Source organism: Condylostylus longicornis, unplaced genomic scaffold (genome assembly GCF_029603195.1).
Source record: "Condylostylus longicornis isolate FDR11 unplaced genomic scaffold, ASM2960319v2 ptg000116l, whole genome shotgun sequence".
Lineage (NCBI taxonomy): Eukaryota > Metazoa > Arthropoda > Insecta > Diptera > Dolichopodidae > Condylostylus > Condylostylus longicornis.
In genome coordinates this window covers 203,718-347,896 of record NW_026578084.1, presented here as the reverse complement: position 1 = coordinate 347,896, position 144,179 = coordinate 203,718, and the positions used below count along the sequence as shown (strand labels likewise).

The following is a 144,179-nucleotide window of genomic DNA, read 5'->3' as shown; positions in this document are numbered from 1 at the left end:
ATACTAAAAGAAAAAAATTTAAAAATTAAAATATTTTATTAAATTTTGAAATTTTTGTTTTGAAGTGTTGGCGCGTCGGTAAATTTAGTATTTAATTTATATGCATGAATAAATATTATTTCTCAATAAAAGTGAATATTTTTTTAAATTATTTTATATCGGATTTAATTTTATTTAATAACGGTATTTTCAATATTTGGTATTACTTTGCTATATAGATCGTTATTTCAAAAATTTCGGCATTATTTAATATATGATTATTGTAAATGGTGTATTTAAAAAAAACATGTGATGTATTAGAAATTTGATAAAATAAATTATTAAAAAACTTTTAATATTCAATTTCAAATATTTTTAATCAACTTTAATTTTAAATAAATTTTATCAAGTTCATATTTAAAATCAAATTCATTTATATGGTTCAATATAGATTTTGATGATTAAATATTATATTATATGGGCGTTTCAATATGAAGACACGCCCCCTCAACTGTTTTTTGTGAAATAACGTCATTGATATAAAAATTATAACACTAGCATGAAAATATTAAATAAATTACAATTTAAATGGACAAAATCTTGCTCAAAACTGAATACATAATTCAAAGAATTCAAAATTTTCAAAGAATTTCTAAAAATCAAACATATTTTCATGTATGTCATCTTAAAATTTCATTTTCTTTTCAAATTTAATATGTTTGTAAATTAATTAGTTTCAAAAACTCTTTATTTTTTTATTAGTTTGAGACAAAAATATTTATGAACTTATAGAAGAAATTTATGAATTTTATAACAGAAATTTTTAACATGGCCAATTAAAGAAAAATATTTTCTTCTATAAAATGAAGAATTTCCAAAATGGCGAATTTTGCAAAATGTCCGATTTTCCAAAATGGCAGACAATTTTATATTTTAATTTTTTGTGTACGTTAAAACAATCCTGTTTTTTATTGTAGTTTTTTTTTTTTGGAATAAGTATCGCAATTTTCGATATTTAAATTTTTCTGTGGAAATTTCTCGTTTCATTTATAAATTCTCATATATTCGCAATTACAGTTATAAATATGCAATTACAAATTTTCTTAGAAGCCTAGAAATTCTAGTTGGTTGCACTAGATTCTAGATATCGCCCCTATATTGAACTTTTTTTCATCTAAAAACTTTTATTTCACACAATAAGAAATAGAAAAGGAATAACTTTTTACTATTTACGAAATTAAATTTATTAAATTCATTTTTAAATTTTGTCGAATGTCCTAAGAACATCCTGACACCTTTTCCCTTTATTTGATAGTGTAAGTTAATTTAAATTTTTGATATTTCCATATGTTTTTGAGTTATTAAAACAAAATTTTAAAAATACATATTTGAATTATTTTGAAAAATAGTCACACTGAGCAGTTTCCTGACATGTAATATGGAGAATTTATTATATAAAAAAATCTAGTTGAATATTAAAAAATTATTCGAATTTATGAATAGTATGGGTAACTAATTTAATTAACTCACATTTAAATTTTTATTTCCAACGCCCCTGAAGATATGCAATTTTTTTTTAACTATAAACTACTACAAATTATAATTAAATTTATTTAAATATTGCAAATAATGGGCAAATTATTTTAAATAGGGAGCAAAACTAAAAAAAATTAAATAGGTAATTAAAAATTAAATTTTTATTTCTTAATGCCTTTGTGCAGGCAATTTTTGAACCATATAATGTGAGGGAATTATAAATTCTATTTAAATATTGAAAATAATGTGAAAATAATTTTAAATAGACCTAATAAAACTAAATAACACTAATAACTAAAATTTGAAGAATTCTATAAAAATTTCTATAATTTATTATTTTTAAAAGAAATATATTATTTTAATTATTATAAATAAATATTTAATAACAAAAAACTAGTTTAATTAAATAATAATTAAATTTTATTTTTCGACGCGCCGTTAAATATTTATGCAATATTTAAAAAGAATACTTCATTTTTTCTTTTATTATAAAAAATAAATTTTATTTTAAATAATCTTAAATGATAAATCGAAAAATAAAATCTATTTAATACAAAATAAAGTAGCATTTATTCTAAGAATAAACAAAAAAACAAGAAACAAAAAACGAAAGAAAACAAGGAAAGAATGAAAAAAAAATAAAGCACTTATAATATATTTTTAGAAAAAGACACTTGTTGATCTCTTTGCTGGCCCGCCTGCCTGAGTGGCTGCTTCTACCGGATTTTACTATATATGAACAAAAAATCGACACACTTTCACAAATTTTTATTTAATTTTTCTTTTCAATTTTTTTTTGGCCACACCACAATAAATGAAAAAAAAATTAGATTTGTTTTTTTTTTTTAACCGAGTTTTGTTTTAATGTAAAAATAATTTCTAATAATTTTTCAATTTGAAAATAAAAATTTGAATTTTTAAAAGTAAATTTGAATTTAAATTAAAAAACAATATTTAAAGTTTTTAATTTAAAAAATTAAAATATTTGATTTTAAATGAATTTTTTCGAAATTTTGAAATGAAAACGAATTGATTTAATTTAGTAAATTTGAGTTTAAATTTTTTTTAACTTATATTTATTTTTTAAATGAAATATATGAAAAAATGCAATGCAAAAAAAATCAACTTTCTTTTCAGTGAAAAAATCTGTGCAACTTGCAAACCGATTTATATATTTTGTGTTAAGGAAGGAAGAGAGATCTTGATCACTTAAAGAACTGTTTGAAATTAAAATAAATAAATCAAAAATATTTTAATTTATATTCGATTAAAAAATAATAATAATAATAATAATAAAATAGTAGTTGTACCCTTGGCATTGAGACGCATTCATTATATATACATTCTTCATATATGTATATATATATATATATATATATATATACATATACTTATATATACACTTCTGGAAAACATGAAGACATATTATATACGAATGTATATAAGATACATTATATACATGCATTTATATATTTATACAAATATATAACATCATTTGGATACTGTTATTTATTTTTTGTTTTTGTTTTAATGCTTTTATTTATTTTTGCACTCCTGTATTTATTATTATTATTTTTATTTATTTATTATATGCTTATTTATTAAAATAGTAACAAGTAACATAGTTATTTTTTTTATTCTTAGTTGTTTTTTTTGTTAAATTTCAATTGTTTTTATTTTCTTATATATGTTTTAAATGACACCACAATAAAATTTTATTTAAAGTGTTACCGTGCCGAATTTAAAAAAAAAAAATATATACAGGGTGATTCAATAAAAAGTACCATACTATATATCATTGTTCAGGGTATTAAAAACGGGTAAAATTTTTGATTGCAATTAGTTGTGAAATTTTAACGGTTTCCAAGATACCGGTACTTTTTCTAAAATTTAGAAAAGGGCCTCTAAAATCTTGGCATAGAAATGGCTTTTGTGCTATATCTTCTGTACCGTAAAAGTTTCTTTTTGATATGTTGTGATTTTAACTAAATTTTAACAAAATGGCCAAAATTCTGTAAACAAAAGTTTCTAAAAATTTCACTCGAAGTTTTGGGACAAAATATAAAAAATTAAAAATTGAAAAAAGTTGTATTTTGCCAAAGTTCAAATACTTGGCATTTCGAAAGTACATAAAATACAAAATCAATTAAAATGTGTTTTTCAAACCCCTTACCTCTTTCAGAAAATGTTTATTTGAAGCTTGTACCTTTTTTGAAAGGGAATAAATAAAAAAGCTTGGGCGAGTATAAATTTCGTGGAAATTCGTTAAAGTACCGGTATCTCGGAAATCGTTGAGATTTTCCAACTTGTTTCAAACAAAAATTTTACCCATATTTGATACCCTAAACAATAACATATAATATTGCTCTCTTTACTGAATCACCCTGTATAATCAAAAAAAAGCATTCTTGTTAGTTCTTTTATAAAATCAAAAAAAAAAAAAAAAATAAGAAAATAATACTACTTGAACAAGCCTATAATATAGACCTTAATTCACAAGTTCAAACAGCTGAATACACTTTTGCAATTTATGAGAGAGATTCTTCCCTCCCGGCCTAACCACTACTGCATTCAATTCATTCATTACCATTAAATTTTATTCGAAAAACTATAAAAACCGGGTAATCTGCCTAATATTATTTAATTTAATTGAAAATATTATAACCGAAATAGATTTTATATACATTGTAAGCCTAATTAAAATCATACCATTTATAACCTTCTTATAAATGGTATGATTTTAATTAGTAAAAAAAATTTTTATAATTTTTTGTATTTTTTTTTTTATAAGAAATGGCAACACCACCTCTATACCTCTACATATAATTTGTACATGTGTATTTTTCCTTATTATACCCTGCACCGTCGTTAACGGTATATAATGCTATATACATATATATCAGGCCATCAAGCTCAGAAACCAAATTAAAAATAAATTTCAAATTTATATGGAGTTTAAATGCAAGCGGTATCGGAATTTATTTGTGAGAAGTAAATTTATCAATATCTTTAGCTTTACTGAATCTACATATATTTTTAAATTTAAAATTTAAATTAAAAAAAAATGGTTGGTAAATTTAAAAAAAAGAAATTACAATTTTGAGCGCAGACAACCTTTCTTGTCTTCCAAATAGAAAGGTATTGAATTACAGATTAAAATTTTTTCGATAGATGCCGTACAACTCCAAAATCAAAGTTTAAGTACTCGAAAAAATAATAAAGCCCGATTCATGAAACTTTAGAATTGTTTGAAGAGTTCGAGTAATTGCCATAATAAGAGCTAATTCTACATAATTCAAAAACAAATTTTTAAACTCAGATTGTCAAGGTGCAGGGTATAAATCAGTCGTTTTATACCGACTGAAACGCTTTTACTCTTTTTTTTTTTTTTGTTGCAGAATATTTTGTCTACGGTTCTGAATTTTGATTTCTGTTTTATTTTAGTCTTTGTTTTATTATTTTTTTAATGGTTTTGTATTGTTATTATTTATGAATTTATTTTATTTATTTATTATTATTTTTTTTGTTGCTCAGAATTTTTTATATACATACATTCAAATGAATACATATACATAACTAATTATATATCTATTATATACATATATATATATGTATATGTAAAGGTAATGTTATATCGTGTGTAAGAAAACTAGGGGTAGAAAATGAATATCAAAGGAATTATTAATAATATTTTTATGTAGGTGCCTGAAAAAAAATATGCTTTATTAATAAAGCATAATTTGTTATGTATATGTGTGCACTTGAAAATAATATATACACCTAACCGGAACAAAAACAAAAAACAAAATGAACAAATGAATTCCATTTTTTGCAATTAATTTTTTATTCAATTTTCTCCTTTTTTTGAAAAATAAAATGCATTTTTAATATTGTCCATAACGTTTTGGTACACACACATAAAAAAACAAAAAGAAATCATCAAGGTCATCCAAAAATTCAAGCCTACCCCCAATTTTTCGTTTCAACCGAAAACCAAAATGGAATAAAACGAAAGCAAAAATGAAAAACCAAAATCTTATTAAAAATGTTTTATTACAAGTTTTAATATTTTTATTTTTATTTAATTATTATAGTAAACATAAAAAAAGAGAAAATAAAATAAAAATAAATTAATTTTAATCTGTCATAGAAGATGTCATTTTTACGTTCAATTATGTAAATTGTTTTTTTAATTTAATGCAATTTTCAAATGTAAAAATGCATTTAATAAAATTTCTAGGCTTTGGGAGAGAGAGAGAGTAGTTCAGTTCGTACATGAAATCATAAATTTTATCAAGAATTTATGAAATATAATAATTTTAACTCTTTTTGGGTTAAATAACCCTTCAAAAATTGAAGCTTCTATATTTTTGGAACGGAACTGACAAGCAAAAAAAACTTAGTTATTTTAAAATTTCAGCAAATTTCAAATTTTCTTAACTTTCCTGTAACTCGGAAACGGTTCGGAATATTCCGAACGGAGATTTTACTTCTTTTTGACCATTTACCCAATGGTGTATGGCTCCTAACTGGTTGCAGAATTACCCTGCATATTTAAGAAATTCCGTGAACTCACAGAATTCTATATAAATTTCGCTTTGTCTTAAAATATATATTCAAGAAATTTTCGACGTGATACTTTATTTCTAAATGGAGTAGCAGCAAAAGATCAAAATTTTTTAAGAGTTATATTTGTGATCATCCTTTTTTAATTAACGGAGGTGTTCCTTGAAGAACCTTGTCCCCTTTTAATTTTCATTAATTAATTTTTCATTTACAACATTTATACATATAAAATAATTATATACCGGTTTCGCATATCCTTGCTTAATTCGTTATTATAAAATTCGTATATTCTCTCTTGATATAAACAATGACATATAGATATTTTATATATATAAATAGGTTTCATTTTCGAAAAACATAAACTAAAATTAAGTACGATGTATTTTGGCATTAAATAATGTGATTAAATTCTTGTCATCATGCTACTTTAAACATTAACCAGATTATGGATAAATTGTATACTTTTTTTTGTATTTGCGTGTGAGCAAATAAAGATGTGTTTTCAAGGGGTCAAAAATATCCTTTTTAATTTTTAAATCTTTATGTTTAATATTTTGCTTTTTCCCATTGCTATAATAACTAATTTTAACAAAGAATGCAGAGGTCTTTGAAGGTATTTTTGAATTGCTCAAGAATAATGTAGTGTGCTTAATACATTATGAATACTTTAATCATTGTGTCTTTATTATGATTTTAATTTATAAAGTTAAAAATTGTGAGTAATTCTAATATTAGCAAAAATTAAATCTATATGTACATTAACAAAAATTTGTTTTAAGATATGTTGGAGAATTAAAGATATAAGAATACTTCGGGACTCTAACCAATTTGTAAAATTACAATCACGAATTTTTATTATAGTATACATATAGAGTTTAACCAAAATATGTTTTTGGCATTGAAATCTTCCGTTATAATACAAAATATAGAATTATTTAAATTTGTTACTTAAATCAAATATTACAAAAATTATTATAAAAATTTCATATTTAATGTTTTATATATTTTATTTTTAATTTTACTTATATTTAAAATCAAATTCATTTATATGGTTCAATATAGATTTTGATGATTAAATATTATATATGGGCGTTTCAATATGAAGACACGCCCCCTCAATTGTTCAAAATTTGCTTTGAAGAGGTAATTTTTGTGAAATAACGTCATTGATATGAAAATTATAATACTAGCATGAAAATATTAAATAAATTACAATTTAAATGGACAAAATCTTGCTCAAAACTGAATACATAATTCAAAGAATTCAAAATTTTCAAAGAATTTCTAAAAATCAAACATATTTTCATGTATGTCATCTTAAAATTTCATTTTCTTTTCAAATTAAATATGTTTGTTAATCAATTAGTTTCGAATCAATCAATTAGTTTGTTAATCAATTAGTTAATTTTAAAAATTCTTCTTTTTTTTAATTTAACACAAATTATTTATTGGTATTAATATCCATTTTTATCACAAAAATTTATAATTGTGTATAACAGGAGATAAAACTTGAAACTTTAAATTACACTGAAAATTCACGGTTGGTACTTCTCGAAAAATAATTAAAATTGGTTCAAACCAATGGTTTGTAATGAAGCACTTTTTTCTTCAGCAAATGAAAATTCTGCTTTAAAGAACAATCTATTAAATTATTTAAATTACTTTCATCCACATACGAAAAAAATTTAAAGATTGCATAAATTTAGGATAAGACAAAAAAAGAGGCGTAACATAATGATCGAATTTAAGACTTAATTGCGTAAGTTAAAAAAAATAATTTTTAAATTTTTGACGGCATGCCATAATATCCTTAGCTTTCTGCATTTATAGAAATTTGGAAAATCTTGCATGTCGAAAATATGAGGTACAAAAAATTCAAATTTTATAAATTTCAACAGGCAATAAGTTGAGAAAGAGTGAAGATGAAAAAAAACTTTGTTCTAACGAAGTGAACTATCACCCATATTCTGTTAGTCGCATCATTTGACGTGATGGGTTGTTCTTGAAAAATTTTCTAATTTTCTGATTAAAATAAATTCCGAAATTTGAAATTCTATGCGACTAACAGAAAATGGGAGTATCTATTAGTGTCTAAAAGTTTAAGTTAAAATTTCAGACTTCTGCAAAAAAAAAAAAGAAAAAGTATATCAAAAATTAAGGAAAAAACCGATTTTAGATAACGGTGAATTTTAACGGATTTGCAGAATTTGCAAAGTGCTTATGGTTTCGTTACAATGAATGGTTAAAAAATGGCATTTTTAGGGGCTATAACTTTTAGAGGGGGGAGATAAGTAAAAATTTTCTTCTATGGAAATACGAAAAAATTTCTATTTTAAGATTTATATGTATCTATAATAAATGTATATATAAAATTTCAGTTTCCTATCTTCAAGGGTGTAGAAGTTTTGTAAACAAGCTCTCGAACGGATGGACGACGGATGGATGGCCAGACGGACGGAAACTATTAAAGTGAAACTATTAAGCATTTTTTTTTCAAATTTTTTTTGAAAAATGTTAAAAGCCAGGAAATAAAATGAAAAGTTTTATTTAAAAAAGCCAAAAAAAAAGACAATTTTCTTTGAAAAAGGATTCAAATTTTTTTTTAATCAAATTAATCATCATTACAACAGAGCTTGTGAAAACAACAGCAAAACAAAAACAAATAAAAAATAAATACCGAAAAAATTAATAAAATATGAAATTAAACCCATTCAAAAACACACCACTTTTTTTATATATATGGAAAAACGTTGAATGCTTTCTGGCGTTTTAATTTAAAATATTTTCAATATGTCCTTTTATGTCCTTTTCAGTTACTCTGTGTTATGTTTTGTCAATACCAAAATAATTAACAACATTTTACATTAAAAATATAAAAAAAAAAAACATCCCTGCATTTTTATTGTCAATTGCCTCAAAGGTAAATCTACTTAAATTTCATATTACAAAACTAATATCTCTCTCACTACATAAGATTTTTTTGCAAAATATTGCTGCACAGATACAATATACGTACATAATTACATAAATATATTTTACTTGTAAACCACAAAACAAAACCTTACATTGCTTTTGGTTTCTTGACCAGCCAAACCCCATCCTTCCTCCCTTCCAAAACTCGGCTGCCCGCCACATAAATAAGTGCTTATACTCAGTATAATTCTTAAAACAGATGTGTGTGTTACACTTCTCTTTAATAAACAAAATTTTTAAACTTGTATAATAAAGCATAGATTTTATATTATAGCATAGATCGGTAACTGTGTACAGTTAACTGTGAAACTGTACTGTAGAGTATTTTTTATTATTATGTATTTATGTCTGTATATATAAAGGAGTTATGTAATAATATTATACGCAATAAAATTGAAATTACGAGACTTTTAACCATGCCTAATTGTTTGAATTCTATATTGTGTTACATTTATAAGTTTTTCTGATATAGGACTCGAAAATTTACATTAAACTTTTATATTTAAATTGAAAATACAAAGTTTTTGCATATTATCCAAGAAATTTGTATGTTAATATAATATGAGTATATATATATATATATAAATGAACATCTTAAATTATAGCACTATCTGTCTAAAGATTTTTTGTTTTTTTAATAATTTGGCTATGATGAGAAAATTTATTAAACAAATTTCCCATTAACATAATTAGCGCTCTTATTTCTGCATATAATGCAAATTAACAAAATTGTTAACATCATCATAATTTTTTTGATTTGAATTGATGACATTTTGTCGTTCATAAAAAAAGTTGACACATATAAAAAGTTAACTTTTGCTGACCTTTACTAGAAGCATTATTCGATCAGAAGATCCCTAAAACTCACAATAAAGACAAACTAGTCATACTTCCATTAAAAAATTTCATATACATAAATATAATAAAAACCTTACAAAAGAAAACTTAAATTAACAGGTGTTAAAATTTCTGTATTTATTAAACAAATAAAAAATTTGCTGCACAAACTGTGATTGTAATTGTGATATTGAAGAATCTGATACAGGGTGTTCGAGGCTCAATAGAGTTCCCGAATAAGGGCGAGGAATAATTTTAAACGAATAAAAAACGCTCAGTGACACTTTACTTTTCGGATCCTCCTCACTCACGAGCTATTGGGTCTCAAAGTTAGAGTTTCTGAAAACCTTCTAATTTTAATATTTTCATTGATATATCATCAAATCTGTAATTGGAAGTTTCATAAGGTTATTTATTGTTTATTATTTAGGTTGGCGACCATCATTAATACGAAAATTGTAATCTAATCGTTAGCAAAAACAAAGCACCCAATGACAGAGTTCAAGTAACTTCTTTTAAACAACGTCCAAACGTACGTAAACTATCCCATTGGTTGGACGAACTAAGATACGTGATTGATCCGAGGAAGGAAATTATCTACGAAAAATCTTCAAAATAATAGTTTGGATGATTGAAGTCAACTGAAAATCAACTCGAATTAGTTAATATAGAGGAAGTACATCAAAAATTTTGTATTGTGCATTAGTATTATTGAATCAAACTCTAGGCAAGAACAAGTTTTGAATACAATGAATACCAGGTAGCGTTTGCTCAAAATGCAATAAAAACAGCGTAATAAAAATCAAATGTTGAATAATGTTTTGCAATAATAGGGATCGAATTTTTTCATCTATATATTCATATACTTTATGTGTATTCAATTTTAAACAAAACGAAATCTATCTGTATACAAAATGAACAAGTTCTTGTGAATTTAACAATATTTATTTTCTTTAAATAAAATAGCAACATTTTTTATTCATTAAATATGAAATTATGTTTAACATTGAAAAAAAATTTTCATTATCATTATAATACTCATTGTTATCGAAATTAATTAGTGTTCAAGGATATTCAAAAAGGATTTTATCAATTAAGTACAAAAAAAATTATAAATGTTCAACAAGTGGTTGAAGATTTTGCTATTAAAACTAAGTAGATTATTTATAATAATTAACAGAGGATTAACTTGAAAAAACATTATGAACTTACCACAACACTTTTTATCTTAGATAAAATAAAAGAAACCCACACAATGATTATTTTCTTTTATGATTGTTTTTATTTTTTTGGCACTTTACGGTTGACTTTTGAATTATTCTTTTATCCTTTCGCAAATAAAATTCATCATTCTCAATTAAAATTTAAATCTTCTGATGATAGCAAGCAAATATTATATTATAGCAGAAAAATTTTTTCAACTTTAAATAGTCGAAACCTGAAATCCGTATAATTTATAACTGTGAGGCGGAATCTGTCGAACTGCATAGAACCAGATTTCAAATATAAAAATTTATCTATACTCACAATGGAATTTATAGCAATTAATTAAAAGACTTTAAAGAGAAACTTTTAAAGACGGTAGATGGTAAGACGAAACAAAAATCATAGTTAAGCATTCACGATATTAAGGACACAGGTAAGTACGTATAACACACAATTATAACGACTTTGTGTATAGGAATAAAATTGCGAATAGAAAAAAAAAACGGTTTTTATTAAAATTCTATTTTTATAAGTTTTTCTTCAATAAAATTTTATACTTTAAGGTTTTCATTTAACCACATATGTATTTTATACATATTTAACATGTGTATACAGAGTGTTTCATATTATAGATACCAAAAAATTTGTATAAGTATTCCAATTATATTTGACAAAAATATTGCTTGTTTTAATTTCAATTTATTATCTCTTACTTTTTGGTCACTATAGAGCCATCCCGTTTTCCTAAGGAATACGTTTATACATTTTTGATTATTTGGCACCTCACGAGAACAATCAAACTCTTTACTGATAACTCATAGCGGTGATGAATTAAGCACTTCTTATTTACCTTCTTTTGGTAACGTTTGTCACTAAAATCGTGAAAAATTCACGATTTTAGTGACAATCTTAACGTCTACAAGTAACGCATATTAGTATATCAGTTCCGACACATAGATTAGCTTAGGACAGTGTCGGCACTTTCAAAATAACTATCAATATCATAATTTAAAACTAAATATATATATGCAACTAAATATATATGCATCTGTCTTCCCGCATTGAATTATTTATAACCTTATACGACTTACGCTATATACATGTATATGTATATATATATATATACATATATGAATAATTATATTTTGGTTTCCCATCTAAATTTTGTTTTCTCGCGTACATACAGAAGAAGAAAAATAGAAAAATGATTAAATTTTAAATATTTTTCCATTAAATGTGAATTCGATATTTATAATAACTTTAATTGCCTTTTTTGAAATCAGGAGTTTTTTATTGTGTCTGATTATCACAGAATTGTGAAGTATATATATACATATTTATGTATACAAATCAATTATGCTGTATACTTGTTTTTTTCTTTTATATTTTTCATTGTGCAAATTTTTTTCTTTTATAATAAGTTTGTAGCTTTATTTCAATGTCACAAAGAAAAGAAAAGAAAAGTAAAAAAAAATCAGAAATTGAAATGCAATTTCTCAGATTTTTCTAAGTAAACACAAATAAAACGCAAACACACAAAAAAAAAATATTGAAAAAAAATATTTTTCTTGCATCAATTCCTTTTGTTTATTCAAAAACATGGTTTTCTTCCTGCTCCTTGTACAATATTTAAATGGGAAGAAGGAACCACAAAATTATGAGAGAAAAAAAATAAGAAAATTTTTTCAACTAATTGCAATCCAAATACAATAAGAGAAAAATTGAAAGCATAAATAAAAAAAATAAACATTAAGTATTAAAAATTTATTATTTTTTTTTTCTTATTATTTTGCACCCACGTGTTCCCACGTATATATTGTGTCTTATTTATTCAACAAATAGTGGATTTTTTTCTATAACTTGCTAGTACATTTTCAATAAATAATAGTACATTTTCAATTTTCAATATACGGGAAGAATTTCATTCTTTACTTGCGTTAATTCATCTGTCCGTCCGTTTTCAATCAGTTCAACAAAGGTATATTAACATTGATACATGAAGTTTGCAACCAATTGAAAAAGTCATTTGCAGTATTAACACCCTTAGCCTAACATTCATGGCTAATATCGTACAATTCTGCGTTGATTTATAAGCATTTAATGCTTAAATAAAATAATATTACCCTTAAAGTATGCAATTTTCATTTATTTTAAAATAAATATTTCTGGTATATTAATAGCGAAGAAATTTGAAGTATTGAAAATGATTGTTTTTTTTTTAAGATGGTGTGAAATGTGCTACCTTGCAAAAACACCATTCGTTTTTCATTTAAGAAGAAGAGTAGAAAAATGATTAAATTTTAAATATTTTTCCATTAAATGTGAATTGGATATTTATAATAACTTTATATTTGAAAAGAACTATTAAGTTTGCATGAAGTGATTTTGAACAAAACTATATAAAAAAAGCATAAAAAATAACATGAAAAATAATAAGCATAGGTAAAAAATTTATTTAATAATTCCTTATTGATGGTAAAAAAAGTTGTACGTAAAATGTTTTTGTACACAAAGTAAAAAGTTTAGTTAATTTTACCAAGTATAATGTGATTTATATATATATATATATATTTTTAAAATTGAGATTATTACCAACTTTATTTTTTTTATTATAATTTTATCAACATAGAAACGCTCATGTAAAATTTAATTTCGATTAAATCGAAAATTAAAATTTGTTCGACAACAATATTTTGAAATGTGGGCAAAACGTACGTATTAAACAATTTAAAAGTAAGAAAACATCAAATTTCAATTCATGTAAGAGTGGATACTGAAATTATATACCGTTTTACACCAAAAATGGCCAACAGCTTTTAGTTTACAGTAGTTTTTCGCGTCTTCCAGTTGTTTTATATATGAGCTAACACAGTTGACAGTAGTTTCTATAATAAGTTGTCAGTCAATATGTAATATATGCAATCGTTGCGTGGTAGTTGCGTACAACGGAATGACTGCCAGCATTCATAAGTACTAACAAATATTTTAAATTGAGCTGTTGTTCTGTTTAAAACTCTATTGTAGTCTATTGAAACAAAATAGATAAAAGAAGAAAATATAAATGGTTGGGTCAAATATTTAAGGAGATGGCAAACAGAGTCGCATGTAATAGTAGAAAGCAAATAAGATAGAGCGAAAATCCCCGCGGGAAACAAGAAGATTAGTTGATCAAAAATACGTGTTGAAAAGAATTTTCATAATTAGAAAAAATTAATATTTGATCAAGGAAAAACATAAACTGAAAAGCAAGACGAATTCAAGAACTTATCTTAATTTAATTAATATGTTCATAATTAGTATATGCAATTTTCATTGCAATACTTTTGGGAAATGAAAAATTTCTTTTTTTTTTCAGATAGTTAGTGAAAGATTTTTTCAATTTAAAATTCGAAATCATGATCGCATCGCATCGCATCCATATACATAAGTAATATCATACTTATGTGCATAGTAAGCATCCATCTACATAACTATGCACATTTTGATATTTGTATTTTTAAGCTATAACTAGTATAAGTAGTTAAGGGTTAAATACTTTTTTGCTTTAAAAAATATATTAATTTTTAATATAAGCTATAAATATATATAACTATAAAATATACAGGATGATTCAATCATATAACATATATCATCATTTAGGATATTAAAAAAAGAGTAAAATTTTTATTCAGAATTAGATGTCAAATATTAACGGTTTCCGAGGTATAGGGGTTTAAAGAATTATTGCGAAATTTCTACTTGTCCAAGTTTTTTTTTTTTAACTTCTCTTGCGAAAAAGAAAGAAGTTTCTAATAAACAATTTTTGAAAGGGCAGGACTTGAAAAAAAAACAACGAAAACTTCGTACTTTGAATTCCGTCCAGTTTATTTTCCTTCTGGAAACACAGAACAGCTTGAAAAATTGAGCATTTTTTGCAAAAAGTTGAAAAGAAGTAACCCCATAGGAAGTTTAAAATGTTTTGAATTTAAATAAAATTCTTAAAATTCAGTTTTTTTTCTTAAAACTGCTCAAAAATTATTTATCTGATCAAAAATCAATAATAATTAAATTATACCACTTAAAATTAGTTAAAATCAAACCCATATTTAAAAAAAGATAATTTTTTAAGCTTACCTAATTAAGGCATTCAGAATCTTGAAGTGCAAATGTTTTTTTTCCTCTATCTCGTATACCTTACAAGATCTTTTAACATTTAGCCATTCAAACTGAAGGTTGAGAAAGTAGCCAAAATTGTGTAAAAAAAAATTTTGAAGTTTCAAAAAATTTCGTACGAATTTAACGGGTAAATTGATGGAGTAAAAGAAAAAAGTAAAAAAGAGGAAAAAAATGTTCGGTATCCCGAAAGTACGTAAAATACAAAATCATGTAGTTTATTGCTTTCAAGCATTGTACTTGCCCTTTCAAAAACTGTATATTTGAAGCTTCTACCTTTTTCGCAAGGCAAAAAAAAACATTCGCAGAAATTTCACGATAATTCTTTTAAACCCCTGTACCTCGGAAACCGTTAAGATTTGACACCTAATTCTGAACAAAAATTTTACTCTTTTTTGATGCCTTAAGACCTAAATGATGGTATATATTATATCACTGATTACTGAATCACTCTGTATATGAGTGAAAAAAGTATAAATGTAAGAAAATGTATAAAAAATTTATAAATTTTATTTTAATAATTACCTTTTTTTTTAATTTAAATTTTATTGTTAACTAAAATAATAAAATAAAAACAAGAAAAAAACACAAAATATTATGGTCCTTATTATAGAGGGGAATAAATTAAATATTTTGAGTAAAAAAATTTTTCCTTTTTTTTTTTTTTTTTGTAATTATTTAATTAAAATTTTTTTTTATTTTATATTAAAATAGTTATGTTTGCTGTTTATCTTGTATTAATTTTATTTTTAATACTCTGAATTCTTTTGAGTTTTGTGTTTTTTGTTTTTATTTGATTTGAAGGTATCTTCAATTTCTTCAGCTTCTTCTTCAACTTCGCACTTTTAATAATGAATTTTCTCTTTTTAGGTTTGGGCTGCTACTTTTTCTTCCTTTCTTAGTTTAACTATTTGCCTTTTCTAGTTCTAATTGTCAACAATGTTGTCAAAAAAATAACAAGTAACATTTAGAAGAATTTTTTATTTTTACACTTTCTGTTTTATTTTTATTAACATTTAATTAATTGTTCTTTTAAATAATTAATTTTAAATATTTTTTTATTTTAGTTTTTTTTAATTCAATTGTAATTATGATAATTTTTTTGATATGTAAAACTTTTATTTTTTACTTAATTTTTTTGAGCGTATAGAAAAAATTTTTTTTGTCTTATTTCTTTTTCGATCTTAATTTTTATTTTAATTATAATTTAAAGTAAGATCAATTAATTTTAATTAATAATTTTTTAAAGAGTAAATAGTATCTACTATATATTAACTTTTTTGGTAAAATTTGAAAAATACAAAATTTGGCTAAAAAAATAATGTTAAAAGAGAAATAAAATTAAAAATTATAAAATATGCAAAAATGTTTTTTTTCTTTTGATTTTTTAATTTTAAATAAGATTCTTGTTAATTTTTTCGAGTTTGTTGGTTTATATATGGATATAATATGTGAGATTCGTCGCCAAAATTGTACAAAATACAATTGAAAAATCGCCGCCATCTCATATTATAAATAGTATACCGGAGTCTTGTCATACATAGAGGGCAACTCCGGTGAAGAAAACATACTCGTATCATATCCACCACATAGTTATTATAGAGAAGAATTTCGTGCCAAAATTTTCATTTTGACGAGATTTCCATCTTTAAAATCGGGGCTTAAGCCTCTCTCATTAATTATATAAAGCAAGCAATAAATATAAAGCAAGCTACCAACTGTATATAGCTCTAAAAAAACAAGTGACTAATGATTAACTCTATATTAAATTAATCACTGAGATTATATACAATAAAATACATACAAGAAAAATTATTCAAAAGCCTAAAATTGTGTTAGCCTAAAATTTGAATGTATACATATAAATTGAAAAATTGGACCCTTTAACTTCATTTTACTTAATTCCTTCATTAAGTAAAGGTGGTCATATAAAAAACAAAAAAAGACGTATATTCTCTCTCATATATACATATGTTGCAATATATATTATGAAGTGCGTAATACAAATCCCAATCAACTATTCTTTGCGGAATTGCGGTAGATAGGTTTAAAGAATTTCGCCGGTTAGTAAAGTCAACCATATGTTCAAAATGCATATGTAGACAATCACCCTTATTGTGTTAGACGATTACAAAACTGATGGCTATCATTTTTCATTCATGTGTCAGTATAGCTATAAGTAAATATTATAGTGATCATTATATGTCAATAAAATTGTGATAAATATTTTAATCGTGTCAAAACAAAAAAAAACTATTGTTTTCAAAAAAAAATGTCTGTCCGTTCAGTTCGCTCGCAAAACCATAATTTCAGAGTTTTCTTCTATCGAAGTTCATCCCTTTGCTATGTTATATAGCTATTCAAAACACAGTTATTACTAATCTAACACAATAAGAGTGTTGTTATATTTTAAGTAAAAACATTCTAATATACTTTTATTTAGTTCAAAAGCTTTTTTAATTTAAATTATTAAAAAAAAAAATGCTATATCGTATTGAAACATTATATGATCTATCCCATAAAAAAAAATTAAAATAGACTACATTGTTGTGTGCCAAAAGCTAAGATATCATATTCTATACACGAACTTGTATTTGATTAAATTTAGTATACACCTTATTATATTTTACAGCAACCAAATACACGATTAAGCTGTTAATCATCATCAGAATTCCGATAATCTTCGAATCGGGATTTTGGAGAATTATCAGAATTCTCCGTTTTTCTAATGGGTATTTCATTTTCCATTTTTTCAATTATATTTTTGCATTTTTTCTCAAATTATCGACTGAACGTTTCACTTTAAAAAACAAAATGTATAAATTTTAGATATGTTTTAGAAAAAAAACGAGGTATCTACATTATACAAATAAATGGTAGTTACTCTCTTTCTCCTCACTTGCCAAGTAAATAACGAGATAGACGATCAGGCCCTAAATTGAAGATTAAAAATTCTATTATGACTATTAAATTAAGTGCGCTATTAAATTTAATGTTAAATACATAAAAATAAGTAATATATACATATAAGTATATACAAGTATGATGGTGAAAAGAAATATCGACACCAAAATATCCAAGCCAGTAAATGTTTTGCTAAAAGTTTTATTACCCTCGACGCTCAATGAGAACGATATCGAGAACGAGTACATATTACAAAAACAAATTTTCGGTTTGTTGAATTAATTGAAATTAGTCGTTCAAGTTGGAAATTTGACAAGCAGAACATAGTGGAACTGGAGCACTTAGAACTGGAGCAATTTGGTTGTCAAACTCTTTTTTAATTTATATCAAATGTATTAATTTTATTAAAATTTTTTTTTTTTCACTTTAATTGCTTTTATCAAAGTAACAAAATAAATATTAGAGGTAGCAAAGCAATTACCCATATTGTGAAATTACTGTTCATCAATTGTTTCACCGATTTCAACTGATAACATTGTAGTTCGCGTTCTCATTGAACGTCGTAAGTTAGTTTCTCAACACTAGATTACAAAATTAACTACAATGGCCTTTATATCTAAATTAGTTCTAAGACTGATATATACTTGGAAATTTGTTATTTTCTATGTACATATATGTATAATGTTCAGGCACTATATTATGTAATTATGTAGTGCCAGTATTTTACCCTAATTTATTGAAATAGGGTAAAATACAGGGACTACAAACCAGAGTATATTACACTTAAATTTAGTTTTATTTTTTAAAATATCACATACACGTAATGTATGTATAATTCTCTTTTAATATATAAAAACAAAAATGTATTTCCAGCGGAAATTCATTTAATTTAACGAGGTTACCTTTTAATAAACAATAGGTCTGTCTGGGATAAAACTTGGAAAAATTTTAAAAAGAGAAACAATGACGTAATTTCTTGCAAAAAGAAAAAAATTCTCATTAAAAAGAAAATAAGCCAGACGGAAAACTTGGAAAAACTTTAAACATTGAGAAAATGAAAATGTCATAATTTTCTCTCATTTTTGTTCAAAAAGTATCCCAGACACTTTGCATGCAAAAGCTTTATAAAGTTTTATAAAATTTTTAAAAACTTTCTTATACCAGACAGACCTAATATGTCGTGCTATATGCCACGAACTGTAAAATTATTTTTATAATTTTTTCTCTTTTTTTTTGTGACATATAGAGATGATATTAGTTTTGAGTGCATATATAAGGTTTTTTGCAGACGATATACAAGTAAAATAATTTCAGTTGACCTTAACTGACTAAATTGTACCCTTCATATCTTTATTACGTTTAGAAATATTTAGAATAATTTTTTAATATTTTGCGGCAGCAACTCGCCGAGCTCGTTGTTGGAATCAGTCTAATAACAATAGCATTCCTTTTCCTTGCCAAGAAAGACAATTTCCATTGGTGTTTGCTTCTTTTGTTTCAGAGGTATTGTGCGATCGGACGAATTGACAGATAATATCTAAACTAACTTAAAATTTTACGCTGTGAAAGGATTTATATATAGATAGCATATACATGTTAATACAACAAACAACACCTTCAAAGTGTTGATTAGAACCGCTATATCATTGCGTTTATGTACCCTTGACTCATCCTTTAAGTGTATATATTGTATAAAAAAAGCTTGGGTAAGTATAATAAAAAATTAATTAGCGAATATTATAGTTTTTTAATTGAATTTAATTTCGCAAAAAAAAAAAAAAACATATTTATATATATATATATATATATGTGCATGCTTTTATACTCCCCCTTGTGTTAATTCTTTATGTTAAATAATATTATTTGTTTTAATATAGGTGAATTAATCTATACACCTAAAAATTATATAAAGTATGATGCAGCTTAATTTTTACCACATCTCAATGAAATTGGAAAAAAATATAGTTAACATACTTATTCTGTAATCATTTTGTTCTAATCTTAAGTTTCTAATTTATAATCAAATTCATATCATTTTCCTACATAAATTATTTATTTAATAACTTAAATTTTACTTTTTTATTATTGGTGGTCCGCTATTTTAAATCACCTCCCCTGTTCTGTTTCTTAATTTTTAAATTTTTCTATTGAGTTTCTTTTTGAACATAAATTTAGAATTTATTAGACTGAGTATATCTAATAGTTGTTATGCTTATACATACGTAAATTGATTCGGACGAAAACCGGGAACATTTTAACACTATAAAAATTTTAACAAAAGATTCAAACATTCTCAGTTCTCGTAAACAAATTAACTGTACTTACTTAATTAATATTATTAAATTTAAAATATGGAAGGGTTTTAACAAATACAAGAACTCATAGCAGTAACATAATATATGCAAACTCATACACCCATGAAAAATAACTTTAATATGAATATGAAAACAAAACAATGCATAAAAACCTTAAGTAGCAATTAAATCAAAAATATCTACGTACATTCTTTGTAACACTGGGATTGAATTCAATTTTTTTTTTCAATATTATATGATTTTGTCAATAATTTAGTTCCACTTTCTTCTATTCATAAAACAATTTCCAGCTGTTATTATTGCTTCAAAAAAAATTTTTATTGTATTAAGCAATTAGTGTTGAAACATATTAGAACGTTTGCACTTATAGAACATTATTTTAAAAACAATAAATTCTACTCTTGAGATAATTAAAAAATTTTTGTAAAGCACACATAAATGTTTATTTAATCTTATTTATAATTTAAGATTGTTTGTCACCGTTTAAGCTGGTCAGGATCACCATCAGAGTAATAATGAAGCGATTGAGTAATAATGAATAAGTTAAAAAAAAAAAATAAAATTTCAATATAATTTACAATCTGAACAACTAAAAGGGAAACACAATATCTCAAATTGGCCAAAAACTAAAATATGTAAGTGCAACGATTAGGTTTTTCTAAATCAAATTCTAGTTGATGAATTAAATTTTCATTTTAATTTCAAATCTCAATTGACGTGACAAGCAGAATCCCTTTTATCACATTACAACTTGTTGCTTAACTTCATTTTAACATGCTTTTTGTTATTTTCACACCATTTTCGTATATTTACGAATTATACTAAAAAAATATATTTTAATTTTTAAAAATTATGAATTTATTATTAATTTTTTTTGACTAATGGATCACAAAACTAAAACTTAAAAAAATAAATTTTAAAATCACATTAAAAATTTATTTTTTTTTAATTTCACATTTGTAATTTTTAATACATGAAATAAATTTATTATGATCTGCAACGGTAAAATTGACACTAAAATAATTTCAATGAAAAATAGCAAAATTTCGGATAACAGAAATAAAAATAAATACTAATCAAAATGTAATAAACAAAAAAAAATAGAAAAATGAAAAAACGAAAAATCAAATTACATTTTTAAATTTGTGTAGTCGTTATTTTCTTTTATTATATAGTAGATATTTGCACAAAATTCTTTAATGTACTACACTTTATTTTAAAACTCCAACATTGAGATTTAAATTTTGAGTAAACCATTTTCTTTATGATCCATATTATACACAAGAAGTGATTAAGCAGAGATTAAGCACACCTTTGAAAAACTTTCATTCAAAATACAACGTTATAAAAGTACATTTGGCGGTTAGCACAAGGCGACATGTCTATTTAAAAAAATTGAAAATTATTTTCTTACAATCTGGGAAACCTCTAGAATTTAGGAGTTTGTAATTTTCTTGAATTACATGTGGTTCATATTGTATGTAACAGTAAATTACAAAGAAACCACGACGGAAACAATTTCCTATGATGGAATTTAACTGTTTAATTAAAACAGTCTTGCAACAAGTTGCACATTTTTTTTATTCTTTTCTTCATTTTCCTTTTTTTCGATTTATGTACACATACATTCATTAACTTATATGTATGTATGTGTACAGGGTGAACCTGTAACGTGGTACAACCTCTCGGGGGCACAAAAATGGGGCAATTTTATCGAAAAAATTGGAGGGGGTACAAATGAATAATTAACCCCAAAAATCACAGTTAAAAATTTTTGCTTTTCACAAAAAAGTGTATAAAAATTAGGATAGCGTTATTTTACTTTAGGAAAAATCGTTATTTTACTCTAGGTAAAAAAAACGATAAATAAGCTAAATAAACTAGTGAACTAAATCAAATAAACTAAATCAAATATAAAGTGTAACCTGTGATAAGTATTTTTGACGAAAATCGTGCAGTTTACAAGCGACTTCTATCGAAAACGGGGCGCATAGCGCAAAAAAAGAGGTTACTTGAAGATCAAGTCAAAATCTTTCAAATTATGAAAAAAAAAATTCAAATAGGGTCCATTTGTTAGTGATTGGCCACTTTGTTAAAAATTTTTGACTTGTTTTCTTTATAGCTTTTTAAGTAATGCCTCAAATGATGCACTAATTTTTTCAAATAAAGAACTATTTTTCAGCTTTCCATTGTATATTAAATCGGTTTTTTAAATCAGCAAATAATGGAAATTTTCAAATATTCATTTGCAGCCCCATCCAGGAACGAGTTTTTTCATAAAATTATCCCATTTTTCTGCCCACGAGAGGTTGAACCACGTTACAGATTCACCCTGTATATGGGATGTAGATATAAAAATCTCAATTCTATGAATTTAAAAAATTTTTCCTTTTCTAAGTAAAATTAAATCTGTCATTATACATATTAAGTATGACAAATAACAACAACAATGAAAATAAAATTTGTCAAAAATTTACTTTAAAAAAAAGCATCTAGCATTGCTCTACTGTATGAATTCAAAAAAAGGGGGAAAAAAACAATAATAAATTGTGGTGAAAGAAGAGAAGCGGAAGAAGAATAAAGGGAATAAACAACGCCCAATAAGAGCAACAATAAAACATAACATTAAAAAATATTTTATACTACAAAACCCCCTTTATATATTTTGAGCCCAGCATAAATTTTAATATGCATATATTTCTATTATTTATATGTACTTCTGCTACTCTGTATGAGTAAGTATAATTTAATAAATTCAACAATCATCAAATTTGTAAAATATAAACTATGGGCCTTTTATACTGACTTTTTTAACTGTATTGTATTGTATGATATGTAAGTGCACCGACTTTCTTTATTATTTATGAAAATCGCTTTTTAAAATTACAATTTGATTTTAATATTATGGAATGGAATGTTAATTGAATAAAATTGATACAGTCATATTGAAAAATATGTTTATTTATACAATACACAACACAATGTACAAATAAATGAGTAACCAGTAATTATATTTCTTCTTAAATACATATATACTTATACATAGGTACATAAATACTTGAGTTATTACTACAATATAGAACCAAAGTGGTGTTAATTTGAAATATTTAATGAAAAAGGAAAATGAGAGAATAAAATCTAGAGTTGACCATGTCTACTCTATGATACTCGAAACAAATGAATGAATTTCCTGTTTAATGTATGGATATATACCCGGTGAAATGAATGGAAATATCTGTGTATTAGTATACACACATAATTTCTCTGATACAACCAAATTATCACCCATATTCTGTCAGTTGCATCACTTGACCTGATGGGTTGTTATTCAAAAATATTGTAATTTCCAGAATAAAATCAAATCTAAGAACAACCCTTATATCAAGTTCATAACATATCAATAAATATATCACGATGCTAGTATTAACATATGTACATAATTATGCATGCATAATGCACATTCATTCTACTTTGCAGTAGTATGTATTATTTATTTTTTTTTAAGAATGTTGTAAACTCAATTAAAACATATTAACATAATATGTACCTAAAATTGCCTTAACATTTATTAGTAAATAAGTAAGTAAGTCCAAGAAAGCGAAATTTCATACACAATATTCAATTTATTAGTTTAATTATTAGTAGAAAAGTATAAAAAAAAATCATACAGATAAGAACAAAGTAGAGAAGTTATCAAAAATATTATCATATAGAAAAACGAGAAAAAAAATAGAGTGGACCTTGTCAACTCTGTGATACCCGTAAGAATTTGTTATCTTATGTGCGAGTAAAGATGCCATGAAATTTCAATACCATGGCTTTTATAGTTTCTGAGATATAGTCAAATACCTTTTGAAATTGTATGGCAGTTACCAGAAGGAGCCAAGTAATTTCAACGACTTTTATGAAACACATTGGCTCTGCTAATATATTCGTTTGTGTGAAATTTCAATACCATAGCTTTTGTAGTTTCTGAAATATAGTCAAATAACTTTTGAAATTGTATGACAGCTACCCGAACCGGTACCCCGATCATGTCTAATTTAAATAGGGTCCCTGCACTTACTACAATAAATCATTTGTGAAAATTTGGTGAAATTAGTTCAATTAGTTTTTGAGTTATCGTTGGGACGGACGGACAGACAAAACTAAATCAACTCAGAATTTGCCACTGATCAAAAACATACACTTGAGTCTATATCTAAGACCGTTATTATTTAGCCTTACAAACGGTAAGGCAATTTTAGTATACCCTTCGAACATACATTCGTACGGGTATAAAAATTATGATCTTATAGAGTTATTGGTAGAGCAGTTGGTCAAGAATTTTTCATATTTGCTTTAATTGTTTTGTTTTCATTTTTCTTTGCAGAATGTTATGACAATTTTTTCTTCGTTGAATATGCTTGGTAGAATGATATAACAATATGAAAAGAAGCCAAAAAAGAGTAATATTCAAAATTATGATTTTTGATGAATATGTGCATAGAATTTTGTTTTCAATCCATCATTCTATTGCATCACATTTGTAAAAATTAAAAATATAGTTGCCAATAACTAAGGCACCAAATATCAATTTTAAATTAGTTATAAACGTTATTTATAGGTATTCACAACAGAAAAAATCTTTCTAGGTTTAGAAAAGCTTTACTAAATTTTAGTTTTTAGAATACGATAATATTATATTTTTTTAAATTAATCTTTCGTTTAAAAATTAAAGCTTAAAATTTTTTTAACAATGTTTTCTTAAGATTGTTAAAAAACTTTATATAGAGAAATCCTAAAATTTTCCTTTGGATAATAACTTTTTAAATGTAACATTACCATAGCACTAAAATGACATTATGAACCAAGCGATTGAAGAATTAACATAATTACCGACCGCATTATGTATATGGTAGGTGATGTGATGGCAACAAATTTCGCATATCTAGTTTTCGTCGGAAACGCATTTCTCCGTGGAAGGGAAGTATAAACAAACTATTTTTAGCAATCTGTCGGTCTGGGTGTGGACGCTTTTATCTCAAGTTCGGCTGAAACGATTTTGATGAAATTTTATATGTAAGTTTATTTCGGCTATGGCACGGATTGATAAACTTTTGGGATATATCAAGCCTCGGGAGCTGGACCTTTTAACGGGTCTGTTTTACATTTTTGATTATTTGGAAGAAAATGTTCAACAGATATTCTTGAAATTTCATAATTTCAACATAAGCTTCGTTAGATCGTGCACGAAACCTCCAAGCATTTAGAAGAAATCAGATGTCAGCAATTGGAAGTTTACTACGGGCCAAATATACATTTTTGCGTATATAAAGAGAAATAATCAACCGATTTTAATGAAATTTAATATTTAAATTCAAGGTGTTAAAGCAATGAATCTACAAATTTTTTGGTCGGAAACTGATCTGGGGGACGATTTTACATTTTTTACCATATCTTCGGAACGAAAAGATGAAATTTCTTGAAATATTTGAGTTCTGGTTATCACCAGAAGTTACTAAGCAAATTTTCGTACAATTCGGACAGCACAAAATGAAACTGTACTAAGAGCCAAATTTTCTAGGTATGAAAACTAAAAGCTTATAAATGTCCTTAAAATTGTAAAGAAGTGTTTTAAAGAAATTTTTATAATCTTTTGTAATAATCTCACTTAACTAGACAATAAACATTGCGGTCGGTTATGTGCTGACCACACCAGATTTTTTTTATTTTCTTGAAAAAGTAAATTTTTAAGAAAAGTTAAAATCAGAATATTGAGGATTTTTTTAGTTTGCTCCATATGCTATTTTTGAAAATTTTTATTTACTTGGTTTTTTTAGGTTTTGACGGATGTTCTTTCAAATGACGCAAATCGTTTTTCCCTATCTTCCTTAGTTTGCAAGATATTTGGTGTCATTTTTGCTCCATAAACCACATCTGACCATTTTTTTTTTTTCAATGGAGCACATTTAGCATGAAAAAGCATGATTTCTTTATGTCAATTTTAGTGTCCTCCATATATGTATATAGTAAAATTGCCTAAAATTGCATATAGAATAATACATATATATTTTTATTATGAAAATGGAGTAGAACTTAAAATTTAAAGTTTAAATTTTTAATTGCTCCAAGTTTACCGTTTCAAAATTCAACATCTGAAATTCGCGGCTGGATATTAAAAAATACGCTTTTTTGGACAAAAATAGTAACTACATAAAAATTGTTTTTGAAAAAAAAATTTTTAATTTAACTTTTTTTATTAACTATACCTAACATATTTACATAAAAAAAAATAAAATTTTGAATCCATTTTTCTTAAAGCTAATAATATTTGACAACAAAACATGTTCATCTAAATTATACAAAATTTTTTAATTTTCTTTTATGAAAAACTTTAGAGTTTATTTACATTATTAAAATCTTAACATAGCAGGTAATTGAATAATCCTCTTTATTAATAAATCCAATTCTTTTTTCCTAATAGTTTTACACGTTCTTTGTACTCCAAATATAGCATTTACATTCCCCTTTTCTCGTAGACCTCTCCTTCTTATTTAAATGCAACCTTCCACGCAACACCCTTGGAGCAATTCTATTTATACAAACGTACTCAAATATATTATTATATTTTATATAGATATGCTTACAGTAAAAACTTTAAAAGTAAACCAAATCTTAATAATTCATTACACCTTTTTTTTTCTTTTTCAAATAAATTTTAGTACTATTTTCTCAAAAGCACCTTTATTATTAGAAAATATTACGAACAAAAAACAAAAATTTATTAATATAAATTAAACATCTTCATTTTATTTAATAACACAAAATAATAAATATAATTATTCACCAAATTTATACGCAGAATGTGAAATTGACCCGCAAAAAGATCCAGTTCGCGAGTTCTGATATATTCTAAAATTTGATCAATCTGTGCTATAGCCAAAATAAACTCCCATACAAAATTTCATCAAAATACGTTCAGTTGAACTTGAGATACACACGTGCGCACACAGAACGACAAACATACAGACCAACTCAAAAGTAGTTTATTTACGTTCCCCTACTATGGAGAAGTGCGTTCCCACCGAAAACAAATTCGACATCCAAAATTTGGTGCTTTCATATAACCTACCTCATTGTATACAATGCGGTTGGTAAATTTAGTGGTTCGATCACTAAATATGTTCGGATAGTAGGAAAATAATTTAAAAGAATATAACTATTACAACACCAAACATAAAAGGCACTTTCTTAAACACAATACTGCGAAACAATAATGTGATACATACGCAATATATTTTCAACAGTTGTATAAAAACTTTTGCTATTTTGAATTCGCAGTATTGTGTTCATGAACAAAAAATGTCCTTAACAAAAAGAAAATTAATTATTTTGGGTCAAATAGTGGAAAATTCTATTTCAGGAAAAATAAAAATTAAGAAAAACAAAAAAAGAAAACTAGAACAAAAAGAAATTTTGTTTTGTTTAAGTACAACAATTAACAAACGAATTCCTAAAAAAAACTGCAAAAGTTAGTAAAATAAAGTTGGGTCAAGCCAATGATTTGTATTGTAGCACTTTTCCCTTCAACAAGTGAAAATTCTGCTTTGAAAAACAATCTATGTACACCTACCGCACTATTAAAATTATTTTCATTCATATACAAAACTATTTCTAGGATTGCATATATTTAGGATGATATAGTATATGCAGTCTTTGAAATAAAGCAAAAATTAATATAAAGTGAAGTTAACACAATGCTCGATTTTAAGGTTTAATTGTGTGAGTTAAGAAAAATAATTATATTTTTTAATGTCATGGAATTTACAGTTAGCTTTTTGCGTTTATAGAAATTTGAAACAGCTTGCGGTTTCGGAAATATAAAGTGAAATCAAAAATTCAAATTTTACAAATTTCAAGAGGCGATCACTTGAGAGGGGGTGGAGATGGAAAAAACTTTCCTTCAAACGAAATGAACTATTTGTTAATTTCTAAAAACCCCTAAATTTTCAAGCTTTTACAGGCTTTCTATCTTCAAGGGTATAGAAGTTTTGTAAACAAAAAAGTGTCCACGGACGGACGGACGAACAGAGTGAAACAAATAAGCATTTTTTTTCAAAAATTTTTTGGAAAAGTACTAAAAAAAGTACAGCTGATTTAACTGCACTAGCCATGATAATTAAAATATTTTTGTGATAGGTTAGCAATGTTGATGAACAAACTTAATTAGCAACATTTGTTTATGAACACAAATATATCGCGGTTCCCGCTATATATCGCGATATACTGAGTTTATAAAAAGGTCTAAAATTCCCTATATTGTTTCGAAATAATAAACACAATTTCAAATTTAAAATTTTTTTGACATTTTAAATATTTACCTTACCCATGTAAGTAAGTAGTTTAAAAGTAAAATAAAACGGAATGTATATAAGCTGTTCAGATACCTCTAATACCTTCAAAGGTATTATAATATTAAATATAGTTATTATAATACTTATTACCTTATACAACGAATTTCAGAATAGAATTTTGAATCTTTAAATGGTACAAATAGAAATATAAACTCATATTATTTATTAATTAAATGTTAAAAGGCATGCATACACATCTCTTTTTTAACTCTATAGTTGATGATAAACAGAGAAGGGGTGGGTGAGTTATTTTAAGTATATAAAAATTGTTTGGACTTAATTTATTTCAATGCTTCTTGTTTTTTTTCCTAATTATTTTGTTAGTGTACTTAAGTATTTAAGTTAAATTCAAATTCACATTATATAAAACAATTCAGTTATTGTAATTTTATATACACATTAATACATATACATATATGCAATTTTATCTTATAAGTATCATATTAAATGCATAAATGAGCGCAAGCGTTTCAAAATATGAGCAACGTTATGAGTATAGGATATACTCGTATATGTCTTATCTATCAATATACATACGTATATATTTCTTGTATAGGAAGAGCTTGAAAATATAAATAAAAAAATAGTTTGTAAAATTGCAAGCTTAGATGAAAAGAGTAAAAAATAAAGTTGGGTCAAACCAATGATTTGTAATGTAGCACTTTAACCTTCAACAAATTAAAATAATCTATGTATGTACTACACTATAAAAATTACTTTCATTCATATGGGAATAATTCAAAAACTGCATACATTAAGGATGAGTAATGCATATAATCTTTGAAAGAAAACAAAGAAAAATTGAACGAGGCGTTAACATAATGTTCGAATTTCAGAATTAATTGCGTAAATTAAGAAAAGTAATTATATGGGGGTTTTCGTTTATTCAGTTCTAGAATAATTCTAGCTTGTAGTACGTTCGAAAATTCACGCTACATACACTGAAAATATAGATTGTTCGAAAATTACTGGCTACAATAACGTACGTTCGGATATTCAATTTATAGTAAAGAAATGTACCGCAGACCTCTTAGTTTTAATTTTGTCGCTGCCTCACGAAGATTTTTTTTTTTAATTTAAAACTCCAAAAACAATTAAATTTCAAAATGGCAGATTCAGATATTGAAGGGTTATTAAAGTTTTCTTTACGTCTTTATCTCTTGTTAAAATTTCCTTATTTTACAGTTAATTGGAAGGCGAAAAGTGTTGGGATACAACTTCATAAACAATGTCATTTCTGCTATTTTCGAACAACTGATTATTTAGAAATTTCAGAATTTGTAGACAAAAAAAAAGCTTAGAACAAAAGAAAACTTTGCTAAAGTCTTTGCATACGGTTTAACGCGCAGCGTGCATAAACGAAAACCCCCTGTTTTTCAACGGCATAACATATAACGTTACAATAGCTTGAAAATGCAAAAAAATTCTTTTAATGAATTAAACTATTTATTAGTGTCTAAAAGCTTCCACGGAAGAAATTTAAGTCTCCTACAACCTTAGGTCTGGAAGAAAAACGATATCAAAAAAACAAAAAAAGAAAAAACGGCTTTTGGATAACCGTAAATTTTTAAGGCCATTTTGTTTTTTTTTTAAGTTCAAATATGGTATACCGCTGCAGAAGAATTTAAAAAATGTTTATAGTTTCGCTGCAATAAATTGTTGAGAAATTGTATTTTTCGGAATTTGGGCTATAACTTTTAAAGGGGAAGGGGGAAATAGGTAAAAAATTTTCTTCCACGGAAACAATTTTCTAGTAAGGATCTTCACTATTAATTTTTTCAACTTGGCGCAACAGTTACTTGTAATATCTTGAATTAACTTACCCTATAAGAAAATAAGAAAAAAAAAGTTCTTTTCTTAAAAATAATGAAATGCTTTCAGTATGTTGAAGGCGAAGATTGTGCTAGTAGTTTTTCCGCTTTTTGTGCATGTATTTTAAGAATTTTAACTACATATGAATGAAAATATTGTTATATTTAAAAGAATATTTGAAATTTAACTTCGAAATTTCACCTTCCTTATAGTAAGTATAAATACATTTCGTTATTTCTTCTCAAAAAATAACCATTTCGATTTGAAAACAAGTAAAAACTTGTTTTTGAAACATCTAGAGTTAGCTTTCATTGTTGTATACCAATTATTCGAAACTGTCAAACTACTCTACAGAAAATTCACGGATATGTCTAACCTATAACTGAACACACATCTGCCATGTTTCATGAATCTAACTTTATTATTTTTTTGAATATATTAAATTTACTTTTGGAGTTCCATTGCAACTACCCGAACTTGTCCAGTTATTCCACCAAAACTTCAGGGATATATCTGACCTGAAATTGAACACACGACTGTCAAGTTTCATAAATCTAACTTTATTATTTTTCCAAATATTCAAAATTTGCTTTTGGAGTTGTATGAGAGCAACGTGAACCAGTGCAGTCATTAAAATTTTTAGAACATATGTAAAATGTTATTCGACACACCTTTGCGAAATTTATTATAAATATCTTCATTAGTATTTGAAATATTTCAAAAATTCATTTCAATTGGTAAATTGGTCAATTTACCAATTATTAATAGCAGCCTCCTTAGAAGGAAAGAAATAATTTGCGAGATTTTGGTGTCGACCTTACTCGTTTTTGAGTTATCGTGCGATCGGGTGGACGGCTGGACGGACGGACAGACATGTCTAAGTCAACGTATAATTTCACGCTGAGCAAGAATATATATACATGTCCATACCGGAGACGACTCCTTCAAGTAGTTACAAACTCCATATCAAAGTGAAATATACACTTCACGAAAATGCTGGATATAAAAACCCATATAAAATGGGGTCCAGCTGTCAATTTTCTCTCTTAGGTTGTTAGATATAAAGACATCACATCAACAATTGAAAATATGAGAAAGAGAAATCTATATATCATATAATTTATCATAAATGTCATCTTCCATTACTTTACCCATTTTTGTATATGTGTTTATGTGTTGGATATTTATGAATGATTTATTCGTGCATTCATTTAATTTCTTGTCTTTTAATTTACAAAATTATAATTAAACTTTACAAACAACAAACACACACATTTTTGTTAATATTCTCTGTTAATCGTTTAATTTCCATAACGCAGCTACACATATACATGAATCTATGTAGAACACTTTTTTTTTTCAAATTTGTAAAATATTTCAGACAATTTCTTTTTTAAAATTTTGACATAACAAAAACAAAGCAAGCAATAATGTAAACGGCTTATTCATTATTGTGTTTTTACACCATACATACATGCATATGTATGTATGTACGAACATTTTGATTTGTGAGAGCACTAGAATTATTTCATGTTTCACAAATTTTTTTACTATTATACTGATGTAATACCAAAAGAGTGGTTATAATGGCATCTTTAAATTTGGTTCTGTCTCTTGATCAACAGAATCAAATACCTATAGGTTTTTTTTTGATAGAAACAGAGCCATCCATCTACAAAATGCTATGCGAATTTAATTCTCACCAGATCAGTTTTTTTTTCTTTTTATCTCCTAATATTTTTCTTGTTATTTTTAAATAAAATGGCGGATACTTGAAATTTTTGTGTTTTCGAGATGGCAATTTTGTTTGTTGACATTTTTTACTCTTAATGTCCTTTTATAGTTTTTGTTCCGTCAAATTATAATTATGTATGTATATATCGCCCTTAATTTATTTATGAATATATTTTTGGGTTAATTTATAATTTAATAACTACTATAAAAACAAAATCTTGGAATAATAAGTTTATTGAAATTTTTTATATTAGAGATAAATAACCATGAATGTATGTAATATTTATGCCATTCTTTTTCTAATTTATAAATAATTTAATTCGATTTTGTTAAAATATGTAATAATCAAAAAAAGTGTTCCTGTCTCAAGTATTATTATTATTTTTTTATTTTCATAAAAATAAAACACAAATGCACAAATCAGCCTTCTAATATTCTCTTTATTTCTCTCAAAGTCATATTCATGTTTTTTTCCCTTTTTTTTTAATTTAAACATGACGAATGTTTTTTTTTTCTAAATATGTATTCGTATATTCATATACATATGCTCTTTACTTGAATTTTGTACCAATAAACACACAATTCCAGTTTAAAGTAACGCAATTATACTGACAGCACTTACACTACCAAACAAATAAACACTACATTAATATCCACGCACACGTGCTTATTAATATGTATACATCAATTAAACATGCATATTTCTCTTGTTATTTGTAATCTAATGTATACTTATATTCCATTTACAATATTTACATGTATTATATATCAATGATAAATATGCATATACAATAAATGTTTATGAATGTATTTACATATGCATTTTAACATACTATCCAAATTAGAACAATATGGACTTGCTTGGTTGTGTGGTGTTGCATAGATTTTAAGTAGGTTTATGGTATTAGGAAATGAGGACAATATTCTCAGCATTTTCTCACATACAATAATATACCAATTAAAATATTATGATTTTAAAAAATTTTTATATAAACATTTTTAATATTTTGCAATTTTTAAAATACTTAAAAAGCAATTTTACTCTTAATTAATATTGCTTATGCTACCACAATAGAATGGTTTTATTAACACATAAAAATTTCTATTATTGTTGTTGCTTCCGTGTATAAAGCATAAATATTTTTATTCAATAAGCAAAAACACATTCATTTTTTCAAATACTTTTATATTCACTTATTCTAGATTTCTTTTTGTAAAACTTTAAAAGATTCTAAAAATATTGTTCATTTATTTACACCTCTTAGTTGGTTTTCTACCACCATTTCACTAAATGCATTTATTTAAAAAAAAAATAGTATTATTTTAATTTATTAAGAAAAGTTTAATTTAAGAGAGCGCATAAAATTTTAATTACTTTAAAAAAATAAAACTAAATTACTAACTATCAATGATTCCCGGCACTCTCTGAAAAAATTTAACTGTCCGAAGTTCTATCTACAATATTTTCATCTAGTTAAATGCAAAGTCAAAAAAACTAATACTACCCTTAAGATTTTATAAATGTTTACTCTTTTTTACTCTCTAATAAAACATATATATATATATATATATATATATATATATATATATATGTGTGCATGTGAACAGGTTATTTAATTATTTTTCGAAATTAATAATATATTGCACATATTTCTTAAATAATCACAAATTCATAAAAATCAAAAACCAATTTGACTAGAGTCAATTATGACATATGCTACTCTAATATCAAAATTAGTGATGTACTCGAATATCAAAATTATACAGAAATGAATCAAGATTTATTAAAAATATATATGTAGGTTGAAATTGTTATCGAGTAGCGAAATAAAACCATTTATAACTGTTTTGATTTTACACAGTAATTGGCTAAAAATAATATTTACATACATATCACGTTATTATTTTGCTATATTACTCTTATATAAAAATCTCAATATTATAATATTTAACATTTATAGAATTTTTAACACTCGAAATGCCATTAATTCTTAATAGATTGACCCATACCTTTGCCTTGAACGCTAATTTCAAGTATTTATGGTATATTACCCTCATACTTTGTGCATCTACCTATGGTTTGCCGGGAATTCTACACATATTTAATATTGAAGAATTCCTAATAAGTAAGAAAGAGATATGTGGATATAGATATAAAACATGCGGCGGCGAAGTGAGGCGTATGTGTACAAAAAAAAAAAACCAACAAAAAAATTATTTAAAAAAATTATTTAAAAATATTTTTTATGTTTTTTTTTCATTATTATAAAAAATTATTTTTTAAATAGTTTTTAAATTTGAAAAACGCATTGGAAAATATTTTTTAAAATTTTTGCCTTGGTTTTTTTTAATATTTTTTACGATTAAAAATTTTTCTTAAAAAAAAATTTTATTTTTTTTATTTATTTACTTTTATTTTTTTTACAGTAACCATAAAAATTTTTTTCTTATTTTTTTAAATTTCGGGATTAATTTTTCCGTTTTTATATTTTATTAATAGTATTTTTTTTTTCATAATTAACATTTTTTCATATTTATTTTAATTTTGTAAATCAAGAAACTTTTCATTACTCCAAAAAAAAAACATTGAAAAATATCAAAGTGTAAAAATAATGAAAAAAAAACACAACAAAAATTTCAATGGAAATTTCGCTTTTTCCAACTCACTACACGACTACTACACATTCTACAACTTTACCCACCACCATCACGCACGACAGGTATTTTTGTACTAAACTATGAAAAAAAAAAATAACAAAACAAAAAAAAACAAACACGCAACAAACATAATATAAGAAATTTTTTTGAATGTATTTGTAATGAATAACTACACACACTTTAACAAAATACCCGAATGGCCGAATACAAAAAACGACGGCAATGTATTTCAGGGATGGAAAATGTTGTACTATTGTACCAAATGTTATGTTTTCAGAAGTAATTGGTACTGTGGTATATTTAACCAAAAAGTTTGTTTTTCTACTTGTATTATATTCTTTATACAAAAATATTCCTTTTATAAGAAATAAAATTCTTCTTTACTTAAGTCGAATACAAAAATTTATTTTGTTTGTTAACTTTGTTATTATTATTGATTGCACACGTCAACCAACCATATATTGTTATTGGTCATCAATATGCCATGTATTGTGTTGCCTATAATCTAAGAAGTCAGAGTTTTTTTTTTTGTTTATGACGTTAAACATAACAGTTTCTAACTTCCGTAAGAGCATGTATAAAAAAATTCGCAGAAGCGGTTTGTGGATGTTTGAATTTTGAAAATACATTTTTTTTTATTAAATTGGGTGGATTATAAGTAATATACCGACAATTTCATCTCCAGCTGGAATATTGTAAGTTTTTAAAAATTTATAATTCTACTTTAAATCAAAATCTAAATAATACAAAAATTTTTCAGACATGATGTAACGGTGTACAATGCTACAATAATTAATGAACAGGAACGCTTCAGAACCTAAAAGTCGTAAATGGTGTCCAAGGAAATTAAAGCAATCTTCAAAAAAAAATAACTATTTCCCTCAACATAAGAAGTGTAATATAAAAATACAATATTTTCACTGTTGGAAACGTTTCTCACATCAAAAGACATGCCATTCAAATGCGCCCAAATTTTTAGAAAAATACATAAAAGAGACTAGTAATATTGAAAACTTTACTTGGAATAACAATAATGAAGAAAATTTATTTAAAATTACAATTAAATGAAAATTGCCTAACACTACCGTTTTTATAAATATAATATTCATATACGGATATGTATGATTGCTATTATTATATCGTAGTACATGTACATATGAAACAGACTGATAAAGTAGTAGTACTGTCAGTTCTGGTTTGAAGCCTTCACAAAACTTAACGTCATACTCTAAGATTTTTTGAATTTGCATCACTGACATGTTTCATGTAACGGATGACAAAACAATACAAGTCAGAACGTCGTACGATGCTTTTTTCTGGAATGACCAATCCATAAGTATTTAGTACATAAATGTATTATAAAAGATATGACATATGTACATCTGTTTCTGACGTATAGTTTTTCCTTTTCTTTCTATGAAAAAAAGACGAGAAACTATGCATACCTATATGCAAATTTAAATTTGACATTAGAGTAAAAAATTTTGAAAATAATTATTTCATTGGAACTTCCGTAGAAGCATGTTATTTTTTATGATTGATGAACTGTTAGCCTCTTTCATTGTCCAGGCCTGTATTTCTTTTCAGTTATGGTCATTGGTCATGTATAAATAAAACGATACAGAATTTTTAATAAAGAGAGTAAAATAATGATATATTGCAATCTACTACACATATTTTAATCAAATGTTAACAATTATAATACATTCTAGACTAACTAACACACACACACATACCTGTATGAATATACGATACATTGCATACATATCTAAAATACAATACTGTCAATACAAATAAATTAAATTAATAACTCAACTTTTAGAAATAAATAAAAACGAGTTTTCAGAACACTACATTGATTTAATATTACGTGTTTAAATTATTGCATTAAGGTAACACTAAAATACGCAACAGTGTTCCCATTTTAAAATTCTTGACGTATTAATAAAAATTTTTAATACCTTTAAAGTTTTAATACTCTATTCGACCTGTTTACTCCTATTGAAATTTTTTACTCTTTCTTAAACCTTTTTTTCTCTCACTAATTTTCTCTCAAACTAATTTTTATTTTATAAGTTTTTATTAATATTGATTTGGTTGACAAAACCGTAACTGAAATTTTTCTCATGGAAAACAATTAAAAAAAAATAATAGAAATGCCGTAATTTTAAAATTGCAGTAAAATTGTATTGCCACACAATTCATACAATCAAACTCACTATGTGTTTCATATGGTGTGTTATTAATACTCTAATTACTACATTTTAGAAGTCTTTATGACTTTTAAAGTGTTTCTCAATATATGTACGTATGTATGTATCTTAAATTCGTATACGTCAGCAATAAATATGTGTTTATTACATACATAACTATAAAAAATTTCAATTTCATTTTTACAAAACGCATTTATGATCAATAAATATAAATTTTATGTTAATTTTATAGAAAAATCAATAATCCTACCTTGAACCAGGCAAAAACATTGATCCTCCAATAAACACAGCTCCTGACAGCAGAATATACCAACATTTTGCAAATTCTCCCGTACTATAATAGTGTTTTGGAAATATATATAAAGGAAAAAAATTTAGTGATTAATATTCAGGTAAGAATTCAGTGTGGCATACTTTAAGTTAAGTTATGTTAAAAGAAAAAAAAAATATGAATCAGAAAAAAAACTATAATCAGTGTAAGTGCAAAGTGTAAGCACACAAGTGCAAAATGATATGTAAGGTGAAGTGCCAGTGCAGTGGGCTCAGAAACAATCTAAGTTTTTAAAGTATTAAAAAAATAAAAATAATGAAATATAATAAAAATAATATATATAAAACCACTAAAATAACTTACAAAAATAATATTTCATTTGCTTGATGACTTTCATATCGCACCTGTTTACACAAAGCTCGTAAAAACGAATCACGATATGATGATAACGGTTCCAAATTATGCAATCCATAATAAATAATTTGTAAGTCTTGTATAGAACGTTTATCTACATCAATTTTAAGGGCTTTTATAAATTGTCCATTAACTATATCACTCATAATCAATTAAACAACACAAAAAAAAACAATAATAATATAAAAAACAAAAAAAAAATAAACACATCTGTATAATTTTTTTTTCTTATAATTTCTCCTTTTTTCCTTAACATTAATATCATTTTTTTATAAACAATTTATTTTTTTTGAATTTTTTCAATTCACTTAATAAAAACATCATTATTAATTTTAATTTAATATTTTCATTAATGCTTTTATACATTTTTAAAAATCTTAAAAATTTTTAGATTTGTACACTTTCTAAATTAAATTAATTATAAATTATTAGAATAATTTCATTTTAATTTATTTTTTTATTTTAACACATTATTAATATATTACAAGACACTTGTCAATTGAAATGACATTTTTTCTTAATATTTTTCAAAAGTTCATTAACTACATATCTTTTATATTTAATTATGCTTTTGACAAAGAAAACTGCAAAATAATAGTGAATTATTAATCGCTGTCAATTTGTCAAAATTTGACAAGCGTAACATGAAAATTGTGTGTAAAATGTAATGCTAAAAAAAATAATAAAAATAATTTTAATAAAAAAATTTTTTAACGATTATTATTATTAAATCAAATGTGTATGCGAATTTTGACAATCAGCATGAAATTGTCAAAAATTCCGTTACGACTTTTTAGTTACAGCTAATATAATCTAACGTTTTTAAATGATAATTCGAACTCGACAGTGCGATGTTACTGCACGACATATACACATCATATTTGGAAAAGAAAGGGTGGACACGCTTGTGGTTATTATTGTATATTAATAATAACTGTAATTACTATTATATTCAACATTCCACTAGATGCGTCAAATATATGACTGTCACATTTTTTTTTTTTGGTATTCTACTAGACGGGGAATTTTATGTGACAGAAGAAAAGTGACTCGAATTTTTTTCACGTTAAAAAGCTAAGAATTGTTTATAAATAACATGGTGACAGAAAACAGTATAAATAATAAGTAGCAAAAAATTAGAAATACTAAAGGCAGGAGCATCTATCTTTGTTTCTATCTGGCTTACATTACCTAAAAAATCGTAACTTAAAGGAAAATATAGTGAAGCCAAAAACTTCAGGTAAGTCTTTCTTTGCTCTAAGCATTGTCAAATCGAAATTGACATTAAATGCCAAATGCTGTTTTCTTTTTTTAGAAAAGTACGCCGCCGCTTTCATAAAAAGTAAACGAAGAAAGTTTTGTTATTTTATTTATGAAATTAGTGCTGTTTGAAAATAAAAAATGTGAAATATTTAATAATAAGTGTTAAAAAAAGAATATTATTTGATTCGCAAAAAACAAATAGCTTTTTTTGCACCAAATACCTGTGAATATTATTGATTTCAATAATTAAAAGAAATATTTATTAAATAGTGCTTTGATTAATTCATAATTTGTAATTTTATTAAGTTTAAGAAAACATTTGTTTTTATTTTGTTTTAAATTAAAATTACTTCGGATGAAATAATTTTACCAGGACCCGATTTTTTTTAAGCAAAATTAGTATGTTTGACAAAATGTAGCATACAAACAAATATTTTAAATTGATCATTTTTTTGTTTTGTATAATCACAGTTTTTCTAGACATGATGAAATGAAATATATTTCTTTTTATAGAGCGAAGATTTGATCACCAAAAAAATGTAAGAAGTCGTTCCGACACCGTTGAATGCAGTAAGTAAAATAAAACATTGCGTGAATTATTAAAAAAATACATTCGGCATTTTCATAAACTCAATACTGCAAAACAATAATGTGATACATACGCAATATATTTTTAGCAGTTGTATAAACATTTTCGTTATTTTGAATTTGCAGTATAGTGTTCATGAACAAAAAATATCGTTAAAAAAATCAATCATTTATTTTGGGCCAAATAGTGAAAAATTCTATTTCAGGAAAAATAAAAATTAAGAAAAACAAAAAAAGAAAACTGAAACAAAAAGAAATTTTGTTATATTTAAGTACAATTAACAATAAAAAATTTAAAAAAAAATACCAAAACTAATAAAAAAAAGTACAGCTGATTGAACTGCGCTAGCCATGATAATTTAAATATTTTTGTGATAGATTAACAATGTTTATAAACAAATTTGATTAGCAACATTTGTTTAGGAACACAAAAACAGCGCAGTTCTCGCTCTATATCGCGATATACTGTGTTTATGAAAAGGCCTATTGTTTTTGAACAAATTAGTATGCGAAGCTCATTTAATGAATAAGGAAGAATACAGCAACATACCATTTACTTCAGTGAATAATAACCACATATTAATTAAAATTTGTTAAAAATTATATTTTAGATTTATTAAAATTTATATATTTATATTTATTGTTATTAATAAAAAAAACTGATAATATTAGAAATTTTTTAACAAAATATGTTCATTTTAACAAAATATTGTGATTTTAAAATGCTTATAGTCATTTGCGATTTATAAAATAAATTCATTTAAAGAGACAATGAAAAAATATTTTGATAAATTTTTTAGTTTTTAGTTTAAAAAAAATTTTCAACTTATCCTTCTTACATATGTGAAATTATCGGGTTAGCGAAAACCAAAAAAAACTAAAAGACGGCAAAAATTTGATGTTTCCATAAGTTCAAATTGCTTGATCTACTGAAAGTTCATAAAATACAAAATTAAGTAACCTATTCATTTTACTAGGTCTTAACTAAATACTTCAAAAACTATTTGTTTGAAGTACCTAAATTTTTCGGAACAGAAATTACAACCTTATAAGAACTTGGACAAGCAAAAATTTTCATGAAAATTCGTTAAAATCTCTGTAACTCGAAAGCCCTTGAGATTTAACACCTAGTCCGAAACAAAAGATTTACCCCCTTTAACATGCCTCTAACCAAAGGTATATGTTGTTGTATACCTTTCTGAATCACCCTCCATATATGTATATACATAGTTACAAACTCTTTTATATAAGATAATGTATAGAGATTCATATAATTTTTGAAAATTATTACGAAACTTGTTGAAGTCTTTTTTGGTATTTTATTTTTAATTTATTTAATATTAAATTACATACTTATTCAAATTGTTAAAATCTTAACATTAGTAGGTAATTGATTAAATTATATTTGCCACAGGCAGCAAAATAAAATTTAAAGCACTTACAAATTAAAAAAACTTTGTTGAAGTCCAATTCTTTTTTTCTAATGCTTGTATCCATTTATCCCTGATAACCTTGTTCTTTGTAAAAGTAAATGTAAATATAGCATTCACATTCTGCTTTTCTCGTAGACTATTGCTTCTGCATTCTTCGACGCAACACCTACAAGGCATTTCTATCTATATATGTACTTTGGTATAAAGTTAAAATACAAATTAAAAATATTTACAAGAAATATAAATGGAGTTGACTGTATTTTAAATTTTCATTCTCTCTTGAAAATAATGTAAAAATAAGATTATGTATTTATGTAAGGTAATATAAATATTTATGTATGTATGTGGATTAAGCTGTGCTCTTTCTTTTTTTTTTGGTTATTTTTTCTTGAATATTTCGAAACTTTTCAGCGAACACAAGCAAAAAATATAAATGCAGCATAGTCTGTGTTTATGATAATAAGACTGTGTATATAATTACAGTGACTAAAAATCTTTCTTCTAATTTATTTTGCGTAACATGGAAAACTAACATAAAGAGAATTAAATTACCAATATAACAGAAAAAAACTTAAGATAAAAATGACAAAAAAGTACAAAAAACAGAAAAGCAAAAATAATTTTGAAATTTAATTTAAAAATGATGATATAATAATCTTCATTCATATATATATATATATATATATACATAACGGCATCATATAACACTCAAAAGTATGTACTCAAAAACCAAAGATTTGGAAGTAGCAAGTAGAACCTATTTGTAACTTCGAACGTGTTGAGCTGTGAAAATTATTTCCATACAAAAATTTTGTCTACTCATAGCGGTCTATGTAATGGTATATAGCCGTGCAGTTAGATACAAAACAGCCTGTATATAGACCTATATATTTGAAAAATGACGATTTCACTATATGAATGTTATTTGTTGAATTTTTTAAGATATATGGTGATCCGATCATATTGTGCGGTTACTTTGAAGATTGTCTTAAATATTGTATAACGTTAAATTACATAAAAAGATTGTCCCCTGCTGTCTCAAACATATATGTATGTAAAAAAAATAATATAAACTAAAGTATATTATTAAAAAATCAATATGATGATCAAATTATACTTTGTAAAAGGGTCTTATAAAACACGTTACCAGTAACGAGCCAAAAAAACACAGAACAAAAACAAAAAGGTAACGTTCGATGGCCAAGCAATATTATTTAGAAAACTTTCCCAAAACCCGCTGTATGTAGAAGATTTTTTGAAAAAACATTGTGCATATCAAATTGACCAATAAATACAGCACTAGCACATAATAGCAACTAAAGCAGCCTTTTTTTCAGGATCCGACAAAGTAATTGCAAAGAGCTGGGACTGCTACTAGCAAAAATGACATTGATCTCTTTACAAAGCATATACAAAGCTTCCCCCGAATGTTACTGCATTATACAAGAAAAAGTAGCAAAAGCCAGTACTTGAATCCAACATTAAGTATTTTAAAAATGTATTCATTGTACTTATATTTTTGCAAGGAAAAATATAAGTACAAATTTTCAAATGTGTTAACAGTGCGGTGGCCTATGTACAGAAAAGTTTTATACACACAGTATAACTTGTTTACCCTAAAAAAAGGACCAATTTCTTACATATGTAAAATAATAACAACAATAATAATGACAGAACCAAAATTTTTAAATAATTGACTTTGGTATGCAGAACGTTCTTCAGTTACCTTCAGCCGATATTGGACATTTATATTACAGGAGAAAGCTGTGTGTGTACAATATAAAATTTACGAAGCAGGAAGCCAAAATCGGGATTATTGTTATTGTTGGAATGAGCTAAATGAAAAAAAGAGGCGCTAACGAAATATCTACAGTACTTTTAAACTACGTGAACGGGATTCCAAGAAACCTTAAACATTTTTCAATGTTTTCAGACACTTTCGGGGGTGAAAACCGTAAAAAATATGTTGCAGCGGCTCTTTTGCGTTGTGGTCAGTAATATCCAACTATTGCAATTCTTAGAATGTGGTCACTCCTATATGGAGTGTGATTCTATGCATTCGACAATTGAACACGCAAAAAAATGTGGATCAGCGTTTTTAATGGAACCCTAGAAAGAAATTTTTAAAATTGCAAGATCGAAAACTAAAACTTTCAAAGAACCTTACTAAGTTGAAGATTTAAAATAAAGCGACATTTTCGATTTTCAACATTTGGCTTACTCAACTATAAAAAATAAATCTAAAGATGAAGAAGGCAATAAGGGGTTGAATGGTTAAAAATTAAGTATATTAAATATGAAAAAAAAGTCCATGTATTATTTTTTATAAATATTCCCACCAGTCTTCTTTCAAAAAATATATTTGAGAGGCAAAGGGAAACTTCATCAGGATTATGTTCTCAAACTGACTTACGCACATCAGCTTTTTATATGTGAAGAAAAAAAAAAGGATCTCATTAAATTATGTAATGCTAGTGTTATTCCTGAAGAGTTAAGAAACTGGTACAGAAATCTACAGAATACATACTGGGACGGAAAGACAGAGCATCAGAACCAGCAGCTGTGATGAAAGTGATGTTGAAGAGATTCAATAATTTATGCAATCATGATTACCTTAATTTTTCATATCGTTTTACTTTGATTTTGTAATTTTTATCTCCAATTTTTATTGTTATTATTAAATATTCCTTTTGACTTTAATTTAACTTAAAAAGATAAGAAATTGAAAAAAAATCCTACAGTTTAGTTTATGTGAGAAACTTTACGTACTACTTAAAAAGTAAAATTCACTTAGTACTAGTTATTTTCCAAGCAACTTACTAATAGTAGAAAAGACTTCGTTTAAATTCGTACATGAATAGCTAAACCAATTTCCAAATTTTACAAGCTCAAAAATGAGTAAATCATCATTTTTTCAAAAACTTAAAAATGCTACTTAATGAGTTTTGTCTTTGCACCGTCGATACGCAATATACATACTTCTAACTACAAATTATATCTGGTGAGTTGACAAGTAAATTTCTGGTAAAAAAACATCGGTCCGCAAATGCTTTGTTAAAAAAAAATTTAAATTTTCACTTTTCGATTTTCAGAGCATTAAAATTTAACCAGTACAGCAAGTTAGTCAGTATAAAACTTTAACTATTAAGTTAAAAAAATGTTCCCCTGGTTTCTATACATTATAAAATAGTCTTAAGTGCTTGCTCCGCAGTGATAGTTTTTGCACTATGTAAGTGCATATTATTTTAATACTATAGCGAAAAATCTATGTAATATAATACTTATAAATTTCATGGCTAAAAATATGAAATAAACTAAATGAAGTGTCTAAGCTTAAGCATTGCATATTTGTTTTTTTCTGCGCGGTTTCATATTGTTTTCCGACTACATCCGATTAAGCGAAAAACTTTTCAGTTTGTTTCTCATGATTATGCGATTAAGATTTACCCCTTTCTGTTTTTGCAATATTTATGTAGAAGTCAGGTATTCTTAAATTTTCTATTGTGGCTTATAAAATGCAATATAACATATGGCGTATTTTCCTTAATAAATCAACATCTTATCACTGTAATTGTAATTTACTGATGTCAGATGGATAACATAATGATCAAATTACATACGTTTATGTATATACTTACATATTAAATACGTAGCTAAGATATTTTGATTTTAAAATTAACATACGGTTGAATACTTTAAAACATAATTCACTTTGTGAGCATATAATAATTTGCAGATATGTATATTATTGCTGTTTTGAGGTTATGGGATAATTATATGCATCAAAAATAGAAAAATACATACTTACATATCTTACAATTTATATACATACATATCAAAATACAAGGATAGGTACTTTGCAATCTTTGCATGCAGGTAAACTGGCCATCAAGTAGGGCAGTAGGTAAGTACGTACGTATATAATATGCCCCTTAAAATTTGTACATGATAAGGAACATTTTTGTTATTCACTTGGCATTACACTGCATATTTGCATATTTTCCCGCAAAAAAAACTGGAAATTTATTGACTACAAAAGGAGTAGAAACCATTCCTTTGACCGTGTTGTAGAAGTTTATTTTCATATTTAAAAAAATCATATGTGCTATTACTGTAATATGAAAATGCAATATTACTGCAATATGATAATGTAACTAAGTCTTTCCTGTCATATTTAGCAGAGCCCAGAACAAGTTGGTGTAATTAAAGTAGGTGGTATTCATACATACATATGTATGCATATGTATACATGTATGTATATGTAGGCAATGCTGCTATTCCATGAAGCAAGCTTCATAATTTGCACGATCAGTTGTTAAATTTTTTTTTATTTTTTTTAAATTTTACACACATTTTTTGGCTTTAACATAATTTAAAATATAATTGTACAAACATTTTATATTTCTTTAATTTTATTATCCAAAAAAAAAAAAAATTGTATGTACTTAATTAAAATTTTCTTATTGTTAAAAATCACGGCGAGCATTCACAACCTTTTTTTTTATTTTTGACTTTTCCTTCTTTCAATTTTTAATATCCAAAAATTGCGATAGTAGCGTCGCTGCCGCAGTTTAAGAAAAAAACTATGTATGTTATAAAAAAACAACAACGAATTCGAAAACGATCTCAAATGCGAAAAAAAACACAACACAACAACGAAATAAAAATAATAATTATGTTTAGTAGGAAAAAAAACGACGCTTTTATAAAAAAATACAAAAAAAAATTAAACCCCGTTTCCAAATTCGCTTTACTTTGTGAGAAGTTCAACAAGCTACTGGCAGTGGCACTTGCAAAAATTTTTTTCTGTAGTTCATAAAAAAACAAACGAAAAAAATGGATTAAATAAAAGCAAAAACAGTAACAAAAATTAAAAAAAACAAAAGCGCATTATCAACAATCAACCAAAAAAAAAAAAACTTACCTTAATACAGTAAAGTTTAACTGTATGAATCGCGTGTCAAATTATCCGAAATTACATTTATATTACAAAATTTATATAAATTATATAATATGGTAAACGCAATTTGTGAGATGGATTAGCACCAGATTCGATCCATAATGGTCAAAAATAAAAACCTTCAAAAAAAAAGGCCAACCAATTACAAATTGACAACTCTATTCTATAATTTACTTCATGATAAATTTTAAGGCTTTTGTTGCTATGTTGCAAAATGTCCAACCAAGTTTGGTGTTTTGCCAAAATCTGTTCAAAACACGTTCCATAGGTGTTTCTTTATTTTTTTTGGTTTGGTAAGAGAACTATACAAACATGAACACAATTTTACATAGCTAGTTTTGAAAAAAAAATTTTAAAACTCTAATTTTGTTAATGCTACTTATACATAGGTTTTACTGTATATAAGTCTGTGGTGTAAATGAGGAAATTTTTTAACTAATTTAATATAAAAATTTATGTCGTGAATATACATATGTGCATATTTAAAATTTAAATATAGATTTATGTAAATTATACTTATTGAGCAATAAAATTGTATTGCTAAATAAGTCAAGTTGACATTATTGACTTGCATTTATGTAAACTTGTGTATTTTCCCGTAGGTGTATTATTTATTAAAGTCGACCATATTTTACTTATTTGCTTATGAGTTGTGCGAATAAAAGATTTTCGTATTCGTTAAATTGTATACAAGCGTTTTGTATATAATAAATAAAACTACATATTTTAAATTTATTTTAAATACCCATAACCTAAATTTTATAATTGACTTAAAAAAGCTTTTCACATAACCACAGGAATATATTAAATTATGATGTATACTATGTATATACATATATAAAAAGGTTTAGAATATTTTAAATGATCGTATTCAACAGATTTTAAGTCACACACAATTTTATTCTAACTGTTTTATTCTAACTGTCAATTTCAAAAATATTGGGCTGTGCCTTATATTGAAAAAAAAAGCAGCAACATAACAGATCGTAGAATATACATAATAGTTTGGAGAAAGGAAGGAGAAATATAGGCCAGAGGAAATTTAATACTATAAAGTACTAAAGTTTCAAAAGTTTATCTTTTAAAACATTTTTTAGATCTGTTATATTTTCTGTTGTCGGAAATACTGAAAATGTTGCAAAAATTTTAATTTAAAATTAAAGTACAAAGAGGTAATAAATTCCACTTCTTAAATTAGGCATATTTTGACACTTTTTTGAAAATTTGGCCCATTAATGTTTTCATTAGCCGTAACCTTGTTCTTAAGGGAGCAAGGTATGCAAAATTACAATATACATACATACATACTTATGCACATATGTAATTTTGTTTTTTTTTAGTTTATTTAACTGCAGCCTTATAATTTTGGCCAGTTCTATAGTCCTTTGAATACAATATTCATATTTACAATAGTAGTAATGTTGTATTGTTGCTTCAAAATGCAATGCCGCATATGAAGCTTGGCACCAATTACAAGGAAAATAATATGCATTTAGATTATACTTGTGTACATACGTACAAATCGAAAAAAGGAAGATCAAACAAAAAGGAGCTGCAATAATTATTATAATTAAGAACAAGTTTTTTTGCAGTTTAATAATCCTGTTATTTTGTTATTGTTTATGTATTTAGTATTCGGTCAATATAAGCCTGATTGTATATTATATAATGTAGGATAACATAATATGCCTATATGTGGGATGTAGATTTACTGTAATGTAGTTTTACGATCAGCATAAACTACATAAAGTAAACTCTAAAGTGATTTGAGTGTAGTGCTGCCAGATACATTAGAGAATTAGACCAAATATTTTCATCTTATTTAAAATAAAATTTAATACTTCGAGATCTTCAATTTAATTTGAACCAAATCAGACAATAAAAACAGAAACTAATGTGCGCACTGCACAGTCAATCAGTGTTGCCAAATCATGGAAAATTTCCATTTTGAGCGAATTTCGAAGTTTTGAAGGGAAAAAGTCCAAAAATCGTGGAAAATTTTATTAAAAACTTTTCATCAACATTTCTTTTTTTTTTTATTTTAATTTATTTATTTATTTTTGTATGAATGCATTTCACACTTGATCAAAAATTAAAAGTCCTTTTATTTATTTTGCAGCCCTTAAACTAATATAGTACGTAATTACTTATATAAAAATTTGAAAGTACCTGTTATAGTTGCCATTAGTAAATTATGCAATTAAAAAAATAATCAAATACGTATTTTATTTAAGTACAATGCTAAATGTATGGGAATCAAAAAAATATTTCTTAAAGGAAAATTATATAGGAAAAAAACAGGATTTCGAAAAGGAAGGAAAGGGTAATTTTTGAACTAAAGATGGTAAATTGAGCAAAAAAGAGTTGGCAATATTGACATCAATATTGTAGTGAATATAACGACTACAGTCTACAATAAAACGCAACACAGTACTACATTCAAAAAAGGAACTTTAAGGAAATACATATATAGAAAGAAAAAACGCGAAGACAAAATGAGGAAAAATATTCGACACTACAACTACACTACACTAATTCAATAGAGAAAATATTGTTTATAATAAACAAAAAACCCATGACTTTACAATAATTATAGGCCAGAAAATTTATAATATATGAATTTTTATAAATGCATTCAATAAAATACAAATAATCTGCATATTGTTTTTATTTTATATTATATTATTTAATTATATTTTATAATTAAATTTTAAAAACTCTTGTTTTACAATAAATATCAATTTCTTGATTATTTAAAATTTAACACAGCTAAAATGTTGCAAATTTTCATAAAGTCAGTTTCAAAATATTTAATTGTACAAAAGTTTGTAAATGTGAAACAAATGCTTAATCCATTATGAATGCATATTTTCTTTAAAACCCATATTGGTTTTTTAATTAAATCCAGTTAAATAATCTTGCCCAATGTAATACGTTTCTAAAGGCTTATCTAATGTATTGATCTTTGAACATATATTGTAGAAAAATTGTATGGAAATTATGCATGTAAGCCGGTGATGGTCGATATTACAAAAATATAGCAGAATTGTGTGTATACATTTAAAAATTTTGGGATACATATTTCTACATAGTCGTATTTTGCGGATGTGAGAAAATATATTGGCGAGCGATGAATCAGCAATATGGCTTATTGCTTTACCACTTCAGAGCTTGAAACCTTTTCAACAACTTATTTTTTTATATTTGCAAAAATACTTATTCAAAAATCATTTATATATTTATTTAAAATATTTGTTTATGCAAAAGATCATTTTTGTTTTTTGATTATTTATAAACTGACAAATAACTTGACAACCAAATGTGTTTCAATTCCACTAAGTTCCGCTTGGCATAATTTCTAACTAGAACTAATAAATTCAACGACACCGAAAATCTGATTTTGTAATATAATGGTCGTTGTCGGTATCGCTCTCGTTGACGGCAATAGTAAAAACGTAGCTGATTTCAAGTAAAGTATTTAAAAAAAAATTTGCATATTAATTTAAAAACAGAAAAAGCGATTTTCCGCCGTTGTCGCTCATCGCTCTGGTTCTGTTCGTCACAGTAAACGATATAATTTTTAACATTTTAATCAACTGGCGCAGATCTTGTTTATGTGTACAATATTTAATTAAATGTCGTTGTCACTCTCTCAACTAATTTCTCTTCCCCTCTTCATTTTCAAAAAGAAACATGTTGTTGTTGTTTTTTAATAGCATTATTGCTGAATGGTTATTGTTTTTTTGTAGGAGTTTGAGTTTTTTTACATGTTGCGAACGAATCAACTATAGCACGCCACACAATTAAAGTGATTTTCACTTGTTATGCTATTCATTTTTTTTTATACTACTCTGTTAAATAGCGTTTTGTTTTTCGTTTCTCATTAATCTACTGAGTCTGAGACTGTGTATTTTGTCGTCGTGATCTGTTTTTTTTTTTTTTCAAAAAAGATTTTTGTGATTTAAAAAAGTGTATATAAGTATGTGTGTATATGTGACTTTAAAAAACAAAATTTTACATAAAATATTTTAAATTGTTGTTTCTTAAACAAAAATTTTTACTTTAAAAACAAAAAATTAATTACAATTTTTTAATTAAAACTTTGATAATTTCTAGAATTTTTAAAGACCTGTAAAAAAAATACATCATATAAGTTTTTTAAAAGGAAAACTTTGTGTAGTACAAATAAATAAAAAACTGTAAATGTCGTCCATTTTATTTTCAATTGTTTTTTGAGCGTTTTTTTTTTGTTTCTACTTTTTCAATTTCAACTTTTTTGTTGTAATTTAAATTAAAATGAAATGATCGTGTGATCGTAATATAAATGATATGTTTTTGAACGGAATATTTCAGAAATTCAATTAGATTTGAAAGTATTTTATGTAAAAAAAGGAAAAATTATTTTAAAAGAAAAAGTCAAAAGTAATAACAAAATAAGTAAGCTACAAAAAATGCAAATAAACAAATAAGTTGGAAAAAGAACCACATACATATATGCATATGCAAAGTGAGAGAGAGGAAGAGGTATAATATTATTACATATTTTTTTTTTTTTTAATATTTTCCAGTTATTTTCTGTAAATATTGAGAATTTTCTTGAAAATTTAGAATTTTTATTTTTGATTTTTTTTAACCCTGAAGTAAGGAACTTTTAATTGAGAGTAAGTAAGGTTTTCTTTTTATACAAAAGCTTTTCTGAAAAATATTTATGTATTTGCCTACACATACATTGTGTACAAATCACGGCTGACAGACATACTATATATATGCATTAATATTTTTGTTATATCAAAACAAATGTATATTTTATATAATTATGTAAATATTTAATACATAATTAAAATTCCGTGCATACATATGTACATATTACGTGCATCTACTTACATCTTCTCTCCCTTTTGGTGGAAAAAGCTGACCAAATCACAAAATTATTGACAATTTGCGGGGGGGGGCGATATTTGAGCTAAGTTTATTGGTTTTCTTTATTTTCATCCCTTAAAGAGAAGAACGCAAAAATATTAGCTACAAACAATGCAAATATTAAAGGAATTTTAACATTATTGAACTCAAAATAGACATTTATATTTGTATGTACTTAGTTTCAATAATATTACAAAATTTTCTATATTATATTTCATTATGTAAATGGGAGGTAAATAACATACATTGTTAAATTTGATTAATTAAAAATTGCATAAAAATCGTGATTATATTTAAATATTATTTTTAATAAAACAAAAAGAAATATTAATAATGGTAAGTAGGTTGGTATGTAAGTATCTATTTACACATACCTACGAACTTACCATTTCCCACATCTACCTACATATGAAATGTACATATTTATTTACATAATACATAATATAATTTGTATTCGACAGTAATTTCAAATTAAGTCTTGTGTTATAGGGTTAAACTTTTATTGTAAGTTTTTATTTTAAAAATATAAATTATTGTAAGTAGATAATTTATTGTCTCTATCCGTATGTCCTGCATGTCCTCCATCTTCTTAAATTTTCATATATAAAAAATGTAGACATAGATTTATATAGACATGCATATATATATCGACGACTCCAAATAGAACTATTCTACGTAGACTTACAATAGCAGTTTTCCGTTTCTGTGAATGTTCTATAACCAAGCGCATGTACCAATAAATTTTTGTACACCTAGCGTTAATAGAAATTCCACAAATATAAATAAACTTTTGTTGTAAGTTATTCAATAGACTTTCAAATATTTTACTTGCAGAAGTTTAATTTCTGGAATATTCAGCCCCATCATGAATTCCGTTCGCAGCTCCGAAATTCAGAACATTACGAATTTCATATTCTTACTTCTCTATTACTATCATTCTACTACGAATGTATTACTAGTATTCGTAATAGAGTAATCATAATATACGTTCGTAATAAAAATAACTGCCAAATTCTATAAAGAAATAATCATTCGTAACAAGCAATTCAAAGAGAACGGTCGTTTTAAATTTTTAAGTTTTGAATTTTTTTTTTTGAGTTTTCTTTTGTTAAGTAATTTTACATAAGCAGAAAAATGTATTTATTTTAAAGCTCAAAGAATAGAACTTTCAAAGAATTTCAGTTTTGGACTAAAGTGGTAGCATCAGACCGGTTCAAAATTATGTTTCCAGTTGGAAAAAAGTAAGTTGTTAAAGAACTTTTGAATGGAAGTAAATTTCGAATTTCTTTCATAAATTTTAAATTTGGCTTGGTTGGAAAACTTATATTAAAACAAAACTGGTTCAGAATATGAAGGAGAGAACAGTTACATATAGTGGACCAAGTAGACTTCATTACTTTACTGAATTGTAACAAGATGTGATAAAACTTTTTTAGCTAGATGCAAGTACATCTAGAGTCTGCGGTACTAATTCTTTTGGCTTGCCACTTTCATAAACAAGTGTTCCAGAAGAGACTGGAAAGACTACGAAAAAAAAACCACAAGTAAATAGAAGTAGAACACTGCAAGAAGAAGCACCTCTTGACATGTTAAAGTAACCACTTGAGTTACAAAAAATATTTAATGAAAAACAAGAGGAAAAACTTTACACCTGAAACTCTTTTTAAACTTAATGAATAAGATTTCATTAAGTTTAAAAAGAGTTTATAGAACGATTAAAAAAAGCAACGACATAAAAAAAACAAAATACAAGGAATTAAAAAAAATGGAAGAGCTAGCCAACGTAGAAAATGGATTAAAGTGCAATTATAAGGTATTCAAAAGGCAAAGTTCTTATGCGTAATAATTGATATTTTTCTTATCGCCATGAAGGCTTTATTTTTAACTGTTTTTAAATATTTTTAATTTAGTTTGCCATGAAGAAAGGTTTTTTTTAAGTGTATGTATTAGTATTTTATTTATTATAAATTTTTAACCAACGAAAATTGCATATGTATTTTAGGCTTAGATTTGCATATTTTAATATTTGTGATATATTTTTGAGTCGAATGAAAAATACTGTTTACTTTTAAGGAATAAATTGTGTAAGGATAACATTAAGAAGTAATAATAAACAAAGTTATTTCAATAAATAATATTTTTACAAATTTATAAAAAATCAATGATCAAGAGCATCAAAATTCGGAATTTGATGTATTTTCTTCTATGTAATTCTTTATTTACTGGTTGCATGCTGTTGGCATCGAATAAATTGTTACAAATTTTCGCTTACACAGCTTTCATTGGGGAATAATTAAGCTGATTTATTAAGCATATAAACCTATTTTTCAACAGTCCAATAGTCCAATATTATTGAACATATTTCTTCCCGTTGAATGCTTTTTATTAAATTTACTTCGTGGACTTCAGTTTATCCTATTGCAGAAAGATGTAATCAACCATGGTTCCAAAGAGTATCTCGTATTTCCTGAAAGTTTATTAAAAATTTTTTTTTTTGAAAAAAAATTCTAAGTACTTTTTACCTAAAATGTAAGTATTTCTTTCATCCTTTCATGAAATCTTATATGTGCGCTTATTTTGGTTACGGCCCGATTGATCAACTTTTGGGATATATCAGACCTCGAGAATCCGACGCTTTTGCGGACCATTTTTGTGTATAAAGAGAAATAATCAACCAATTTCTTTGAAATTTAATATTTAAATTCGGCCCTGATATTTAAAAATTTATATTTTTGGGAAAATCAGGGCCCGGAAACCGTTCTGGGGGCCAATTTTACATTTTTTACCATATCCACGGAATGGGATGTTGGAATTTCTTGAAATTGGATATTTATGTTCTGGAACTTTTCAGGGAATTCGGGTAGCACAAAGCGAATACCACTAATAGCCAAATTTACACTGTTCTAGGTATGTTACCTAAAACTTGCTAACTTCCTTAAAATTGAAAGAAGTGTTCAAAAAGCATTTTCATAATCTTTTGTACTCGTAATACTTTCACTAAACACATCAGATTTTTTTTTATATTATTTTAAACGATGTCTTATGATATGGATATATCTGGTTACAGAGATGTTCTGAATGTGTCAGGGGTAGACAACCTGGTGGCGCTTGCAAATGCAAGGAACTGCAAATATTAATATTATTTATATGAATATTCAGAGTCTCAGGAACAAGATTTATAATTTGGAAAGTTTAATTTAGTCATATGATTTTCGTGTTCATATTATTGTTTTAACCGAAATCTGGCTTGACGAGGGGAAAATCAATTTTTGATTTTAGACGAATATGTCTCATATTTTTCTAACCCCTATCCATAAGACTGGTAACAAGATCGACCCCTCAAACTACCGCCAAATATCTGTTTTATAGAGCATGTCAAAAATATTTGAAATGGTTATTAAAGTACGCCTTAATATATATCTTACGAATAATAATATTCATCACAAGGAGCAATACGGTTTCGAGAAAAATTCAAATACTACTGCGGTGTATTTAAGTTTGAAGAACTTTATGACTAACGGTATGAATAATAGTAATTAACATACCAATAATATCTTTAAATTTCCAAAAAGCTTTTGTTTTCAAAAAATGTTAATCACGATATTTTTTTGTTGTAATGTGGTAATCTTAATTTTTCTCAGGGCTTTTCTATGGTTTTTCAGATTACAATTAGTGGGATATAAAAAGTTAGAATAGGATCTTGCGCTTTCAATATTGAGACCCGTTAAAAGTTATATCGATGACATTGCACATTTGGATCTTTGCGGGTCAATTCAACTATAAGGTGATGATGCTGTTTTGAGCTATGCCGCTTCATTAGAAATTGAATTGAGGGAATTCGTTGAGCTTCCCAGACAAGAAAATCAGCTTTGATAAAGTGCGTATGTAGCGCACGAAATATATTAGCAAAAATAAAAAGTATTTTATTCCGAATAAAAGGGAGTTTTCTTTTCATTCACCTATAAAAAAAAATATAATTTACTTGACATTATTTAATACTAACCGTAAGGGAAACAACTGTCTATGTAGGTGTTTAATTGAAATAAAAAAGTATTTGTTGAACAAAATTTATTTCAATTAACTAAAACAAAAGGTGAAAAATTACCACTTAAGTTAGCAACAAATCAATAGATTTAATTCATTATTTTAAAACTACTTTTTAATATTTGATAATATTTGTTCTAATTTTTTGAACTTTCAATTTTAATTATGTATTTACCAATAATTTTCAAAATTAATGCAAACAGAACAGATCAGACAGCTAAATACTAAGATCTCTAAAAAAAATAGCAAGGATATGTATACTCGTATAATGTAATTAGTTCTATTTACAAATAGTGTAATTTTTAAAGAGCAAATAAAATAAAAAAAATTCTTGTACTTCTAAACAATAAGCCATTTTTATAAGAAAATAAATCATTTACTTTATAAGCTTTCATTATAATATAATTTTTATTTAAAATCAGAGCCGCATTTTTATAAAAATTTATTTTTTATCTTTGTAAATTTCTTTACTGAGAATAAAAGTTTGTCCGGGAGCTCGTCGTAAAGAGTATCTTTTAAGATAATTTTATTACAATATTTATTATACATATATTACAATATGCAACATAACCTCACCTTTTCCAGCTATTTCTGCAGCTTAATCATTTGCCGTAAAAAGAGCATTTTCCATTTTACTCTGTTTGCTGAATTAATTAACATCTTTGATCTTATGTCATTTGGCCCACTGTCAAGAATCCAAGCTTAAACTTGTGAAATTTTCACTACTTAAACTTTTGAAATTTTCTTGCATTTTGATTTTATGTGGCCGTATTTCCCACATTTTTGTCAATCCATCCGATTTACCTTCTTCTTGTACCTTTTCATACCCTTATCATTAAGACGCATATAAAACTTGATTCGACGAAAAATGTTCTTCATTATCATGACGTTCTAAAATTCTTTTTTTTTTTTTTCAAATTTAATAAATTTGGTAAAGTATCTTGTGTTTCTATAGCTATTCTGAATGTCTCAAACTCTTCTGGTAGACTGTTCAGGAACGGGGTAACCAATAAATCTTTATCAAGGTTAATGGCAATAGCTTTGTATTTTTCTACTGTTGATAAAAAGTCAGGGATATGTTCGTTTATATTTTCACTAGTCGCTTCGCTTTTGATCAATTTTTTAAATAATATCGCTTACGAGCATGTGTTTTTGAATAAAATATATTTTCAACGTATTCCACACTGTTTTTGATTAGTAAATGTGGTGAAACTGTTCTGAATTAAAAACTTAGGCTGTTTCACCAATTAGTGTAGTGAAACCACCAAAGATCAAGATATTTTAAAAGTAATGTAGGCCAACGTACCGATTAGGTTGAACCAATGGGCGTAGGCGATATTGAAAAAAATAAGACAGCATCAAGGTATTTAAAGTATTCAAAGACAGTATCGTTATTTAGCTCATTCTAATAGGGATCCGGCAAAAGATAGCCTGCAATAGGTCCCCAGACCATAATACCAGACAATGGAATGGTCGATGGTTATTGTAGAGATCAATCGAATAATGTCGATTTTTTTCTAAATTATCCTCGGAAGAACTACCAATCATAGAAGTAACAATAGATAACTAAAAATTTTTAGCATTAACTGACACAAAGTCGACACCAAGTATTATTGACGAAAAAGTTATGGGTTTTAAAAGGATTAAAATTTCATCTATATATCTTTTCACCATAAACGGGAAGGGCGCTATAGCACATGAAGTACATACACTGGCATTCTTAGAGGAAAAAGCTTGTCCAAATGCGTTGATGAGATGGAAAGTAAAATAGCTACCAAATCGTATTTAAAAAAAGTACATGCTTGATTTGTATTTTGCAGTTTAACTTATGCAATTTTTATTTAAGAATTTTATGTTTTAAAACTCTTTTAACACAAAAGATTTAAGGAAGAAACTTTGTTATTTTTTTTGTTTCTTTTTTTCACATTATAAAATTATAATTACATTTAAATTTTTCCTTTGTATAATTTTAGTGTTTTGTCGTTCGAGTTTGGAACACACAAATTCAACGAAATCAAATTTTCGATGAGATGAGACTTGAAAATTTTTAAAATTATGAGATTAAATTTTTCATATTAAAAAAAAAAATATTAAATGAAAAATAAAAAGTATTATTAATGATGATATTAAGAAGAGTGATGATGACAACAACAATAGCAATAAAAAGAGAAATCGACAATCATCATATGGAAATTAATGATGGATTAAAATGAATTTTTTTATTTTTTATAATAATGCGCGAACCATCAAATAATATTAAATAATTTTATCAAATGAAATTTATAAAAAATTCAAATTGAAAAAATGCTTTTCAAATTTTATATACAAATTGTTGGTTGTCGGCAAAATATCCTAACAATAACAACAATTTTTATCAAATTATTTTTAGTATTAACAAATTTAATTAGTACAATAGAAACATGGGCACCAGATATAAAGCCGAAAATTAGTTTGAATACAGGTAACAATTATTAAAATATTAATTAAAAATTTTATTTATTCTTTGATTTTTTTTTTAGAATTAAAAAATTTTCCATCATTTTTTGGCAATAGTACCGATTACTTTAAAATTCTTGATCAAGATGATACATCAATATTAATTGGTGCTCGTAATCATGTATACAATTTAAGTTTAGATGGTTTAAGAAAAAAATATCAAATTGAATGGTTTTCATCAGATGCTGATCGTGAATTATGTGCACTTAAAGGTAAATCAGAACAAGACTGTCAAAATTATATAAGGGTATTTGCAAGAATAAGTTCAACACAAATAATGATTTGCGGGACAAATTCATATAAGCCAAGATGCCGTTTTTATGCTGTTAATAATAATAGTAATAATTTTAATCGTGGTACTAGAAATAATCGTAGTAATAGTGATAATACTTTAACAAAATCAGCATTACCAATATCATCGTCTACATTAAAATCATCAAATTATAATATTGTTGGAAGTACAACAACAACTGTAGCAACAGATCCAAATGTTATAATATCAACTACAATAACAACAAATAATAATAATAATATTGTACAACAAAATAGACAATTAAATGGTGACAGTTTATCACTATCATCATCATCATCAATTGATAATAATGAACAATTTCAATTAATTAATGAAGTTGAAGCACAAGGACGTTGTCCGTATAATCCACAACATAATTCAACTTATATATATACTGATGGTCAATTATATTCTGCAACTGTAGCTGATTTTTCAGGTGCTGATCCGTTGATATATAGAGAAACTTTACGAACAGAACAATATGATTTAAAGCAATTGAATCAACCAGCATTTGTTAGTGCACTTGAACGAAATGGTTATGTTTTCTTTTTTTTCCGTGAAATTGCAATGGAATATATGAATTGTGGCAAGGTAAGCATGTTTTCTTAAAAATAATTATCGTATTATATATGCAATTACAAAAACTTTTATCTATTAGTACAAAATATCTATCAATTTTTGAGCAAGCATTTTAGTTTAGAAGCTCGAAAAGAGCGGTTTTTGTTTCCATTACAAATAAAATGTTTTTCAAAATATATTTTTCAATCTTTTTTTTTCTGTCTTTAGACAATATATTCACGTGTTGGTAGAGTTTGTAAAAATGATCGCGGTGGACCATATGCATTCTCTGATCGTTGGACATCTTATTTAAAAACACGTTTAAATTGTTCAGTACCTGGGGAATATCCATTTTATTTTGATGAAATACAATCAACTAGTAAAATTATTGATGGCCTATATCCATTATATAGTGGAAAAACTTCAATTGTATATGGAATATTTACAACATCAGTTAATGCAATTCCTGGTTCGGCAATATGTGCATTTAATATTAATGATATCTTAGATTCATTTGAAGGCAAATTTAAATATCAAAAAGATTCAACATCAAATTGGTTACCACTATCAAAAGATGATGTACCAGAGCCAAGACCTGGTAAATGTGTTGATGATTCAAGAACATTATCATCTACATCTGTTAATTTTGTTAAAACACATACATTAATGGAGCAATCAATAATACCATTATATGGTAAACCATTATTAACAAGAGTTAGTTTAAATTATCGCTTAACAGCAATAACAGTTGATCAACAAATTAAAACCATTGACAATAACACATATGATATTATATTTGCTGGTACTGATAATGGTAAAATAATTAAATTTACAAATATATATGATAATAATATAAACGATATAAAAACAATTGTTATATCAGAAATGGATGCATTACCAAAAAATTCACCAATACGTGAATTGACGGTATCACAAAAAACACAAAGTTTGATTGTTATTGGTGATGGTCATATAACATCATTACCATTACATTATTGTTCACATATACAACATTGTAAAAATTGCTTAAATTTACAAGATCCATATTGTGTATGGGATATTAGTAATTATGAATGTAAATCAATAATAACAATACAAAATTATTATAAAAGTGATATACAACAAAATAATTATATACAAATGTTAAATACAACATCGAATATAGATAATTTATGTAAAAAATACGGTGGACATAGTAATAATGATATATTACTAAATAATAATAACCAATTCATATCAAAACCAAGAATAATATCAACAGTTGGCAATCGTGGTACAGTAAGCGGAACTGGTAAACCATTAATAAATAACAATTATAATGATATTGGAAATAATAAAAATATTAATAATAATAATATTAATGGATACGGTAACAGCAATTCAATTAATAATATAAATGATGACAATGGTGGTATCGATGGAATTGGTAGTGATATACGTTCAATATATACAAACTATAAGGATACAAATGGTATACAAACAAATGATGATAATGATAATAATCGAATAACATTAACGTCCATAAATCCGGAGCATATAGATAAAAGTATTGGAAGTAAGTGTTAACAAAAATTTTCTTATTTGATAACTCAATTTAACCAAATTTGTGATTAATGATTTAACCACAATTTAAATTAACTTACGAATACGGCTAAAAAGTTATTTAAAATATTATTTTTTTAGTATAAATATTGAGCGTAGTAATTTTCATTATGTTCTAATAGAAAAATTAAAACAGAAAATTGTAAATTTATTATATTTCATTATATATTTTTAGATCCATATTTAAATGATGAAAATTTGTATGGTGTTGAAGGTGAAAAATTGCAATATGCTTCAAGTAATTTATCATGGAGTATTATACTTATCGTAGTTATATTTATTGTATTTACAATTGGAATTGTTGTTGGTTGGCATGCATCGAGACGATTATGTAAAAGTTCAGTTTTTCATACAGAACATCGAAATCAATTAAATCCGTAAGTCTTTTTTGTAATATTTAATGAAAATAATATGTAAATAATTAAAATTGTAGTAAAACGAGACCTATAACATACCGAAATAGTGGTAAAGATGTAAATTTATTAATGAATACATCAAATCCATTTTCGCAACCATGTAATAATAAAAAAGATAATATTGAACATGAATTCGTTAGCGAAAAGGATCGAAGCCATGAATGCAAAAATTCAACAGAAAACTTAGAAAAAGAAGTACATTTTAGTAAAACTGGGACATTAACAAAAGTTAAAAGAACGTATATATAAAATAAATACGAAAAAAACGTGTTAAATTAAATTTTAAATAATTAAGTAAGTAAATAAATTTTTCTTTTTAATACTTTAGACAATATTATAAATTAAATATAAAATATTGTATGTTATTATAAATTAAATATATATTGTATGTATGCACATAATTGTGTCCCAAATCTTATAATATTGATCATTGAGTGGTTAAATAAATAGTAATGATTTTTGCATTAAATCAAAAATGTAATATACGTAATACATAGATTGTTCCGTAGAACAAAAATTTTCAAATAATTTTTTTATTGTCTATTGCCTTAAAGAAAAAATCAGAGCAAAAAGTAAAACTTTTTCCTTTTACAGTTTTGCTTTTCTTTTAATGATTTGTATGATTTCCTAACATTTTTCAAGAGTTTGGGCGTATGTTTATTGGAGAAATTTTTTATTATTAGTAAATAACAACGCCATATATATCTGTATATTGTAATTTTAATTATATATTGTACGATTTCATATTACCAACTAATGGTTCATATACGTATTCTATTTATATATATAGTTATAAATTCAGTGGTCGAAGTGGGATACTCAAAGTGGTGGGATGGTAAAAAAAAAAATAAAAAAAAAAAAGTATTATTTTAGTTATTTTTTAAAAAAAAATAACTAAACAAAATTTACCAAACTTTGGAAGTAAACTAACGAGAATATTTATATTCAAAATTAAATCAACTAAAAATTGAACCAAAAACTGTGCAAATTGTTACCAAAGAAATGCATAGACTACTATGTAGTAACGAAAATTTCATTAATAGAAAAAAATTATACGTTACTATTTGAAATTGATCTTATTTAAAATTACATATATATAATTTTTTGTTAAAAAATTTTTTAAAATTCATTAGAAAATTTTCTTAAATTTTAAAAAACGTGTTCCGGAACGCATTTTTCTCTCCTATTAAGTAGTGGGATGGATTTCCAATTATTTAAAAGTACTGGGATGGCATCCCACTCCATCCCGCCTCACTTCGAGCACTGGTTATAATACGTATATGAACCATTAAATGGTAATATAAAATTCTACAATATATAATTAGAATTACAATATATAGATATATATGGCATTGTTATTTACTAATAATAAAAAATTTTCCACAATAAACAAACTCTTGAAAAGCGTTAGAAAACCATACAAATCATTAAAAGAAAAGCAAAACTTTAATTTTTTGTCTTGATTTTTTATTTAAGGAGTCCTGGGCAATGGAATAAATAATTTGAAAATTTTGGAATGTACGTATTACACGATTTTTGATAAAACTGATTTAATGTAAGTAACTAATTGAAGTTTATCAAAAAAAGATCGCATTATAAATAGTGAAATAAAGTAAATACGAAATTTTAAATAATAATTTTCGATTATTCAAAATTTTTTTAATTTTCTAAATGAAATTCATTTCATCAGGTTTTTCTTTTATTTAATGTCATCGTTACTTACTTTCACACACAATGTCATTATTTTTATATTTCACTTGCGCACAATGTTATTATCACAACTTTCATTACACACAATGTAATTATTTTTATATTTGGAGAACTATTATGAATATTTAATACTTAAAAAAATGTGAAAGAGAATTATTTAATTGTATCATAATTTTTTTTTATTTTATATTATTTTTTTTATCATTTTACTTATAAATAAAGTAATTAATTTTTTTTTATTTTTTATATTTATAACGCATACATAATAATATGTTATTCTGAATTTATGTAATTGTATATATGCAGGGCGATTATTTAAAAAGTACAATATTATATGCTATTGTTTAGATAAATGGTCAAAATTTTACGAAATCAACCTGTATATTTATCATATATAAAATGTTAATTAGATTTATTTTTTTACCAGACAGTGAATTTGTAATAAAAATATATTTTTGTATGTATTTTTGAAAAAAACGTTTCGGTTGTTTTACCGCGTGTCTTAAGCGTATACAATTGGATTTAAATTTTTTTTTTTATTTTTGGTTATTTTTTAATAAAACGCTATAAGTTTGATTCGATTCCATTTCAGTGGATAATTTTTTCAAAAAATTTGTTAAAATTGCTGAAACATCTTTTTCAAAAATGGATATTATTATTCGATTGAATAATACGATAGAGAAACAAACATTTTTTTAATAGTTTTGAGATAATTTTAATCAAGAGATAAAAAATGTTTTTAAATATTTAAAAAAAAATCAAATGTGACAAAGAATTGTCATCTATCTGCGCTGTTTAAATTTTTTTAATTAATATATCTGTTATCTGGCCGTGAAATTACAAAATTACAGTATCTATGACTTCAAAATTGCACTAATACTTCGCTACAACATAATTCAGCAATTGTAAATCATAATCTGAATTTTGTATGAACACCAGGTATCAAATTTTCAAAGTCGTATTACTGCCACAGAATTCAATTTTTTAAATTAACACGCTAAATTAATTTATTAAAAAATTATTATTGCCGTTGGTTATGTTAAAATTATTCTCAAAAATTTCGAATATTAAAAAAAAATTAAATTTTTTATTAATTATTTTATAAATTAATTTTGAGATTGACGTTAGAGACATTAATGGATGTAAGTGAGTAAAATTGTTTTGAATGTATTGTTATAAAATATTTTAATTATTTAATAGTATTTTGAAAAAAGAAAAATTTTAAAATAAATATTTATTTTAAAACTATTATAAGATATATATATATACATATACAGGGTGTTTCGCATAAGGGCGAACATAATTTCAGGGGCTATGTCGCATGGTTCCAAAGTTATACCTGTTTTTTTTTTGTGCAGCACAATCTGAAATCTATTTTTTCAACAAGCTGTAGCTCGAAAACGTGTGTATCTGCACTCTACTTCCCCCCCTTTTACAATTTTTTCCTGGAAACTGATCAAAGAATCATCCCTGAAATTATTTGCTACCTTATGCGAAACACCCTGCGTAATTTGATTAATCGAAATACACAGTGTGACTGCAGCTTTTAACTGCGCTATGTATGGTGGTTATTTGTTATACGTTATAATATTAAATTATGTATAAATACATTTTTATATATTTTTTAATTTTGACGCGATAATTATTTTAATTTTTAAATTTTCTCATTTTATTTACATTTTTTGCTATCCAAATTAAAAAAATATACTTTGAACAATAAATTTAACAATCGGCTTTTTTAATAAATAAAAAGTGGTATTAAAAGCATTTATAAAAGAAATTTAAAATTATTTTAAAATGGTACCTCACACATAAGATATTAAATCGAATATTGGCAATTAAGTTTTTACTGCACACAGCATTGATTATCAAAATTTTAATATGCGGTTATCAAAAATTCTGAATTGTATTGCTATCGCAATAAAAACAGAACTACGTCCCCGGCATGATTAACGCTTACATAGTTTAGAAAAATTTAAAAAAACAATGGAAGTACTGCTTTAGTTTCAATACGCCAATCTCATTGATTTCCAAAAACTTGAATTCGATATCAATTTTATCAATTTAATAAAATGGAAAAATCGGCGAAGTTATCATGTTATTGAAAAAATTAATTAATATTATAGTAAAAATTTTACTCTACTAATTTTGAAATTAATAACCTGTGTTTTTGTATATTACAGAACAAAAAGAATGAGCAATTTGAGTAATATAAACTTTTAATGAAATTAATGGTAGACAATGCTGATATAGCCGAAAGTTTTTCGGAATACTCAAACAAGCATTAACAAGTTATTTTTAATTTCTTAAGTAAATTTTTAGACCTTTTTTTTCGAAATTTTGCTATGGAAATTTAAAAAAATTTAGATACGTTTTAATTTAATATTTAAATATATACAAAATTGTTTTGAAATGTTGTGGGAAGTTCACCAGTACTACTACCTTAAAACTTTCACAAGTACTATTACCTTAAAACTTTCTTTGTCCTTTTTTATATGCAAAAACTCAAAATATTTTTACTTCATTCAAGCTTGAACTTTTTTGTGACATCAAATCAGTTGTTGATAGTTCCAACCTACAAATATTTTTTATCGCGTTTACAGACACAACTACCGGAAAGGTATATTTGAGATGACGTGACATGTTGATTTTTTTTTATCACATCAGTGGCCTGACTAACAGAATATGGGTGAAAAATTAAAAATAACAAAATTAAATTTTCATTTTATTGTCTAAATTTTAAGTAAGTTGAATTCGCGTTTGCAGTTCTAACAAATATCTGCAATGTAACCACGTTAATCAATTAGTAGAGAATATAAATAAAACTTTTTGACACCATAGTTTTTTTTGTTGGCAGCACTGTTTTAGTAATTCTATTGCGGTGCAGTTTCAACTAATAAGATCTCTCGTGTTCAGAACTGCAAATACGAATTCAAACGAATGCAACGCTGCCATTTTTTAAATTTATTTAATTTTAATTCACTTTTGTTTGTTTAAAGAAAATATTTTAGAGTAAAATTTTACTGTTTTTTAGGATAAAAAAATTTAAAGGAAAAATAAAGTTAAAATATTAAAAATAAAAAAAGTTATCAAAAAACAAAGAAAATTTTAGATTTATAAATTAAAAAAAAAAAACGAAAATTATATAAAATTGGGGCTATGAAGTTTTTATATTTTTTTTTACTTTTTGAAAGTAAATACAATTGTACATTTACATTATTACATTTTAATTATATAACAATCGTAGTATGTTAAACGTACTTTGATTTCAAAATTGCAGCAATACGCTATTAATTAAAAAAGTTTCAGCAATTGCAACTTGTGAATTGCATTTTCTATAAATACCGTATTTTTGCAAGTTTGAAAGCAAGAGAAGTACTATGCTAAAATAAGTTTTTTTTTGTATGTATTTTTGAATCTTAGTAATGGTAAAATGTTTAATAGAGATATTGAAAATTATGAATGAATCGAATCGATTATTAAATATTTTTAATTAATATCTTTTTATATACATATGTATACCTACATAGTTTAAAAAGTTTTTACCGAATGTTTATTAATTACATAATATATAAATGTTAATATATAATATATACATTAATATATAAATATTAATATATACATATATGATATATGTATTAAATCTACAGAATTTAAGGACAGATAATTAAATAGGTTATGCGAATAACGTACAAAAATTTTCAAATATTTCTAAGGCGATTTATAATTGAAAAAAAAATAATGAAACATGTAATTTTTAAAATTTACAAAAAACAAAAACAAATATGTTAATTTTATATAATGAATGTAATTTATTATAAATTATAAATGTAGTTTATATATCCATATACACATATTATAAATTATATATATATACATACTTATGTATATATATATGGCATACATATATACATACATATATATTATTAGAAATATAAAATTGCCTAACACTTCAAAATTGCAATAACACAGTATTTATACACAGTTCAGCTTATGAATTCAAAATGCTGAACTGCTTATCAATATAGCATTAATGCAATTTTGAAGTCACACGAAGTATATAGTATGCAAAATTCACATTTTTAAATTAATTTTATTTAAAAATAAATAGTTTTATTGTAATAAATTAGTTATTTATACAAAGAAAATTATGTATAAATATTATTATCCAATATAAATTTATATTATAGTTATTAGCATGTATAAAAGATGAAAATGTGAAAAATTTATACATATCATTTAGTTTTTTTTTTACGTACGCATAAAACAAAGTTGAAATAAATATAGATTCAAATAAATTAAAAAATATAAATTAATATTTCTAATATAATTAATCTTAAAACAATCCATAATTTTGAAAAGGGGAGATTCACATCAGATGCTATTTTTGACTCATTTTGCATACGTCTAGGCGACATAATTTTATCGTGCTTTTTCATTTTCCAACTATAAAAAGAGTGAAAAAATATCTTGAATTCCAAAATGCGGTGATACGGAGACGCATATATTATGCCAACGGATTAGAAAAATACGAAAGGAAGGAGTATCTTGAAAAAACAAGCATTTGCTTCGAGCATTATCGAAAATTACACATATTTCGAGCTTCGAAATATGTGTAATTTGTAAGAAGGATAAGTTGAAATTTTCTTTTAAAGTAAAAACTAAAAAATATACCAAAATATTTTTTCAGTTTAAATATCTGTAAAAAAATATCAAATTTAAACAAAACTCTTTTTTTTTTTTTTTTTTTTTGAATAATTTTTTTTTATTATTATGAATTAATCAAATTGCGGTTGAATAAATATTTCTTTTAATTATTGAAATTAATAATATTCACATGTATATGGTGCAAAAAAAACTTTGTTTTTGCAAATCAAATAATATTCTTTTGTTTAACACTTATTATTAAATATTTCATGATTTTTTATTTTCAAAGAGCACTAATTTTATAAGCAAAATAAAAAAATCTTTGGTTACTTTTTATATAGCGGCTCATAATTTTATAAGAAAAAAAAACAACAACATTTTGCATTTAGTGTTAATTTCAATTTAACAATGCTCGGAGCAAAAAAAAAATTACCTAAAGGTTTTGGCTTCACTATGTTTTTTTTTTTCAAGTTACGATTTTTCAGTGAGAGCAAACGAGATAGAAACAAAGATGCTCATTCCTTTAGTATTTCTAATTCGTTGATTCTATCAAGCATATTCAACGAAGAAAAAATTTACTCCAGTATTAAATTTTTATCTAACAAATGTTAACGCAATATTAGGTATATATTATGTAAATGTGTAATAAGTTTTAATTGAGTTTCCAAAATTCTTTTAAAAAAAAAATAAATAATACATGCTACTGCAAAGTAGAATAAATGTGCATTATGCATGCGTAATTATTGATATGTTGTGAACTTGATGTAAAGGTTGTTATCATTCTGTGATATTGATCATACTATCTATTGAACATACATTAGAAGCGAATAACAATTCTTGTTTAAAATTAACAACAATCATTTATAAATTTCCATGCGTACCAAACTAAATACGTTCACTTTTAATTATTCCTAACAATTTTTTTATTTTATTTTTATATTTTTATTCTATTTATATATGTACATTTATCATTTGATTATCATATCCATATTTAAATACGCACCAAATATGTGTATATGAATGTAAGATATATCTTAATATATTTAAAACCAGTTTGTATGAAGGGTTGTCACAGGAAGGAAAAAAAGTCAATAAGCTTTTAGATTCTCTTTTAGGACAAATGAAATTTGTATTTATAATAACTTTGTCAACCTACGAGAGAACAAGAAAAAGTGTTATTTTCAATATTAAGAAGAATGTGGCCTGCAAACAACATTTTTTCTGTTACAAAAAAACTTAATAATTTAAGAACATCAATTTCAAAAATTTGAGTTTAGAGAAAGTTAGGTAGAGTTAGGTAGAAATCTATCAGAATGGCAGTTCTGTTTATCTTAAAAAAAAAATTGTTTATAAACAAGGACATTAAAAATACTAATAATTTTTTTTAAATTAATAATCTTTTAAAAAAATCTTTGTAGTAACTTAATCATATGTTTGCGGTTTCCTTTTTATATTTTGCTTTTTCTTTTCCTCTGTCTTTTATTTTATTATTTTGCTGTATCATAGAATTTAAAATTTGCTTCTTTCGACGAAGCTAAATAGATGGGTCTGACGAAAATGAGAAAATCTTTTTTTTAATACTTAAAAATTTTACACTAAATTTTTATACTTACAAATATTACACTAAATTGGATGTCTGATAGATATACATATGCGTCTTTGATAATACTGTTATAATTCAGTAATTCACACTTACAAGGTGAATGGTGTATTAATATCAGTATTAGGGAAATATTAAAGTTAGTTTATCTCTGAAATAGTTGCTAGATCAGGGCTGATAATAAATTCCCCCGTTACAATTACAAACTTAGCTACGATGTAGACTTTTGGCAGATCACAAATTCCTTTCGTAGAGATTCAGCTTTATTCTACTAGATGCGTCGCACATAGCAATATGCTAAGTGACAGATTTGCAGTCTCACTATTTATTACGAAAGGCGTTCATAATGTTATTCTGCTCGCGAGTATTTTGCTTTATTCTAATCTCGTATATTTTATTGCCAACAGAGATATAAATGTTGCTGAAGAATAAAATTTAAATGTTGAAGAAAATGGAAAAGATATAAGTATTATTAGATATTTTAATATTGAGTAATTTTGCTAACTCTAATGTAAAGGTAAGTAATCGGCAGCAGAAGAAAATGAATTTTAACTCGATTACTTTTCTTCATCACTTTTGCCTCTGCTTTTACCAAAAATTAAAAAAGTTCGAAAAGATTTTTCTTTCTCTAATTCACTATTTGTTCTCTATACTTTTTTCTGTCAGCAGTTTATTTTAAAACAATTTTCTAACCTTTTAACATCAAAAAATTTCAAAATAGTATCTATTCCTCCGTCGCATCACATTTCGCGTCAAGTAGAAAAAAGATGTGAAAAGATTGTGGAATGTCAAAATCAGTATTTTATTTCCAACATGAAATGAGTATGTATATTTTGTTTTTATTTAAATAAACAACTTTCGTACAGAAGGATATTTTTTAAAGTATCCTTTTTATGAAAATTGCGCTTTTGTTTTAATATTTAAATATTTTTGAAAAGTGAAAACATTTTTTTTTAGTAAATAAAAGGTCATTTTAATTTATGGTAGCTTCTTTGTTAGAGGAAAAATAAAATAGAGAAATTTTTATCTTTATGGAAAAATTTAAAACGACCGTTAGCTTTAAATGCTTGTTACGTGTGATTACTTCTTTCGTAGACTTTGACATATATTTTTATTTGCGAATTTAATTTATGATAACTCTATTACAATTATTTTGAGCAGAATATTAGTAATTCGGAATTGACAATATGATGTTTGTAATTTTTCAAAAATACATTGAGAAGCTGAATATTTCGCAAAATATTGCTTAAAAACGTTACGAAACCGCAAATTCTTTAACGTCAAAATTTTGTTTTCAGTCTGCAAACTGTCTGACGTATAAAACTTTTACGGACAGAAATGTAGTGAACTTTTTAGCAATTGACTTTGAATTTTGATCATCCGTAAACGTCAAAACAAAAAAAAATTTTTTTTTAGATTTAAAATAATTTTATACTTACATATTAAGAATTAACAAAAAAAAAAATATTTTTTATATTATTTTTAACGTAATGATAGTCACTCAATACATCAAATTTATTTACTAACTTACTACGTCAGACTGTCTGCATGTAAAAAAAAAATCTACAATTTTGCCGCTTAATTGACTTTTTTTAAACGTTTAAGAATTTAAGCTTTGACTGAAAGTAAAAACGCAGTAGAGTATTCGTAAACTCAGACAACTCAGATTTTGTAAAATTTGACGTTTAAGAATTTACCAAAACTTATGAAAATTTGATGCATTTTTTTAATATTTGTGTAATATTTTACATAAGTATATACTGTAAAAACAAACTCAAGAGATCTCTGACCCAAAATTAAAGTATTACGTTATTGATTTACAATTCAACTTATGGTTTGATTAATTATGTATTACGAATAAAATATAATTGAAGTTTTGGTTTTTTATTTAATTTTTTCAAATATTTTTTTTATTTATTTTTATAATTGTATTTATATGAAACAAACAATTTTTAAACTTCCTTCTTTTCATTTTTTTTAATAAAAACTTTTTTATTTTTTTTTTTTGTTACTATTTTTTCAAAGCCTATTTTTCAAAATTATTATTATGTTTTTATTACATTAATATATATATATATATATATATATATATTTTTTTTTTGTTAAATTAGAGCATAAATTCTAGTGTGTTTTAATTTAAAAAAAATAAACGAAAATTTAATATACATAATTGAATTTTTTGAATTATTTCCCAAGGTTCAAAATTGCAGCAATACCCCATTAATACACAATTCAGTCTTAAGAGTTCCAATTACTGAATATATAGCATACTGCAATTTTGAAATCACGGTTTGTATATGATATATAATATATTGTATACAATATATATATATATATATATATATATATATATATATATATATATATATATATATTAAATATATAGATGCATATTATTTACATAATATAATATGTGCATGCGTATATATTTAAACACATCTTAAAAAAAATTTATTATTTATTACATGTGTAATTAAATGGGGTGATTAACTTCCAATATAATATATAAAACGGTATTATTATGGTTCAACATACATTTTTCTGAATTGTACTCGTATAACAATAAAATATTACTGCAATTTTTAAATCACAGTATAATCTAGCTTGATACTACTGTGTGAGTTTTGACCATATATGGTCTTTGGTGCTAATGAATCTTTGACTTCAAAATAGCAGTATAATATTAAACGTAATAAAGCAATAAGCAATTCAATATTGGTTTTCTTTTTGAAAAATTTTAATATTCCGTTTACATACTTGTAATTAAAAATTTTAAACAATTTTCTCTGTCTTCTTATATTTCAGTTATACGGTACGAATTATGCAACAATATTCTTCTTCTACTGCAATTTTTGAAGACAACATTTAATATAGCAAAATTAAACACGCTACTTCACACAAATCTTGTGAAAAAGGTACTCAATTAATATTAATTCACTTAGTGACCAGTTTAAATTTTTATTAGGCTTTGGGAAACCTTATAATAATACAATAATACTCTTTGATTTCGAAATTGCAGTAATACGGTATTAATAAAAAATTTATCTATGAATTGTAATTGCTAAATTCTGTATAGTAATGTAGTATTACTGCATTTTTTTGAAGTCACGAATTAAGAGAGTAGCAAGTCGGTTTTTAGTTAAAAACGCATTACATACTTGTGTATTTTTATTTTTAATAATTGCAGTAATGTGGTTATCAACACACTTTTCTTCCTTCAGGGTTGTAATTGCCAAATTTTCTGGCAATACAGGATATTTACTGCGATTTTGATAAATACACGGTAAGTTTTTACAATTAAATTTATAGGAAAAAAGAAAATTTATTAATGACCAAATTTAAAATAATTTATTTTGATTTATAACACACATGTTGCCAACTAACTACAAAAAAGACAACTCGTAGCTAATATTTATTATAAAAAAAATTAATACTACAAGTATATAAAAAAATTATATTTGTTACATTTTTAAAAAACTAAAATTTAATTCAAATAAATGAAATTTTTTCTTTTAAGACATCAGGCAAATTAATAAGATTAACAAGAATTAATAATTTGGCAACCAACATAATTAAATTTTTTTTGTCGTTTTTGATATTTTTTTTTTATTTATTTTTTTTTTTGTTATTATAATCGTCACACCCACAAAAAATAATTAAATGATATAAATTATTTAAAATGAATTTAAAAACATGAAGCTGATATATCTGAATTAAGTATATAAAAAATTAATCAAAAAACATATGCTTATAAAATATTTAAAAATTATAAATAATTAATTAAACAATTTTCCAACAATAAAATGGATGAAAATACTCTTTTTATGTACAATCAAGTAAAAAAAAAAAAATTGAGTTTCAAAACTCAAAATTAAACTTTTTTCACTTAAATTAATTTTCACATTTCTGTTTCTTAATTCTTCATTTATCAGAATGCTTAATGTGAATCTGGAATACCAATAACAGATTCTGTAATTTCAAAATTGCAATCATATGGTACTAATACACACTAGGACCCATAAGTTAAATTGTTTATTAACACCGTATTAATGAAATTTTGAGATCAAAAATTTATTTTTAAAAAATTCTGAACAGATTTTTTTAGATACGAATTATTTACAATTTTTTATCATTATTGTACAATTAATTACAATATAATTTTTGTGCACTTAATTTGCGTTCGGGTCGGTCAATGCTATTTAAAAAAAATTTCTTAATTTATATTATAAAAATTTAATTATTAATATATGGGATGTGTGTGTATCGATTAGTAATAATTTTCTTTTTTTTGTGAAGCGTTTTAAGCTCTTGAATGTTTTGTGTGCATTCTTGCTTCTCTTAAAATGGGTTCGAAATAATAAATATATGTATATGTATAATTTTCAAATATTATATCAAATATGAAATCATAATGATCTTTACATCTAATTTTAGGGTTATTAACAGAGCATTTAAAAAATTATTCTTGGAAATAAAAAAAATATGAAAGTATGAGATACCTTCATATATCCGAATTTTAAAAATACATTAATGATTCAAAATTCCGCAATTGGCATTCCGAATTATGTGCTAAAATACAGCATTGAAAGAACTGATTGTTTGTATACATTCACTAAGTAGGAAATACAAACTATTTACTTTGTTTTTTTTTCAAATTCAAATACGAGGGTCACTATTTATATTTCGGGTCCTGGCAATATTAGTGCTGCCAGGTGCAATCTGACACTTCCATTGGAAAGTTTGACATTTTTTAGGACAACTTCACTCAGAACGTTTTGTCATTCGAGCGCGAATTGTTTTGTTTACAGTGACTTGAAAAATTCATCTCGGTCAAAAAATGGAATTGTCCGTGAAAATTTTCGTGCGATGATTTTTTACGATTTTCGGCGCGGATTATCGAGACAAGAGTTTCTCGATCAACTTGTTTCGACTTTTGGTGATGAAGCACCATCAAAAACCACTGTAAATCGCTGGTACCAAGAGGTTTCAGCGCATGCAAAAATGTATTGATCTTCATGGGGAATATTTTGAAAAACAATAAAACCATTTCCAATGATAAATGTTTGTTTTTTATTGCTAGACCCGAAATATAAATAGTGACCCTCGTAGTACAGCGATTTTTTATGATGTTAAAATATTTGTTAAAATAATGATTTTTTATTCTTTCAAATATTTTGTTTAAATTATTGTTCACATAATTTATTGTATGTACATATGTATTTACATATATTTATTAAATTTTTTATAATTTTAATGATACTGCGGTGGTTTGTTTTTTTTACTATATTTGAAACAGTTTTTGTTTACTTTAATTTATCATCGAAACCATTTGTATAATTAGAAGAAAAGATAGGAGAGGCCCGACATCAAAACTCAAGATCTAAAACGCAACAATATATGTATATATAGATATATATATGTATATATATATATATATATACATATATATATATATACACATATATGTATATATATATATATACATATATATATATATATATATATATATATATACCTACGTTTACTGTATATATACATAATATTTGTGTATATGATATATACACAAATGCATATATGAATTATTCTACTTCGAAATTGCAGTAATATTAATAAAATAATTCAACTTATGAATAGTAATTGCTGAATTATTCATTAATATCATATTACGTGCAAGTTTGAAGGCAGAATGTTAATGTTTTTATTTCTAAAATTATTAAAATTATATAAATGTATGGATATAATAATAGAGTTACATATATGCGCATATATAAATTTTACAAACACTTCAAATTTTAAATTATTTTAAATACAATAGTGTGGTAATATATAATTATATAATTCCTTAAAATTATCAAATTTTATTTTTATTAAATATTACTTTTTATTGTTTTTATTATTTTTTGAAATTATATAAATTTTTATTTATATATATATATATATATATATAATGTTAATTTATATATATGTTTTACAATGTGTTCCTTTTTTTGTTTTTTCTTTATAAAAATAAAATAAAAATTAAAAAAATATTGCAAATGTTGCAATTTCTCGTTGTTTTTTTTTTATTTTCTCTTTTTTTACTTTTTTTTAACTTTTTTTTTTGTTTCTTCGAATAGAAAAAAAAATGTTTTTTTGTTCTTTTTTCATTATTTTTAATAATAATTCCATATTAATTTTATTTTTTTCAAATATTTTATTCAGTTTAGTTTTTTTTTCTTTTATAGTTAAAATTAAAAATATTTTAATTTTAAAATTAAAATTAGAAAAAGTTATTCTTCTTTCTCGATAATACGATTTGCAATCAATTGTTTGATTAAAGGAGATGTTTTAAATTTTAAAATTACATGTTCGACATTGATTTATTTTCTTGTCGTCATAAAACTATGCGCTTGAATTGCGGTTAAAAAAGCAAAAAAAATTTTAAGTAAAATTATTGACATTGGTAAACTTAAAAATTTAAATAGTACTTTTTTTAAAATAGTAAAGTACAAAAAAATATGTAATTCTTCACGCGACTTTTTTTGTTTGCAATGACTTCAAAAATGTATTAATACTATATTTTCACACAATTCAGCAACTACAATTCAAAGTTAATTATGTATTAATACCGTGTTATTGCAAGCTGTCATGGCTTTGAATGGATTGGCTGACATTCTATTTTTGGAGATGAAGAGAAAGAAAATAGTTAAAATCTTGTTTGTTTATTTTATAATAATCTATACAATTAAATATAGATATATAGATATATATATATAAACATATATATACATATATATATATATATAAACATATATATACATATATATATATATATAAACATATATATACATATATATTATTATATATACACATAAAACACATATACTTTGTATTTTTTTTTTAAGTTTTTGGGCTTCAATTATTAAAAATAATGAGTAATTCTGAATATTTTTTTTTATGTTTGTGTTAAGAATTCATTATGATTTTTAATTTTTCATTTACTTTTTTTTTGGATTTTTAATTTATACCTAGAAATATATATATATATTTATATATTTAAATATAAATATAATGTATATATATATATATATATATATATATATATATATATATATATATATATATATTATATATATATAGATATATATATAGATATATATATATATTTACATATATTATAGTATAGATGATATATATGCATAACAAAATATACACATATATTAAAAACGCAAATATTTATGTATAAATACATATGCATATATATATCATATACACATATATATATCACATATATATATAATATATATATACACGTATATTTAGTTATATACACAATAATATTTATATATGTATATATATACACATACTTATTTATATATGTATAAATATACATATATTAATTTATATATATATATACACAGATGTATATATCAAATATTTTTTAAAGGCTTTGAAAAGCACGTAGCATTTTTTGTTATAATTTCTGTTTTTTTTTCTGTTGGTTTTCTTTTTTTTTGTTTATTGTTGTTGAATTAAAAATTCTTTACTTTTTTAACTTAAAGTTGGAAATTGTCGTTCATCATCTACTTTCGGTGCATGTTGACCACCTCTTTGCCGATCACCGTCCTAAAAATAATTAATACAAAACATTAACATACAAAACAAAAAAAATCTAAAGTGTATCTTTATATTAAACAACGGAATATTTTCAAACTCTTCATAATAAAAAACGTTTCTTTACCCTTCTTTCTCGTGGGGTACGCTGCCTTTGACCATTACCGCCAGTTTTTTCACTATTACCACCGCCACTAGCAATATTACCACCACCTCCGCCCTCTCTTCCGCTACCTCCACCACCAGATCCACCACCACCTCCTCCTCCTCCTCCACCTCCGCCACCACCACCACCTCCACCAGGAGCTCCACCACCTGGATTACGTTGACCTCGACCGCCACGACCTCGTCCCATACCACCACCACGTCTTCCATCATTAAAGTGAAATTCAATGTTTACAATACGTTGTAAACGGCCTACACGTTGTGGATACATAGACGGATCATATTCTAATTCTTCTTCATCTGATTCCCCCTGAAGAAAATAAAATAAAAAAACAAATAAGTTGAAATGTTTTCAAGTATTCCTTACATCAAAACTGCTGCAATACAATATTAATACACAATTCAGTAATTTCAAATATTAAGTAGAAATTTGATATTAATATCGTCTTACTGCATTTTCCATATAACCAAAATATTATTTACTTTTTTCTTATTTTTGTTAGTCAATGCGATCATTTTCTTCCATTGCGATAAGTCTTCACCTTCTCCAGCTTTACGTATATTAAACTGGGGCTTCGCTCGTTGTTGTTTCTGTGCTTTCCATTCATCCAAGGTAAGTTCTTTGGTTTCTTCTTCAATAGGTGCAGTTTGTTCATCCTTTTGTGTTTCCGTGCCAGGTTCTTCTTTCTCCATAAGTGCTATTATAAGAAACAGTTATAATAATAAATTTTATTTTTTTTTATTTTTATATGATAAAATTTTAAATTGAAATTATAAAATTTATTATTTACCTTCATCAGTAGTCGATTTATTCAAATCCTCTATATCTTGCCTAGGTGATCCCCAATTATAACCACCAGCGCCATCCTTTTTATCAATTGCTTTAACACCGGTTTTATCAGAGCCAGATTGACGATCGAATTCACGTTTACCACTTCTACCATCAAAATTTCGATTTCTAGGTGGACCACGATTATCATTATCACGTCTATCTCGTCTTGGTGGACGTTGATCAGTAGCATCATTATTATTTGTTGTACTTAGACCAGTATTACCGACAGAATCATTATTATTATTATTACGTTCGTTACGATTTCCAAATGGTTTTTGATTATTCATATCATCACGATTTCTACGATTATTACGTTGTTCACGGGTTTCGCCATTTTGTTGCTTGAAATTAACGTTACGTTGCTGTGTCCCTACAAAATTTTTTGTGTTAATTATTTGAAACAAAAACTGATGCTATTCATTTATATAAACCTATATTTTTCTAAAAACAATGTATTTTATAAAATTTTAAACAGCTTAAAATTGCCAATTTTTTATAATCAAAATCTTACAACTAATTTGAGAATTAGAACTAAACAAAATCGGGGAAGGGTACCTACTAGACATAAAAATTTTTTTAAGTATATGTACATATAATCAATTTTTCAATATATACATATATAGGTACTCTAATAATAATTAAAAACAATTTTAAAATCTAATGTTTTTAGTCGAATTCTGAGCAAGAGTAACTCAACAAAAAACTGGTTAACATAAAAAGTGTCTACCATATTCACTTAATTTAGGCTCGGACAATGTGTGGCTATTTATTAAAAATTAAAAAAAAAATTATATGTTAAAAATACGTTTTTAAAAAATCAAAAACATGCAAGTATGCTAGAATAAGTTGCTGCTAGTCAGGTTTAACATTTGATCTGATTAACAAATTTTGACGGAAAATATACAGTGAGTCAAAGTCACAATGATACACATTTAAAAAAAAGTTTTAATTCAATTTTTTTTTATTTTCAAATCAAAATTACAGTTAGATTACAAAATAAAAAACAATAACAAAACTTCAAATTTTTAGTCAAAGTGAAAATGATATAGTATAGGAATAACAGTAAAATAATATTCTTAAATACGTTTTAATATTTGGTATATAGTCCTTTTGCAAATCTAACAGCAGTTAATCTATTTGACATGGAAGAAACTAGTTTTTTTTATAAAATCAGTTGGAATTTTCGACCCTTCTTCGCTCAGCACTTGTTTTTGGTGATTTGCGTGTGTAATGTGATGTTGTCTGACTTTGTCTTCCAAATAATCCCTCACATGATCGATGACATTTAAGTCTGGCGATTGCGGGGGAGTTTCAATTACCTTGGGACAATTATACATCAGCCATTCTCGAACAAGAAATGATTTATACTTGGGAACATTGTCTTGGTAGAAGGCAAAGGTATGTTCCAGACCTAATTTTTTTGCACTCTCTTGAAGATTTTGTTTCAAGATATTTAAATACATCATCTTGTCCATTTTACCTTCAAGAAAATGTAGATTACCAATTCCGTTCGTCGCCATACGGAATCGCAGAACGAATCTTCTTTAGAATTATAGCGTTTAGCGAATTCGAGTCTAAGTTTTTGGTTTTTCTGACTGATATACGGTTTTTTTCTTGAAATTCTACCATAATACTCGTATTTTCGTAAAACATTATGAATTGTTTCAGTACATAGATCAATTTTTAAATGCTTTGCAGCTTCTACACGCAATTTAGGTGCACTTAGCTTTGGGTTTTTTTTATTTTTCTAATAACTCATTTTTCTGAACGCTCATCAAAAGTCTTTTTTGGACTTTTTTTAGTCTTATTTGCAATTTGGCTGTTTTTATATCGCTTCAAAACATGCTAAACAGCTGATGCGCTTCTATTTATAATTTGTGCAATATCCCTGATGCTTTTTCCAAGCAATTGATGATGAATGACCAGTTCTTTTTCCTCATAAGACGTTTGCTTAACCATTTTTAAAAAAAATTTATAATTTAAAGTTTTTAAGCCTGAAATTTTTTCAAACACTTCTCTAAACACATTAAAAGAACAAATAAGATCAAGTTTATTGTATTCCAAAAAAAATAAATATATTCTAATGGTAAATTTTTAGTAAAAAAAATTGTTTTTCATTTTCACTTTGACTAATATTTTGTAATCTTGCTAGTTTTTTTTTGTTTATAGTCTAACTGTTAATGATAAATTTTTTAAAATTTGTATTTTTTTAGTTTACGTACGTACCAACGAAGAAATTTATGCCAACAAAAGTTCAGAATTCAATTAAAAATTAAGAAAAAACCTTTGGTAAATAATTTTGTAAATAGTGTATCATTTTCACTTTGACTGACTGTATGTACAACCCCCATTCATTTCACATACAAATAACAATCATGAAAATATTTTGATATCTCAAGTCTCCGCCTGCTTACCTCATATTTACATTTACGGGTGTGTATAATGGTTTTCTCAATAATTCCATTTAGAATTTTCGATTTTCTTTTTTGTTTTGATAGAATTTTTAAAAATTATAATAATTATTATTATTCTTATAAAATAAGAAAAAAAATAATGAATATTACCTATACCCATTCATACATATATAATATATACATATACACATATGCCATAAATAACGTGAATATGGTAAACACACGAGTAAAAAACTTAACCTCACATTTTTTAAAATATTGTACACATATCTACCATATGAGACATTATATAGGTATAGAGAGTAATAAATATAAATAGGTGTAAAGTTATAAAAAAAGAAAGAGAGGGAGAGACAGAAAAGAAGAAAAAATAAATTATATGAAAAGTAACGTGTAAGAATAAGAGAAAAAATTATATGAAGAATGTGTGAAATGAAAAAAAAACTTCCATATCAAGCAATTTATTAATTTTTATGAAATATCTTACATAAAATAAAAAAATTTAATAAAATGTTAAAATTTTTTATATGGAACTCTTAAATTCCACCTAAAACAATAATTTCTTTAGCAAATCCTTGTTAAATATGTAATAAAAATTTTTTTCTACAATTGAATTTTAATATAAGATACCATACAAAATCTTCAATGCCATAACCCCAAGTACATTATTGTATGTATGTACATTTATTACCTACTAAATGTAAGGAAAACAAAAACTAAATAGAATAAAATATAAAATTTTAACACAATTTTAGCATACAACGCATATTTGTCATTCTTTCACTATGGGAATGAAAATTTGATATTTTAATATACAGATGTACATATCTAATCATATTATATTGCAATTATACGGAAACTCTAATCAAACCAAAAAGGCATTGGTTTCCTACCCATTTGTAATATACATATACCTATAGGACTAAATAAAATAATCTCTCTAACCCTCTATAGGTATTGGGAGAAAAATTTAATATATTCCTACAAGAATTTTTTAGCATTTTAAATCTAATTATAACACAAAATAAAAAAAATTCAATAAAAAAAAAAAAGCAAAATATAAAAAGAACGTTTTTCATCAAAAATAAAATGTGCTACTTTGCAGTAATTTAATCTTACTGTAATTTCAAATATATATATATATATATATATATATATATATATATATATATGTATACAAAGCTTACCTTGTTTATTCTGTGATTGTTTACCACCACCACCACCACCGGTTTGGCCGCTACCAACATTTTGCTGACCATCACGTTGTTGTCCAATACCGCCGCCACCGCCACCGGTCATCATTGATTTCTTATCAATATTCTTATTCATAGTTCCAGATTTATTTTCTTTTTCAGCATTTGTTGTAACCGATGTAGACAATTTTTTATTAACATTCTTTATATTTGATTTTAAATCATTAAAACCTCCACCGCCACCAACTCCTCCACCACCTCCCCCACCGCCTCCACTTACATTTTTATGATTTTGATTTTTTAATGGTTGTGAATTAAGATTAGAACTCGCCGATGCCGCCGCTAATCCTGATGATGATGATGAAGTTTGCTTTACCTTTTTCCTAACAATTGTGTCTAGAGGATCTGTGGCATCATCATCTATACAAAGTAACTCAAAACGATTTTTAGCAGAACCATCCATATTTAAATTAATAAAAATTAATAAAATATCACTACCGATGGATGGTAATTTTTAAGATTTAAAAAATTTTTATTTTTAATAAATTCTTCTCTTTTTTTTTCTTTGTGTGTCTTTTGATTGAACAAAAAAAGAAAAAAAAGAAAAATGTGAAAATTTTTTTCTCTTCTTTTTTTTTTTCACTGCTCTACTATACTTGTCTCTTCTACAACAAAATGTCCAATTCTTCCTTCACACACACTTTTTTTTTAACTGAGCTGAAGTGAAAAAAGTGTTCTACTCTTCTTCTGACACAAGAATTTTGAAAGAACATAAAAAGAAGTGATAACCAGGGTTACCACTCATGAAAAAATTATTGGGTCAAATATACAAAAAGAAAAGAGTCAAACTTTAGCAAAGTGGGCCAATTTCGATAAAAATGCTAAGTTTTGCAAGTAAAACACTTACGAGTATTTGTATTCTTATTTAAATTTTAATTCAAACTTCAACTTCTATATCTTAAATTTCTTAGATTTGAAGAGTTTTACTTTCTCATCTTTTTAATCTTTTCCACTTCCTCCACTCACTATCTTTTATGACCATTGTAAATATTTAATCTCCTATATTAAGGGTATTTAATCATGGATCTAATAAACCATGGATAGCATTCGTTCATACATTTCTCAATAAAAAAATGAAGCCAACAATATAACGCAGTATATCTTTACGTCAAATTTTATATTTTAGCAAATTTTAGCATTACCACAGTGTCTTGTTTTCTATGCAACCAAAATGTAGGCGATTTTATGCGTTATTATTTAAAATCTAGAAATTATCTAAAAATAAATTTATTTTATTTTGTGGTGAAATCATCAAGTTGATCATCAGGCGAGTTCATCTATCCAATAACAATTTCCAACAATTTCCACTTCAAAATTTTGAAAAATATTTTAGAAAATATAAGAAATGTCGTTTTTGATAATTTATATGTATATTTAAGTTTAATTAGAATAATAGAATCTGAGTATGTAAAAATTAGACTTCATCATCAAGGAAAATGCTTAACATTACATTTTAGAAATAGAATATTCGTTAACATCTAACAAAAACTATTGTGTTTTCCGGTCAATAATTTAATGTTATATACATAATCAATAATGTACAGAAATATTAAGTAAACACAATATCTTTTAATTTTGAAAAAATAATTATGTACGTCTTAAAAAAAAATATGTACGTATATTGTTTAAAAAATAGCTCACACTAATTTGTAACCAAATTCATATTTCCTAACCAAGTTTTCAAAGCATTTTTGGTAACACTTAATATGGTGCAAAAAATAAAAACTTTTAACCAACATATTTTATATCGGCTTCAAAAATTATTCATGTGCATAATACACAACATTATGATTAACTTTTTAGATGTTGCTTTTTTCTAATTAAATTTTATATAAAAAACTTTAAAAAAACAGAGGAAATAAAATTTTTTTCATAATTTAAAAAACGGGACAAATATGAGTAAATGCGAAAAGTGGGTAATGGGGCCAAAAGAATTTTAAAAGAGAAAAATTAGACACATTTGGCTCATTTGGGCCAAAGTGTTAACAAACAGACCAAACGTCAACGAAGATGAAATATTGGAAAACAGTGCTGCTGTCATAAATTTTTATTATATTCTCTTTATTAGGTATGATTTTTGTTACATAAAAAATATCGTTACATGTTAATTTTTGAAAATGAAATAATTATTTAAACTTAAGTATATTTTTGATATATTTATTTCTTTCAATTGTTTTTTTTATTCCTTTTAATATTTAAATAAATTTTATGTAATTTAAAACTATAAGTACTTGAAGAAATAGAAAATATGTCACACTTTTATAATCCAAAATCAATATTTTCGGTTTCTAGTATAAACCAAAAATATTTGTTTATGTTTGATAACTACTTTGAAATTTAACGTTTATCGCATATTTATAAAGTTTTTAAAAGTTTTTTCAAGTTTTCAATCTGGTTTATTTTTTTTTAATGAGAATTTTACTTTCTTTTTGCGAGAAATTACATCATTGTTTCACTTTTTAAAGGTTTTTAAAATTTTATCTCAGACAAACCTATAATAGGTTATCAAGTTTGTTGGGTAGACATTCAAATTGGATTAGTTTAAATAGTGTTTACACTTAAAGTATTGTTTACAGATTTTGTTTGCTTTAGCTAGAATGTGATAAAATTTTAAAGTGTAAACATTCATTGAACTTTTGTTTGACAGAATTATGTATTCGGTATTCGATATATCGATACATTTCAACAAATGAGTTTTAAAAATAGGTTAAAATCTATAATTTTACTACAGTTTTTTGTTTCGATATTTTGATCTATAATCAAAATATGTTGTTATTGGTACGATATCATCGTAACACGATTTCGATATTTTTGAAGGAAAAATCGATATTCCTCATATCGATACAAATATCGCTCATCTCTAGTTCCAAATCTTGTAGTTTCTTTAAAGAATATCAACTGGGATATTATTGTTTGATTAATATTTGAATTAACAAATAAATTAAAATCAAAGTATTAAATAAATATTTACTGTAACTGGTTATAACACCAAACTAAATAAGAAATTCATTGGTAAAAAAACACAAAGTCACTACAAAGATAACGGGAAAGAATACATAAATATGTTTAAGAAAATTAAATTTAAATTTGACGCCCTATATACCATTTTACTTTTTAAAATCTTTATTAAATAGATTTTTAAAAATGTGCTAGAAAATGTTTTAAAAAAGTGTAACAGAAAAATTATTAACATTACAAAATGCCTACACTAACATCATATTGCAATAGACAGAGAACTTATGTTCAAATTCATTTTTCTTCGTCGGTAATAAGACAAAAGAAAATATCGAAATCTATCTAAAATACATATGTATATGAATTTTAACGGCATTACCTAAAATAAATTTAAAAAGAATATATTTAACATTCACTCATTGCGTTTTTATCTAAAAATAAATTTCGATTTTGCGTTAAATACTTTAAAATATAATGAATTTGCATTGATTTATTACCGTTTGTTGTATGGATATTGTATAATTCAAAGGATTAATTAACTCCTCGTTAATACGGAAATTCCAGCTATTAAAATGTACCTACATCAATTAAAAAAGTTGAGAAGTGGAAACAAAAAAATAAGGTAAGGCATTAAAATATTTCTATTTATGAATGCACAATTTAAATGTCTTAGCTATAAATTACCTTTAAAATTAAAGTCTTAAAAAATTTGTACTAGAAGGAAATCATGATTACATCTCAATCATGTCTCAAAACGAAGTAATAGGATTTAGGCCCTTATTATGACGGCGAAGCAAATGAAGTTTTTGGTGTTATGATTAGGGTATTCGTCAAACTTTTAGACGAATGAGCATTCAAATTTCTCGAATGAAATTTCTGTGTGACAAGCTAAGCGAATGAAACCAAAAATAAAAATAATACATGTTTTTTTTTATTTTAAATTATAGCATATAGTGATATAATGGAAAAAGCTAAACAGTCTGTAAAGTAAGTTCATAAAATTCTACAAATTATTTTTAATATTAATTATTAATAATAATTATTTTTAATATTAATTTGAACTTGAAAAAAAACGAACCAAAAACAATTTTAGCATTTAAATAAATTAATGAATAACAACCCCGACATTAAAAATTAAATTGTTTTTGCAAAAACACAAAAACAATATACATATGTGTGGTGCTAATCTCATTATTTTTAGTAGGTTTTCTGATGTCTTGCGGTAGTAACATTTTGGATTTGGCGAATGAAAGCATTCGCGAACATAATTTAAAATGTCATTCGATTCGCCTGGTCCATTCGACTCGCTATTAGCTTCGCCGATTATAATAAGGGTATAATACCCTTATTATAATAGGTGCGGGGATGGATATGCTACTTATAATTTTGAAGTTGGATCTTAAAATCATTAATACATAAAATTTTTTCTTTTTTCAATTATTGTATCCTCCAATATACATTTGTAAGTAATTTATTTTTTCTGCAATATCTCTAAAATAAAAAAAAACATAATTATATAAGATCATTTATATATTTTGCTAAATCTGCATATTCATATATAGCTATATATATATTCATATACCATTTTACATTAGTTTTTTAAAATTATTTAAACTAAATTTAAAAATAAAAAATTATATTAATTTTTTTTACAAAATTGTATATGTATTTTACTTTTAAATACAATAAATATAAATACAACATTAAACATGCTTCATAATTACATTGGTATTCTTATAACTATGATTTTGTTTTTAATCAACATTATCATTAATTTTATCAACATTTTTATTAATACGATTACAATGATTTTTATTATTATTTTCTTCATTATTACTACTGATATTATCAATATTATTATTATTACCATTATCATTTTTATCAATATTATTATTGCAATTATCATTACGATTATTGTTATTATTATTATTATTATCACCATTATTTAATTCATTATTATCAATAAAATCGATATCTGTATTACTAATAGTATTATTAATTTTATTAAAATTATTATTATTGTAACCGTATATATTATCATTACTATTTTGTGTTGAATAGTTAATATTAACTAAATCTTTTTGTCGAAATTTTGTTGAATATTTATAAAAATCAGACATTTCAAATGGTTTTGATACTTCTTTATAGGGCATAAATGTGGCTTCTTGAACTACTGTAACATTTTTAGGTGATTCCATTCTGAGATCAGGTGATGTAGACATTATTGTTTTATTTGATAATGTTCCAGGTATTAGAGATGTTGATAATTGTGGAATTATCGTAGGTTGGGATTGTGCTGGTTGTGGTGAAGATGATGGAGGTGGGAACGATGTAGATGATAATGAAATTCCATCAGATGATGATATTGTTGTTGATGACAGTAAAATATTAGTATTAAATGGAATTATTGTAGAATTATTTTTAATATTCGCATAATATGAGTTTACATTTCCTTTAATATTACTATTACATATTGATGTTTGATAATTATTAAATGAATCTTGTGAATTAATATTGTAACCGATATTATTATTACTATTATTATACTGATATGGTAATATTTTTGCATAATTTGTATTAATACCAATCATATTTCTTGGTGGTGGTGGTGTTAAAGATTTTGAATAACATATATCAGAATTATAAAATGATGGTAAAGTTGAAGATTTATTACTATTTATATTGCTATCATTTAGAAATTTTTCATATAAATGAGTAGAATTTGGGATATTTTGACGTTTCATGGAATTATTATCATTATTGTAAAAATTATTATCATTGATTTTATTTGTTGACCATCGATTTGTCAATAGGCAACCTTGCTGATTTATGGATGATGATGATTCATTAATAATATTATTATTTAAATTTTGTGGTAGCGTTGTTGTAGCTGGTGTTCCTGACAAAGTTGGTGATAATGATGGTTCATTAAAAGTTTGTATATTATTTGTTCTTTCAATATTATTTGGTACTAAATATTTTGTTGCTGGTACTTTTTTCAATTTATTTCTATTAATTATTTTTGATGATGCTGATGATGATGATTGTGAAGAAAAATTTTCATCATTCAATATTGCTTTCCCATTTAAAACCGATGTTGATAAACTTAAATATGATAAATCTTCAAGTTTAATTACTTGCATTTTATAATAATTATTACAACCACTTGACATAGACTGCGATGATAATTTTAATCGATCTCGATGAGTTTTATGTCTATTATAATAATTATAATTTTTATTATCATTATTATTATTATCATTATTGCCATAAATGTTGCTATTATTGTTGCCATTATTAACATTAATATTAGATGGTGATATTAAAATTTCATTATTATTGTTATTATTTAATGGAATTCTATTTTGATCATGAAATGATAAATGCTGATCATTATTATTTGATAATTTTAATCTATTTCTATTATCAATATCGGTACTATAATGTAAGTGATTATTTTTTCTATTATTAAATTGATTAAAATGATAATGACCATGAAGGGAATTTGTTGAATGAATATTATTTGATAATTTATGTCCTGATTGATATACAAGTGTATTATTGCCTGTTGAATTTATTAATTCATTTTGCTGCTGCTGCTGTATTATATTTAATGATTGTGGCGATGATGATAATGATGGCGATAAATTCACCTGATAGTTTCCTATTAAATGAGTTTCTGCTATTGATGTTTGTAAAATATTATTATTTGAATGATTGGGGGTATCAGCACGTATTATTGGACCATCCAATGATGAATCAAACCTAAAATATAAAATAAAATAATATGATTATGTACAAATATAATAATTATTGCTTTTTATTTTAACAATTGATGAAATTTATCATAGCAACAATAATATTATGAAAATTTTTTTGTTTTATATTTTATTTGATTTACCATTGCTTTTCTTTTTGTTTTGTTTTACTATTTTCGCTATTAAATGATGATACAGAAAGTAAATCACTTTTATTAAAAATATCATCGGCGTCATCTTTTGTTGAAAACACATCAAAATTATGAAGAGAGGATGATTTTATTGGATGCTAAAATTAAATTAAATTTTAATTTTTTATAATTAATATTAAATACTCTTAAACTCTTCTTAATTTATAGGTATTTAAAAAATATTTATAAATTATTTTTATATTTATAAAATGTTAAAGGGGCTAGATACCCCCCTAATTATCTATATTTTTTACCTCTGATGCTGAAAATAAACATTTGCTACGATCCTTGAAACTATTACTTTCTGTATTTCGTCTGAATGATGATGATGATGCTGAGTTAAGTCCTACTTGATTGTTATTATTAATTATATTATTATGTAAATTTAATTTATCGTTTATAATTTTATTATTATTGTTAATAGTTCGAATTTTTGTGCTATCAATACAAATATTACTATTTGGTAATGTATTTACATTATCACTTCCATTATAATAACCATTATTTGTAAAACCAATATTATTACCAATTCCAATTCCACCACATCCACCACTACCACCAGATAATATTTCAGCTTCTTGATTTTGAATTTTTTGTAAAAATTTTGTTTTTTCATTTAATAATTGTTCCAATTCTATTTTACGTAATTTTAATGTATGTAATTTAAATGAATTTGTGTTATTTGTATTTTCATTACAATTATCATTATTATTATTAATTAATAAAGAATCTTGGTTATTTAAAATTGTTGTTGCTGTTGCTGCTGTTACTGGTGTCATCATTGTTGTAGATGTTGTTGTTGTTGTAATTATTGGTTCTTGAATTGAAGCTGTTGATGATACCGTTGTTGTTGTTGTTGTTATTGAAATTGGAAGAATACCTCCTCCACCTCCTCCCCCTCCTGATGAAGATGACGTATTTATTGTTGTAATATTTATGTTGGGTTGCTGCTGCTGATGTTGAAGATGATGAAAATGATGATGGTTGTAATGATGATTATTATTATTACTATTTACATTACTATCACGATTAATATGTTGTTGTTTTTGTTGTTGATGGTTTTCATTACTCACAGAACTTTGATTTGTGGTCGTCATCTTAATTTTGTTTTATATTTTTGCTTTTAATTTTTTTATTAGTGTATTTGTATGTATATTTATTTACATTGTTGATTTGTATATTTCAGTTTCAAATTAAAGTATTATAAAAATATATTAATTTATCTTAATTAAAATTGTTTTTAATATTCTTATTAAATTTTATTTTCTGTTATCATACAAAAATTTTAATACACTAAATTTATATTATTGTTATATCGTCCCTTGGTTTATCCATCATATATAAATTTTAATTTATCAATAAAATGTAATCACTGATCTTAAATTTCCTTTAGTTTTAAAAAATTTCACTTGAATTTTTATCAAGATTGTTTCAAATTTTTTTTTTAAGTTACAAAAAAATCATTCTAGCAATTTTTTATCAAACAATTAATTTTTCTAAATTTTATGAAATAAAAAAACTTCGACAATTACAATTTAAAACATATTTCAATTAAATTTTATTAAAAAACATTTAAAAAGAAGTACAATTTTCCACAAAAACTACAAAAATTAAAAAAAAAACTTTAAAACTAAAAAATTTTTTATCTTTTATGGCTTCATTATAATTTTATATACAGACTCACACATTTTTAATAATGTCAAATTTTAAATGCGATGATGAAGATCATCTCACTAACACATCGAAGTTCGTGTTAAACATAAATTGACAAATAGGAATTGGTATTGAATATTTGTGTGTGCAAAATAAACACACATAAATCACAAACTCAAATTTAACTTTGCTTAGTTTTTACTACAATTGTAGTATTTTACTACATTTTGAGACGCTACACTACCATAGTACTTTCAAACCATTTTTTCATTTCTTTTGCAATTTATATTAGAAAATGTCATTATTTACATTCGTTTATGGAAATGTCATTTGTATTGTTGCTACAAAAGCCACTTATGCGACGAAAAGATTAAATTTAGAACTTGTTTGAAAAACATTGCCGCGAAAGAAACGTCTAACGTCGAAATTTCATATCACTGAAAACTCCCAGTTGTCATTTTCAATATGAAATATAAGCATTCAATTTTAAAACCGATCACATTAAAGATATGAATTTAAAATTTGTAATATTAAAATTTGTAAAATAAAATGTGTTATAATATAATATAAAAGTTGTTTTGAATATAATTGTTTGTAGTCTTTATAAAGCTAAAAAATAAAAAAAAAATATACACTAGTTATTTCATAATTATAAAAATAAATATAAATTAATAACATATATTTTTTCTATTTTTTTTCTCTTAATTCATTACAAAATTCTGTCAAAAAGTTGCTGTTTTTAAAATTAAAAAATTTGCAAAAAAATATGATTGTTTTCATAAACGAAATTTGATTTGAAATCAAATGAAAACTAATAATCTATTTAGGCAGATGCCTTACTTTTTTGTTTGGTGTTAATGATAACCACAAATTACTATGCTAAAGCTCTAGGTATTACTTTATTTGGAACGAAACGCTACTAAAAAAGAGATTGGAAATAACAACTTTACGTAATCAACATGTATGTATATGTATGGATTCATTTTTGGCCGCGTTTAAATGTCAATTAAAAATTGACAATCATGATTGAGATTAATGAAATTTGAAGAAATTTACGTTTACATTGCAACCAATCACTGTCAGTCTTTCTATATGCACTTTAAATTTAAAAACTTAAAAACTGCCACTTCACTACCAAATGACAAATCACAACAAAGAAAAAACATTTAAACAGCGCTTTTTATTCAAAAACTTTTGTTTACACCATTTTTTATTTTATTCCAGTCAAAAGATTGGCGAAAATAGAACCAATATTTATTTTTTCGTCAGCCAAAAGTTTGATTGAGCTCAACCAAATTGATTGAAATTGTTTACATGGCCTATCAATCTTAATCATGATTGTCAATCTTTGGTCGACAACGCTGACTACAGCATATAAATATTGTAAACAACTGTCATTTAAAATAACTATTCATTAAGGTGTGCGCATGCCTACATCAATTATTTATTTCAAAACAGTGCTGCCTGTACTTATTGTAAAAAAGTGAAACTAATCAAATACACATATTATGGGCCTTTCCCAGTATGTCAAATGCATGCAACTGACGTTAGTCATGAATCCCAAGGCAACATGACGCTAGCGTCATAAATCCCAACATATGTTGCTAACGCAATTGATTGTCATTTTAGTTTTTTTTTTTCGCATGTTTTTAAAGGCTAATGCATAAGTGATTTGTTGATCTTTTTATATTGTCATTTGCTAAATCAAGCGATTGACGTGATTGACATGATCGTCAAATCTTTGACATACTGGGAAAGGGCCTATGTGCGTAATACACAGAGATTTAAGAGCACAAACAAACATACAAATTTTAGTTCTGCAACTGTTTGATTGTTTATTTGTTTTCCTTAGGTTCACATTCAAGCGCGCACACATGCGACTGTATGATCGCATGCAGTAAGCAATCAAACTGATTACAAATTTCATATTTAAAGATTAGTTGCTTAAGTGTACGCGCTATTATTTGCAATTAAACTGTAATTGCAAATCTAAAAACTGCATGCCTGAGAGAGCCGTGATTATAACACAATTCAACAAAAATCTTATGTGGTCAGCACAGAACCGACCGCATTGTGTATGGTCTAGTTAAGTGAAAATGTTACAGAATATTATAAGAATGTCTGTTAAATACTTCTTTTCAATTTTTAAGACATTAGTAAGCTTATAGTTAACATACCTAGAAAAATGTAAATTTGTGCGCTTTATGCTACCCGAAATCCCTGAAATGCTCGCCAGTTAGTTTTAGTAACAACCAGAACTCAAATAACAAATATTAAGAAATTCCATCAATTCGTTCCGTAGATATGGTGAAAAATGTAAGATCGGCCCGCAGATCAGTTTTCGAGCCCTGATCTTTCCAAAAAATTTATATGTTCATTATTTTAGTACGAAGAACTAATTATTTGTTTTCTTATTTTAAGTTTTATGCTGGTTAGAAAACAGACATATATATATGTATGTATGTTACTGGTGCGTTTTTGAAGAAAAAAAGTAAACTTAAAATATCTCACACACAGAATGGAACAGAATTTCAAAACTACAAACATAATTCTTGCAAAGCTTGCAATGCAAGCACACACGACTAGTTTTAATAAAATGCATTTTGAATTCATTTATTAAAAGATATTTTATTAGTAGGCTATTCCAAAAATTAAAATAAAAACAAAAAAAAAATTGTGAACAATACATTGAAGGAAAACAAAATATTATAAAATTTTTTTTTATAATAAATTACATTTGGATTACAATTTTTTTTATTTACAAATTTAATTTTAAATTTTAATAATAAATTTGAATACTGGAGCTACATATATAAAATTGTTGCCCTAAGGACAAAATTTTCTATTATTATTTTATTAAGCAACGCTATACATACATGAGAAACTTACTTGCCTTTTTTTATAATTTTTTTATTACTACATTTATATAGATAAGAATATCCACGTCTTCAAAATTACAGTAATATCATATTTATTCACAATTCAGAAATTGTAACTTACAAGCTCTAACGTTAATTTGATTTATTCAGCAATGGTAAATAAGACAAAATTGATAACTAAATTATTTACTAACAATTCAGCTGGGGAATTATACAAATATATTCTAATATATGTACACATATATGTGTATACAGGGTAATTCAAGTAATAACTTGCTTTCAAGCACTTTATAAGCATTTCAATAACTGTTTGTATGAACCTTAAATTTTTTTCTGAAGGGAAAAAACCTTGGGCAAGTAGAAATTTCGTTAAAATTCGTTGAAACCCTTGTTTCTCAGGGATCGTTGAGATTTTGAAAACTAATTTTAAACAAAAATTTTACCCATTTTTGATGCACTAAACAATGATATGTATATAATTTTGTACTCTTTACTGAATATAAAGCACTCTATATACTGTTGAAAAGAAAGGTATCAGATTTTTCCTGCATATAAATAAATGCTAATAAGTTCGGAACAATTCGAAATAGACTAACCATATAACATTTTAAAAACGAAAAGTCAACCCATTTAACATTTTCCTCTATTTCTCATAATTTTGTCAGTAAAACGTGTTAAATATGTTTAAAAACATGCGAAAAATGCAGATTTCATACATTGAAAATGAGTACATCCGGGCCCATACATTTTTTTGGCGGAAATTGATCGAAGAATCATCCCTTTATTTTATAAAGGGATGATTATAAATATAAAATTATAAATTCAATTTTTACACACTATAAATACAAAATAGAAAACAAAAAACCTAACTTCAAACTATTCAGCAATTGAAATTTTAACGCTGAATAAATTTAATTGACGTTATGTAATTTAGATGTGAATTTGAAGGCAATTAAAGAAAGCATTATTATTAATACAAAATTAGAAAAAATCTTATAAAAAATTAAATTTTATTTAATAAATTTTAAAAAAGGAAAATAAATATTCTCTAATTTAACATTTGCAGCAATACGGTTGTTAAAACACAATTCAGTTTATGAATTGCAATTGCTAAATTGTGTATTTAAAACTGTATTACTGCAATTTTGATATCAGTAATTACATATATATACATATATATGTGTCTTAAAAGTAAAACTCAAATAATTTCTATATAACTTTTACATTCAATTAGTTTATAAGTTATGATACAAGCATAAATAATAAAAAAAAAAAGAAAAAAAAAGCCTATACTATGTACTAATTTTAAATTTTAATAAAAATGTTCCATTATAATTCCAGTTTAAATATACAAAAAAAATCTTTCAAGAAATAATAAGAGTGAAAATAAATTTATGTATACATATATTAATTATCTTATTTTTGACTCCCTGACTTCCAAAATGCTGTAATACGATATTAATGCGCAATTCAGCAATTACCACTTATAAGCTGAATTGTGTATTAATATTGTATTACTGTATTTTAGAAGTTAAAGTTTTTTGTATACATATTGCAAAACCATATGTATGTAATATAGTTTTGCGATAAAAGCATTCAGTCGTCACATTCTCCTCGATTTCCAAAATGCGGTAAAACGGTAGTAACCCATAAGCTGAATTGAATGTTAATACCGTCTTACTGCATTTTAGAAGTAGAGTATATTTGTATGTCATATATGTATGTATGTATATAAGTATGTAGGTATTTTGTGATTTCAAAATTATAACAATACATACTCCGTATGTTATGAATTGTGTATAATTAATATCACGTTACTGCAATTTCGAATTCAATAATAATGTTCTTCAATTTTGAAATTAAAAAATTCAACACTTCGATTAAACAGAATATATATATATAATTCAATGTAAACAATATATATATTATATAAGTTTTCATTTCACTCATCATAGTTATTATATGCAGTTTAGGTATATAATCGAAAAGTTAAAGCTTGCGACATCAAAATTACAATAAAACTGTTATACTATATATACAAATCAGCTTTTAAATATAATTATAGTTAAATTGTGTAAATAGTATACCTATTTCTATTGTATAAATTGTAACAGTAATAAACTGTTATTTCAATGTTAAAGCAAAATTAAGTGCCATCGCAATTAGTTCAATCAATATATCAATATATACATACATACATTTAATTAATATATACATACATACATTTAATCAATATATACATACATTCTGAATTTTATAATAATACATAATTAACCGGTAATTTTTTCGATTATAGCCCAATATTTCTAGGTATGTTTATATAACTTGTCTGCAAAATTGCAGTAATATGGTGCCAATTAATATAATTCAGTTTAATGTTGTAAATATTACTGATTTGTGTATTACTGCAATTTGGAAGTTAGGCATATTTTTGGGTGTTATTTTGTATATTATCTTTTTAATTTTAAAGTTTTATATTTTAATTGGTTTTTTAATTGGTTGTTATTTATTATACAAATATTTTACTTATTGCAAGTTTTTCTTCTTTTATTTTTTTTTCTGTTTTACTCCATTTTATTTTTTTGTTTTTATATGATATACGAATGATTAAATACGATTATATTAGAAACATTAAATAATTCATTTTCAGTTTTACACATATTATATAATTTGTTTAATAGTAAATATATAAATATTTATTAGGAGAGGGGAGGGAGGGAGAGGAGAATAAATTGAAAAATGCATTAAATTTTAAGGTTATGTGATACTTTCATTCAGCTCATCTTATTTATAAAAAGTAGTAAAAGTTGAATTGCGTGCATCACAAACGTTATTTAAATGTATTTATATAAGGTTATCCATTTGTAATCAATGAATTTTTGAATTTATTCAAATATATATATATATATATATATGAATATTACGCACAAGAGTACATAAAATATTCAATATATATATGTGAATATGTGTACATAATATATTTATATATTTAGGTATTATATATTTATGGTATATATAGTATATTAAGAATTTAAAATTATTCGATAGCTTTATCCATAAATTCAATAAAACGTTTTGCATATTGTTCTGGATCACATGTTGAAATACCATCTACATTACTGCCATATTTAACGGTTTTAGCTGCTTTGGCAGCCTATTAATGTTTGTTGTATAAGAGAAAAAAAAAATGAAAAAAGAAAAGAAAAAACAATTATATTTAAAAATTAAATAATTTATCATTTATTATGCAATTTTTTTAATAATTTTAAAACAATATATTATTATTTCAGACTTTAAATCGCAATAATTCAATTAATAAAAAAAAATCAGCTCGTTTTAATTGTGATTACTGAATTGTGTGTGTATTAATACGATATGATTGCGATTTTGAAGGTGCCTCTGTATTATGCTCTTCTTTAACGTATGTATACATATACTATGTACATAAGTAATAATGATGTAATAATACAAAATGGTAAAAATCAGGTTAAGAAATGTATTTATATATTGTTTTTTTGCATTAATTTTAAGTACATACGATTCACATTGTATTATTTTTCATTATAATTACAGTCCTGTTGTATTTTGTGATTATTATTTAATGACACTTTATGCTATGAATGTAAACAAAACAAATTTAAATGCATGCAAAAGAAAATCTTCCCTTCTTTTTTATCCTGTTGATACTGTATAATGAATATGTACCGACATATATACATACAAACGCTTATTTGAAATGATTTTAAGACAAAACAGAGAATGTGAATATAAGGACAAAAAATTCAAAGAGAATGTATTAAAACCCATAAAATATCTAAAATAAAGTAAAATGTACTTAATAAATATTAAAAAAATCCTAAAACTTTGATTAATTTATTAAAATTATATGAAAATGAGCTGGATGTTTAGCTAATTTATATTAATAGAAACAAAATAAAACAAATACAAAAGTTAAAGAAATCTCCCGACTTCAAAATTGCTTTTATACTGCAATAATTACACTTTTTAAGCTGAATTGTTTATTTAATTATTGCAATTTTGAAATAACAGTACATATATACAAATATTATTAATTGCAAAAACTTTAATATACATTTAAAAAAGAAAGTCCCGTATGCCCATAATTTGAAAGTTCGTTTTTGGTACTTATAGATTTTACCTTATAATAATAGTACATTAGTATTGAGAGTTATGATCACAAAAATAACATTCATTTTCGGAAATCGAAATTTAATTTGTTCAAATGAGATATATCTAGATATGAAGTAAACCCAAAACAAAAAATAAGAAAAGGGTGGAAGGTGACGGGTAGGGGGAGACGGAATTCCAAACAAATCTTTCATTTTGTAATAAAATTATTTCAAACCTTAAAATTTTTGTTTTGATGCCGAAAATTCCTAAAAGTTTTTAAGTTTTTAAAATGTCTGCGGAGAAATTTCAATATATTACGCAAACCCTAGAATATAAAAAAAACAAAAGAGGAAAAGGTATACAATATGCATATACATATGTATGCACAGAGTTGATGTGACTTCAAAAATATAGGAATACTCGTAAACACTTAATCTGATTTTTTAATTCTCCAAAACCACTCTTAGACATTCGAAATCCCCTTCCCCGTGTCAGAGGATAAAAATATTTCTTTCCCAAAAAACTTTTAGAGTTTGGCCCCACAAGATTTTAACACCAGTTAAATGCAGACAACACTCTGTATATTACATATATAAAACAAAAATTGAAATAAAAAAAATATATAAAATAAAGACAAATTTATTAATAATAAAACAGCAGAAAGAAAAAAATGAAAGAAAAACAAAAATAAATAAAATTAAGCTTCAACAAACAAAAAAAATAAACAATAAACAACAAGGAACATGTCAAAATAATATTTACTGTCTCTTTTCTTACCATCAAATCAAGAGGAAATCTTAACGCTGTTTCTAAAGAATTTTTCATAGGACTAATTGAAGTAACATCAACTTGACGATTACTATTTGAACTCTTTTGAGTATAATACTGGAAAAATGTCTGTAACTGTGTTTTTTGCCCCCGTATGCAAATATATATGCACCACATATGCATATTGTAAATTTTGCATTATTTTTTATATATATAATAAAAAATAACATAAAATGTCGTCGAATTATTTAAATAAAAGAAAATTAAATAAATAAAAAAATAAGTAATTAAAAAAAAAGAAAAGAAACCCCTAATATGTACCGTGACTTCAAATTTGCAATTAATGTCCCGCAACTTCAAAATTGCAATAATATTGTAATACTATATCATTTACCAATTATAACTCATAAGCAGAATTGCTTTTAATTAATTATCAATTTCAAATAAAATTAAAATGAATTTTAAAAGTAAGGTTAAACTAGAAAAAAAATATCATGTAAATTAAAATCTGGGACAAAATTTATACACAGATCATAAAGATCTAAAATCAAATCTTGCAACTGCATGCAATTGTTGAAAATTACACCAATGGTCTTTATTTATACTAATCTACTAATTTGTATGTTAATATGAAATTTGAAGTTTAAAATTAATATAAATCTTAATGCATAATGTATATATCATATAACTATTATAATAAAAATAAACATAATATTATGTGGCTCTTTATGTTATTTTTTGTGTTATAGTAGTGTAGTTTTAGAAAATTTATAATTGAGATCAATAGCCTTGTTATTTTAATTCTCTCACTTTTTCACCTTTTTCTTTAGTAACTTTCAAATCAGAAATCTTATTTTTAGAAAATGTGGGTTACATAATTAGAAAAAGTTTTTCTCACTTGAAAATTACATATTACAAATAAGATGCAAAATCATTTGCTTTTGATTCGGTGATTAAAAAAGTCCTTCACAATCAAGGTAGGAGCAAAATTGAAAAATGTCTATATAATATAAATTTAATTAGTATATATTTACCTGTTTTTTAACACCATATTGTGTGAGAACATCTATTATAGCCATAAAATAAATTTCTCTTCGATCTTTAAATTAGATGAAAAAAAAACAAGAAAAAACAAATAATCAATTTAAAGTAAAATGTCATACAAACGTTTCCTATAAAATAAATTAAAAGTGCTCTACATATATACTATTATTAACAAGAAAAAAAATTGTGTATACCTTCTACGCTTGTAAGAGCATATATATCAATTTCATGTATAATTTCATTGTACTGGCCTGTACATCTGGGTGAATCAGGTGGTGTATTATAGGTCCACCTATATTACAAACATTCAACAATATAAAAATAACTATACAATAAATACAAAAATAACCATATATGTATAACATAATATTTAATTACCGTTCGCCACTATCACATTCCTCGCTTTCACTGTTTTCACTTCTACCAGCTGCTTCTCGCGCACTTTCACTTTGTGCGGCTTCTTCTTCAGCACGAACACAATCATGTATACCGACTAGTAATGAATAATCCATAATATGAAGTTTTGTTAAGAACTAAAATAAGAAATTTATTCAAATCTAATGTTTTTAATTTATTCAAAAGTTTTTCTTATATTTTAAACTTACATTAACATCATTATTGAGCATTTCAAATAATTTCTGTTTTGATTCTTCTCCAATAACAATTTTAATTTTCTGTTTAATAAAATCATTATCTTTGTATGTTGGCAATGGTTTTTCTAATTCTTTTTCAGATGCCTCTCGATCAACTGTGCTTCCTTTTAAATCAAATTTTCTTTTTTATATTTGAAAGATAAAAAGAGAAAATAACACGGGATTCAATTTCTGAATAATATTTCATGTGTAATATGAATTTTATATTAAAAATATTTAAAAAATTAATAATTAAAAAATTTCTTAAGTAGGTAAATTATTCATGTTTTCTTACCTATGAACACTAAGATGTGAACTAAATACATTTCTCATTACAACAAAGTAATATTGTACACTTTCAACTGTTAATCTATACATTCCTAAATATTGTGGTAATAAAGTTTTCCCATGTCGTTCTACAATATACTGCAAAACGAAAAATTAGCTTTTAGAAAAAAATGGTTAAATAAAATTGATTAAAAAGAACTTACTGGATGATAATGTTTTAAGAAAGCATGCATTCTTTCAATTTCTTCGGATGTTAAACTTTTTATAATAAAAAATTTATCATAACTCTCATAAAATTGAGCACCCGATTTACCAGAAGAATCAATTAATATTGGTTGTGACCTTGTTAATGATTCCCTATAATCAACATCATCAACTCCGAATCGTTCACGTAAATTCCGGAACACTAATGGACAATATTCTTTAACTTTAAAATGTGATGGCATATTTTCCCTAAAAAGATATTAACAAAAATTCACTTTGGTTTCATGTTTTTGCAATGTTTTAATCCTTGGGTCAAAATATTGTCTTTACATTGTACATACATATGTAGCTAAAAATTAATCAATTTATTGCAATAACCATATAATCCAGATCTTATTACGCAGACATATGTATGTAAGTATGTAGGTATTTAAAAAGAAATAATCGGAAAAATTTCATATTTAATTAAAGATTTGAACAATTTTAGGGGCTCTACTTACTTATTGAATAAATGATTGTCAACTTTAATTTTTGAATATGCCCGAAAATCATCCGGCAGTAACATAACTGGTATGTTAACATGACTTAGTTCATTTATCTAAAAATTAAATACATATATAAAAATGTGACGGATTCTTGTTTTTTAATTTTGCAACTTGCCGTATGATTTATACCCCACATAAATACGCTTAATATTGGTTCATTGGCTCTAAATAGTTTAACTTTTTGATGTTTTACACGAAAATGTTTCTTTTTTAATATTCGTGGTCCTGATCCAGTTGATGATTTCTTCTCCATTTTATTTTATAAAAGTGCTCTTATTTTTTTTCGTCACGTTTTGACTTTGATTTTTTACTTTCCTCTGCTTATTGATTCCTTTAAATATTTAAATCAATAATAGTTTTTTCAATTAATTGATTGTATTTTTAATTTAATTTAGTTTAAAATAGTTAACGTATTTTATGGACGTAAAAAAGAACTAATAAGAATGATTTGCATAAAACAATACTGATCATGTGTCATATACATACATAACTGACAAATGGATTATGGTAGGTGCCATTTAACCTTTTTTTAAATTTCATTAATTTCTTTGTAAATTTATATGTGTAAGAAAGGTGAATTACGATATAAAACTAGGGTGAATAAATATATGTATATAAAACATGGTGAATAAAGATATGTAAACAAAAACATTATGATTTAACTGCATATTGCTTATGTCAAAACTCAACATGTTCATAAAGTACAAATCGCGTGATTTCTAAAGTTAGTAAATGTCACGGTAAAATAGATTTTTATTAAATTTCGAACAGTATCGAACAGTAATATAGTAATATAAAAAATTTCAAAATATTGTTAATTTTTCACATACACATACTTAAAAAAACGTATAAAATTAAAATCTAAAACGCAAAATCGAAATAGTTTTGAAAAGCGCACGTCCAAGTTTACACATTGCAGTTAATGAAAAGGACAAGATAAATGAAATACTAGGCCTGTTTGATATAAGAAGGTTTTTGCATGTAAAAGATTTTATTTTTGAAAACAAAATTTTTCATCAACAATAAAAACTTTTCAATTAAAAATAAAATAAAATAACCAAAATGGGGCTTACAAATGGTTTTTTCTAAGTTTCACAATTTTATAATCCAAAAACAAAATTTTCGGCTTTTCGTATAACAAAAAAATATTTATTTATGTTTGATAGATACTTTGAAATTTGACGTTATCGTATTCTAATAAGGTTTTAAAAGTTTTTTCAAGTTTTCCGTCTGGTTTTTTTTTTTTATAAATAAAATTTTTTTTCTTTTGAGAGAAAATTTCTCATTATTTTCCTTTTTACGAGTTTTTCTAAGTTTTATTTCAGACAGGCCTTAGTGTACATACCTTATTTACATTTGTAAGTCATTATATCTCAAAAGTTATGATCAAAATACGCTTTTGGATGCTTAAAAAAACTTTAATTGCAAAAATTTATTAATAATATTATGACTGTCTTTTAAAAACTTTGGAAATGTACTAAGTTTTTGGAAAAAAACAACTATGCATTTCATCACCAATATCAGAATTCAAAAGTATTTTTAAAAATTCCATATCTATCTAAAAAATTGAAAAAAAATATCAAAAAATTTATTTTTTTTTTTTTTTGAAGACTAAATACAAATTACAATATATTGGCAATAGTATTAACTCATTAATATAAAAAAAAAGATAAAAAAAATATACAATATCAAATCAGAAAAGTTTATGTTATCAGTTTAGAGTAAAAAATTGAAATTAATGAAAGTTATCAATAAACATAAAATTTGACTTATATATACATACATATATATATTTATATATATGCATATAGCATATCTTATAATAACCAATAAATTAAAGTTTGTGGGTAGATATTTTTCTATATTTATTTATATATATGTATATGTATTATTGATATGTAAATTATATGATAAAAGGAAGGTAAAAGCAGTTCATATAATATCAAAATTTGCTGGTTTGCATAAAATATTCTCTTGAAATACATGTTTATCTGTTAGAACTAGACTAACAACACATTCAAAGCCAATCACTTGTTTTGATCTATTTTTTGTATTAAAAGTGAATTATTTTATATTTTTTTGAGCTCAGGACATATTAATCCTAAACCATAATGCATTCTACGCCACATTTGTCATGTATCCGCTTGATTTTTTTTGATCATTTTTCGATTTTAAATAGGTCCGTGAATTTCGTTTGAAAGAAAATACACCCAATTCTGTTTTTACACGAATTTTAAATAACACGAGTAAACACCAAAAAATATTTTTATTTTTACACGACATAATTTGAAATAACATGAATACAAAAAACAATTTTTTTCTACTTAAAATAAGCCTGGTATTCTGGTTGAACCAGAAGTAACAGCAGCTGTTATTATGATTACTAAACGAAAATAATATACAATTGAACTGTTTCCAGTGATGGCAGTGAATTTGTGGTCTTTCGCAAATGTATGCGTTTATTATCAGACAGTGGCAATAAATAAAATTGTTTAATGTTTAAATTTTTCTTATGGTTTTACTCAATTTCTTATGGTTCTTATGGTTGAGTTTTTTCTTTTTTATCAATGAATTTCTCATATATGTACATATTTTTTTCTAAAATCTAAATTTTATTTTATTTAATTTAATGAATTAAAACGAAAATAAATTCTTAAAATAACTACAACGAAAATTTATTTTTTATATAATTTAGTGTATTTTCAACTTGCTTTTTGAGGTCTAGAACAAATCTATTATTTTTGTATATTCCCTTTTAAAAAGAGAAATAGGTGTATATGCATATAAACGGAAAGTTATTTTTGAAAATGCAAAACTGCAAAAGGAAGATGAATAAAAAAAATCCTTACACATCTAATCATAACGTACATGCCTAGATATTCAATCATAACATTAATTGTATTTTTTAAGTTGATAACATTGCTAATTTTTGATTTAATCAGCTTTATAAAAACACGAGTAAGCCAAAAATGTAAATTTGTTTTTACAATATTGGCTTTTTTTTTTGTAGACCAGTTATGAATTACAATTTGTCGAAGTCTATATTTTAGTTGTAAGTTACGAACAAAGTTTTTAATTAGAAACAAAAAAAACAATTCGTAATGAGAACAAACACAAGAACCTACATACATTAATTCTTGTTGTGAAATAATTATTGTTGAATGATATTTTTTGTTATGATCTACGTATTGAAATATTTTGATTAGTACGAGAATAGAAATTTGTGAATGAATTGTGTAATTTTTTTGAATTTCAAAAATTCGAATGCACCTATATTTTGCTTTGAAATAATCTTTAATTTAATAAAATAATTTTCAAGAACTGTCATTGAGAGCATTTATTAAAAAAAGGCCTGCGGAATAAAAAACATTCTTAAATATTGGGAATATTTTTCGGATATGGTTTCCCTAACATTGAAAGTCATTATAAAATATTTTTGAATGAAGCAAGCAAGGATTTATAAAATGATGTTAAAGCTATTCTGTTTTTTTTTATTAATTTTTAGAAGGCATCTTGTACAAGATAAGTACATAATATGTACATATATGTATGTAGAATATTTAGGTTAAGGTACCTAAATATCAATCATATATCACCTGCCAATATAAATAATATAACTTCTATATGTAAATTAAATAAAAAAAATCACATTAAAAAACAAAATTAATTACGAATAATCTGCAATAAATTGTGGTTAAAGGGAAAGGGGGTTATTAACTACAGCATCAATCATCAAAAAAAAAAAAATGTTTTTTTCATAGAAAGTTTAAGAAGGTGAACAGGCAGCATATATGTATGTGCATATACATGTAGATAAATTTAAATCTCGGTTCATTCTCTATAATTATGTAGGTTACTTATGTAGGCCACAACAATGTTCTATAAAAAAACAAAAATTTTTTTTTTGCTCCTCCGTTTTTTCACTTAAATTGTGTTAAAACTTTTTAATATTGTGAAATAATATAGATGAAAGTTAATAGATAGAACATCTAGGAATAGTAGTTAGATATATAATATCTACCTATCTATATAATATGGTCAATTTATAAAGTGAATTTATAGTTTGTAGGGAAGAGATGTAGAAAGAAAATATCATAAATGAGAAAAATAAATCCTTGTGTTCTAAAATCGATATATGTAGTAATAAATACAAATTTTTATTCAAATTAAAACTAAATATGTATTGTTAATTTCTTAAATGTAATACCTTCATACATATTTCAAAATTATTACTGAACTTAATTGATCTGAAAAGTATATAATATGAGCTGAATACTATGTACATTTAAATTTTCCTCATTTATCCTAATTTTTTTTAAAGTTAATCCCTAAATTTAAGTTTTAATTGTCAATTAATACAAATTTTTAATTTAGAAATCCTTGAATTCCAATAATACCGTAAAGCAATATGTTGCTAAACTGAGTGTTCAATCATTTTTATTTATAAACTTAATCAAAGTTATAACTTTGATTCAGAATATATGTAAATGTTTACTTTGATAGTTGAATTATTCTTAATCAAACAAAAAACATTAAAAAACCCGAATTTTCTGTTTTGTGTTTTTAAATTTCTATCTAGATGGGTGTTTTACAGCAAGAAAAATAGTAAATATAGGGCAGGTACGCACGTACCTATTTTATCATCTCCATAATTTTTATCTCTCATTATCATGTACATAGACTAACAAATTCGTGAGTCAATGTACATGTAATTTATAACTTTGAGATATGGTAAAAAAAAAAACGAATTTCGACCACCTATCATTTACCTCAGCCAAGCTAATAATTCTAAATTAATTTTTACGTTGGCTTAGGTAAATTAATAATTTGCTATTAATTTGCGAAATTTCAAAAGGCAATAAGTATGGGTTGAATATGAATATATATATTATATACATATATATACGAAACTGCAGAATAATTGACTGTATAAATGCTAATTTTAAACAAGTAATTTCTATAATATTGTTTGACCAATGTAACTTTATTTGCGTTTTAAGGCTCCCAGTGTAGAGATGATATGTATATATGTTGGAGTTACTGTAGTTAATAATTTATTTTTGTCAATTTGATTTTGGGGCAATTGCAAAATTTATTCTCAACTCTTTTTTTTATTTAAAGGGAGTAAATTTTTACTGCACACTTTTTTTCTTTTTTATTGATTAAACATCAAAATGAAGAGTGTCATCAGAAATAAATTAGCGCATATTTTTTTTGTTTTTTTTTTTTGTAAGTAGGTAGGAACTATGAGTCTAATGTTTTTTCAATTTTTTATATTTTTATTTGCATAACATATATATATATAGCATAACATACAAGTATATTATTTTGTTATATACTCGGTTTATTTTCAACACAACACGCTAAGTCACTATTTTTTGTTTATTATTGGAAATAAATTAAATATATGTGCGTTAAATTTTTTCAAGACTTTAAGCTAAAGTACTGCAGTGTCGGATGTTTCATTATTTTCATAAGCACTTAAAAGTTTAAATTCTTACTTTAAATTTAATACGTTTTACCTACCAACCTAAAATTCAAACGCATTTTTACTCCAAAGTAATTTTTTTTTATTTAGCGGGTTCTGGGGACTATTGCAATTATATTTATTGTAAGGTGTATGATTTTAAAACGTAAAAAAAAAGTCTGCGTTATTCGAAAAATGAAAAAGCACTTTTCTCCAGGATTGCAATTCTTTTCTTCTTCCTCTTTTATAACACCACCAATAACTTTTTATTATTCTTATGAAATTGTTTTTATTATTTTTTGCAAAAACATTTTAACATTAGAAACTCAATTTTAATCTTATCTAATTTTTATAAATTTTAATTAAAATGGGAACCTCTTTTGAAAATTTACACGAATTGAAAAGGTTTTCGAGTTGAAAATTTTTGTTTTAAAAAATATTTTTTGTTTTGTGTACCCAAAATACACAAAATGTACCTACCTATAATATTTTTTAAATAGGCACCGACTAGGTATATACACACATAATATATACATACACATACTATAGTTATATTAATATATATATATATATATAATATTTTTTTTTATTATTTTTTAAGTAAAAATATTAAATTTTTGGTTTTTTTTTATTTATTTACCTTATTTATTATTTTATTAAAATTTTAATTAAAAATTAAAAAAGTATATTTCTTCTTTTTTTTCTTTTTTTGTGTATTATTATTTTTTTTTCAAACCACCAATATAATATGAAAAACACATTGACATTTTATTCCTTTTGCATATGACAGAAAATAATATGAGCACCATAATCAGTGTTACCAAAAGTGAAGATTTATCTTCAAAATGATGATTTTTTGGTTATATTTTTGTAGAAAATTTCAAAATAAAATTTTTAAATTTTACGTACAAAAATATCTTTAAAATTAAAGTTTAAAAGTTTTAAGGTAACTACTGACGTTTTTTAAAATTGGAATTTTTTGCACCTTTTTACCTTTTTTCCAAAGTTTACAAGAAAATATTTTGACCAATTTACTAGGAAACGCATGCTAACGCTACTTCATGACAAAAAATTTTTGATATTTTCTGCTATAATTTATTCTTGCAAAACTAAAAATTACATGTCTGTCTGTTCCTAACGCGATTTAAAAATATTTAGTTTCCTAATAGAACGTCGAAATTTTTGATTTACATAATCCAGAATTGATAGTTATTTATGTTGAAATGAAAATTTTTTCTTTTTACCCAATTATTGTTTGCATATACGATAAAATCATGGTATTTAATTTGAGTCTGTTGAAAAATCTATATGTAAACTCTACTCTTATCAGATTTAATGCCAGATTTTTCATAGTAAAATAGGGAGCATTAATTTTTTGGGAAAGTTTTGAACAGCGGTCAGCAATATCATATATTTTTCAGTCTGACAAGCAATATTAATTACAGTTTATTGTAGTTTTAATCTTAAATTTTTAAATAACAGCAAATAAAATTTTGGCCAAATTTCTTTCTTTGTTTTTAATTTACAAAATTTTAAAATCTTGATTTTGAGTTTAAACATGTGTTTTTTGGATTTATTATTTTATTTTGAAAAATATTTTAACATAAAAATTTTTTTTGCCAAATTTGTATTAGAGCTGATGTGATTTTTATAACGCGAACCATATCGATAACCGATATTATGATGGATACCTACATATATATTATATGCGTGAATTGATATACTCATTTTTTTGACAGCTTTCATTTTATGGTTTTCTTAGACTACACAAATTAGTATAGTTTATAAACGCAACGTTTATAAGGTATGTTTACACGTTGACGTACGACAACTGCTGACACAATTCATGATAATGCAGTTACATTTTTTTTATTAAAACCTTTACAGTACAATTGTTTTTTTAGTTTTCTTTTTTTGGAAAATTCGATTTGTGAAGAAATTTTGCGATTTTACAATTGACAAAACAACCTTATCTGGTACATAGAAATGGTTGAGTACTTTCTTTTTTTGTAATTTAAAAATTTGTGTAAACATGCTCGATGTTATATAGTGTTTCCTTCCTTTCTTTTATTTTTCTATGCGTATTCGTTAATAGTGTATTGAAATGAAAAGAATATATAATTTATCAAAAAAAGTTTGGCAAAAAAGGCCCACCAGATTATTTAAACAATCCAGAACAGTATTGCCAAAATATTTTTTAATATTCTGCTGCTGATAGCTACAAAAAAGGATTTTTTTTTAGCTGCAATTCATATTTCCATTCTGGTCATGTCTTCTTTTATCACTTAAATTTTCATATTACGTCTTGTTCCTTCTTCCTGGAAACTAAATTTGTATTTTCATAGTTGTGAATTTTCTGTCTTCTTTTTTTGAGGTAAACAAAAAGAAGACAGAAAATTTTCTGTTTTTGTGTTTTCATTTTTATACCTATTGGATTTTGAAGGATTCACATTAAACTAGAGTGCAATATTAAGCAGAAATATAACATAAAAATATTGTTTTTTTTTTTATAACAATACAATAAATAATATAAAATAGAAATTGTGTTTTTAGAATACCATATTTGATTTTAAGAATAGATAAAAATTTTAAAATCAGTAATGTACCATTCATAATACATGCACATTATGCCAGTTAAATTCTTTATCTAACTGAAGCTATTTACAAGAAAATTCAGAAAATGGGCAGTTAGACAAAAAAAGAAACGGTAATACTTATTAGGGGACTACAAAAATATTCAATATTGTATTATACTTTGAATCAAAATTATACAAATAAGAGAAAAAAAATGGTGCATACTATAATGTAAGAAATATGTATGGCTTTTTTCTATTTTTAAATAATCGCCTACTTTTCCGACAGATTATCCGGTTTTATTTAATTTCAAATTCTATTTGAAATACACAATATGTGTACATAGAAGAAAGAATATATTTTTTAATGTACAGTGTAGAAATAAAGCAGATTAAAAAATAAAAATTTGAATAAAGAAAGCTAAAGCCAAAAAAAGTTATGAAATTTCGCTGAAAATTGTCGATTCACTAATTGGAATTCCGTTAAAAACGGCAATACTGTTTCAGGCATACGCAATGAGCAAAACTGCAAGAGTGAAAAGGACCTTATGCTTGTAGTGTTCAGCGGTAAACGGAGGCGTGTGGCGACCAAGTGAAAAAGAAAAGAACGAAAAACGAAAGAATTAGAAAAGAAAGAGAAGAATAGAGATAAAAATTATATAAAAAAAGCGGTATTTTTTTTAGTCAATTTCTGTTTTCCTCTTTTTAAAATGTAAAATGTACACACACATAATATGAAAGAAAATTAAATTTTTTTTAACGTTCCAATTCCAATATAAGAGCGTTTTGGTAGTATCACATATATTTTGTTAATAAAAATAAAAAAAAGAAAAAAATAATTAAGTGTGCAAATTTGAAATTTTTTCTTTCTTTAAAAAGCAGAAAAAATAATTTTTTCTGTTTCAGAAAAAAGTGTGAAATATTTTCCGTGTCGCAAATTTTTCTCTTTTTTTTATTTGAATTTGTGTGTGTGTGCGGTTCCATTTCTTTTTTGTATCCGTCAAATTCATGTAGTTTTATAAAATAATACTGTGTGTTTGTGGAAAGTGTTGTCAAAGTAACATAAATTCAATCAAAAATTCTTATTTTGACAATTTATAATTTTTCAATTGTATTTTGAAAATTAATTAAAAAAGATAAGCAAAAATTCAATAAAAAAATCAAAAGAAACAAAAGGATAAAATTCCTTTTTTTATGGAGTTTTTTGGTGTTAAGAAAAAAGAATAGAAAACAGAAGAAAATTTTGATCAAAGTTTTTCTTTTCTTTTTGTCCATTTTTGCATTTTTTTTTTTAAGTTTTGATATACATGAATTTTATTTGTAGTGCAAGCAGCTGAACAAAATTCTGTAAAATTTTCAAAAAATTTCGTACAAAATTACCCAAAAAAATAACTAAAAAAATTAAAAAAGGGAAAAATTTAATTTTTCCTAAAGTTCGAAAGCTTGGTCTCCGAAAGTTCACAAAATACAAAATCAGGTAACCGGTCATTTAAAGTTCTTTACTAGGTTTTAAAAAAAAAAACGTTTAAGTCCTTTACTAGGTTCTGGTTGTTTGAAACTCCTATCTTATTCGGAATCGAAATTATAATTAAAAAAAATTGGAAAAGCAGAAAATTCGTGACTCGGAAACCCTTGAGGTTTGGCACCTAGTCCGGAACAAAAGTTAATTCATTTTTGATCCTAACCAATGGTATTTGCTTTAAATCTTTGTAAATCACCCTGTATACTAATAAAAAGATTTGATTCGTTTTCTACTTTTTTTAGTAGAATTGCCAGTTTTAGATATTGACGCCTGTCATCGGCGGTGTGTATTTGAATTTGTTATTTACATGTGTATTTCCTCTATTTAATTACCTATTTTTAATATGCGATGAGAAAAAAGAATTCGCGCGGTTAATAAGTTGAAAAAGATTTTTGGGGTGTGTTTTTTTTTTTGGAAAATTGATCTGAGTTTCCCTCATTACAAAAACAAAGAAAAAATAGAAAAAAAACAGAAATAAGAAGAGGTACACACATTTAATAAATTTTTATGTTTTTTTTTCTCCATACAAAAACAGAGACACCTACATAACTACCTCTTACCTGTATGTACTTTACAATTTAGAGAAAAAACTTAAAATTTTTTATAGGAAAAAAAAATGTTTAGAAAAAATTTTGATTAAAATGTAGAAATAAACATTAAGTTTTTATTTTTGTTTTTTTATAGAGAATTTAAATAACTTATACAAGGTGGTGTGTGTGTTTGTTTGTTTCATCATAATTTTATAAAATTTTTCTACATTTTTTTTTCTTTTTAGAACTCCCCGCACTGCATATGCACAATACTACAATACTACAAAAGAATATCCAGAATAACAACAACAACACAACACAATAAAAAGATACGGATACAAAAGAGAAGATTGTTGTTAGAATTTTTTTTGTAATTTTTTTTTGTCAAAATCAACTATTGAAATTTAAAAAAAAATTTGAGGGATTTTTTTTTGGAGAAAGAGGAAATAATTAAAATTAAAAAAAAAAAAAATCAATAAAAAAATTTATATTTTAAAATTGTATATAAAAAGTTTTTTGTGTAATAAATGGAACCTCATCATCAGTCATCATCGTCACCAGTAACATCATCAACAACAACATCATCATCATCATCAACATCAGTAGCAGAAATTAATGAAAATGGAAGTCTCGGAGGAGGAGGCGGCGGTGGAATTGGTCTTGGATTAGCTGCTACTGGTGGAGATAGTATTGGAGAAATATCAAATTCATATGAAAATTCTAAAATATTTGGTTAGTACATGTTTACATATTTGGGTACAATATTATAATTTATTGTCTGTTTTTACATTTTAGAAACTCTTTTTTAAAAAATAATGTAGATATTCTGAATATTTTTAATTATATGAATTTAGAAAGTGCGTTAATATTATAATGGTTAGGTGGTATAGGTATACCACCCTATTACTACTTATAAGAGTATACAATTTCAATTATGGTAGCAAAGAATTTCAGGGATAATTCTTTGATCAATTTCCACACAATCTTTTATTGGCATTTTTTAAATTTTAAAACATCAGCACAAAAATTTTATGCCTCTTACTTTCAAATGAAAGTAAGGCATGATGTTCTGGGAAAGTAGATTTCGTTAAGAGGAAAATTGTGTTTATAATTATACTTCTTTTAAAGCTTTTTTTTAAGGAATAAAATTAATATGTAGTTCGTTTTTTTATAGAAAATAACACGGATCCTTATGAAATTGATAATGGTACCGTTAAGTTTATTGGTTCTGGAGGTGGTGGTATTCATGGTATTGATATATTAAATGATCACAGCAATAATATCAAAATTAATGATCAAAAAGATTATATGACGATTAAAGTACCTTATCCTAATCAAAAGGTAATATTTATTTAAACAAAAGTAAATTTATTTAATATTATAATTCTATAGACAAAAGAAAGTCTATTATTCCTTTTAATTTAATGCCTAAATTATAAGTATAAAAAGATGGAAATAATTAAAAAATAACATTGTTTTTATGAATGTATTTATGATGTATTTAAAGATTTTTATACATTTTTCTTTTTTATGTTATGTAATTATTTCAGTTGCGTTCCGAACAATTTACAAAGACAGAATTATTAAATATGCTGTGTCGTTTAGAAGGTGAATTGCAAGCAAGAGATGTTGTTATTGCTACATTACGCAACGAACGTGTTAAACAATTAATACATAATTTAAGAAATCAACCAAAAATTTTACTAAATGATCCTCATGCAGCATTATTTCGTGATAAAATGGCATCAGCTGGTCATTTAGTTAGTCGACAGTCTTCGGTAACAGCAATACAAGGTGAAATGGAATTACGGGCTATTATTGAACAGCAAATGGAATCATTATATAAAATGGTAACAAAGCAACGTTCAACACAAGCAAAAATGGTTAGTACATTAAAGGATTCATTAGACAATAATCAAAAAATGAGGCAAGAATTGGAAGATGAAAAACGGAAACATGAGCATGATACAGCACAAGGTGATGATATAACATATGGTTTAGAAATAGAAAGAACTAAGTTAAAGCAGGAACTAGAAAGTGAACGTACACAACGTAAAAAATTGGAAAAAGACTTAAAAAAAGTTCAAGAACAATTTGATTTTGAAAGAGGCCGTCAAAAGCAAATCGTATTACTATTATTAGCTGAAAGAAAAAAAATTATAATGAAATATATAGAGGAAAGGAAACGTTCTGAAGATTTAGCGCAAATATTAAGTGAAGAAAAACAACAAAAGGATTCAATGGCTGATGGTTTAGAAGAAGAAACAAAAAAATCGTTAAGAATGGAAGCTGAATTAGAAAGACAAGCCTCACAATTTGAACAAGAGCGAAAATTATTTACATTTAATTTGGCTAAAGAAGAAAAAAGGTTTTAGCACAAGTATAAATTCTTGCTTTGAATTTTCTACATATTTTTTTTCTTAAATTTTTAGAATAAAAGAACTTGAAATAGAATTAGCTCAATTGAGAAGTGTTCATATACCAGCAGTAGGACAAGTTATTTCAACAAAAATTCGTTCAATACCCATTCCAAGTAAGTAATTTTTTTATATATTTTATTTTAAAGTTTGTATGGAACTAATGTTTCTATTGAATATTACGTACCTACATATATATACATATATGTTATTGGATAAAGCCTAAGAATTAAGAAAATAGCCGACATAATAAGCAATGAAGGAGCGAAAATTTATTATACTTAAAGTTATTAAAGATATAATCTTATGCTAATCAAAACTAGCTGAAATTAAAAGGTTCCCATAAGACAACCGTTGGCAAACTTTTGTGGGCTGTGGGTAAATATATAAGTAGTACATTACCTACTTACAAGAAGAAATGACAGAAGAAATTGACTTAATTGATGGCTTTGTTTTAACAAATAAATTTGTATGGAATTTTATGTACCTATAGCTATTATCTATGATTGAGTTCTTAAAATTTTTTGAAAAATTTTAATTGTCGCAATCGAATATAATTTTTTCTTGCAAGCAGAATAATTGGCCCACTTTGCCTACGGCTGCCTTAAGACATTAACTTATTTTAAATACGTTTATATATTATGCTTTTTATTTTACTCGAAAAAACCGAAGTTTTTGAAAATAAATTTTTTTCTACAACCAAAACGATAGTATAACACTAACAATTTAAAAAGATTAAAATTTTAAATGCACGAGTTTGATATTTTCTGGTCACAAAAGCCACGTATAGGTTCATTTGTATGAACTAATATTAATAGCATAATAATATTAATATTTAATATTTTAATGTACTTAATTAAATCTTTGAATATTTATTTCTTCTATTAATAAATTTTTATACATGACAAAAATTGTATCACAAATTTAGTCCAGTATTATTAATTGAAAAACCGAAGTTTTGAAATTAAACAATATTGTAGTTTCATAGTTGAAAATATTAGCTTTAATAAAACAACGATTCACACATGTTATAAAATATTTAGAATTTATTATTCTAAAATTATAAAAAATCATTTTTTTTAGTTTTAAAAGTAATATAATCTATAATCTATTATTAAAAAGTTTTCGTTGTGGTTGATTTTTATTTAAATATGAAAAATAATTCAGCGGGCGAAATTAGAAATCCATCTTCAGTTATTGATGTAGCCAAAATTGTTCAGCCAACTGCTACTGTATCAAGTGTACCAGTTTCTGGTCCAAGTAAGTGTTAAGTATATATATAATAGATGTATATATATCTCAAATATATATGTATATATGTATATATATATATATATATATATATATATATACATATATCACATATATCACATATATCATATTGAGTTTCTACATATATAAATATATATAGATATCCTGTATATATATATATATATATATATATATATATATATATATATATATATATATATATACATATATATATATAGGCTGCCCGAAACTGAATGGTATTCCCTAAGCAAGATGATAGAATGATTTCAGACGAATAGAAAAAAACAAGTGACATTTTACTTTTTGGACCCTCCTTCTCGAGGTATGGGGTCTCAAAGTTGGAGAAGGGGGACCCAAAAAGTAAAATGTCACTAGGTTTTATTTTGTTCATTTGAAGTCATTTTATCACCCTACTTCGGGAATACCATTGAGTATATGGACACCACGTATATGTGTATGTATATGTGTTTATGTATGCGTGTATATATATAAGATGTAGAAGAAGGAGCACACATTTTTTATTAAAAGCAGATCTGATCCAAATAACGTAGACAATTTTTTTTAAATTTCTTTTCAAATCTTACATTGTTTTTTCTCTGTTCTTCTATTAATTTTTTTTTTTTAATATTTTGCATTTTTTTTTTGCATTTCTTAGTTCCTAGCAGTAATGCTTTAGGTATTTAAAAGTCAATTTAGCAATTAATATTACTTTAATATTTAAGGGATTCATGTTTATGCTGAATTGTATATAATATAAGCAGTTCCCTACTATATTGCAAAAAATTTCAGTTACAATTGTATTGCATTTTTTTTTCTTTTGTAATCTTAATGAATTATTCAAACTTTTGCTCCGTAATATTGGTGATAAAAATAAAAACCATTTTAACATATTTAATCGTTATATGGCGCATTTATTTTTATTATTAAATGTTTTTCATAGTAGTTTTTGTTTAGCTATATTCTTTTATTTTAATATTCTCATCAAATTTTCGTTTTATTTAAGGTGAAAACGCAACACAGGAGTAGTTTTCCGTGATGAAATGTTGTGACCAAACATTATATTTTTAATACCATATATAATATTAAAAAATAGTAGGTAAAAATACCGCACTTAAAATAAGGCCGCCCCTGTCTTTCTCAGAATGTTATATTTTGGCAGTGATGTTAAACAGCTTAAAATACAGCAATAAAAATTAGGGTTTTCATTAAAATAAAAAACAGTCATTGCATCCAAAATTGTATGATTTAGAAATTCAATAATTCTGTTCTATTTTTACAAATTTTTATTTATTTGTTTTGAAAAATATGAAATTGGCAAATTCAAACACAATAAGAATAATTTATTTTTGGTTCTTATCTTGTTTGTTATTTACTATACCTGTATATGTTTGTACATTTTTCTTTGATCTCAGAAGAAAAATTAGAATATGGGTGTCAAAATTTATGTTTCTTGATAATGTGTCACTACAATTACTAGTTTGAATATCAGATTCAAATCGTAGTGATATAATATCCACTTAATCCAGGAGTTTATTTAAGTTTCATTTTTTGTTATTTAACAAAATTACATCTGCTATTTTAAAATACTTAACTTATACAATATTGGGCGGAAGGTTTTTCCCGGATTAAATTCAATTGTTTATTTTGTTGTTTTGATACTAATTCAATTGATTTTCAATTTTATACAGTTCTTATCTTTAATCCTCATTTTTTTTCATTTCCAGCTCCCGATCCTCCACTGTCCTCCACAAATATAATTATTTTTTTTGCAACTAAATGCTTAGCATGATTTGAGTAGATTTTATTTATTTTTTGTTAATTATTATTCATGCCTTCAATATTATATTTGCAAATTATTGTTTAAATTTACGTATGTAAATGAAAATGCACACATAATATGAAATTATAAACTATTATTGAATTAACTGATTTTTTTTTCGATGATAACTTTTAAAAAATTTTTCAATATGCATATTGAGCAGACGCACTAGTATCCAAACAGTTTAATATTCGGATATTCAGATTTTGTAAAGATGAGAAAAAAGAAAAATTTTCTTTTGAACGTTAATAAAGTTACACAATTTGTGTAAACTGGTTCGGATACTGTAGGTCTCATATTATAAACTTGCGTTATGATTTTCATGTTGTACAAATTAATCTCATGTTATAAATTTTTATTTATGTAAAAAACAGTATATTTCAGAATATATATAAAATTATTTTTATGTAGTTATTTTTGTTTATAATGTACAAAATTAAAAAACAAATACAAAAAAAAAATAATTTTTCTTTTAGACCGATTTAATCATCTTTATATATACGCACTAATCAAATACAAATCTATCAAATTTACTTTTAATTGTATAAAAATAATTATAAAAAAATAGAAGAAATAATAGAAGGTTTTATGTCATTTTAAACGTTATTTGATATTTTGTAATTATTTTTTTGCAAATTAATTTTCAATGCAAAATACATACAATTTTTTTCAAAGAGAGGGAGAAAACAATATTTCACAGTATAAAATTGCAGTACACATTTCAGCAATAGTTCTCATTCATACATTATATAATATAATCTTGAACTTAAAAACCATAATATTCCATCATTACATAATTCAACAATTGCCAACCAAAATTGTGTTATTGATATGAGATTACTGCAATTTGGAAAGAAGGTGCACAAAAATTCAATACAAAACCATAAAATTTTGGAACGAAATAGAATTTTACATTAATATATAATTCACCTCATAAATTTTTATTACTGAATTGTGTATTAATAGCACAGTGTATAAATGTAATTTTTAAAATATAGTATAAGTATACAAATAAGTTTTTGTGACATAATCTTCTACATTATTATATCATATACATTTCATCAAATATAGACAAAAAATATTTAGGAGGCCTATTTAAGAAATTTTTTAACAGATTAGTTAAAATTTTATTGTAAATATGTGAAGGGTATTTTTTTTTCTTGTTTTTTTTATTTATTTAGATAATAGGTCTGAGCTGTACTATGTGTCTTGTTGATAGAGCATTATGAATGTTAAAATTTTGCTTGTATATTACAAATATGTACCTATTAAAAAGCGTACACTAAGGCATCTACCCCCTGAAATGTAGATCTAATGTTAACTTGAATTATTTTTAGCAAAATAAAATTTCAAATTTGTACTGAATAAATTAAACATTCTGATGTTAAATCTGCAATTTTTTGGATGTTTGCCTCAAAAATTTTTTCATTTTAGTGTATAAAATAGAAAAAATACTTTGTTTCTCTTCGTTAATTCTTGTTGTTTATTTTCCTTTAATTTATATTTTTATATATTTAAAAACTTTTGATTTTTTTACTTCATTTTTTCTGTTTTCTTGTTTATTATAAATTTTATCTTATTTCCTCTATTTTATTTGGTTTTTAGTTCTGTTCTGTTTTTTTAATATATTGCTTTTGGTTTCTGGTGTTTTCTTTTTTTTTTTGTTTTTTTTTTAGTTTAGTGTAATTTTTTTTCTACATAAATATTATTGTTTCATTCATTGTTTTTTATTTATAGCCACTGGTATTGCTAGATCTGTAAATTCAACTGTAATTGGTGGCTTTAACTCACCAGCTACGAAGGTAAAAAGCTCATTGTCTCAAACATGGATTTTTATTTATTTTCTTTTGTTTTTTTTTCATTTTTTGTGTTTTGTTTTTCATTCGTTTACTTAGTTTTTTTTTGTTACTGAATATTTTTATTCTTTGTTTATCAAAAAATAATCATTTTTCACTCAAAAACTTTTCAAAAAAATTAGAAAATCAAAAAAACTTTTGTTATTTTCTCAAAAAAAAAAATCACATTTGCAATTGAGAATAGAAAATTTGTATAATATCTCAAGAAATTCGAAGTTCCCACGGAGTGGCAAATACAGGCAAAAAATGATACTGTCGGAAATGGCATAAAAAAATGCTTTTTTAAATTAAATATCTTTTTTTTTGTTAAAATAGAGAGATGTTATGTAGATTAAGACTTAGTTAAGTAGCGCACCATACATTTAAATACATTTACATTTTTTAACACTTTTTTTCATTGAAGGCGATCTTATTTATTTCTAACTAATGTTTTTTTGCGTTTCAAACTGGACTGCTCATCTAAGTATAGATGAAGTGCATTTTTGGAATATTAAAAAAATATTTCCCAATAATTTAATTTAAAAGAATTTTAAATTTATTTTTTGTAATTAATTAATTATGCAATTACAAAAAAATATAAATGTGTACTTTATCTTTATCTTGTTGAAATTTATTAATGATATTTTTCTTTCATATTATATAAACATATTGTAGCTTACTTTTTCACATCTCACGACTAGGCAATATCTATTTTATTTAGAGCTATTATTTAAGAAAGTCTAAATGAGCAAGCACGGAGTAGAGAATAAAAGAGAATGTTCTTCATTTTGGTGTGCAGGTCTACGTGTCTGTTCACCGTTATCCAACACCGATATCGTTTAATATGAAATATACATATGTATATATGTATATAGAAAACTGAGGACCCTTTTTAATTTTTAGGTCTTATTTGTAAAAAAGGATTTTAAATTATATTAGCTTTATTAAGTTCACTATTCTCTCTTTCTCTCTCTCTCTCTCTCTCTTTCTCTTGTGTAAATTTCATTGACACAGTCAAAGTTTCAAAAATATTTTTTTTTAAGTACATAAAATTAAAAACTTTTTTTAATCAAGTCATTCATTTTTGAGTTAAATTGATTTTTCTATTGTTTTATTAGTGATTGGATTTTTTTTTGTTGTTCTTACATTTATTTATTTTTTTATTTTGTTTCAATTATTATAAATGAAATTTCTTAATGATTACGATTAAATTATTTTTATATATACTTATAAATAAGAAAAAATTCAAACTTTTTTCAAAATTACATTTTCACTTTTTTTTTTAAACCCCTTATCTCCCCTAAAAAAAACAAAATTTTTTTTGTTTCATTTTTTATTTTATTTTTAATTGTTTGTGAATTGAAATATACGATATCCTTATTGTTATTCTATTTTCTAACTTATAATAAAAAAAAAATTGGTAGATAACACCTCGAAAACAGGTTCCCACACCTATATCGCAACCACAACAGCAACAACAGCAGCAGCAACAGCAACTACAACAGCAACAACTGCAGGTTCAACAGCAGCCTCAACAACAACAAATTCAAAATTTAAGCCATAATCAAGCAAGCAATATGTTGACAAATACATCATCATCATGTGTCTTAGCTGCTACGGTTACATCATCAACAGTTGAACCGATTATTCAAAATAAAATATTTGCAATCGGTGGAACAGCAGTTGGAACAGGAGGCGGTGGAACAGGATGTATTGGCACAGGAGGTTGTGGAACAGGAGGGGTTGGAGGAGAAGGAAGAGGAGGAGGAACAGGGGGAGGAGAAGGAGGAGGAGGTGGTGGTGGCGGAGGTGGAGGAGGAGCAGGAGGTGGAGTGATAAGTGGAATGGGAATTGGAGGAGGAGGTAATATAGTAGCCGGTGTTGGAATACCGAATAGTGGGGGTGGAGTTACGGGTGGAATTGGAATTGCTGGAAAAGTTGAAACGATAAATTCAACAACAATAATCGCAACATCAAATTCATTTATAGGAAATTCATTTGTAGGAAATATTAAGCCCTTAACAACAAATAATGCAATAAATAGTAAAAATCAAGTATCTGCAACTACTACAAATATCAATAATACGAGTATTAATAATGCAGGAACATTGATAAATCAGCAGCCACAACAACAACAGCTGCAACAGCAACAATCACAATTATTACAAAATAATATTCCAACAGCTGCTATTACATCAACACCAATTGTTACAGGTTTAAATATCAGTAATAGTACAACAATATCAGGGTCTATAGGAGGAGGTGGTGGTGGCGGAGGAGGAGGAGGAGGAGGAGGAGGAGGAGGTGGCGGCGGCGGCGGCGGCGGCGGAGGAGTAGCATTAGGTATATCTGTAGGAGGAAGTAATAGCAGTAATGTTGGTGCAGGTGCAATGGGATCTACAATTGGAAATGTAGCTAGGGGTGTGCCACCTCCAATACCACCGAATAAACCAATTGTTCCACCTAAAAGGGAACCTTCTATTTCGAGATTAGGTTCTTCCATTTCAACAAGTAATATAAAATAGATATAAAAGGAAAAAGAGAGAATTAAATAAACAAAAATAAACTAATTAAAAACTCAAAAAAATTTTCAATTGGCGTTAGTTAAAAGAAAAAAAATTACCAAGAAAAAAAAAAGAAAACACAAGTGACAGCAACATTCCTCTTTCTTTCGTATTTATTAAACGAATAAAATATAAATTTCTAGAAACCGAGTATACTTTTTGTTAAACGGTATATTGAATGTTTGGGTCATGTAATAGTTTAATTTTTAATTTACGTATTTGTACATATTGTCAACAATATTTGGTCGTTTTATTTCTAAGTAAATTTTCCAATAAAAATTAACTATTACAGCAGTAAAATACTGGTTTATCTGCTTAAATTTTATGGGATTTATTCTTTTCCTTTCAATCATGTTATAATATAAAACTTGCAGAAAGTCTATGCGATGAAAGTTGAAAAAAAAAATACTTTTATTAGAACGTGATATAAATAAAACAACAAAGAGATCACAGAAATTGTGCACAATAATTGTATTGTGTATCATAATTGTAGCAATGATACATGCCGCTTGTGTTTTGTTTTTTCTTTTTTTTTTGTTATACCTTTTGGGTAACTGTAATAGCAACACATTATTTATAATTATTAATTATAATTAAATTATGCGATTAAATTAGAAAAAAAAAAGAAAAATAAATAAAGAAAATGTCATTTACCAAATAATTATAAAAAAAAACAGAAAAAATTATTTCCGCTTTTTATTATTATAACAACAAAATTAATAATGACTATTCTCACTGATCTATATTTGCAGTTGCTAAAAATTAAGGTAGTACCGTTGATTTGGTACTCATTAATCCCTCAAAAAAAAATACTGCGATTGGATACTATGTACTAAGTTTTTTTTTGATATTGTATGTTGAAGTCAATGTCAAACAAGAGCTTTCTTATACATTGTAATTTAAAGACATTTTAGACCATAAAAAATGAATCAAAATTTTGTATGCCAATATTTAATGAACGAAGTGATTAATTCTAATTTTGGAAGTGAAAGTAATGGTAATTTAAAAAAAATAATAAAAATTATTGATAAAAGAAAGCTCAACGCGAATTATTAATGTATATGAAAGGGTTAGATATAGCAGCGCAATATAAAACTAAAAATATGCGCCAAATATCAAAAAGGGTTAGATTTTGAAAAACAACAAATATAATGATGAAATCTGTTTTAGTCATTACCTTATGTCCAGGACAACTTTCAAGGTATGTATGTTTTTGAATAAAAAAAGTAATTCTAGAAATGTTTTTTGAAACGTTTTGTTTTTAAACAAAATGCTTGTTATATTTTAGAAACTCAAAGAAATGTTAAATTCGCTTTAAATTAAGAAAAAGTATGCATATTGATTAAAATGTTGTTTATATTTGACAATTTGGAAACTAAGTTATAAAAACAGTTTCCGTGAAATAAGCGACCGCTTTAATATAGGCTGTGTTCAATATGTAGTCTTTTCATTAAAACAATCAAAATCGTCAATAAATTAAAAAGCAGAGTTATTTATTTTTCGTCTAGCGCAGAAGATAAACGAAAAACATTTGAAAACTTTGAATTTAGTCGCTCGCATCCGTATCCATGTACAATGCGGCGTATTGACGGAATGCACATTTAGATTTCAAACCCTGTTCAGGATAGTGTCAATTATTACTACTAGAAGGACTGCCATTCAGTACTTGTTCAAATATTATAATTTAAATTAATGTAGAAACTTGCTATAGTTACTTATCTTTGATATTTTTTTCAAAGGGAAAAAAATATTTAATTTTGAAAGGGAAATTTTCCGGTCGGTGTTGGAAAATTTCTTGTCTACTTTTAAGTAATATAGGTACATATTTAAACATTTTAACATACTAAACTTACATGTTTTTTTTTTAAATTTCAAAAACGGAAAAAAATGTATGTGGAAAGGTGTTTTTGAAAATACAGTATGCTTTCGCATTTTTAACTTACAACTTAAATTAGGGTACTATATTCAAAACGAAGTCGTGTTCTGCGTATATCTTAAAAATCTTAGCATGCAGTTGTAGCTATAAAACTAACTGTAAAAATAGTATCGCATTATTAAACAAATTTTTTGACAGCAAATTTTAATTTTTTGTCTTAAATGTTAACTAACTATTCTCACTTGATGTGCTATTTCTGGAAAATCGGAGCTGTAAAACCAAAATGAAGTATCCATTTCCCTCAATGACAAATGGTGCACCGCAATTTGAATTTCTGCATACAAAAATGTTCCCCACTTCTTGGTTATGTTTATTGTTTTTACTCTACTTCAACAGATGGCGGTAAAAATACTTAATTGAATAATTTAATGTTTGATAAATTTTTGCAAATGAAATTCGTTTTATTTTCCAATAACTGTACAGAAGCAACGCCATCTTTACCTTAGCATGGCGTTGTTTTAGTATAATAATGTTTTGTGTTAGTAGGTTGATTATTATTATTATATTATTATTATTAATAAAAATTTTAATCAAAAAATAATCATAGTTGATAATTATAGCACTTAGAAACAATAAAAATTAAAAATAGTGGAAATTTTTTTTCTTTTTACTATTATTAGGGTCGTTAAAATTTTGAGATAGAAATGAGTTTTATTGCTATATTTTCTGTACCACAAAAGATTTTTAATATTTAGTAACTTAAACTAAAATTCTGTAAAAAAAATCGAAGATCTGAGTTGGCTGATCTGAAGGGTTGAAAAAAAAGAAAAGAAAAAGTTAGATTTATTCCAAAGTTCGAATGTTTCGAATAAATTAAATGTTTTATCTAAAAAAGGTTTGATCCAATCATAGCCAGTATTACCATTTATGGGGCATTAAGGACACGTGCGCTCTGCAGTTCGAAGGCCTAACAAAACAGAACACGTATGTAAAGTACCACTATGTTTGACTGATAGAAAGCTGTTTTGAAATATAATAAAAAAAAAATTAAAATACAATGTTTAAAAAAACTAATATGCCTACCGGCTTAGCGGTAACCAAGAATACAACCTTAAAAAACCACTTTTTAAATTAAAATTTGGTAAAACATAAAATTTGACCTTATCAATTTGACATAAATGTACACAATGTTATAAATAGGAGTGTACTTTATGTTGGTTTAATTTTTAGAGAAAAATTTTTGAAAAAAAGTGCTTATTAGTTTCACTCTGTCCGTCCGTCAATGAAGAAAGAAAACTGAAATTTTATATGTACATAGATTTTTACTAGAAACTTTATTTCTGTAGAAGAAAAAACCACTGGTTTGACCCATTTTTATTTTCTTAAGAAATATATGAGCGCTTACTATCTATCCATGGGTCCATTGAAGACCCTACAGCACAGAAAAGTTCACCCGCATTCCTTCAATATAGTTTGAATAAGACCGTATTTAATTCTACCACGAGCTACATTCAGATGCTTTTCATTAGTACTTCTAATTTTGTGAACTGCTCCCGATTTATATTTTAAACTAAAAATTTATACAAACGTTACCTTTGTTTTGCCATAAAAGAAAATAGGTTAATTACATGCAATATAGATTACATAGATATTATTTATCAAAAAAAAGTCTTTTTAACTACTTAATTTTAAAAATTATAAATTATTTTAATATAAATTTTTTACCTTTTTTTCACAATGGCCTTCATAAAGTCTTAAAATAATATAAGCTATCAACTCAAAACAACAACAAAGTTTTTAAAATTGCTTTAGTCATATATAATTTCCATTTGCCTAGTTTTGAAATTTTTTTCGAACTTTAATAACATTTAGCAGAATTCGAGAAAAATGACATTCGTTTAGAGAAAACGCGAACCATAATAACCTTATACAGGATGTTTCGCATAAGTTTTAAATTTTTTTGAAAAAAATTTAAAAAAAACATCAAAAATTCTGATTTTGACGACTTTTATCTCGAAAGCTATGGCTCAAATCAAATTGATTGTAAGATTTGAAATAAAGAACTATCAATTGACTGTAAAACAAGTTTCCGATAGTTACTGTATGTCGGACGGTTTCGAAGTTATAACCATTTATTTATGTGTAGGAAAAATCTGGTACCTTTTTTTCAATCGGCTGTAGTTCGAAAACTTATGTAGAACTCTTATATGTAAAATATACATCTTATATGTAACAGATGCTATACATTATTTGTTTGCTAATAGATTATTAACATTTAAATAGCATCGAGAAATAAAAACAAAAAAAAGGCTGATTCGATTCCGGAAGTCAGTTAAAAAGACGACAATAAATAAGATTATACGAAACGCGATAGCTGGTAGTACTAAAAAAGCAACATTAACAAAAGATCATAAATAATACCTTGAATACTTTGTAATAGAACATATGCCTAAGAGGGAGAATTCCCAAATTCCTAAATAACTCCATACTTGGAAAGCCTTTATTCCTGTTACACATCGCTCTAACAACACACTTTTACAACACAAGTAAAGACCAAGTTCTATTTTGACAAGGCCCACCCCAACAAACTATTCCGTGTTGCAGCTTAGAGTTAAATCCACTATGATAAAAGATTTTCAAAACAACCTACGACCGAAGTCTTCTTAGCGAAGAGCAAAAATAGGACTTAAGCACATTAGCATGTTTTATTCAACTCATATTGCTGTCTATAACTACATCAAGGTATTTGAAATTTTCCATTATGCCAATAAAGAAACAACGGGAGCCATAACTGAATATTTTGTGGTTATCTAAAACGAGTCTTTTACATTCAAAGAAATGAAAAATGGAGTTAAAATCGGGAGGATCATGCAGGTTCAAATTAAAAAACGTCAACTTGGTCTTATCGCTATTAATTATATCACAGATTAGTTCCAATGGGTTGTCGCAAGAGTAAGAAACGGCGACTTCGTCGTGGAAAAGTCGTTAAACTACTCCCAAAATTTTGTTTAAAAAAAGAATTAACATAAAATAGGAAATGGATCGGTGCCAAAACTGATCGCTGTGGTATACCTAAATTAATGAGTTTAGGGCTGCTGCGAGAATTTACACATTGTGATCTGTTCCCCAGATACGATTTAAACTACTCAAATTTGATACCACATAAACCCATCGCATACATTTTGTCAAGGAGAACTTTGTGGTTTACCATATCAAACATCTTCGTGACATTCGCAAAAATACCAGCACAAAGCCTTCTCCAATCCAAACCTTTGTGTATCATTATGTAGGTCTATTAATAGAAACTCACCTATACAATTTGTACATGAAATGTACAGTAGCTAAATTACAATATGAATGTATTATTGCTTCGTACTATTCATGAACACAATACTCGTACAAGTACTTAAGTGTACAATAAGGCGTTCAGAGTTGCACTATTTTTATATTCTATTAAATGTAGCGGCATATATAAACCGCCGCTAAAGCACATACTTTTTTCTTGTTATTTGATAGAATTCAGTTTATTTTTATTTTTCTCTCAATTAATTTATTAACTTCTAATATATTATTTTAATTGTTTTTTTTTTGTAATACATACGAATTTGTATAATATGTATGAGTTAAATATATGTATATTGAAGTTTAAAAATAATATATAAATTTCTGTAACTTCAAAATTTGCTACTAGTACTTGATATTAACATACACAATCCGCAGTTAATATGGGTTATAATTGCTGAATTTCGTAATCTTAATACCGGTACTATAGCGGAATTGAAGTCATAGTATATTCATGTTCTTATATAATTATATAATTTAAATTTTAGGTTTATTTTCAATAACATTTATGTATAAATATATAATATGTTTGTGATTACATATGTATTTATAATAAATTCCATAATAGTTTGTAATTAGATGTATATACTGAAGTATTTCACATAAAATAACGTATGTTCCATTGAATAATCCATTACTCATGTGTGTATAGTTTCTTCTGATACTTCCCAGGATTTGGTCTATCACACATAATATGTTGACTGCAATAGAAAAGATTATGTTAGTTATTTTAATTTTTTTATTTAATATTATTTTAAAATTCTTGAGTTTTCTGTGAAGTTATTTCGAAGACAATGTGTCTTTATAATAGTTTCTATTTCTCCCTCTAGATCTTAGTGATATTAGACATTAATTTCTGTAGAATAAAAAATAAAATTTTTTGGTATTCTAGTCTCCCATTTACAACTCACTAAAGTCGTTATACCTAACGACTATCGAAACTAGTCGAATTAGACTATCGAATTTCTTTCAATCATTCAAATTAATTTTTTGTTAATTTTCGGAGCAATTTTTCTTTTATACACGCGGTAGCTTTGATATTGCTCAATTTTTAATAATTTCGTAAGATAATAAATAAATATTTTATTTTATTAGAATAGTATTAAATTGTATTACTTGTTTTATCACAATTTACAAGCAATTTAACGACTTTTATCAAACACATTGGCCTTACAAAAATATATTTGTTTGTGTGAAATTTCAATATCACAGCTTTTATAGTTCCAGAGATATAGTCAAATAACTTTTGAAGTTGTATGGCACCCATCAGAAGGAGACGATACGTTCGTACGGGTATAAAAGATCCAACATATCCAAATAATTACAGATAAATGGCAACATAAAGATTAATTCGATTTTAGGTATAAGCCTTGCTCAATTCATGTTATAAACGAATTAGTCTCTATGGTATTACGTGTTATATAAACAAAAAAGAGGGTATTGGGACTTGCTTTATAAAATACGAAAAAGCTTTTAATGCGGCATTAACAGATTGTTTGATATTGATAGATTGTTTGATAATATCGCACATATATTATCAGCATGAGGAATATATTAAAGAGATTATGAACACGAGTTTCATTGAATCCGAACATTTTTCATATTTAGATTCAAATGGTTTTATTTAAAACCAAACGTATGTTCTCGGTTTTATTATATGTAATAGAAGGGTCACAAACAAGGTTATTGACTTTGATCCAAGAAATATATTGAATTCTGATTTAAGATTTGATATGTATATTCTCAATAAGAATTAAAAAAATCATTGGTGGCTGCAAAGCCTAAGGATACTTAATAAAAAAAAACAGAAAAGATACATGTTTTTGTTGCGTATATAATAGCTGAACTATGGTATTGATGCCTCAACAAGACGTGTAATATTTATAGGGTAGTGTGGTTTAAGATATGTTAGAGTAAAGTAAGTTTTTAAGGTAGGTATTAGGTTCTTATGATAAATAAATAATGAATAAATTTAATTTTTAAATATTTTTCCCAAAACAATAATATAATATGTACATATATCATAAATTGATAATTGCAGTAAGCATATATACTTAAGAGAGATATTTTGAAATTAAAGAAACAACTAACAATATAAGAATTATAATAGCCTTAAGTTAATTTGCAGAACAAAACAACTTCAAAATTTGTGTACTTTTTGTAAAAAGTTAAAATGTTATACAACAAAAAAAGGTTATTTTCATTAATAAGAGACCTAAAAATTTTCTCATATTAAATACCAAGTTCTAAATATAAATTAACAAAATACATTTCAGAGTTTTTTTTACAAATCAAAGACTTTGATCGACTACATCTTTATTATTTTTAATTTAAAAACAAAATATATACATACATATTTACATATACTTATATATTTGTATACAATTTTTATTCCTAATTTCTTCTCATTCAAATTCTCCTCCTCTAATTTGTAATTAATTTATAAAAGTTAATTGAAAAATTACTCATTGTAAAACCATTTTTCTTTTGTTAAATTTACATATTTATGTTATATGCATGTTTCTTTTATACAAACTGTTATATAAACTTTAACCATAACGAAATCTATAAACATGACAAATTAAAAAGGATGTTTTATGTATAAGTTTAATAATGTTTATCTACAAACATACATTTAATCCTCTTTAAGGATTTTTCTTTCAATCAATTTTCTTTTTGATGATAAAGAAACAAAAAAAAGAACAAAAATTTCGCACACTAAATTATTAGAAATAAAATGAGTGGAAAGTTAAAAGTAAACCAATTTAATTTTTCTCCTCACAATTTTACTCTATACTCGTAATTTCACGTCCTCTTTTTTTTTGTTTTTAAAACATAAAAAGCTTAACCGTTTTGTTGTTGTTTTAAAGTTATGAAGCCCCAACACATTCAAATATAATCTGATGTATAATATTTGAGTCACTAGGGATGTTTTTAAGAAATTTATGCACATTCTGTATTCGAATAAAACCAATATGTATAGTGAGTAGTTGCTAAATGCAGCGCAAATATTATTTCAGGAATGAAGTAAAACCGAACGAATATGAGATAAGGCATGTCATTACCTATAAGGGTTAAAATAATCTTTTATGTGTAGCCGTTGGGTAAATAATATAAATAAAGTTGGGTCAAACCAATGATTTTTATCGTAACAAGTGAAAATACTGCTTTTAAAAATAATCTATTTATATCTACCAACACTATTAAAATTATTTTCATTCATATACGAAACTATTTCTTGCATATATTTAGGATGAACGATTCACGCAGTCTTTGAAATAAAGGAAAAATTCATTTAAATAGGGGTTAACATAATATTCGATTTTAAGGATTAATTGTAAGAGTTAAGAAAAAAAATTATATTTTTTAGTGACATGGATTTTACCGTTAGCTTTCTGCATTTATAGAAATTTGATAAAGCTTGCGGTTTCGAAAATATTAATTCCGAAAATTTCAAAAATTCAAATTTTACAAATTTCAAGGAACGATAACTTGAGAGAGGGTGGAGATGGAAAAAAATTTTTTTCTAACGAAATGAACTATTTATTAGTGTCTAAAAGCTGCTAATTTTAGACTTTTACAACCTGGGGTCTAGAAGAAAAACGACATAAAAATTAAGAAAAAACAGATTTTAGATAACGGTAAATTTTAACGGGCATTTTGTTTTTCTAAAGTTAAACTATAGTATGCCGCGATAAAAGAAGCAATTTGCTTTTGCAAAAAACTGCGGGGGGGGGGGGCGTGGGGGAGGGGAAGGTATAACTTCTAAAGGGGTCGAGACGGGTAGAAATTTTCTTCTACAGAAATAAGTTTCTAGTAAAGAAACTTTCTAGTTAGTTCAGTTTTCGCTCTTCATGGGTGTAGAAGTTCTGTAAACAGACACACAGACGGACGGACGGACGAACAGAATGAAGCTAATAAGCATTTTCTTCCAAAAATTTTTTAATATGAATACGAATTTAAAATTGGGTTGGGAGTGGACTTCATATTTTTCTTGTCAGTTAGTTCTATACCTATATATGTTTGTAGTTTTTTTGCATTTATACCAAATTATATATTCATATAATATATTGAAATATATGCTTCCTTACTTATATAATAAAGATATACATATATATTGTCCAATCCATTTAGTTACAAAGTTAACCAACTACCGTCACCTATGTAAGCTATTTCATCCTTCTGATTATATTCCACTAACCCCATATACATATATATGTATTTATATAAACATATGTATATAACTCCCATCTATGGTTACAAAATTAAATTAATTTTAATTCTTTTACAAATTTTTTCTTTTGTCTTGTTTTTCTCTATGTTTTTTTGTTTCTTTTTTATTATTTCCTTTTGTTTACCAAAATTGGTGTAAATTAATTTAATTAAAGAGATAATAACAATTTATTATGTGCCCCTTTTTATATATGTATGTAGTATATATATAAGTCTATTATTTATATTTAACAATATATTTATAAAGCAAAAGAAATATAAATATAAAAATAACAAAAAACTTCACACACACATACCCCATATACCGCTATATAGAAATATTATTGTAGTCGTATACATATGTGTGTTTAAATAAAAAATTTCAAACCACCCAGTTTTACTTAAGTTTAAGTGTGTTTTGTACAATCATATGTATTAATATATATATACATGGTGTTGAAGTGGTAGGACGTATTTCAATTTTATTTTATTTTCTATTGTTATGATTTTTGTATTGTTTTGATGGGCTTTTCTGATGCTTGGGCCACACCTTTTATTTTAACAATATATAAATAAGAAATTTTTAAATTGTTAATTTGTGTATATGTGTGTTAAATAATACATACATTTTCAGATATACATAGTTATAAAACAAATTTATTAACTATCTGGATATATAAAATTTGTACAAGTTACGATGAAATATGAGTAAAAGTTGACATTTAAAATATCATGCATGAAACACATTGAAAAACCTGTCTGATAGGAGGACAAGAACGGAAGTTTGAAGTTGACCTTTCTTTTCTTCTTTCTTAATTTATTTTATAATCAAATAAATATTTTTTGTCAGATGAATTGTTGAGTCCAGGTTAAGTCAAAATTGTCATATTATGTTAAATTAAATTTTATAAATATAAAGTGTTATTCTTCAACTATCATTTAGATTTATGAGAAGCTATATACAAGAAACTGTGTATAATAGAGATAAGGGTGTATATATTTGTAAGAGAAATCCGAGTTATTTGGTTAATTATTAAGAAAAAGTAAGCGAGTAACAATTAATGAATTAGAAATAAGTAATAGAAATCAATAATCCGAATTAGACACAAAAATTGCATATTTAGAGGGGCTGCAATCAATGATGGGAAAGATATAGGGATTGACTAAAAATATACTGCACTATGAATTAAAAAAAATTATTTAAATACTAATTTATACATATGTATATATATATATAAATATAAATACCTCCTTTTTCATTATATCATTTGTCCATTTTGTAATATCATCACTTGAATTATCAACTTCAATTGTTGGTGATTCTGACGCTGTTGAAGATGTCGTTGTTGTTATCGATGGTGAAGATGATGGTATCATTATATATTTATTATTGTTAGTAATTAATTTATCATTATTATTTACAATAAATGATGTTATACTATTATTATTATTATTATTGTTACTATTATTGTTGTTATTAACTAAATTTTCTGTATAATTAATATTATTTTCATTATGATTATTACTACTATTACTATTATTATTATTTAAATTAATATTATAATTATTAATTGGTAACGATGATGTTTTCGATGTCAGCATTGATGATGTTATTATTGATGATGTTGATGAAGTTGTCGTCGCTGATATTTTCAATAAATTACTGTTACTATTATTATTATTTAATATAGATGTTGTTGACACAACGGTATTTGTATCAGGTATTGAAGTTGTAATTGTTGGTGGTACTGCTGCTGTTGTTGTTGATGATATTGTGTCTATTCCTCGATGATTATTTGTAGTTATTTTTAAAATATTATTTGTTGATGTCTCATTTTGAATTGAATTTGTTGGTGTTGTTGTTGCTATTGTTGATGAATTTGTTGTTATTTTAAAATGTAATGGACTTATATTATTAGTATTACGTTTACGTAATTTACTTGTTGTTATATTATCATTATTAATTAATGATGATGTTGTATTTAAGGATGATGATGGTGGTGATGATATTATATCATGTTGATATAATGAATATTTATTATTATTATTATTATTATTATTATTATAATTTTCGTTATTATCATTATTATTATTATTATTATTGTTATTATTATTATTATTATTTTTATTATTGTTATTAATAATAATATTATTAGTGTTATTCAATAATAATGTTGTACATAAAAATGGTTTATTCTCATCTTCAGTTGTTTCAATATCAACCATTTCATCATCTGATGATAATGATTCTTTAATATTATATGGTGATATTAATGAATCTCGAATTATATTTGTTTTAATATTATTGTTATTATCGTTATTATTATTTGTTTTATTAATTTTATTATTATTATTATTATTGTTATTATTGCTATTATTATAATTATCATTATTATTATTGTTATTATCATTTCGATTATTTACAAAATAATTATTAAAATTTTTATTTCGATCATTATTAATATTACTACCAGCATTATTATTTTTATTACTATAATTTGATATAATATTGTTGTTATCGCAATCATCATCATTGTTTGATATTGAATTATCGTTTGAATTATAATGAAAAGATTGATTATTATCTGTATTATCAATTACATTTATAATACTCTTATGATAATTGCTATTACTATAACTATTAATAATGTTATTATTTTTGTTACTATTGCTTTGATTATTATTTTTATTAATACTGTTTATTTTATCATCATCACTGCTATTGCTATTGCTATTATTATTATTATTATTATTATTATTATTATTATTATTATTATTATTATTATTATTATTATTATTATTATTATTGTTACTACTATTACTGTTATTATTAACAGTTTTTAAGGCTAAAATTTTACCATCAAAAGTATTTGGTATATGATTATTATTATTATTAGTATTTTTATTATTTGGATTTAATACTGTATTAAAATTATCTAATGATGAATTTAAAATATCAATATTATTATTAATACTATTACAGGTATTATTTGTAATTGAATTAAATGATGCAGCTGCTGCAATTGCTAGTACATCAGCTGACGATAGTGATTTTTTATAATGATTTATTGAATTTTGAACTGGTTTAAAGGCTGATTTTTTATAAAAATTTGATATTAAATCGCTATTAATGCTATTATTATTATATTTTTGTAAATTAGTTACAATAGTATCATTTATTTTTGCAATATTACCATTATTATTATTATTGTTATTTATATTATTACTATTATTGTTACTGTTGCAATTTATTTGAGTCGAATTTGAACGTAATTTTTCATCATTAAAATTTGTTTCACTTAAATTTAATAAATCCCTTTCACTATTTGCATTGCTATTAAAAAGTGATCCTATACAAAAAAAATATATTTAGTTAATAAATTATGTAATTAATATTTAAAATTTTTAAATAATATATTAAGTTCTCGAGGTATATTATAGCAAATTGATAGTACAAAAGGGGGTTTGGATACCAGGAGGGCCCAAATATTGTGATACTTGGGAATGGTACAACATGTAGACGATATGTATATAACAAATATGTGTAATATATATTGTACATATGTATATTATATAATGGGGGATATGGGAGTAAGGAGCAAAATAAGGTTACTGCCTTCCGCATGTAGGATCAGGAGGCCTTCGCTTTTCAAACAATATCCCAGTAACGTATTTTGATCCGCACAGTAATCGCGAAATCCTACTCCGTATATTTAATATCACAGCACTATCTTTAAAAATTCTAAAAAAACACACATGAGAAAAAAACGAACTAACCTGGTCTTTTGATCCACGGTAATGAATAATTAGAAAATTGAAATTTGTTTTGTGCATGCCACATATAATCCATAACAAAATTTCTCGAAAATGGTATTGCAATATCATTAGGTAATGTCATATGATTGTGAGTGTTACCAGTAATTCCACTTGCATTATTTAAATTTGTATTTGAACTACCAATTGTTGGTGGTGTATTTAGATTTGATGAGGTTAAAGAATTATTTCCGGTACCAGAAATTAAATCAACATTCCCAATTATTGATGGTATTGTAGATGGCTCAATATGTGTCGAATGATGGTGTAAATGATTTTGTTGATGGTGATGATGTGGAGTTGAATGTAAATTATTGTTATTGCTATTATTATTGTTATTATTATTATTATTATTATTATTGTTATTATTATTATTGCTATTGCTATCATTAGTTGAATGATGTTGTTGATTATGATGACTACTGTGTAAGTGGAGATGACGAGATTGTTGAATTGATTCAAATTGTGAATTGTGATGATGATGATTATTATTATTACTATTATTATTTGTTAATTGATGATGATGATGGTGATGATGATGCAATGGATGATGTACTATTGGAATAATATTTGAGGATATTGCATCATTATTATAATCACGAAGACGTTTAGATGAGCTTGATGAATCAATTAATGATGTGTTAGCGTTATTATTATTATTATTGCTATTATTGTTGTTATCATTATCATTATTACTATTACTTTTCATTGATATTGTTTGACCACTTTGTGATATTGATGATGATGGTGTTGATGACCCAGCCGATATAATACGTAGTGGATTATTTGATTGCAATAACGGATGATTGTTGTGTAAATGATTTTGTTGTTGTTGTTGCTGATGTTGATGCGAATTATGTGAATGATGATGATGATGAAGTAAATTATTGTGATGATGTGAATGATGATGCGGATGATGGTGGTGTAAATGTGAGCTATGATTATTATTATTACTGTTATTATTATTACTATTATGATTTGTTGATGATGAAGATGATGATGATGATATTATTGATGATGATGTTATTGATGATGATTCATTTGATATTAAACGTTTTCTTGTACCACCATTAAACATTGCTTTAACATCTTCCCATGCATGTATTATTTCTTCAGCTGGATTACCACTTAATTTCATATGACGACGCCATGAGTTAAAATTTGCTGCATCCGGTTGTATATATTTGTCAGTTGGACCAATACGATGTGAATGAAATATAAATTTATTTGGTGAAAAGAATAAACCGCAATAACTACACTTTATACATTTAGCTCTAGATGAATTATATCTAGATGGTAAAAATGAACCTCGGCAACCCCATGCACATTCATGATGTACATTAAATGCAAAATCATCTGGTAATCTTGGCGGTGAATTATCACCTAAAAATGATTTACATAAACGTTCTGCCTCACGTCTTGTTATCATACCGCAACGTCTTGAACTAACTGGCATAGCACCAGCTCTTCGTAATATTTCTAATTGAACTGGTGTACATTGAACACATGTTATACCTAATGCAACACGACGATTATGTATTTCATTATAACTAAATTGTTTTAATAATGTATTTGATATTTGAGCTAAACATAAACGTTCTTGTGATTCAATGTATAATGATACAATTGGTATACCATATAATAGGACAGTACTAACCTGTAAATAATAAAAATATTTAATTTATATATATATTAGTTTATTTTTATTCGTTTGTCTGGCAATCCTAAAAATCGCCTAATATTACTATTTAATTTTTTTTTCGTTATTTCATTCCTGATTTGTTAAGCACTTTAAATGAATTGCACCCATGGGATAGTATTTATAAAAAATAGAAAAGAACAAAAAAAATACTTGAAAACAAAAGTTTTAATAAAAAAAAAACAAAAAATGATTGCAAAATGGCCACGGGAATAAGATTTGTCTTATTTTCTAGCTTCTTTTTAAAACTTTCTATTTGTAAAATCTTAAGTATGAAAAGTTTTTTTATTCACGCACACATATGTGTACATAAAAGTAGAAACAAGGCTAAATAGAAAACAAAATTTAGTAAAAAATACGTGAGAACATTAACAAAAACAAAAAAATAAAATTAGAAACGTTAACAATTCAATTTGATTTTTTGAGCCATTAATCAAAGAGGGTACTGATTGCTCTTGTTTATAAAGGCAGTGCACACGTACAAGTATTGGAAAAAAAACAGGCAAAGAAAAACATTTGCTTTTTTATAATTGTAATTGCGTGTGATAAGAAATATTGCATATTTGATACAATGTACCTGAGTTCAATGTGCCCAAATCATTACCACAAAAAATTAAGATTTCTAATAATAAATTATTATTTATTTGTTACACACATCCACACACATACTCAAATAGTATATAGAAATATACAATATTTTAATACCTATAGTCTCGTTACATATGGACTAACAAGAAATAAATGGGACAGTAGATGGAGGGGGAAATTAGAAGACTAATAATTTACCTTTATCGAGTGGAGCTCATCAAAAAGCCTTATAGGGAATATTGTAATCGACGGTGCATGTCCCAAGTTATTACCAGTGAAGGCATATTGTGTTGTTTTTCGCTGAATTTTATTTGAATTTATGTGTATTATGTGTAAAACCGACTTGCAACTGACAACTTTCGCACATACAATTAGAGAGTGCATAAGTTTTTTGGTTGACACTATGCATCTAAATTAGATCATTCGGTAGCAGATCTTATTTGGAACAAAATATTATTCTCATACTATATTACTAACGTGTTTCATATTTTGGTAGTTATATTTAATCGTTTATTCAACACAGAATAACAGAAGCATTTAGCTTTTCAATATGGCCAGCTTTTTTTATTCACGAGTACATTTTAAATACATATGAAATTACAATTTCTTTTAGGCATCATAGAAATTAAGTAGGAATTTTTGAATTACATCTTAATAATTTTATTTATATGCTTAATATGTAGAATATTTTGAGAAAAATATAAAACTTACTTGATTTGGTTTCGGTGATCCAATTGTATGTGATGATTGACTTGGATTAAATTCTGCTGGTGTCAAAGAAGATGATTTCGGTGATATTAATGATAATTTTTCTTTTGTTTTATTTGATGTAATTAATAAAGATGTTGAATTCTCATTAGTTGTAGTAAAAATATTATTAATATTATTATTTGTTGTAATTTGAGACGATGATGCATTATTTGTATCAGTTGAATTTGAAGAAGCAGCAGGTACTGCAACTGATGTAGCATTTGTTGCCGCCGATTGTTGCATTTTATTTGAATTAATAACACGTTTTAATAAATGATGTTGATGTTGTGATGCGGCAACTGCTGCTGCAGCAGCTGCTGCTGCTGCTACTACCGATGCAGTTTGTAATGTTGCTGTTGATCCTGATGATGATGATGTTGACAATTTAGCTATTTCCATATTGTTCATTTTAAACTAAAAAGGAAATTCGATTTTTGTTTGTTGGGTTTCCTTTTTTATTGAAAATGTAACCAAATTTTTGATTTAAATTTCTGCAATTAAAAATACATAAGTTTATTATTAATTGAAAATTTTTATATATACTATGTAGTATTTGTGTATGTATAGATATACACGGTGATTCAGTAAAAATTACAATATTATATATCCCTTATTAGGACATCAAAAATAGGTAAAATTTTTGTTTTGAATTAGTTTTCAAATCTCAACGGCTCCCGAAATACACGAATTTAAACGAATGTTCACAAAATTTCTAAACAATAATATATAATATTGGGCTATTTATTGAATCACCCTGTATACAGGGTATGTCGTTACAAAAGCATACTGCTACATACCAGTGTATAGACCCTCATGAGTAGACTAAACTTTTGTATGGAGACGATGTTCACAGCTCAATAGGTCGACTAACTTTTTTACTTTTGAAATTTTTAGTAAAACTTCGTGCCTGTAAAACAGGCACATTGTCAAATATGATTTGGAAACTTTAGAATAAGGGGTTTTTGATAAACGAATTAATGATATTATCCGGGCCATTCATTATTGTAAATGTGAGGAAAATTTTTTTTATAAGTTCGACATTTGCATAAAAAAGGGAGACACCATTTTGAACTGTTGTTCTACATTCTTCTAAGTCATTGAAGAAAAAAGTTTTGGTATAAAATAGCATTTCCAGTACACTATTTTTCTCAATACACTAAACCAGAAAGATGGCTAATCACTAATTTTTAGAAAGATGACTCATATACCAATTTAGAGGTTAAAAGCACCAATGTTATGTGTCACTTGGGAAATTAACGTTTTTTAAAAATGAAAAGTTAAAATTTCAAATTTTTTGTACTTTAAAATCATGTGATTTCAAAATCTTAACAGATTAGAACTAATGTAGATATTAATAAGAAAGCCCTTACTCTGAGGCTTCCAAATCATATTTGTTAATGTGCTTGTCTTCCATAGAGTTATACTTAAAATTTCAAAAAGTAAAAAAATCAGTTGAAATTCACTTTACGCCCCTGTAACTCCAAACCTGTTGAGCTGCGAACATCGTCTCCAAAGAAAAATTTTGTCTACTCATGAGGGTTTATACAATGGTATATAGCATTGCACTTTGTTATGAGACACCCTGTATATGTATATAGATTGAAATTATTTAATTTAAAATTTTAACAACTAAAATTTTAGTTAAGTTATGCGTGTTTTGTGTTAGCAGGGATTTAAAAATTGAAACTATATTTAGGCAACGTTAAACCCGTATGCGTAAATACCTTTAAAATCTTTGTATAAGAGTCGTTAACTTTTTTATATTTTTGGAAGATTGAATTATATTTGAAAATTAATTTCTCACATATAAATATAAAAATATTCAAGAATATACGTACATACATCTAAATATATGTGTGTATATAAAAGAGCAAGTGAATTTACAAAAATTTAATGGATGTAATTTAAGAATAAAGAAAAAAACATTTTTAAACATTTTTAAAAACGTGATTTTGTTGCTTAATGGGAAAAAATCTTCCAAGTTCAACAGTCAACGGAGCATTAAATCGAAAAAAGTATAAAAATACTGAACACAAAAAAAAACAATATAAACCTAAAATAAGTTAATCTGAGCAAAAATACTGCAATAAAAAAAGGAAGCAAATAATTCAAACGGATGCTTTTCCATTCATTCAGTCGTATTTTATCCCTCTATATATAGAGTACAATGCGTTTCTCTCTATATCTAATGCATAATACAAATCTGCTTATTCAGGTATGAAAATTCTTTTATATACCGAGATGAAAAAAAAATTAAATTTTATTTTTTTTTATCGTTTTTCGCGTTTTTTTTTTAATTCAAATATAAATGCTGCCCTTCATTTATTTTCATTGAAAAGCCGCAAACAAAAATAATTTCCAATTTATTGAAGTTTTTAATTAGATATTATTTTAAGTTATTTTATAATTGTACCTACATATATTATAAGACTACAGTGTTTTATTAAATTTTCAAAATATTTCATTTAAGAACGCTTCATCTTTCTTATGTAGTTTGTAGCTAGAAAAGGTCTATATCTAAATATAATCAATAAAATGTAAAATTATTTACTTAACTGTTTCAAAAAATAATTATCAATTATAACTATTCTAAACAATAGTGTAAAAATTTGTTGCAGTGAGAAAAAAAATTTTGTGAAGTTCCCAGCTAATTGAATACACAAGATTGAGTATTGACATTGTGAACAAGAATTTTCATAAGGTCCAAACATCGAGTGAACAAGTCTTCTAAAACTGTTTTTTTTCTTCTCATTATAACTGAACTTCTCATATTAAATTAGAAAAGAGTAGAGAAATATTTTGTTTATTAAAAATTAAACTTGTAACATCATTGTGTTTACTTAAAATGCGTAATTTTGATAAAATAAAAGTGGTTTGAAGCTTTTTTTAAACTACCGAAAACAAATATTTAAAGAAAACATATAAACTTTACTGAAAAATTGAAAATTGTAATATCTTTGGAATAAGTCGTGGAAATTCCTGATATTGCAGCTCTTGAAGCGTTACATAAAACTGTATACATTATGAGCTGCAGACAACGTCATTTCGTTAATGTTATTAATGAATATCAAGTAAGTACCATATTAATTTTTTTAATGTTTGAGCACTTAAATTAAAGCTTAAGCAGCTGGGCAAAATTCTATAATTTTTTTATGGTTTCATAAAATTTCTTACGAAATTATCTAGTTAAAAAAACTAAAAAAAAAACAAGAGAAAAATTTAATTTTCCCTAAAGTTCGAATGCTTGTTATTCCGAGGGTACATAAAATGCAGAATCAAGCAACATCTTCATTTTAACCCCTTTACTAGGCCTTTCAGAAACAATTTTTTTTTATGTTCCTACCCTTTTCAGAACGAATGTAATCAAAAAACTTGGATAAGTAAAAATTTCGTGAAAATTCGTTGAAATCCCTGAAACTCGGAAACCCTTGAGATTTGGCACCACGTCCGGAACAAAAATTTTACCCATTTTCGATCCACTAACCAATGGTATATGTTGTTGTATTCCTTTTTGAATCACCCTCTATACACTTGTTTTGTCTTATTATTTTAATTTTCTAATTATTATAGAACATTTTTTGAGTGTATGAAATATTTTCTACTTCTTTCAAAAAATAAATCTTTATTTTATTATTTTGATATCTAGTTATTTACCGCATAGCTTCATTAAAATAGTAAGTTCGTTTGTTTTTTTTATTCGTACATAACTGAATTTTTTTTTAATATACCACTTGACAATCTGTATAAGATTTATGAATATTTCAAAAAGGATTTTATTATACAAACTATCCGTTTAGTTTATTATTCATTAAAATACATATAACTTGAATAAAGGATAAAATGATATTATAATAATTACTACTTCTACTTCAGAAATTTTGAGAAATCTTAAGAGATATTTACAATTTTTTCATAACGTTAATTATTCTTCATTAATGTGGAAAAAAATTATATGTAATCTTAAAAAAAAAAACTTATTGGCGAAAAATTTTTAAAACTAAATAAAAGATAAAAGTAAAAGTTCTAAACAATTATTCCGGTAGATACGGCTTTGATATTTTCTCAACTAAAAATTAAATTGGCAAGGATGCCTTTCTGAATTTTCATTCAAACTAAGATATAAAAACCCTTTTCTCAGCTCTCATATATTAGAGCCTGGCAAAAAATTCGTACGTTCAACATATTTTGGGGAATTTAAATAAAGAACAATTTAAAATGAGGAGGCGGGAGTGTAAATTTAAGTAAATATATCGGACATAGTAAATATATCGAGTAAATTGATCAGACATAAAATTTTCTAGAATTAAAGTACAAGTTCATATATATATTGTTCTCTTAAAATTTTGCATGCATTTAGGGGATTAGTTCATACAATAAAATAATTTTGCATAAATTTGGGGGATATGTCATTTTTTTTTCTCCTTTATTCACTCCTAGAAGGGGGCATAGTGCATGCGCCATAGATATTTTAACTAGGTAGGTGACTAGTCTGTCGTAGTTTTTTCCTTATATTAAATATTTTTGAGGTTATTGGTATTTATTGTTTATTTTTCATAGCTTTTAATATCGAACATTGTGAATATACGAAAATTACTTGTATACTAATTTATTATTTTTTAGTATTGAATATAATTTTTATAATGACCTGACCGAGGTTTGAAACCCGAGACTATTCGGTTAAAGGACCGATGTCATAACCACTGCAGCACCAATGATCAGGTATATGTATGTCATATACATATCTAATGTATATTGCATATTCTCTATCATGACAATGAAATTATAATAACAATCCTTATGATGGTAAATTCTTTATCCTTTAAACTTTAACAAAATTTCAATATTATCATTTCAAGGACGAATTCACTAATTTTTATTAACAATTTTAATTTGTTACTATATCGTCTTTTTTTTTATTCCTGCTCTTACACCAACAAAAAAAAAGTTCTTTAAGTACAAAAGAAAAAAATACATATTTACAAATATATTTCTGGATATGCGTATATAATACACATACATATATACAAATAAAATAATCGTTATTATATACAAAATTGATTTGAAAAATCCCTTTGCATATTTATTTTAAAGAGCATAAAAAAAACAAGCAACTTTATAATGTATTTATTATTTATATTAATTTATACAGTCTAAAAAAAATAATTAAGGTTGCCAATTCATATAGTGATTTCAATTTATAACAACTCAAATTGGCATCTTCAGTTTAAAATTTAAAAAAAAAAACGATGCAAAATCATAATTGATCCCATGAAAACACAGGGTTTTCTAAATCGGGATCATACACATTATACACCAAGTATTTTTGGGACATTAGGGTCATCTTGAATTCTATGGATTCAATTTGAGCACTTTTTGGAAATAAAGTTTGAGAGTTTTCTTAGAGGATTATCCAATTCACTTCCATTTTCTCCTTTAGATTTATTTATACAGATAGATTGTTCGCCTCTTATTATTGGGAGATTCAGATAAATCGACATCAGGGCAAATTGATTTTTTGTACCGCACATAATTGATTTAAAAAATTACCATCGTACACAATTGTAATAAAAATTTAAAATGTGCTTTTTTGCAAAACAATTAATTTATTCAAACTTGATTTTTTTTTATTTTTTGTTTGGTTTTGTTTTTTTGTTTTCGTATTAACAATTTTTACTAAAAAATACAACTGTTCAGGTTTTTGTTTCTTTGTTTTCTCTTGTTGTAGTTGTTATTGTTGTTGTTGTTAAATTAAAATCCTATTTCATGTGGAACAATGTTACAAGTTAATTCTCTAGAGACATGTAAAGTTAATTGTTTACTTTCTCCCTTTGTACATTCAGATCCTTTTTCTATTCAACAGCAAACATATAGATTTATTTTTATTCGTTAAATTCTTCACGCTTCTTAAAATGTGATTTCACATCATAATATTTAATAAGGAGAGGTTGTATTGAAAATAAAAATAAAAAGTGCGATTACTTTTATTAATATTATTATTTTTTATATCATCAGTGTACCGGTTTGAATGGATAGTCAAAGTCGTTATGATTTTCCATTCAGTTTGTAATAGTATAACCGTTTCGCTTGTAAGAAAAAGATATATGTGATATAAACAATGATGAATTTTACAAGTCATTTTAGTTTTACTTGTTCATTTGTCCGTTGCAGAAAATCTCGGTGAAACTTTTGTTACAACAAGAACGTTTTTTTAATTACGATTCGATCAAAGCACCGCTTTAAGTAACTATTTATACTATGTATATGTTATACAACTTCAAAAATCTTTTAATTATATCTTGAAAACTATTAGGCCCTTGTGTAGAGCTTATTTATATATTGTACAGTATTATATTTTATATTGTATTGATATATTATCTCTACTTAAAACTCTCGTAAATTATATTTTATGGACCTTTCAGCTGAATCATATCATTTTTGGAAAATATTCGTACGGGTATCGCAAAGTTAACACAGTCAACTTTCTCATTTTTAAACTAATGATCCGTTTGCATATACGGCTGAAAAAGTTCCGGTAGTTCCTTTATAAATTTTGTTCTTTTTTTGGAATCGGTTCTTTATATGTGTCAAATGACATGTCGTTGAAGAGGTTGAAAAAATTAATTTTGTTTGTGAATTTTTTATTGTAAACTGGACTGGACTGAAAGGAAGTTTATTTATAATAGCCGATAATTTAAATTATTTACAAAGACTTCCTTATATTTACTATTCCTTCCTTACTATAATGACAAATTTTATTTCCCTTTTGAAAGACTGATTTTATTACAAATTATTAACACTCTCAAATTGTAATTTCATTTTTTAAAAGAATAAAATAAAGAAAAAACTTGAAAAGAGGAGTAGATAATACTTTAAATTGAATAATTTAGAAAATATAGGATTTTCATTTAAAATACTAATTTATTTTTTACTCATCATATACTCGTTCCGCTCTCGTTACTTTTGTTTCATTTTAATGGTTATAAAATTGTTGTTTACAATAATGTGAATATTTTTTTCTTCTAATTTTTCCTTTTTTTATATAACTTAGGATATATAACAGAACACACGCTTAAATATAAACACCACCCCCCCCTCCCTTACATACACCATTATCGCTTCTCAACCCCTCTCCCACGTCATCCACTTCTCTTTCTAAATATTTTCTCTGCAAAATAAAAATACTACTATTCTTCTTTTATAAATATGTAATAAAAGTATAACAGGTAAGTCAAAGTACATATACAGTGTCGGATTTACACCGTTAGGCTAAATAAGCCGCAATCTCAGAGTTTAGACTTGTGGGATTGAAATCTCATAAAAATAATGAATTAAAATTTTTCATCATTTGATTGCAAAGATGTAAAAATTTGACTGTGACTGTTTTGTTTGAGAGAAACATTCACAAATATAAGCGGAAAAAACTCATGAGCCCGGCAATTTTCCATTCTAAAAAATTTTGTCCAAACTCATAATATAAACATGTCTGTACCACACATTTTTGTCGATTTCATAGAAACTTCACTATCCTAGTCCTCTTGGCGTGAAGTCTGCTCTGTACATATGTAAATGTATGTAACAATTTACCCTCTTTCTCTTTTACTTGTACACTTAAATACTTCCTATACCAGTATTTTATAGATAGAATATTGCATTTTTTTTTTTTAAGCAAACAAAAAACGTTACTGTAACAGCAATAATTTAGCTATTAGTAGTGTATTAGGTGTTGTTTCTACATATTTAAGTATATATATATATATGTATATGAACATTTGTATGTATGCAAAGAAATATATGTGAAGATATATATGGATAAATATGTTATTATTTCTTAAATTGAATTAATTTTCGTAATTGAATAACATTCAAATTACAATCTCTTTTATAGTGTCTTTTGTCTTTTCATTGTTTTGTTTGCTTATTGTTATCGTATTAAAAAAATAATAAAGAAAAACCAATTCATTTTAATAAGGTTTTTGTTTTTTTTTTCTTTTCAGAAAAATTTTAAGTGATCCTCATTTTTTACCCGGGAGACAACCTATTTAATATTAAAAGAAATATTTACTGGTAAGATTTTAATTGTTTTTAATATTTAATTAGAGA

The 144,179-nt window shown here is 25.2% G+C and overlaps 7 protein-coding genes across 12 annotated transcripts in view; 2 read left to right on the top strand and 5 right to left on the bottom strand.

Moving 5' to 3' along the window:
• Positions 1-38,133, bottom strand: part of LOC129614698 (rap guanine nucleotide exchange factor) — a 131,705-nt gene extending 93,572 nt beyond the window's left edge. Inside the window, exons 1-2 of one of the 3 annotated variants that reach the window (XM_055529531.1) lie at positions 37,916-38,133; positions 37,532-37,615 (exon numbers count right to left, since the gene is read on the bottom strand). In XM_055529531.1, coding sequence (XP_055385506.1) covers positions 37,532-37,615; positions 37,916-38,112 — 281 coding nt within the window. In that variant the 5' untranslated portion in view covers positions 38,113-38,133. Of the gene's footprint in view, positions 1-15,774; positions 16,560-34,820; positions 35,129-37,531; positions 37,616-37,915 lie in introns of those variants that run through there. The other 2 variants (XM_055529533.1, XM_055529532.1) reach the window with 2 other exon arrangements.
• An 11,813-nt stretch (positions 38,134-49,946) lies between these two features.
• On the top strand, positions 49,947-66,932 carry LOC129614671 (semaphorin-1A-like). Of its 3 annotated transcripts, none has more exons than XR_008697395.1 (7): positions 49,947-50,734; positions 57,148-57,635; positions 57,694-58,553; positions 58,749-60,075; positions 60,298-60,499; positions 60,556-62,093; positions 62,229-66,932. XR_008697395.1 is itself a non-coding variant. In XM_055529432.1 (7 exons), exons 2-6 carry the CDS (start codon positions 57,479-57,481, stop codon positions 60,785-60,787), a joined length of 2,778 nt encoding a protein of 925 aa, XP_055385407.1. In that variant the 5' UTR covers positions 49,947-50,734; positions 57,148-57,478; the 3' UTR covers positions 60,788-60,832; positions 62,015-66,932. The 3 variants fall into 3 exon arrangements, 2 of the variants coding, with proteins under 2 accessions (XP_055385407.1, XP_055385406.1); XM_055529432.1 differs by having other exon boundaries at positions 60,556-60,832; positions 62,015-66,932; XM_055529431.1 differs by having other exon boundaries at positions 60,556-66,932.
• A 9,412-nt stretch (positions 66,933-76,344) lies between these two features.
• On the bottom strand, positions 76,345-81,412 carry LOC129614711 (plasminogen activator inhibitor 1 RNA-binding protein-like; the record flags this gene model as incomplete). The annotated part of the gene is made up of 4 exons (XM_055529551.1): positions 80,687-81,412; positions 77,045-77,455; positions 76,737-76,951; positions 76,345-76,563 (listed from the first exon to the last, which is right to left on the bottom strand). Coding segments are annotated over exons 1-4 (1,314 nt in total), but the record flags the coding sequence as incomplete, so codon positions are not given.
• Positions 81,413-84,112: 2,700 nt separating this feature from the next.
• On the bottom strand, positions 84,113-88,982 carry LOC129614710 (probable serine/threonine-protein kinase DDB_G0282963). The gene is made up of 7 exons (XM_055529550.1): positions 87,911-88,982; positions 87,609-87,754; positions 86,976-87,472; positions 86,504-86,606; positions 86,292-86,392; positions 85,734-86,207; positions 84,113-84,138 (listed from the first exon to the last, which is right to left on the bottom strand). The coding sequence occupies exons 1-7, from the start codon at positions 88,751-88,753 to the stop codon at positions 84,113-84,115; spliced, it is 2,190 nt and encodes a 729-aa protein (XP_055385525.1). The 5' UTR covers positions 88,754-88,982.
• A 2,939-nt stretch (positions 88,983-91,921) lies between these two features.
• On the bottom strand, positions 91,922-106,042 carry LOC129614694 (phosphatidylinositol 5-phosphate 4-kinase type-2 alpha). Of its 2 annotated transcripts, none has more exons than XM_055529518.1 (10): positions 105,908-106,042; positions 99,916-100,131; positions 99,756-99,853; positions 99,255-99,504; positions 99,059-99,189; positions 98,737-98,905; positions 98,510-98,664; positions 98,326-98,423; positions 98,122-98,186; positions 91,922-95,342 (listed from the first exon to the last, which is right to left on the bottom strand). In XM_055529518.1, the coding sequence occupies exons 2-10, from the start codon at positions 100,051-100,053 to the stop codon at positions 95,226-95,228; spliced, it is 1,221 nt and encodes a 406-aa protein (XP_055385493.1). In that variant the 5' UTR covers positions 100,054-100,131; positions 105,908-106,042; the 3' UTR covers positions 91,922-95,225. The 2 variants fall into 2 exon arrangements, with proteins under 2 accessions (XP_055385493.1, XP_055385494.1); XM_055529519.1 differs by lacking the exon at positions 105,908-106,042 and adding an exon at positions 105,748-105,831.
• Positions 106,043-109,376: 3,334 nt separating this feature from the next.
• Positions 109,377-120,485, top strand: LOC129614709 (keratin, type II cytoskeletal 1). Its single transcript, XM_055529549.1, has 8 exons — positions 109,377-109,846; positions 110,138-110,624; positions 111,067-111,233; positions 111,443-112,260; positions 112,325-112,425; positions 113,477-113,569; positions 117,138-117,202; positions 118,660-120,485. The coding sequence occupies exons 2-8, from the start codon at positions 110,420-110,422 to the stop codon at positions 119,758-119,760; spliced, it is 2,550 nt and encodes an 849-aa protein (XP_055385524.1). The 5' UTR covers positions 109,377-109,846; positions 110,138-110,419; the 3' UTR covers positions 119,761-120,485.
• Positions 120,486-132,069: 11,584 nt separating this feature from the next.
• LOC129614708 (probable cyclin-dependent serine/threonine-protein kinase DDB_G0292550) lies at positions 132,070-136,443 on the bottom strand. The gene is made up of 6 exons (XM_055529548.1): positions 136,041-136,443; positions 133,739-134,699; positions 133,599-133,659; positions 133,007-133,365; positions 132,263-132,579; positions 132,070-132,075 (listed from the first exon to the last, which is right to left on the bottom strand). The coding sequence occupies exons 1-6, from the start codon at positions 136,320-136,322 to the stop codon at positions 132,070-132,072; spliced, it is 1,986 nt and encodes a 661-aa protein (XP_055385523.1). The 5' UTR covers positions 136,323-136,443.
• Between the last annotated feature and the right edge of the window lie 7,736 nt (positions 136,444-144,179).

Coding starts and splice junctions, on each gene's coding strand:
- LOC129614710 (XM_055529550.1), bottom strand. CDS start 88,753: ATGACGACCACAAATCAAAGTTCTGTGAGTAATGAAAACCATCAACAA. Junction 87,473..87,608: donor AAACAAAAAGAAAAGCAATG/GTAAATCAAATA, acceptor TTTATATTTTAG/GTTTGATTCATCATTGGATG. Junction 86,208..86,291: donor ACCACCAAGAAATATGATTG/GTATTAATACAA, acceptor TTAATTCACAAG/ATTCATTTAATAATTATCAA.
- LOC129614694 (XM_055529518.1), bottom strand. CDS start 100,053: ATGGAGAAGAAATCATCAACTGGATCAGGACCACGAATATTAAAAAAG. Junction 99,854..99,915: donor TGTGGGGTATAAATCATACG/GCAAGTTGCAAA, acceptor TTTAATTTTTAG/ATAAATGAACTAAGTCATGT. Junction 95,343..98,121: donor AATATGGTGTTAAAAAACAG/GTAAATATATAC, acceptor AAACATTAATAG/GCTGCCAAAGCAGCTAAAAC.
- LOC129614709 (XM_055529549.1), top strand. CDS start 110,420: ATGGAACCTCATCATCAGTCATCATCGTCACCAGTAACATCATCAACA. Junction 112,261..112,324: donor TTGGCTAAAGAAGAAAAAAG/GTTTTAGCACAA, acceptor TTAAATTTTTAG/AATAAAAGAACTTGAAATAG. Junction 117,203..118,659: donor TTAACTCACCAGCTACGAAG/GTAAAAAGCTCA, acceptor AAAAATTGGTAG/ATAACACCTCGAAAACAGGT.
- LOC129614671 (XM_055529432.1), top strand. CDS start 57,479: ATGCTTTTCAAATTTTATATACAAATTGTTGGTTGTCGGCAAAATATC. Junction 57,636..57,693: donor GAAAATTAGTTTGAATACAG/GTAACAATTATT, acceptor TTTTTTTTTTAG/AATTAAAAAATTTTCCATCA. Junction 58,554..58,748: donor AATATATGAATTGTGGCAAG/GTAAGCATGTTT, acceptor TTCTGTCTTTAG/ACAATATATTCACGTGTTGG.
- LOC129614708 (XM_055529548.1), bottom strand. CDS start 136,322: ATGCAACAATCGGCGGCAACAAATGCTACATCAGTTGCAGTACCTGCT. Junction 133,366..133,598: donor CCTCAAATATTATTCCAATA/GTACATCATCCA, acceptor CAATAATAATAG/CAATAACAATAATTTACATT. Junction 132,580..133,006: donor ACCGTGGATCAAAAGACCAG/GTTAGTTCGTTT, acceptor TTTTTTGTATAG/GATCACTTTTTAATAGCAAT.